The sequence below is a fragment of the Lampetra fluviatilis genome, chromosome 31 (assembly GCF_964198595.1).
Source record: "Lampetra fluviatilis chromosome 31, kcLamFluv1.1, whole genome shotgun sequence".
Taxonomy (NCBI): Eukaryota; Metazoa; Chordata; class Hyperoartia; order Petromyzontiformes; family Petromyzontidae; genus Lampetra; species Lampetra fluviatilis.
This window is the reverse complement of record NC_136305.1, coordinates 8,739,228-8,871,693: the sequence shown is the minus strand read 5'-3', so window position 1 is coordinate 8,871,693 and position 132,466 is coordinate 8,739,228. Positions and strand designations below refer to the sequence as shown.

Sequence of the window (132,466 nt, the reverse complement as noted above, 5' to 3'; positions counted from 1 at the left end):
GGACCGTCACAGCTAGATTTACCTACGTGACTTTACCGAAAAAACCTAAGAGTATGAGTATCTTAACACCTCCTGCTTTATTGCCAGAAAGGGGTAACACCTCATCTTATTTTACCAGCCAGGGGCCCATTTTTGGCCAGGTCAGAAGCGACCTGGCCAAAAATGATGGCTTAACGCCATGGCTTATCGTGTGGACATTTATAGCAGCCAAATACTCTAAACGCGTGATGTTGATTCTAAAAGGTGATTCATTGATTTCCCATTTGTGGAATATGCGTCCGAGCCAGGTTCAGTGTGGTCCACAGCCTCCAGGTCCTCAACGTTGTTTTTTTTTATTTTGCCACGTCCGTAGCTGCCTCAACCTTCAGACCATCAAGTGCCGGGTGTCTTCATTTTCAGTTGCCAGAGTGGAGACACGTTTCGAGAAAGGTCAACTTGATTTAAGCCTATGGCGTGCAGGTCTCTTTGTGGCAGGGCGAAGTTTTCCACGATCTTGTACTACCGGATGGTCGTGGCATTACGTCGCATGTTGGTTGCAGCGATGTTCTCCGGCGCAGGAAGCCATGGCAGTGGACTTCAGGGTGCCGCCGATGATACGAAGTGAGCTGTTGATTTTGACATCGACAAGGTTTGGCTGAGGGCTGGCCACTCCACGTTGGGGCCCAGTACTCCGCTGTGGAGTGGACAAGGGCCTGTGTCAATATCTTAAACGTACGGGAGTCGCTTCCCCACGTTCCCGCAAGTCTCTGGATAATGTTCACGGAGGCTTTTGTCTTAATTTTGTCTTGTTTAAGGTGGTGCCAGCAGTTGAGCGCCCGGTCTAGGGTAACTTCCGAGATACCGAGGGTGGTGGTCGTGTGTTAGTGGTGTTGACATCTGTTTTCGTGGCTTGCCTGTTGTTCAGGTGGAAGACAGATGCGACGCTCTTGTAAGTGTTTGGCTCGAGGCATCAATTTGTAAAGTATGCTTCTAATAGTAATAGGTTTTTACCCTTTCAACTGGTACACAAACTGACACCTTTATACAAGGGATCATGTTTGCAATAACCACAACACAAGCAGTCAAAATGCAAACAAAAATAAACAACTCTGATAATGGACAGTGCATATCATTATCAGAGTTGTTTCTTTTTGTTTGCATTTTGTCTGCTTGTGTTGTGGTTATTGCAAACATGATGCTTGTATAAAGGTGTCAGTTTTTGTACCAGTTGAAAGGGTAAAAACCTATTACTATATTTTGCCACTGGTAAAGGAGGTCTCATAGTATGCTTCTAAGGTCTTGAGATCTTTTTCGAGAACTTTTCCAGTGTCCACTATTGTCCGGGCTTGGGTTGCCACGTGCAATGTCGTCCACATATGTGAACTTACGGGAGGATGTCGCTGGTGAAGAGAGTGAACAGGGCTTTTATTGAGGGACTGCGTGTCGCCTTGGTGTGGTCTGGGACTACTGGGACTATTTTTGCTGTTGCTTTGCTGCCTTACCCAACTTTGAGAATTGGTGTACTTATGCGATTTGAACTTGGATACTTTATCTATTTTATGAATACATTTTTAGCGATTTGCTTACCTTTCTAATGTTTATACTATCGTTTGTATTGTCTGTTGTAACTTTCTCACCCGCCCCGATGGGACATCTGTGAAACAGATGAATAAAAACATTTCTCTCTCTGTTAACTCTGCTATAGCGCTGTTTCCACTTTCCACGGTGTCCGTGTGGGACAGTGTCACTGTTGCCATAGCCTCGCCTGTGGCACCGAAGTTCTACGCAACGTGACCAATACGGTGGCACGATACCGCCAACCCGCGGTTTCACTTCCCTGCGGCGGCATCGCGTAGTGAGACGGAGATGCGGCCACGGGTTTTGTTGTTGGCTCTGGTCGCGCTGTGACCACAGACGCTCGTACCTGTCAACCCATACGGTTTACCCCGTATTCTTGTGCAGGGAAATTGATATTTGTCAGGGCCATGCGGCGTACTCCTCCACCCACGTGGCCCCCTCCCTCTCTCCGCACGTGGCGTGCGAGTGCGCGAGACGCCACGAGCGGAGAGACGTCACGCGCAGGGGTGCACGTGATGACGCCACGCACATGGGGTGCGTGATGACGTCACGCACAGGGGGTTAAGTGGTGACGTCACGCGCAGGGGGTTGTGGTGACGTCACGCGCAGGGGGTTTACGTGTGACGCCACGCGTATGGGTTGCGTGATGACGCCACGCGCATGGGGTTAAGTGATGACGTCACGCGCTAGGGGTTACGTGGTGACGTCACGCACAGGAGTTAAGCGGTGACGTCGCGCGGAAGAGGTTACGTGATGACGTCACGCGCGCAAGGGCTTACGTGATGACGCCGCGCGCAGGGGGTTACGTGATGACGCCGCGCGCAGGGGGTTACGTGATGACGTCGCGCGCAGGGGGTGCGTGATGACGTCACGCGCAAGCCTTACGCGGTGACGTCACACGCAGAGAGCCGCGAGGAGGAAGCAGCAGTCGCTGCTGCTGCGAGTGGCGAACTCGTGGAGTCCCGGGCAGCAGCAGCAGCCGCATCCCGCACATCAGAGAGGCCCATTCAACAGCAGCAGCGGCGGCGGCGGCGAGTACAGCCTACCGCGAGCGCGACAATGAAGCTACAGCCGCCGTGGGCCCTGCTGCTGCTGGCTCTGCACCTGTGCGCCCAGGCGCTGGCAGAGTGAGTTTGGCGTGGTGGTGGTGGGGGGGTGTTCTCTTTGCGAGTAAGCGAGATGCTGCCGCTGCTTGTGCCCTTCGTCAGTGAGTGTCGTCCCTTCCCCCTCGGCAGACGCGACTTCTACAATATCCTGGGGGTGTCTCGCTCAGCCTCCACGCGGGAGATCAAGAAGGCCTACAGGAAACTCGCCATGCAGCTGCACCCCGACAAGAACCCCGACGACCCCCAGGCAGCCGACAAGTTCCAGGACCTGGGCGCTGCCTACGAGGTGCGTGGTCGTTGCCAAGTTCCGTGTCGATGACTGATCGGCTTGCGGGGGAGACCCAGCGCGGAGTTTCGTGGTCAATTGCGCGGGGGTTGTCGGGGGGGGGGAGGGTCGTGGTCGGCAGGGGAAGAAGGCCTGGTCCACACACTCGTGGTGGTTCAAGGTGGATGGACGTCTTTGTCCGGACACGTGGGGGGAGAGCAGCGGTCCGAGCGAGCGGCTCGCAATCTGAAGAGGGCGAGTTCAGATCATTGGTTGCGGGGTTGACTCAACCCCATCGGCCCTTTCTCCGGAGTTGATCAAACGAGGGCAGTACCTGTTCGTGGGGAAGTTCAATCGTAGTGATGCGGACTGACTTGCTCCTGCAATAGGAATGTGTAATTTCCACCATTTAGCTGAGGGCTGGAATCAGGTGTTGAGCACTGCCTAAATGTCGATTTCAGCAGGGCACGTAAATGACAAGCCTGAGTTGTTAGCATAGCCTCTACTTACACCAGCTCGTGTTATTACACACACAGCCTTGTGGTGTAGTTAAAGGCTGTTGTCATGTGTACAAGCTGTTATTAACAAAGGCTTGTAGTGTAGGTACAGGCTGTGTGTTATTAACACAGGCATATGGTGTGGGTACAGGCTGTGTGGTGTAGGTACAGACTGTTGTTGTGATGTGTGTACAGGCTGTGTGTTATTAACACAGGCATGTGGTGTAGGTACAGGCTGTGTGGTTTAGATACAGACTGTTGTGATGTTTGTGTGTACAGGCTGTGTTATTAACACAGACATATGGTGTGTGGTTTAGATACAGACTGTTGTTGTGATGTGTGTGTGTACAGGCTGTGTTATTAAAGCAGACATATGGTGTAGGCACAGGCTGTTGTGATGTGTGTGTGTACAGGCTGTTATTAACGCAGGCTATGTGGTGTAGGCACAGGGTGTGTGGTGATGAGGCTACAGGCTTGGGTGACGTTAACACAGCCCCCGTGGTGTGGGAAAGACCGCGGCTGACACTACCCCCAAGTGCATGTTGTCGTACAGTGCGTTTTGCCGGTGTGCTGGCTACCCTGGATTGGCTGCCCGTGTCCCGGCGTCACGCGATTTCCGCACTCACACGTGGCGCTGGCCGCACCGGATTGGCTGGAGCGACGTCACGAGAACTGTCGGTGTCATTGGCCGCTGTTGTGAAGCACACAAAGCCACGCCCCTCACACGCTACTGACTGACTGCACAACCCAGATACACACAACCCAGATACACACAACCCAGATACACACAACCCAGATACACACAACCCAGATACACACAACCCAGATACACACAACCAAAATACACACAAGGGACCTACACACAATTCAGATACACACAACCCAAATACACACAACCCAAATACACACAACGGACCTCCACACAATTCAGATACACACAACCCAGATACACACAACCCAAATACACACAACGGACCTCCACACAATTCAGATACACACAACCCAGATACACACAACCCAAATACACACAAGGGACCTCCACACAATTCAGATACACACAACCCAGCTCATACCACTGTGTAACTCTCTCTCTACACAGACCAAATACACACAAGCCGAGCGCTCATACCACTGTAACTCTCTCTACACAACCCAGCTCATACCACTAACTTTCTCGACACAAGCCACATATACACACAACCCAGCTCATACCACTGTGTAACTGTCATTGCACAAGCCAGCTCATACCACTGTGTAACTCTCGCTACATAAGCCAGCTCAACTCTCTCTACACAAGCCAGCTCATACCACTGTGTACTCTCCACACAAGCCAGCTTATCCCACTGTGTAAATATTTCTAGAAGAAAGAGAAAAACCTATTGTAATATGTCTATACAACCCAGCTTATCTCATTGTATGTATGAATGTTGAACATCCTTCCCCATGGTGCGAAGCCAACCGTGCGAGACAGATGTGCGGGAAATTGTGTCATCACACAAACCCAGCCGAACAGGAGCCGGCTTATACTATTGTGTGCTCTCTATACACAACCCATCTACAGACAACCCAGCCTAAACTATCGTGTGCCCTCGCAACACAACCCAGATACACACAACCCAGCTCATACCACTGTTCTCACTACACAACCCAGTTAAACACAACTCCGTGTCACATAACCCAACTCCTACAACTGTGTATTCTCTCTACACAACCCAGCTGCACGCAACCCAGCTCTTGCCGCTGCGCTTCATTGTTATACTGCTTCAAGGACAGTGCACATTATCAGAGTTATGTCTTTTGTTTGTATTATGACTGCAGGTATTGCGGTCTATGCAAACATGACTCCTTGTAAAAAGGTGTCAGTTTTGTTGCCAGATAGAAGGGTAAAAAAACTATTATCATGCTTTTATCGTCTTATTTAGTCTTTTTGTTGACTCGGATCACTGGTGCGAATGAGACTCCTGCTTGCTTGAATCCTCACCTGGTGGTTAATTAGAAACGAACTTGAGACTAAACGTGCGCACTTGGCACGCATGTTGCTGCTGCAGGTGCTGTCGAATGAAGAAAGGCGGAAAACGTACGATCGTCACGGAGAGGCAGGGCTCAAGGAAGGTGGCCATGGCTCCCATGCCGATGCCTTCTCACAGTACGTTTACCTGGAGCGTTTCGGGGCAATTGCAGAAGTGTGGAGATTATAACCTATTGAAATAATCCGAGTAAAGCAATTGAAATATAACTTTCAGTTTAAGGCAGTGGAGTTTGTGCATTCGTTATGTATGTTCCCGGTTTGTAAGAGCTGAGAAAACTGTCGACAAAGGACAGTGCGATAAATTGTGTTGGCTGAATGTCAGAGAACTTGAGGTATTTAGATTAATGTACACATGTTTGTTGAACTTCTTCCGCACAGTACATAGCCACCTCAATATGTCGCCTATGATTGCAGTCATTTGCAATTACAGGCCACTGCATACACACTGCCTTTTTGCATCCTTTTGATCTCGTGAAAACTATTAACGATTTTAATATGTATGTGTTGTTGTGACAATTTGTATTGTTGTAAAGTTCTTACCCACCCCAACTGGACATCTGTGAAAAAGAGCGTGAAAGCTCATCGGATTCCTTCAGTATAAATAAATATTCAGTCTGATTTAGCACTGGGCAGCTGTCTTGAGACTCATGGTAAAACTGCCCCTATTCGCAGAGAGGATACTGCCTTGCCTATCTGTGCCAGACAGACCAATTGAGCATCTTGAGTAATTCTGGCTGTTTTAATTTGGGCTATTAAAAAACACACACATTTGCAACATGAGCTTCTGTGGTGTATTGATCAGCCCACTGGACCTGCAATCCATTCCATCTTCCCGTGAAGTGGTTGAAGCGATGGTGCAAATTCGCTAAATCTTCCCCCACCTCTGTTGACCCAACAAAATAAATGGGTAAACCACAGTTAGATGATCAGTAGGTTGTGTGTGTGTTGGGGTTATGTGTGGGTACACCCATCTCTTCCAATACATATGTTCAGTGTAGAAGAGTGGACCAAATACTACCCTCTAGAGTGTATAGTTAGAGCATGCAAATATCGGTGGGAATGTGACAGGTGGGGGTTTACCCGGCCATTGGTCCCTCTGTGGTCAATACAATAAGCAGCACTTATTACCAATGGTAGCGGTTACCCTATAGGCTCACTGCCAACATGTTATTGTATAAGTTTCACCTTTCTTGAGAGCTCTAAACATGAAATTGTTGCATTAATACATTGCATGCTACTTGTAGAATTTTCGGGATTTTTTTTGGATTTCATAATATCCTTATATTTTACAGTTTGACCATTACTGTGTTTTAGCTCCTTTTGTTGTTGTATTTCTTGTCTGTAGCTTTTTTGGCGATTTTGGATTTGAATTCTTTGGGGGAGGAAGCAGACAGCAAGACCGTAACATCCCCCGAGGAAGTGATGTTGTCATGGAGCTTGAGGTCACCCTTGAAGAAGTTTATTCAGGAAACTTTGTTGAGGTGAGATCGACAAAGGCCAGGTGCAATGGCAAGGTTGCGTGCAATTTGAACTCGACGTCCGTTTAAACTCCTGCAGCATTGTAATGCTTAGTAATACTCGTTGTAATCGAGTCCGACTCCAGAGAGGACTATTCATCTTACAGACTTGACATTGCTGTGGGGTTCCTGAAATCTTTATGGTCACCTCACCAAGTAGCGCAACTCTGCTCAAAATGTAATGTCTGCTAAGATTACGTCTTCTCTGTTGGTTGTATGAGGTCAATAAAGATTGTTGCAGTAATCGTTTTCTATTGTACCCAAATTAAGTTTATAGATCTTAGGGACTGTTTTTTTTCCATTGCAATTTTTTTTGTTATGATTATATTTCCTCCTAAAAGGTTGTAAGGAACAAGCCGGTGGCAAAACAGACTTCGGGGAAACGGCGGTGTAACTGCCGTCAGGAGATGCGGACGACGCAGCTGGGACCTGGGCGCTTCCAGATGACGCAGGAGACTGTCTGTGATGAGTGCCCGAATGTCAAGTAAGCGATGGAATTTTCACTTGAGAAAACTGTTACGTTGTTTATATAGCATTGTTTTAGTACGTTTTAGAGGGGCTTGGTTTGGCCCGATTTTTTTTATTTAGTATAGAATTTATACTTAAATTTTTTTATCTGTATTGTATTATGATTGTTATTGGGATCAAACATCGAAATGGAATTTTTTGCACTTTCTGTATGCAGCATGGACGGGTTGTGCTTTTTCTGTAGGATTTTATTGTTTACGTAATGTGATGTTCAGATTTCTGTACAATGAATTTTAGGTGTATCTTGTAATTTTATTTTTTGTTGCGGTTGAACCCAAATCAAGAGCCGAATGGCTCACAGGGTAAATCCTAATACATTAAACTGAAACTGAGTGGTAAAATAAAATCCGTTACATTTTCTGTGTAAATGGCAGAATTATGTGGTCATCATTAATTGTGGTAAATGCAATCCGAATGGCGTTTTTTATACATGTTGCACAATCAGGTAGCAGTCGGTAGTCACGAAACTTAGGGTCACCTTTCAGTGCAAAACTTTAATTGTTAATTTAGAGTAGGTGCTGACTGGGAAACGGCACCGTGTTTTTGAAATGATGATACCACGATTGCATAAAGTTATAAGCTATACACCCCATAACTTTATTACGATATGTTAATAGGATTAGTAATTTGCACCCACCACAACCCGACACAATACAACTGGGATACATTCGCAGCTGCCACAGTATTAATGTATTTTATGCATGACAACTCTCATGAGTTGTGTATCTCAACGTGGGAAAAACTGCTGCTTGGACCAACTGTGCTGTCGACGTTCTGCAGGCTGGTCAATGAAGAGAGAACTCTGGAGGTGGAGATAGAGCCTGGTGTTCGGGATGGCATGGAATACCCATTTCTGGGAGAAGGTGAGAGGCTGCACTGCAATTTTTTTTTATCACAAAGTCTGCCTGTTTAGATTTCATTGCATAAAAAAATGTGCATGACTGTCTCTTTGGAAATTATAAAAAAAAAATTCATATATAGTTTAATAGTTTGTGTTGAAATGTTTTTCACAAAGAGACATAATTGTTAAAGTTCTTTTTAAAAAATCCCTTTACCCTAGGCGAACCTCACATTGACGGAGAGCCCGGAGACCTCCGCTTCAGAATAAAAGTTCTCAAGTAGGTTATCAACGCGCACGCCTCGATCGCTGTTGTTGCAATTAAAGTGAAAACGAAGGAACTGCATTGGCAGTGGCATTAATTAAGCCAAATAACCTTTTTACCTTCAATTTGTAAGAGTTTTTCTTAATACACCTATATACTGCCATCACATCTGGGATGCAGCATCCAGATCTTACCTCACTGCACTTGGTAGCATTAAATGTAAAAAACATTAGTTGATCTAGCACTCACTGCTCGCCGGCTATTAACACGGTTATTGTTACTCATTGAGTCAATGTTGAGGACTCGTTCTAACAGACTGTTCCATCTCATCAGCACCTTGTTCAATCGCCACACTGCAGGTCACAGCACTTCTCTCTCTGCTTCTAGCTGCTACACTTTGAAATTTGCGCCTTTTGTCTCTCTTCCAAAGCTCTTATAACCTTGCTCAAGTCAAGGAACTTGCAACTTTTTGTCGTTACAACTTTAACTGTCGTGTTTAATGATGGCTGCTTAGCATTGGCCCTTTGTCGTCCTTCCCCTGCACCTCCGTTTAGCAATTGTGGGCTGTGTACAGTGTAAAAGAAGTTCAACACACACATAGATATATACATTTGGGCCTGTGCCCAGACACTTTGTAAACAAATACATAGGAAGCTTGTGTTTTAGTTAATTGGCCCTTCCCTATCGCTGGCGTGTTTCTTGCCTTCTGTGTCAGGCACCCAGTCTTTGAGAGGCGAGGAGATGACCTCTACACAAACATCACCATCTCATTAGTGGATGCACTTGTTGGGTTTGAGATGGATATCATTCATCTGGATGGACATAAGGTAATTACTTCGTGGTCACATTTCAAAACTGTCATATGTACAATCGTTTGTTTAAAATAAACAAACGTTTATGTTGCATTGCACGTTATGAAGTCTGCCTGCTGTTCAGTTTGGTGGAGTTATTTTTTCTGGAAAGCAATTTTCTGTCTTACTGCATTGCTGATAGTGAATGTACTGTTTGGTTTTATTAAAAGTGTGCACAAGAGCAATACAATTACTATGCCTCGGTTAATGGGAAAAATGCACATGACGGCAATGTTATAAATAATTAGTAATGGAAAACATGACACCAATGTTGAATGCTAATTAGAAAGTGTGCTGTAAGGGAATCTCTTTTGTGTTGCAGGTAAAGATCGTCCGAGACAAAGTGACGTGGCCTGGTGCCCGGATAAGGAAGAAGGAAGAAGGGCTGCCTAACTTTGACAACAACCACAATCGTGGTTCACTAATCATAACTTTCGATGTCGACTTCCCAAAGGGGGAGCTCACCCTCCAGCAGAAAGATGGTAAGCCACTAAATGGTCTTCACTTTTCGTTTTGTGTGTAAACAAGAGGGTATTTGAGACAGGAGTGATATCTATTACTGTATGGATCAGAGAACTGGACTTGTAAGTCAGCAGATCGAAAATAAGTTGTTGGCATTTGAGTACAGGTGTGTGAGATGGATGCTAGGAACGTCATGGCAATACAGGTTGAAGCAATGCAAAAGTCCGGAAGATAACGTGGCAGGTGAGTGTTGTGTAGATACATCGAGACAAAATATAGCTGCGCTGGGTGAGACGTTGTGCAGGACCGGGTAGGGCCAATTGGCAAGAGACGCATTGGAGGGGGAAGACCTCAGGGTAGAGAGTGGTAGACTGATAGGGCACATTGTGGAGGGAAGATCGTGTTACTACTGTGCAGCATCTGTGAGATCCGGCAGAGAGTAGAAAGCATTGGTGAAGTGTGTCTAGCATTGGTGACTTGATCACATTTTGATATTTGAGGTTTTTGTTGAGCCTGGCCTTGCTCCAAAATTTGTATTTTAATTTTTTATTGTGTTCTTAATGAGATTATTTGTGTCGTGCAGGTTTGAAAGAGCTTCTGAAACAAGAATCAGCTCAAAATGTATACAACGGACTTCAGGGATATTAATCCTTAAAAATGAGTTTGCCACTTTTTGAAATGTCTCACGCTGTATTTATAATTTATGTATAGGTTGAGAATTTTTCCTCAAATAAAAGGATTGCATTTCACCTTGTCAATTAAATCCATAAAGGATTGCTACAAAGGGGTGTTAAAACATGTCAACATTCTGACAAAAATATACAATCCTAAAATCTTGCTACTCTTATTAATGCCTTATGCACATGTGCTGTGTCACAAGTACCATTGTGCGCATAATTCTCTGGCAGCTGATTAACATTTAGTAAAACAATAGAAACCAAAGTTTGGTCAACCCTCTTAAAATATTAACAGTAAATGCCATTGTGCTAGTTTTCACATGTCACCCGTTTAAGGCCTAAGTGGCAAAATGTAAAATTATATATTGCTGTAACTAACGCATCAACGTCAACAAATTGAGCAACTTGGTATAAAATACAGTACTTAAATTTATGGATTCCGTGTGCCTAATTTTTCTAAACTTTTTTTCTACCCAAATGCACCTGTGCTGAATGAGTTTGAGTAGATTTTCTGCAAGTTGTGTGGAAGTGCTTAGGTTCCATTACTAAAGCTACAGATCTGCTGGCATTGGGAAATGACTTAGAAAAATATTTGAGTCACTTGTAGTTGATGCTAGTGCTATGGAAGGCACACATTAATATAAAGGAAGATAAGAAGCCCTTGAACTTTATACTAAAAGTAGTTGAATGGACTGAATTGCTTGTTTTTTGTTTTCCTTTGGTCTTCCCATTATATTCAAATGTAGTAATGACTATCATGCCATTTCCACGTGGAATATGAAAAAAATAGAGAACTTATATTTCTCAAAGCTCTTTAATTGTCTCTTATCAGCAAATGCTTCTACATGTGACTTTTACACAGAGCTCCAAATGTAGCTAGCTACATTCTTGTGTCCCCTGCAAGAGTACCCAGTCATGTAGAACATGTCTGTGGAAACTAAAGTTGCAGCTAGCTGGCCGAATCGTCATGATCTCGGCCAACACGGGACTACAACGCAAGGTGGTGCAAGTCTCGTATGCCCTGCTATAGAGGCATTTGTTACATGGCAAACCATATTTTAAGTCTTCAAAGCTGGAGAAAATCTTAATTAAGTAAACACTCTACTTAACAGAGGATTATTTGTGCAGCCATTGGTTATCAGGCTGTGCCCATCAACCACTAAGATTGAGAAAGGTGTATTACCACGGGTGGCTCCCTGAATTCCAAGGCAAAATCTACGGTGCCCTGATATGGTACTATATATGGATTGACATTTGAAAAAGACTACATTTTCACCCAGATAACCCAAGTTTAGAGACGTTTAAATTCTGCATAAAAATATCTCAACTGCAATAATGTATCTTGTTGTGTGATGGGTGGGTTCTTTAATAACATTTGTGAAATATCATTGGTAGGGGTAACTAGTGAAAAACAAATGTTATTTCCCTTTTTAAAACCGTGGGTACCCTTAACAGTCCTGCATCACTTTGTGATTTATATATTCGAAATTATGCTTTTGTTGGGTTATCTTAAAATTTACAGGGTTATTTGTGGGAATTGTTTTAATGTACTGTATGAATTTTGCCCCAGCTGTGGATAAACTCTTGTTGCCAGATGCTCAAGGCAGGCCCCGTCAATGATGGTTTGACAGTATTGTGCCCACGGGGGAAAGTCCCGTCCCTTGTCTCGTGGAGGTATTGTTTACCCCTCTTGTAATAAAGTGTTTTTCACACCTTGGTGCTGTACTTGTTAAGTTTGGCTGCAAAGTTATTGTAATGCTTTTTTGGCATTTCTCTTGCTGTAGGATGTACTAACACATTTTAATGCCCGTCTTTAATTAGGATAGTCCCTAGATAAATTTATGAAGCATCTGATTACAGATGCACCAAATATTTATCTACTACCTGTCCCGATTTAAAGCTTTCGTGACTACAGGGATTCATCTTCTTGGTTCTTTCGGTAAAGTCACGTAAAAGGAAAATAATAAAAATAAACCAATAAAATAATTCTCACGACGTTTCGGCCACAACGCAAGCAGCCGTCTCCCTTTGATACTGCTAATCCTGCATAATGCATGGGCATAATGACTTTAAACCCCTCGCCAAACCTACGCATTTCACAAGTAGTACTAATCGCAAATCTGCATTTCCCATAAATATGCTAAATTTCTCTTGATATGCAAATTATTTTGTCAAGACGCTCTTCGCCCCTCCATCCCAGCATAAATAGTCGCTCCAAGCCTGGGGCATGCCATTCAGACTCTGACCTTCTCGACAGACTTGTTCTCCACCTGAAGACGGCTGCTGGCGTTGTGGCCGAAACGTCGTGAGAATTATTTTATTATGTTTTATTTTTATTATTTTATTATTTTGTTTCTACGTGACTTTACCGAAAGAACCAAGAAGATACTACCTGTCGGTTAAAATACATAAAAACAACTGCTCGTCAATGCGACACGATAAAAATAATGCCACGTATTTATCCAAGTAAGCCTCGTTAAGTCTCACGGCTTTTCAGAAGGGTTCTGTATTGGGATGTTTTGAAAAGTCCAGGAATGGATGGCTTCATGTTGTTGAAAATCTGAGAACTCTGACGAAACCCATGAAGAAAAGGGGAAACGCTCAAAGACTACCGCCTCAGCCACTTGGCAGCCCTACGACTATAGCACGTGGCAAACCTTGGCCGTCACCCATTAAAGTATTACGTTTCAAAGCACATCGTTTAGAGAGTGAAGGCCTGTCTCGTGTTTTACTGTGTAAACACTGGGTAACCCCCCGGTGGTGGCAACACCCCCCCCATCACAGCCAGGGGGAGGTGAGGATGGCCCAGCCATGGCGACCGCGGCAGACGGTGGTGGCTTTTCGACCCTTAGTGGGTCCGCAATACCAGGAGCAGGTAACCTTTAACACACGTGCCGGAATTTGCCCATCATGACCTAGAAACTCCTGGAAAGCATTTTTTAAAGAATCAGCCGCCCTCTTGTCAAGTCCGTGATCATTGAAGAACAAGCGTGATTCTGGCCTCAATGCAGCATCTCCGATCAAGTTTTGGCCCTTGGGATGAACATTGAGGGCGGATTCCATAAGAAATCCAAAACTGGTGGAGCCTTTGTGGGCTTGTCATTGGCCTCCAACAGTCTTCATTAAGGGCTTGATGTTGAAGCTCACAAGAACCATTCCTTTCCTAAAAACAATACGCCTGATATCGACGATGCTAAGCAGTAGGTGACTGCCTACGTGGGTGACAAAGCCAGCTCACCCATTGGATTGCCGCAAGGTTCAGTACTCGCGCAAATGCTCTTCAATGTCTAGACAAGCGAAATACCTGCCAACCGGGTAATGCAAATTTATATATATTTGGATGATCTTTCCGTAGCATCACAGCCAGTCACAATCGGATCCAATCTGAACCAAGACCTAAACACCATAGGGGAATATTTCTGGAAATGGAGGTTCAACCCAAATTCCCCACAAAACATCAGTCACTACATTTAATCTTGACAATTCAATACATCAAAATCCATAATAAACAGCACATTTCATCACTGAAGCAGACGTCTAGAAAAATGTAGACCAGTGTGATAGGAGCACCAAGCACATTGAAAGTGACCTGCAGCAACACTGTGACATGACCCCACTCCAACTTATCTCGAAGTGAAGCTGGACTATGCTAACCTTCCATGAAAACCTGAATAAGGTAGCCCCAAGACCAAAACAAGAGCCAACCTGGTCCAGAAACTGACCAGCACAAGCTGGGAAACAGCACTAGTGCAACAGGCAACAACAGGCATAAACTATGGTCCTTGTGTACTCTGTAGCCGAATATTCTGGACCAGTGGACCAGAAGTAGTCCTACTCGACTTGTTGATGAACACTGAAATGCGATGTATCACTAGAACCCTCAAGTCGACCCCAATACCAAGGCCCTGTGCTGTCACATCTTTCCACCCATCTACCACAATGCTACAACCCTCTAGGACAGGGGTCGGCAACCTGCGGCTCCGGAGCCGCATGCGGCTCTTTTGAACCTTGACCGCGGCTCCGGGGCGGATGCTAGCGAGGGGAGGAGGCGCACTGTGACACCTGCTCTGGCGTTGCCGCTGCTGACAGGTCGCCGCTTCGCTCCACACTGCCCGCCCGGTGACAGGCAATAACGTTGCCGTTGCTTTGTCACATGTTTGGAAGAAGTAAAAACCTTCCTGGGCAGCAAAGAGCTCACCTTTGCTGAGCTGGAACAGCCAGAGTGGCTGGAAAAATTACATTTTATGGTAGACATGACAGCACATCTAAACACGTTAAATACAACCCTTCAGGGGAAAGGAGGCACAGCCCTGCACATGCTGGAGGAGGTTTTGGCATTCGAGCACAAGTTGACAGTGTTTGTCAAAGATTTACAGAGAGGTACACTGTCTCACTTTCCCTCTTTGAGAGAGTTCAAACAAAGTCATGATACGATAAATTTGGAATATTTCAAGTCTGCAATCACCACAATGCAAAGTTCGTTTGGGAAACGATTCTGTGAGTTCAGAGAGGAAAAAACGACATTATCCTTTCCTGTCACTCCCCTGGCGATCGATCCATCCCTATTGAATATGACTGCATTTGCAGGTGTAAGTCAACCTGATCTTGAGATGGAACTGGCCGATATAGCCGACAAAGATATATGGGTGTCCAAGTTCAAATGCTTGACCGCTACTCTTGAGGATGTTGCCCGTCAGAAGGCCATTCTGGCTCAGAATCATAAATGGAGTGATATTGAAAACCTTCCCAAACAGGACAAACTTGTATTCGAAACATGGAATGCCATCCCCAACACTTATATAAACATGAAAAAGTATGCATTTGGAGTCCTGTCGATCTTCGGCTCCACATATGTATGTGAGCAGGTCTTCTCCAACATGAACTATATTAAAAACAAACATCGATCACGCCTCACAGATGACAGCTTGCAAGCCTGTGTGAAAATGAAGGTGACGTCTTACAGCCCTGATGTGCAGACACTGTGCACTGAGGTTCAGGAGCAAAAATCCCATTAACCAGGTAATTTAGCTATTAATTTGCAAAAATATATTTTACATTGTTAAGTGAAAAAGTCCTTTTTTTATTCAGATTGACAGCTGACTGCACGATCCTGTATATAGCAATAAGGTAAGAAACAATATATGCAGTGTTATATTTGTTTTAAATGTTGCAATGGTTTTGCGGCTCCCAGTTTATTTTTTCCTTCGGAAACGGGTCCAAGTGGCTCTTTATGTCTTAAAGGTTGCAGACCCCTGCTCTAGGAAGTCCTGCGAATTGAGGAAAACGGTTGCCTTGGGACCTCAATAACGCCCCTCATCGCTTGAAGTCACGCAAGCCCTTTTGGACCCATGCACTTAACCTTCAACGATGTCAGTTCCAGCCCGATGATGCTTGGAGAGCTAAATGGAGTTCGAAAGAGCTCACAAACACCTTGTGAAAGACCCAACGCTGAAGATCTCTGGGTTTAATCTTTCACGAAGCTCGTGGTCCACACTGAACTGCATCCGCACAAACGATGGCAGATGCGGATGCGCAAATGTAAAATTAAAAACTCTCCAGTGTGCGACTGAGGTCATCCATGACAGACGTATAACGACGCAATGCCCTATCCACATATTCTAAGGAGACATTACAGCAATACACTCTGCTGCTCCTGATGCGGCTATCTGGCTTGACCACCTGAATGTGAAATCGTAGTTGAACGCTCTGCATCTACATCAGCAATTCGGAAGAAGAAGCCTGGGTGCTACAGTTCAGTCTTGATACATCTCACTCCTTTGTAAACTCAGTCTCCAATAATTACAGACCAACAATACGTGCATTGATCCATATTGGTTTCTGGTTTCAGCCAAGTTGTAGTTTAATGGAAACATTGTGCCATTGCAATTCGACTCTAAATGGGCTTCCCACTGGGAACTGTATAACTACGAAGCAGCTTTAAAACACAGACGACGCAAGTTTTCATATTTTCGTGATTCCCAGGCTTATGGCAATACTACACGAACTGTCTCCTTAAGCCCTCTCTCGTTGTTAGCAAACCTCGACATTGGCTCCTGAACATTCCCATACCCAGGAATTTAATAGGGTGGCTTGACATCATAACAACATTACGATCTCATCAAAAGAGAGGTAATTGTCTCTTTAAGTGAAAACACACCACTAAAACATGATGAGTGTCTCTGTTTTACGTTCTCCACAACAAGTTGGGTTGTGTATTAATCGTACATAATCTGAATAAACGTTCTAGATTTGAAGCTTTCGTGACTGAAAGGTAAACGTGTTCGTACAAGACGTTGGAGCCTGGAGATTTGATGAAGGGAGGCAGTTGAATAAGAATCCTGAGTTTATTTCACGAGTAAAACCCATTGAGCTTAGAAGCTATTTTAAAAGAGCGACTTGGCCTACAGGCGACACCACAGCATTCCACAGTCACATATTTTGCTACAGTGACTGCAAAAGGCGGTGGTTGTTGCACCCGAAGCTTAACAAAGTCTTAAGTTAAATTTATCAAAGGCTCGTTGTGGATGTGCCTGCGTGAATGAGGAGGTAGGAGGCGAACTTCAACGCTGGGTCGATGTTTGTCTCGGGCTGCGCTCGACATTGTCTGCACCCCCCACCCTCCACCCCTTCCACCCACCCCCTCCACCCTCCACCCCCTCCACCCCCCACCTCCACCCCCTCCACTCTCCACCCCTTTCACCCCCTCCCCCACCCACTCCCTCCACCCCCTCCACCCCTCACCCACCCCCTCCACCCCCTACCTCCACCCCCTCCAACCTCCACCCTCCACCCCTTCCACCCCCTCCACCCCTTCCACCCCCTCCACCACCTCCACCACCTCCACCCCCTCCAACCTCCACCCCCTCCACCACCCCCTCCACCCCACACCCACCCCCTCCACCCCCCACCTCCACCCCCTCCACCCACCCCCTCCACCCCCCACCTCCCCTCCACCCCCTCCACCCTCCGACCCCCACCTCCACCCCCCCAACGTGGGGATGAAACCTAAGGATCCGAGTCTGCCACAGAGACCCCGGGCCCCCATGGCGTGCGCCGAGTCCCCCATGCGGACGGGCGTCCTCTCCGTGAGTCATCCTCCTCCTCGTACACCTCCTCCTCATCATCCTCCTCGCAACCCCGGCAGCACCGATCACTTGCTAGCAGCGGTGGTGTGGGGTTGGTGGTGGGGCGCTTCGATGTTCGAGGGAGGGGGGACCGAGGGGGCTGGCGGGCGGGAGGCCGCCCACGATGACGAGGGGAGGCGGGCGGAGGGCGCTAGGAGAGAGGCGGGATGAGGGAGAGGCCTGGCTGGCGGAGACTGATGTCGAGAGACACGGAGACAGTGGTAGAGAGACACGGAGACAGAGTGGTAGAGAGACACGGGGACAGATGCAGAGTGGTAGAGAGACACGGGGACAGATGCAGAGTGGGAGAGAGACACGGGGACAGAGTGGTAGAGAGACACGGAGACAGAGTGGTAGAGAGACACGGGGACAGATGCAGAGTGGTAGAGAGACACGGGGACAGATGCAGAGTGGTAGAGAGACACGGAGACAGAGTGGTAGAGAGACACGGGGACAGAGTGGTAGAGAGACACGGAGACAGAGGGGTAGAGAGACACGGAGACAGAGTGGTAGAGAGACACGGGGACAGAGTGGTAGAGAGACACGGGGACAGAGTGGTAGAGAGACACGGAGACAGAGTGGTAGAGACACGGAGACAGAGTGGTAGAGAGACACGGGGACAGAGTGGTAGAGAGACACGGAACAGAGTGGTAGAGAGACACGGACAGAGTGGTAGAGAGACACGGGGACAGAGTAGTAGAGAAACACGGGGACAGATGCAGAGTGGTAGAGAGACACGGGGACAGAGTGGTAGAGAGACACGGGGACAGAGTGGTAGAGAGACACGGGGACAGAGTGGTAGAGAGACAGGCGTACAGAGTGGTAGAGAGACACGGAGACAGAGTGGTAGAGAGACACGGGGACAGATGCAGAGTGGTAGAGAGACACGGGGACAGAGTGGGAGAGAGACACGGAGACAGATGCAGAGTGGTAGAGAGACACGGGGACAGAGTGGTAGAGAGACACGGAGACAGATGTAGAGTGGTAGAGAGACACGGGGACAGAGTGGTAGAGAGACACGGGGACAGAGTGGTAGAGAGACACGGGGACAGAGTGGTAGAGAGACACGGGGACAGAGTGGTAGAGAGACATGTAGACAGATGTAGAGTGGTAGAGAGACACGGGGACAGAGTGGTAGAGAGACACGGAGACAGAGTGGTAGAGAGACACGGAGACAGAGTGGTAGAGAGACACGGGGACAGATGCAGAGTGGTAGAGAGACATGTAGACAGAGTGGTAGAGAGACATGTAGACAGATGTAGAGTGGTAGAGAGACACGGGGACAGAGTGGTAGAGAGACACGGAGACAGATGCAGAGTGGTAGAGAGACACAGGGACAGAGTGGTAGAGAGACACGGAGACAGAGTGGTAGAGAGACACGGGGACAGATGCAGAGTGGTAGAGAGACACGGAGACAGAGTGGGAGAGAGACACGGAGACAGAGTGGTGGAGAGACACGGGGACAGATGCAGAGTGGTAGAGAGACACGGAGACAGGTGTAGAGAGACACGGAGACAGATGCAGAGTGGTAGAGAGACACGGAGACAGTGGTAGAGAGACACGGAGACAGATGCAGAGTGGTAGAGAGACACGGAGACCGAGTGGTAGAGAGACACGGGGACAGAGTGGTAGAGAGACACGGGGACAGATGTGTGGGGACTGAGACGGAGAAAAGGGACCACAGGCGCACGGTGTAGTGGCAGACGAAATGAGACATGAAGACAAATAAATCGGCACAGAGACCCGGGGACAGAGACACCGAGACACCCTACAGAGAGCACATGGGAGGGGGGGGGGGATAGAGACGTCGATTCAGTGGGTGAAGGAGCAATACTCTCGATTTGACAAGGAGTCTAGCGCTTTGGGTTGTGCATCGTATAGGTTTTACTGGTAGGAACCTCCTGGTTCCACCAGCCCATAGGGGATTATTGTGTCCGTCTGTCCATCGTGAATCCAAAAATGGGAGGGGTGGGGCTGGGTGGGAGGGGTGGGGAGGGGCTGGTCACCCCGTGGTGCCCTTATAAAACTCAACGTTTAACCTACTCATGCCGGATTGTGCCCGCCCTCACAGTCGGCCATATTTGCGGAATACACCACGCCGCCGTTGACCCTGGCCATTGACCGAGCAACCCAACGTTCCTACCAGCTCCCTCCGCAGGAATGTGTTCGTCGAAATTGGAGGGACCCCATGGTTTAATTTGAGAGGGTGCTTAGCTGATACACATCTGGCAGATCGTCAGCATTGTTGGCTCAGCAGGCCTGACTGCTGATGAGACACGAAATTTGTGTTAGGGGTTATTATTTGTTTCTTTCGGTTAAGTCACGTCTAAATATAAAATAATAAATGAAATTAAATAATAGAATACGACGTTTCGATTGCAACACAAGCAATCATCATCAGGTATAATGAAATAGCGACATAAAATCTAACCAGAAAACTATAGACAGACATATTAGCAGACAGATATCACCAAGATACATAGCGAGAGCAACACAGGTAACAGAGAGGGGTGATCGTCTCTGTGTGGTGGCCTTAAATAGACAGAGGGGGGGCGGAGGCAGAGAGAGGGAGGAGGGTTAGAGAAAAAATTAGCATATCAATGAGTGGTCAACAGACGTGGTGCTGCGAATGCGATGGCACGGCAAGCAAGCCTGAAAATCAGGAGAAGGACACACTAAAATGAAATAACCTAGTAAAATATCGAAATGTAATGTAATACAACACAGAGGGTCGGTCAACACACAATTAACGCATAGCCTGGTTGATTACGTATTTCAAAGATTGCTAAGTTAGAATTTAAGTGTGAACAATCTAAAGAGAGGACACAGGCAGAGAAAACAAGTCGCCAGAGAGAGAGAAAAAAGATAAGCTTAAAACTTCCCCGTAGAAGTGGTTCAATCTTAATTTTAGAACTTTCGTGACTGCAGGAATTATTATTTGTTTCTTTCGGTTAAGTCACGTCTAAATATAAAATAATAAATGAAATTAAATAATAGAATACGACGTTTCGATTGCAACACAAGCAATCATCATCAGGTATAATGAAATAGCGACATAAAATCTAACCAGAAAACTATAGACAGACATATTAGCAGACAGATATCACCAAGATACATAGCGAGAGCAACACAGGTAACAGAGAGGGGTGATCGTCTCTGTGTGGTGGCCTTAAATAGACAGAGGGGGGGCGGAGGCAGAGAGAGGGAGGAGGGTTAGAGAAAAAATTAGCATATCAATGAGTGGTCAACAGACGTGGTGCTGCGAATGCGATGGCACGGCAAGCAAGCCTGAAAATCAGGAGAAGGACACACTAAAATTAAATAACCTAGTAAAATATCGAAATGTAATGTAATACAACACAGAGGGTCGGTCAACACACAATTAACGCATAGCCTGGTTGATTACGTATTTCAAAGATTGCTAAGTTAGAATTTAAGTGTGAACAATCTAAAGAGAGGACACAGGCAGAGAAAACAAGTCGCCAGAGAGAGAGAAAAAAGATAAGCTTAAAACTTCCCCGTAGAAGTGGTTCAATCTTAATTTTAGAACTTTCGTGACTGCAGGAATTATTATTTGTTTCTTTCGGTTAAGTCACGTCTAAATATAAAATAATAAATGAAATTAAATAATAGAATACGACGTTTCGATTGCAACACAAGCAATCATCATCAGGTATAATGAAATAGCGACATAAAATCTAACCAGAAAACTATAGACAGACATATTAGCAGACAGATATCACCAAGATACATAGCGAGAGCTATGTATCTTGGTGATATGTTGACCGACCCTCTGTGTTGTATTACATTACATTTCGATATTTTACTAGGTTATTTAATTTTAGTGTGTCCTTCTCCTGATTTTCAGGCTTGCTTGCCGTGCCATCGCATTCGCAGCACCACGTCTGTTGACCACTCATTGATATGCTAATTTTTTCTCTAACCCTCCTCCCTCTCTCTGCCTCCGCCCCCCCCCTCTGTCTATTTAAGGCCACCACACAGAGACGATCACCCCTCTCTGTTACCTGTGTTGCTCTCGCTATGTATCTTGGTGATATCTGTCTGCTAATATGTCTGTCTATAGTTTTCTGGTTAGATTTTATGTCGCTATTTCATTATACCTGATGATGATTGCTTGTGTTGCAATCGAAACGTCGTATTCTATTATTTAATTTCATTTATTATTTTATATTTAGACGTGACTTAACCGAAAGAAACAAATAATAATTCCTGCAGTCACGAAAGTTCTAAAATTAAGATTGAACCACTTCTACGGGGAAGTTTTAAGCTTATCTTTTTTCTCTCTCTCTGGCGACTTGTTTTCTCTGCCTGTGTCCTCTCTTTAGATTGTTCACACTTAAATTCTAACTTAGCAATCTTTGAAATACGTAATCAACCAGGCTATGCGTTAATTGTGTGTTGACCGACCCTCTGTGTTGTATTACATTACATTTCGATATTTTACTAGGTTATTTAATTTTAGTGTGTCCTTCTCCTGATTTTCAGGCTTGCTTGCCGTGCCATCGCATTCGCAGCACCACGTCTGTTGACCACTCATTGATATGCTAATTTTTTCTCTAACCCTCCTCCCTCTCTCTGCCTCCGCCCCCCCTCTGTCTATTTAAGGCCACCACACAGAGACGATCACCCCTCTCTGTTACCTGTGTTGCTCTCGCTATGTATCTTGGTGATATCTGTCTGCTAATATGTCTGTCTATAGTTTTCTGGTTAGATTTTATGTCGCTATTTCATTATACCTGATGATGATTGCTTGTGTTGCAATCGAAACGTCGTATTCTATTATTTAATTTCATTTATTATTTTATATTTAGACGTGACTTAACCGAAAGAAACAAATAATAATTGTGTTAGGGGGCCGTCCATAAATGACGTCACGCACCCAGGTGGGGGTGGGGTCAGACATTTGTGACGAGGGGGGGGGGGGTTTGAGAAATGTGACGTCACATCAAAATGCGCAACTTTAAATAAATATAAACAACACGTTCTACTTGATTAAATAGACATTTTAATAAATGTTTTTTCCAACATCAGAGTGCAGCGCCACATTAAATACGCACTACAATGGCAATAGTTTAAAGTGATTTGAAGCATGTTTTATATTTTTTAGGGGGGGGCAGAGCTTTGTGACGTCATATTTGAGGGGGGGGGTCTGACATTTTGTGAGGCCGTGTGACGGGGGGGGTAAAAAATCGTCCAAAATCGCGTGACGTCATTTATGGACGGCCCCTTATAAGTCCACAGTTTGCTTGTGTTAGACAAATGGGATGGGTAGTGTACACTCGCAGAAGGGGCTCTGTGATTTGATGGGATGTGTCAACAAAAATGCTTTTAATTTTTATGTCGAGGAACAGAGATCGGAAGCAGGTGTATTGTCAGGTTCTTTTGCTTACATTTTACAGTAAAACCTTGGATTGCGAGTAACTTGGTCTGCGAGTGTTTTGCAAGAGGAGCAATTTTTTAAAATAAATATAAATTTGATAAACGAGCGAGGTCTTGCAATACGAGTAGTACGCTTTGTCTGCTGAGCGTCACGTGATCACAACTGATATACAAGTGCTTTGGATTACAAACACGAATTATACTCGCAATCCAAGGTTTTACTGTAGTTTAAAATGCAGACCGTATCCATGAAATTCACAAGTGTCCAGTCCGTTTCGATGAGTACTTCCCGAACGGTACCGTTGGAGGGAGGGATTAATCAAAAAACAAAAACATAATTCTCTTGCCGAGGACATTACCCCCAAAATTTTGACGCTTTCTAAACTTCCAGCATTTTTTTCCCCACAGAAAATTCGACAAAAACCCTTGGGAAGCCCGACTTATGTAAATGAGGATGGCTTTGGAATGTGCCTCGAAGCTTCACTGCTCAGGACCAAATGCGACGATTGTTGTTGGGTGCTGGAGGGTAGCCGGCCAGAGAGTTTAATTGGGAAACGAATGGCACCTGCCATTTCAGTGTTTTGTACAACGCGTTAGGGATCAATGCGCCGTTGTGCAATGGATTGGCCATTGCAATAACGGACAACGTGTCAAACGGGATGCATTTACATTTCGCGATTGAGATTTTGTGACGTGTAACGTTCGTTGTGAACGATGTCGCTGTAAAAATCTGCAAGGAGACAAAAGTCCATTGTTCACGTAGTTCGGTAGGTCCCCTCCCTTACCATCATCTTCAGCTAAGTCGCGTGAACACAACACGGCGTTGTGGCGAGTGCGAATTTTGTCGGTGAAAACGTTCGCAACAGCAACGCAAAATAGCAACGCTGAAAATTTCTAATTTTGTAGTCTAATTTGAACCGAAGTTTGCAGGAGAGTTCAAGTGTCACTCTTCGACACTCTCAGTTGCATCACCTTTACAATAATTTCTCCAAGGTGACAATTTATCAAAATTGCAGGGTGTTCATTCGAATTCCATATCGCTTGCATTTATCCCGCTCAAATGCACAGGCAGTGTTAATTATACATCAACGTCTATTAGAGCAACTTGTTTTTGTAATTGTGTCCATATCTGCATGCGTTTATCATTGTTGTGACATGTGTTTTTAAATTCGACATTTGTCTCGATGCAGCGACGTGTGTGAGCCAGCCATGCCATCCAGGCCATGCTTGATATGCAGGGTGGCTAATGGTGTGAGATGAGAATGTTACCTTGTTTTGTATAATTTCAGGAGGTGACGGCTTCGAGCAGACATTATGTCGACCGCCTGTTCGACCATGATCCTGGAAACGTTCTGCAGGGTGTCATGTGAGACCTTTTCTCAAAATACATCAGAATATGACTTATAACCTATGGCACTTGTCATTATCGTCAACCCTGATCAATCCACTTCCGGACGAAGGCCGGCCTCCCCAAGCCGACACCACATCCCACAATTCTGCAATGCAACGTTCCGCCTGGCACGTGGACCTAAACTGACTGTGTCACTCCTCTCCTCGACAGACGCCCTCCCTACTCTTTGGTTCTTTCGGTAAAGTCACGTAGGTATAAAAATAAAATAAATTAAATTAAATCACGACGTTTCGGGCGCAACACAAGACGCCCTCCCAGCCAGATTCCATTCCTTGGCTGTCATGACCAACATCCCCATTCTTGACCATCATCCCTGACGATGTGCCGTACCCAACACCACTTCTCTACGCGATTCAGATGACGTCAATACCTACATGTTTGCTCCAATCCATGAGTTTTGTCTCCCAATGTAATTCCAAGCACGCTTCTCTGCTCGCTTCTTTTGCACACTTTCAGTTTTTGTTCTACATTTTCATCACTGACCATGATTCTGAACATTATTTCGCGGTAGGTAGGACACGTTCATTAAAAAAACACTTCTCGTTTGTGGGAAAAAATGTGAGCTTTTTAAAAAGTGCATTTATACAAAATCGGCCATGAAAATTTGTGATTAAATTAAGAAATTATGCTGCTGCACAGATACACGACCTCCAAGATCTGCCCTCACAGTATCCCACCATCTCCTATTGGGTCTTCCTCTCAAGACTAGACGGTGGGATGATGGTGGATTGAGAAAAAATTTATACTGAAGAAGAATAAGCCTAACTTTATATTTGATTGTGGAGTGTGTAATTGGATATAGAAATTGAAAGGACACAACTGAGAACCAGCAGACTATTGTACCGAGGACAGTTATTCAATTGAGATGATAATTAAAGTTATGAAATAAAGAGATTAGAGTTAGTTGGAGTGCTTGTGAAAAATTGGTTTTGATCATGATGCAGAAATACGTAATGAGTGCATTTACTGTCATTGCACATTATTTAGAAACAAAACATTCGACCAAAAACACTTAGAAGCAGGAGGGAGATGTGTTCGCTTCGAATCACACTGAGAAGCATCGAGTAAACACATCTGTAATGGGTTCCGGAGACACTTGTAGAGGTAACTTCTTTATTACAATACAACACTCCAACAGTCCTGATACTCTGTTACAGCCTAGGTACACAGCCTAGATACACTACTCTGGCTACGCTCTGGGGTCCTCCGGCTACAATTACCCTAGGGGAGGCTATCTGACCCGACCCAGCCAAGGTGCGGGTCTGGACTCTGGCTTCCTCGGAACTCGCCCTTACAAGGACGTAGAGCCGGGAGTCCCAGAGTCCCACCACTGGCCCTCACAGCGTCCCGGCCCTTACAAGGACAAGCGGGACGAGGGGGTCCAGGGTCCTAAGCTGGCTGGCTGGCGGGTCTTGGGTCTTGAGCTGCGACTGGCCCCGATCGGCCAGGGAGCTGCCCTTTTATGCCTCGTCCCCAACGAGGGGTGGGGTTGTGTGCGCCCCCAGATATCCCACAGAGCACCCACAGCCCCCCGTTGGTGGCGCCAAGGGGCTTAAGCGTCTGGGTTGCCTGGGATCCTAGCGCCTGGCGCCGAGGCTTATCTGTCTATGATCCCAGAGCCCCCAGCAGCCCCTCCCCTCGTGGGCTGGCACAGTGGCCCCTCTTATGGCACTACACATCCATGGATAAGAGAACGTAGGCAAGTTAAGAGACAAAAAGTGGGCCTGGGCAGGATGCGTCACGGCCAGAAGGGATAATGATGGCCGATGGTGAAGAGTAATAACGGAGTGGCAGCCAAGTGACGACACACGTCAGAGAGGGCGGCCACCGAGGAGGAGCTCGGTTGACGATTATACGGCAGGATTGTGAGGGGTGGCGGTGGCAGCGACTTGTGGAGGCCTTCATCCAGCAGTGGGTTGACCATGGCTCATAATGAGGGTGATGATGATGATGATGATGGGCTTTTGCGTGAGAAAGCGATGGAATGTTGGCATGTAAAAATGCACTTGTTGCATTTTAAAATATATTTCCAAAATTCTGACTGTGCCAAGAATAAAAGTAAGACTTATGTCAAAACTATTCATGCATTTTCGTTGTGTAATTGACAATTATATCCTGTAGTCATACGCATTTGAAATGTTTATGCAGACTTTGGCACAATCCAACTCTGTAAGGGATACGTGTTTTTTGTAAATTGTAAGCGTTAAGTGTGCAGTGCTGATTTGTCGTGATGCAGTGACATGAAGAACGCAGTTATTGGCAATAACAAGCAGAAGGCCAACTTGATCGTGCTGGGAGCGGTACCCAGGCAAGTCTCCCTTTCATTCAAAAACATTGTCTCGCTTTTCTGCTTATGCACACACGGGTTTCCTCAACCGCCAACACAAAACTATAATCACGTTCCTTCGGAGTGGGCAGGTAGGAACAGACAAATAATCCCTGGTGGGCAGTGTGGAACCTGTTGTTCCTACCTGTATAAGTGTAGTGTATCGTGTCGTGTATAGTGTAGTGTGTAGGTTAAACGTTGAGTTTTATAAGGGCACCACGGGGTGACCAGCCCCTCCCCACCCAGCCCCTCCCCACCCAGCCCCACCCCTCCCACCCCCCACCCAGCCCCACCCTCCCCACCCAGCCCCTCCCCACCCAGCCCCTCCCCTCCCTACCCAGCCCCTCCCCACCCTCCCCTCTCCACCCAGCCCCACCCCTCCCACCCTCACCCTCCCCATATGCACGACAGACAAATAATCCCTGGTGGGCAGTGTGGAATCCGTCATTCCTACCTGTATCAGTTATGTACGTTTCAAAGTGTTGTGGTGGGCGGTATATTCGTTTATTCTGCAAACGCTTGGACAGCACCGTTCATTCTGACCAAATTCTAAATGCACTCAATGCCATCAGATGTTGTAAGCTAAGCAGGATTGAGTTTGATCAGTGCTTGCTTGGGAGCTGACTGTAAATGCCATCGATTGGACTGTGAGGTTGGCCCAGAGATGGCAGCAGCACAGCAATGGATTCTTGACTTAGGGCCTTTGAATGTCATGCTGTTGTATATGTCGGATTTATCAAAGTACGATACTCTCGTCCGACCATTCGTTGATGGAATTGGTCAAGCATCTCCAAGTCGGATCTTCCTGGTATCTTGAGATTGAGTGGGGTGTCCCTGTTTTAATAATTATATAGCACTGCAGTGTCATATGATTACAGTACTACTGTTGTTTTTATCATATATGGATTTTATTTAAACGTTTTTTACGCGTTGCTGTATGTTTTTTAAAACGTTGAATCTCTTTTTGCGCTTGGATATGCAGATTGATTATTCGTGTTTTGGCGGAAACCACCTTCTGCTGCACTTTGAGGGCAGGAAAATTGTACTTTTTGCAGGTTAAATTTCGATTTAAAGCTTTTGTGACTGCAGGGATTCCTCTTCTTGGTTCTTTCGGTAAAGTCACGTAGAAGAGAAATAATAAAATAAGAATAAAAAATAAAACATAATAAAATACAATTCTCACGACTTTTCGGCCACAACGCAAGCAGCCGTCCTCAGGTGAAGAACAGGGCTGTCAGAAAGACAGCGTCCCCTTCATTGGGACACTGTCTGTGGTTGAGTCGGTGACTGCGTGGGTGATTGTGCCGTTATTATTTCTCTTCTCCGTGACTTTACCGAAAGAACCAAGAAGATTTTTGCATGTTGTTTTATCACGGAATTTTAGGTCAAACTTGTTGCCGCAAGAATGTTATTGGACCCTTGCGTCAGGATTTCATGGTGAGCAGCAGGGGGGGTGGGGCCCACAGCTCCATTCGGGCACCCAGACAGTGGCACGAGGGGGAAACAAACAGACTGGCAGCATAGGCGTCACGTTGTTTAATCTAATGTCACATTGAAGGTTTACTGTCACTGATGTCACCTGTAGGCTCCTCTACCTACTGCAACAAGAAAACTCCAGCCTACAATTGAAGACGGAGTGTGCGATTGTGCTTGGGAGTTTAGCTATGGGCACGGAGACCAATATCAAGTCCCTCTTGGATTGCCAGACCGTGCCGGTCTTGTTACAAGGTCAGCTCACACCCTTCACAGCCAATTATAACTGTTAAACAGTGGCAGATATCGTGTGTTAGTTGCACATATTAACAGTACGCTACAGTGTTGTTTTTGATTACCATTCTGCAATACCAGCACATAGCTTTGCACCACTGCATACGGGTTTTTGAAAGTTATTTTTTTTATAACACATGTGTTTCATTAATTCCTTATTTACTTTACACATTTTTTACATTTTTCCAATTGTATTGATAACATTTGACCGATGTGATTTGGATATCGATTTAAAGCTTTCGTGACTGCAGGGATTCATCTTCTTGGTCTTTTCGGTAAAGTCACGTAGAAGGGAAATAATAAAGTAATAAAAATAAAACATAATAAAATAAAATTATCACGACGTTTCGGCCACAACACAAGCAGCCGGTCCTCAGGTGAAGACAGAGCTGTCTGAAAGACAGCGCTCCAATGAACACTGCTAAGCTTGGCAGCGTATTTTAAACATCCTGCTAATTCTCTGACATTAACACAGCTTTTTCAATGCTAAATTCTTCTGTTGATATGTAAACTCCTTTGCCAAGGCGCTCTTATCCTCCCACTCAGCTTAAAATACGCTGCCAAGCTTAGCAGTGTTCATTGGAGCGGTGTCTTTCAGACAGCTCTGTCTTCACCTGAGGACGGTGATTTGGATAGTATGTAAAATAGGTTTCAAAGAACTCACAGGCATAGTTTTCCAAGTTTCAAGTTGATGTTGTTTAACTGGGAGAGCCCAGCATTGGTTTCATTTGCAACAGTGGCCGACGTCATTGAAATGACAAAACCAAAAACAAAAAAACAATTACATCAATGAAGACGATATAAATTAGCGCAAACTCAACCGCTGTGCTGCTTTACATGTTGTTTATGTCGTTTATTGTGAATTTCGGTCACAGTTCCTATGATCACTGTTATATTGCTTATGGCTTTATTTTGGTGATTTCGAAAACGTTTTTTGATTTGGCCATGTTTGTTTGTTGTAGTACGGAGTTAGAATGATGGCTTTAATCTAAGTTGTCTTGTGGTTGTTGTTGTTTGACTTGCATCCCACTGGGATTTTTGCACACAGCGTTGGTGTACGGTGCTTTTTTTCTGGAAGACTTTGCAGTTTTTTCCTTCATTTTTCTGTTTGCGCATAGCCACTTTAAGATGTTTTCTTGTTCATGTTTTTGTTTGTTGCGGTTGCACCCGATTCAAGAGCTGAATGGCTCACAGGGCTATACCAAATAAATTAAACTGAAACTTCTATCTCTGTTCATTCTGCCGTGTGTCAATGTGCAGGTCTTGTGCATCCAGATTTGAACTTCATCAAGGCGTGTTTACGCTGCCTTCGGACGATCTTCACCAGCCCCGTGACTCCCGTGGAGTTATTCTACACGGTACGAACTCAGGATGCTTGCATTTAATTTACAACCCTCGTGATGTGACATTGAATCGAAATGATCATTTGCACATTTAACTACAAGTCGTTCTCAGGTGCTGTCTAGTGATAAAAATGAAACACATTCCTGTGGAGGGAGCTGGTAGGAACGTCGGGTTGCTCGGTCAATGGCCAGGGTCAACGGCGGCGTGGTGTATTTCGCAAATATGGCCGACTTGTGAGGGCGGGCACAAGCCGGCGTGAGTAGGTTAAACGTTGAGTTTTATAAGGGCACCACAGAGTGACCAGCCCCACCCTCCCCACCCAGCCCCTCCCCACCCTCCCCACCCAGCCCCTCCCCACCTTCCCCTCCCCATTCAGCCCCACCCTCCCGACCCAGCCCCTCCCCACCCTCCCCTCCCAACCCAGCCCCTCCTTCCCCACCCAGCCCCTCCCTGCACGACGGACACAATAATCCCCTGTGGGCTGGTGTAACCAGGAGGTTCCTACCAGTAAAAAAGTGAAAATACTATATTATTTTGATACTATACTCTTTGGCTCTTTCGGTAAAGTCACGTAGGTAGAAAACTATAATTTATAAAAATAATACTATATTATTTTATTATGGATTATTTTAAGATTTTAAAAGTAGGGGGAATGTGCACCTAGTATCTGTTTTCGTGGGAACATTAAACGTGGCAAAATAAAACGTTATTTATATCAGCTGAAGTAACTACAAAAGGGATGGAAACACGATTTAGAAGTGTTTGAAAGCCTCTGGTCCGATTAAAGTAATGCGTGAGACCCAGACACGAGCCCCTCAGTAGACATTGGGTCTCCCTTCAGGAAGATGCCAGGATGCAACATGCATAGCCAGCATGCAATGCGCCAGGAAATGTAACTTTTTTACTTTTAATATAAATTAGTTTATGCGTAAATTTTGAAGCGTTCGTCTGTTACGCAATATCTACTGATGGCCAACTTAAAATTTAATTTTGAAATATTCTGAAAAGTAATTTTCTATCAGGGCCCCATGGAGTATACGGTGTCAAAGTGCAGTCTCCAACTATCATTCACTCCATCTGTGGCCCCTCTGTGTGCTCTGAAGAAAGGCCGTTGCCTGAAACGTTGCATCATATTTTTACTGAAAAATGTGTTGTGTTTCTTGTTGTTTAGAAGCATAACGCGTCATTCATTTGTAATTAGAAATCAGCTAAATATGTAGCGATACTTTGTTCTTACCGTAGAGATGCGGTCGCACGTGGTGTCAGTCCAAATAATTTATCTTTGCTGTGTGTGTGTGTATAGGATCACACCGTGGTTCCTCATCTCATGGGCCTCCTCAACAAGACCCGCTTCACTCAGGAGTTCATCTGCCAGATCTTCGCTCACTGCTGCAAGGTTTGTGTCTCATACACAGCCTAATGGCAACCCCGCAAGGGAGATGGCAACAATCATCGAGTCAAAATAATTAAAGGGTCAACTGGGGATGATGAAAATACTTGGTAAAGCAGAATATTAGGTGACCGTTGGATTTCACGCCACCCATTTGTGTGTGCCGTACCGGCAACGTTAGGTGATCGCCAGCAGAAATTGCCCCAATGGTCTGTGTAGGCTATGAGGGTGATCTTTGTCTCATTGCATGTCTATAGCACAATTGAACATAATTTGGAGGAGAAAAAAAATATTTCTCTGACAGGACTTCAATCTGCCCTATAAAAACCACAGCAGTGAACTTTATATCAACTTCAGACTGCGTCCATGTGAAATGGGTTGGCGGTACAAACCGGTCATGTAGTACGTGTACAGCCCGTTTGTCAATCCACTGCTGGATGGTGGTTTCCCCTCACCACAGAAGGCTGTGGTTATTCAAGCATAATTCGCCACGCTGGTCAGTGTCGGCTGGTGAAAGCGAACAACAATATGTTTTTTGTTCACTGCCCCCCTGCTAACCACAACGCCTGTAACACCTGCTCTTCACTTGGTGGTCGCCCATCCGAGCGCCGTGCAGGCTCAGATTCGCTTAGCCTCTCGGCTCTCGTGAGATCCGGTGCATTCCGGTTGGTGTGGTCGTAGGCTTCCCATTAATGTGAAGTGTGAATGTCTGATTTTTTTTTTTTAGAGTGCTGAGCATCAGACGTTTTTGTTCAACAGCGGAGCAGTGCCCACCATCGCCCCCTTGCTTGCCTCCTCCATCTACCGGGTATGTCCTCTCACTGTTGCTTCTCAGTGCGTATTGATGCTGTCCTGATCGTTACTGCACTGAATATTCATCGAGTCGTTTCCAGTTGTGATAAAGCGCTTTTGTGAGGGTGAGAAAACAAACAGGCCGGGCAGTGGTGGCATGACGTCCACCTGTAGTCCAGCACTGGATGTGAGCGTTGGTGGATCACACAGATATTTTGACACCCCCTTCCCATGGCTGTCATAACCCTGGTTCGCCAGAAGACAGTACAGCAAGTGGAAAAAATCTGTTTACATTTATAAAGGGATAGAATGTTACCCCCTCGATAAGTGGGTTCTCTCCAGATGCTTTGGTTTCCTCCCACATATTAACTTTCCCACAAATTTGGTACCGTTTTATGGACCCTGAGGTGGATGGGTGGGATGAGTCAACGCCCCCAATTAGGATTATTAACTGCAACATTCTGACTGTGATCCACCCGCTCTGCCACCAAACCACGCGGCCGGTTTGAGTGTGAGCAGCGATGAATGTTCGTCGCCAGTGCTGCAGCGAGATGCACATGTGCTGTGGAAACAGCTTTGCGCACTGAAATGAACAAAGATTTATCAGGGTAAAAATGTTGATCACTTTTATTGAACAGTATTGTAAGATCTCTAGCTGAATATAATTGGGTAAAATTGTTGCTGTAAATAAATAAAGTACATTTTATATATTAATTCCCCCAGAAAACGTTTACTAAGAATGTTTTGAAGAAAGTAATTAAAACAAATGAATTGTGGTCTTTGTAGAAGGCAAACCGTGTGATCCAAATTATTACATTAAACACAACATATTTAGGATAATGATTGGCTCTAGTCTTGCGTGTATATTTTTAAACCACTGCCTATGAGGCGTTTTAATTAATACACAAGATTACTGTTCAGTAAATGTCTCTTGAGGCAGAGTGTTTTGATATGTTTATTTTTATTTTATCTGTTAAAATGTTTCATCTGCAAAATCCCTTGAGCTGGAACCTCTCATTTGCAAGGGTGTCCAGAGTGTCGATTGACACACATACACATATAACTACAGACACATATACACTTGTACACATCTACATGTACACACACAAATATACAGAAATAAAAACCATCAAAAATCCCCACAGTCTTAACAGACTGTTATGGCAAGTGCTGTTAGTGAGCACCTATGGAGGCAGACACGGCACACGAGGGGATGGGTGGCCAGCACCAAGCCCGGCTGCATTTGTCTCCCTAGTGGCAATATTTACACACTACACCAGGTATTCATTTGAGGCTGAGTCCACCTAGGGGAGGTTCAGGACCGTTTCAGATCATTGTCACTGGTGTTGGCTGTGAGCGGGAATCGAACTCGGGTCGCTGGGTTCGTAGCGCAGTGCGCTAACCGCTACACTACTGCTCCCCACACGCATACACAGGAAACGTAATGACATAAATACAAACACGTGTGTGCATCATGGCCACCGGTCCGCTCTGTGCAGGTGAAGATGCAGGCCATCAAGTGCTTCGCCGTGCTCACCTACGAGAACCCGCAGGTGGCGCTGGCCTTGGTTGACGGTAATGTTGGCTATGCGGCCACGTGTCCTTCGTGCTGCCACCACTGCCCAAGTTTGTTGACTGTCGATGCTCCATTCGTCTATAAAAGCCAACACAAACTTTATTCCAAGTGACGTGTGTGTATTCAGTGTGAAGTCTTGAGGTTTGCTTTTGTGCTGCTGTTATAATTTGTTATTCTTCAAAATGGTAAAACTAAATATGGAAGTTTTTCTTGATTTATTTTCACTTTCGCCAAATTAATGTCCTTGTGTTGAGGGTCTGATTCGATACAAACAACAATCCAGTTTAGTTTTAATTATATTAACTTGTTTATTATTGCGTATAGTTTCTGTATCATTTGTACAATTATCTTCACTCAACATAAATGTGTGCTTACATTATACTTTATTCTTCCTCGCCTGCATAATTTGACGCACGTAATCGATGCATCATTACTTGCATCACAATTTAGGGTATTTATTTAAGTTGCCGATATAGCAGTCTCCTGCCAATCAGCTAAAAATGACTGTTGTGATTTTGCAGTGATTGTCGATGGAGAGACGCTGCCGCAGGTGTTTGTGAAGATGATGCGCAGGGATCAGCCAATCGAAATGCAACTCACCGCCGCCAAATGGTAGGCAACTGTGCGATTCGTAGCCCAGTGTAGGAGCGTTTATCTGTGGCCATGAATGCAGGCCCTTTGATGGACAACACATGGGCCTGTAGGACTTCACCTGGCCAGCGGAGTTCAGAACACCATCAGGATCCTCAGGTGTCTCGATAGGAGTCACGTTTGCCAGCCACCCTGAAACAAAAAGATTATCCAGATTCTTAGAGAAATACCATAACACATGCTGTGCCTCTCCCCTGCTTGCTCCGTTCCATGCACACGATCGTCACTCCCTTACTCTCCTGTCACCACTACCATGGCTACTGTCCCCCCGCCCCCTAATATTCACTCTCTGTGATTCTCCCACCCATGTTGAGGACTCGATCTACCAGACCAACTGTTCCATCTCATCCACACTTTGTGCAACCACCACACAGCAGGTCACAACAACACACTCGCACGAACTCACACACATTAACCTACTCGCTCACTCACTCCCTAACCACCTGTGCTCCGCAACTATAAAACAAGATGAAAGTTCCACTCATGCTGTGCCATGCAAGCACGTGGGATGCACCCAATGCGGCAATTTAAATTCACAAACTGAACACGTTGTGTAACAACAAAGCTTCTGAATGAAAATTGTATGCTGTTAATGTATTTAAACATTACAATTATATAATAAATGTTTTTAACTATGCTCTATCTTCTTGGTTCTTTCGGTAAAGTCACGTAGAAGGGAGATAATAAAATAATAAAAAATAATGCAGAATAAAATAATACAATTCTCAATTCTGAGAATTAATAATACAATTCTCAATTCTGAGAATTGTATTATTTTATTATGTTTTATTTTTATTATTGTATTATTTCCCTTCCACGTGACTTTACCGAAAGAACCAAGAAGATGAATCCCTGCAGTCACGAAAGCTTTAAATCGAAACTATGCTCTATATTACGTACATATAATTTGTTCTTTTGCACGCATTTGTTATCTTGTTGTTTGACCTGGACTCGTGTAAAATGTGTTGCTGTCACAGTTATGCATTGCTCTGAGTAAGCGCCAATGAACGTCTGTCCCCCCCCCACTCCGACAGCTTGACGTACATGTGCAGGGCCGGGGCACTGCGCACAGATGACGCCATCATCGCTCTCAAGGTACACGCCCGACCTTTTCACAGATACCATCTTCAACAGATATGATGATCATCAGTTACATATCCTACGGAGCTGACATTTTCCATTAATGACGGCTGTTAGTTTTCACTTTGCAAATGTAAGTGCTTCTGTTACCGCCTGTTCCATTTTATTTGTTTTTATGATCGAGTGTTTTTTGTACTGTTATACCTTGCTAGGCTTACATTCATGACTCGGTTCTCCACCTGAAGAAGATTGTTCGTCTCAGTGGACCCTTACCTAGTGACAAAGATTGTACTTGCCGCTTGCATAGTAAATCATATTCATTCTGAAGATGTTAAAATGTATGTTGGGTTGCCCAGGAGTGCATGGGTCAGGTCTCCCAGCCTCTACTTTAATCATACAGGGATTTGGGCCATCATTTTCAAAACAAGCACCGAAGTTGCGGTGTGTAACATAGGATGTGTTACAGTATGTGGAGTATGCAATACGGTCACATGCAGTAAATTGAACCGTTAAGACTGTAAACTGGCCACGTGGCACGCACCTGGCCTACCTTCGTGGTGGCGCATTCTTTCTGAGTCATGAGCAGTGGTGAATGTCCTTGCTTGACCTACACAGTTCATCAGCAGCTTCCTACCGGCCGTGACAAACATCTGGCCTGTTGGCACACCGATGCACCTCGCACACAAACTATTGTGTCTGCTTTGCGTTGCAGACCCTGCCGTGCCTGGTGCGGATGTGCAACAAGGAGCGCCTGCTGGAGGAGCGAGTGGAAGGGGCCGAGACGCTGGCGTACCTCATAGAGATGGACATCGAGCTGCAGAGGCTCGCCAGCATCACCGACCAGCTCATCACCATGCTGGCCGACTACTTTAAATACCCGACACCCGTCAGCCCCATCACTGACATCAAACGGGTACGACCAATGATAGCTCTGCAAGTTGAGTCGTTTAAACTTGATGCATTGAGAGGGCTTATTTTTTTAAATATGTATTTCTGCGTTTCGACTGATGTAAGGTCGTTTCCAGTTTCACTCGTGTGTATTTGCACCTGCTTTGTAATCCAAGCGTGCTTTTTGGTGGTTATGCTGCTTGTTCAGCACTTTATCCTGTCAAGGCTTTTTAGCACACACTGCTTACCGACGGCGTTTTTAGGAGTTGAATTAGATGCCCACAGCAGTGCGTGGCAGGGGCTTTATTGCATCACTTTGGCATGCTAAAATCCACGCTGTGTTCCCCTGCTTTGCCTCTTCCTGTCAGCTGGATCACGATCTGAAGCATTCTCACGAGCTCCGGCAAGCAGCCTTCAAGCTCTATGCGGCGCTGGGGGCTAACGACGAGGAAATCCGGAAAAAGGTGAATGAGGCTAAAGCGGCCTGCTTGTGCCAGAAATAACACGAGCCTAACAACAACCCTCTTAAAGGAGCTGTACGAAGCAGCGGCAGCAGCAGCGGCAACAGTAGCGGCAGCAGCAGCAGCGTTACCCCCTCGGTAGCAGCTTGCCAACATCTGTTACTTGACAGCTTGGGCCGCCACTCGTTTATCTGCTACAGTTGACCCTGCTTAAGTAGAAAAAAACGATTTCTACCAAGTTACAGGGATTACAGTTATTCATTTTTCCGAAGATGCTCGTGATGATGTCGTTATTGGCAACCGCAGTGTTAGTCTCGGGAGTTCCTCCTTGGGAGCACAGTAGGTGTCGTGTTCTTGCTCGACAGGGAAGTGCTTCTTTACGGCAGCGCTGAGTAAACTTGCAACAACCCCTTTTGTTTATGGACGGAATGGATTTCTGTTGCTAATCATTACTGAATTTGGACTAACTACCTGGTCCTCAGAATTTTACTTTTAAACCCACCAAATATATATTGCTTAAAGCATTTTTAGTCCTCATTTTAATAAATCGGCGCTGAGCAGATAAAAGTGTTAACTGTTCCAAGACTAGTGGCATGCTCCTTGGTGAATATGCTGCACTGAGCCGGGTGGATTAGGCGTTCAACTCTGCGCACAGATTTAGTTGCCGAATGCCAGCAAATGTCTTAACTCGGTGATGCCTCGTTTTGGGAGAAAAAGCTAATAATCACAAACATGATACACTGCACTTATTTTCTTCAATAAAATGTCACGTGGAGCTGCTTCTGCATTTCAAAAGGAAGGTAATTTGCATTTTAAAAATAGTTATTGTCAGGTATTTGATGTGTAACGTTAGAAACCCTGTCGCGTTGTCCAACACACTCAAGTGAATGCTTCTTGCACGGTTTGAACCGCGTGTCCTGTGTGGTAATGGTGTCAGCTGCTACGACACAAACACTGCGTTCTCGTTGAGGAATCTCTTGTGCTGTGCCATGTCGATCGTCCCGAATGAATGGCATCTGTCTCTATTTTCACTTTGTATTTTGAACTGCGAGGAAGCCACACGATTCGATCGTTGCTGGGTGACGTGGCATGCCATGGGGTGGTGGTCACCATGTGGTCTATGCGCCAACGCAGTGCATGAAATTTGAGCCTTTTTGTCCGAAAAATACAGGTCTCCCTTCTCTAAGCAAAGCGTTAATTTAGAGGATTTTTCCGAAGCAGTTTGAGTACACCCTCATGTTTTTCTCGATGTATCCGAGCGCTGGGCTTCTGTTTTCCCGTGGACGTAAACAACATGAATTGAGTGTGCGTGGTGTCGACCTTGAAGCGAGTGTGTCCCTGTGACTGCCATGGGAACATTTCCAGCACTTAATTGCTGTTCTGTTTCTCACTGTGAAGGTGTCATCAATAAAGTGTGAAAAACAACCAGGTAGCTTGTTCTGTTGTTTGTTAATTAGAGACTGTAATTATGCATTATTGCCTGAGTCGTGGCAGGTCTGAGTGGGTTGAAGGTTTTGCAGACTTGCACCGCTTTGAGAACACTCACCAAAACGTTTCGCATAGGGTGGCAGCACATGCCTTCCAAGAGTCATCGTCCTGGTACTATCTTGGTATTTAACCACACACATCAGCGATTGTGTTCCATTGTAAAGTACATGCATCTTGTCATAAAAAGCACACGAGGTTTAAAGCTAAGAAATCGTTGAGTGAAGGTTAGGCGAGGTGTACAGAATGTGTGTGGTGAGAGGACGCTGGCTGAATGGACACGGCTCTGCGTCTCTACCATGCTCCCGTGCTCCGTGGCACTAGACAACACTGGCACAACAAAATACCACCAAAACGTGAGCACAGATGCGCAATATAAACTCCCAGTGCTCTATTAAGGGTACGGCAACAACAAGACTATGTATCAGCGCTGTTAACATTCAAAAGTTAAATGTGCTGCACACGAGTTGTTAGTCAATGTAAAAACTGGAATTCATATTTCAAATCACAATGCTGTAATAATGTATTGGTCACAATCAGTAAACACGTCGGCTGCTATAGAAGTCCAAGTGAGATTAGTTGACGATCCATCCTGTGTGTGTGTGTTTACAGTGCTGTACACTTACATTGTTCTCAGCTGCACAAGACAGGCCCTCTCGGTCCATGTCGGCACATATGCTGGGATGCTTCACGTTGAGGTTGCATTAGGATAGTTTGCGTTAACGTTGTGTGTGGATATGGGTCCTACGAGGCAGTGTTGCCGTGGGTCTCGTCGATCTCATGCTACGGCGGCTCATTGTTGGATATGTACAGAGCAGAGCACCTCATGATGATGCTGCAATACACAGATCACTCTGCACTTAATGCATTAATGCGACTACACTGTTCTGATGGATGAGTGTCCTTGTATGATCAGGAAATAGTAGTTGCAGTATGTGTTGTACAAGACTTAAAAATCATCAGAAGGCTGGATATTATTATGCCGAGGTTTTGATTGGCATTGATGTCTCTGGCCGGTGGAAATGTTTAAGATTCTGGATATTTTGTGCGTGTTTCTTCCAGCAGCGGTAATTAACACGCAGTGTTTTTATTTCCTTTTCGTTAGACCTTCCAGGTTGCTCTTGGCATCAGCATTTCCCTCCGTCGTTTGACTTGGGGCTGTCGCGACGACATGACACCCCGGTGTGCGGTGGCGCGGCCGGAGTTTCTTCGCCCTCCCTCCCATGGCCTTTGACGTTCCGCGTGCGTTGTTGCGTGCACGTGACGGAGCGCTGTCTCTTGAGGCCTGCGACGTGAACGATGACACGGAATGAAATAGCAGGCTCCGACGTGTTTCTGTTTTGCTCGTGGCAGGCAGTGAACGCGTATTCCTCAGGCTGTTGTCAGTTTAGGGCGGTCTACCACTCGCACGCATGGCATGACCTCCTGGCTTGATGTTGCACTTTCGAAAACAAAGCTAGAATGATTAGTTGTTTTGCATTTATAACCGTAGCATTTTGCCGATTGGTATATGAATCACGTGTTTATCCTTGTTAGCGGTAGAATATGGAGCCAGTTACATGTTTGTTACGATTTCTCACCTCTCAGTGACTGGATTTCCAAATTGTTTTGTTGCAGGTAATTGAGACAGAGAGTATGATGGACCAGATTGTAACTGGTTTAGCAGATCCAGTCGTCAAGGTGCAGTTGGCTTCTGTCAGGTACGAGATGCTGTGTGCAGCTTTGCTTCCTAGTCTAGGCTTACCCATGGACGCCACACGACATTTCTCTCTAACACGACTAATTTACAGTACATCGAACGAGGCGTAATGTCTGCCTATTTATCTCGTTCATTAAATTCTCCACAACGACGCTAATTATTATTTTGAGTTGTGCATCACGTAGCTTTGTCTCGAACTAGGACCCCGTGTCTTAACTGAGACGGTCCTTGCCTTTAAATATCTGGCAGTTCGGCAGCATTGGTTCGAGTGAACTTGACTTTGCTGATGAAACGCCAAACGTCAAAACCACACCTGTCAACCCATACGGTTTACCCGTATTTTTGTGCAGGGAAATTGAGTTTTCAGGTCCATACGGCGTACAGCCGTTTCAATATGGGCAAAAAGATGTTCTATATGTTTGTGTTTTTACCTTGCGATGGGACTTTGTAGGATGAACGTTGAGATTTATAAGGGCACGGGGTGACCAATAAGGTCGGAATTGGTCTGTAATAAGGTAGCGCACTGATAAGGGGTTGACAGGTTTTGCGAAACTGATCCAGAGTTTGTTTACGTTTAACCAATGCTGCTGGAATTGTGCAACCCCATGAGGCCATGTGGCTGATGTGATGTGCACATTTGGTTTTATGAGGAGGGACAGATCCGTGAAGGAGGCGTGTTGCCTGCTTATTCATTGTGTTACTTATGTTCTCCACAACGACGCTAGTGATTCTATTGTGCTGTGTACTAATTACATCGGTGCCTTGGGCGAGCTACTCCATGATGTTCTTGTGCAATGATATTGCGAGCACCTTTTAGTTGTAAACATTGTAATCCTCGTTGATTGCCTTCATTCAACTGCTTTAAAATAAAGCTCGTATCCATAATAGATTTTTTTGGGTTGGATCGCGTAAATATACAGTAAATGTGTATTAACACGATCTAACCCAGAAACGTCCATTATGGATTATTTCGGTCGCGAAAGCCTACATGTTAAAACTGATTAACACTCATGTTGTATTGTTAAGTGGAGATATGTGTGGCATTTGCTTGTTCCACCGTGGCACGCCTGGTAATTGCAATTAGTATAATTTTCACGTGAAATGTACGTTTCACGTTGAGTGCTTGCTTTGTTTGCCATACGTGTAGTAGCTGTGCGACATACACTCAGATATGCACACGTGCCCAAGTCACTTTGGTTAAACGGTTTTGAAACCAAGAGTAGGGTCCGACAGTGGAGTCGTTTACTGGTTGATGTGGTTTAAATAGGGTTAGAGATATTTCTCCAAGACATCCATAAAGCACCGGGTATCAAGGCACCCGTGACACCGGGAGGAACGGTCATAAGGGGTCAAATGATGAAGATGGACTTGACAAACACCATCAATCCCTGCAGCAGTGGGAAATAAACACACGTGCAGTGCAATTGGTAGCGATGAAGAGCACTGCCCATTACATTCATGGTAAATAAAGAGCGATCCAGGTGGGTTTAGAGAGTCGATTTGCCTGAAGGGGAGAAACCAACGACCCTGCTCACGATGACAAATCGTGCTCGTCCAGTGAAGAAACATTCACTGGGGGACGGTCCCTGCTCTGCCCGGCTACTGACCGCGCGTGCGGGGCAAGGACGGTCGTGGCGTCCACCTTGCCTCTGGCTGCCCCTCATGCCCACGCTGCCATGTCGGACGTGTAGGTGTCTGCACAGCCTCTCCCGTTCTGTCCAACAACTGCGAACGAGCTTTCAGGACCACGCTGTCTGGAAGCCACTGATGAAGGTGAGCATTCCGGAGTCGGCACACTGCCATGCGTGTGCGGGGTGGGGGGGGGGTCACTCCCGTGCGGTCACTCCCCGTCAACGTGGTCACCCTCGTGCGTTCACTCGCCCGTGGATTCTCTCTGCTCGTGTGCGGTCACTCGCCCCGTTGTGGTCAGTCACCGTTCTCTGCCGATTCTTCTTCTGGATACGAGTGTTATTTTAAAGCAATTTTCAGACTCTTATTATTTGTGATGATGTAAATAAGCCGAATTGTTATTTTTCACAATGCGCAATGTTGCAGGGAAACCCCGGCAAGTCGGATTTCACATCTAGCTGTTCTGGGGCCGGCCAAATAAATGAACATCTCTCATAGATTTAAAATCTATGAACAAATAAAAATACTCTATACTTAAGAATATATATTGCAATATACAATGCATAATAAAGTACATAAGATCATGTTAATTTATGCAAAATATATAATTGAAGTGTATTGAAAGTGATGAAGGTGGCTTAGCATGTGGGTTGCTGTTGTGTTTGATGCCGATTTTTAAAAAAATTGCGGATGGCCGGACTTCTTCAGTGAGCAGGACCAGGTCTGCCCCCTAGCATCAGAATCTTTATTTAGACTGGAGGAGGAGGAATCCGATGAGCTATGAAGCTCTTTTTCACAGATGTCCAGCAGGGGCGGGTCAGCAAGTTATAACAACAAACAATACAAAAAAACGATAGGAGTGAAAAGTAGAAAAAAAGTCGCTAAAACTATATAAATATATGTGAATCTTATTTAAGTACAAATTGCATAAGTACATATATTCCTGCCGATTGTTCAACACTAAGTGCAAGCTCGGGCAAGGCAACAGCAAAAAACAGTCCCAGAACACACCAAGACAATAAAATTGCACGTAAAAAATGTAACTTGATGCACGGTTAACTATGGATACGTGGGTAGTCCGGCTATCCGGGGTTGTGCTGTGGTGCACATGCCGTGGTGTTTTGCTACATGAGACTTGGGCTGTCTCGGCAGTGTGAGGCTCAGAGGGTCGAACAGGAGGCGAACTCGGAACGGGTTAATCTGAAATGTTTTTTGTTCGTGAACAGGGCCCAATGTTAAAATGGGCTTCTCTGTTTCCAGCTGTTGCAGAATGCTCCAGATGACGTGCTGATGGTGGCCTCTTCAACACTCTGTAACCTCCTGCTCGAGTTTTCGCCCAGCAAAGAGGTGTGGGGGCTCGACAGACACAAAGTGGCTCGTGCCACCGCTCCGTTCCCCCTAAGCCGTCCTGGTCCTTGTCGTCCTGGTCAATGTCGGAAGAATGAGGCAGTGGCGCTATTTTTCTCGAGGAGTGGGAGAAACGGATGTGAAGGAACCATGATGTACTCTTGTCGTTTTGTGATGAAACTCAACCCATATCTAACGGAGAAGGTCCTTGCTTATCAATATTTGTTGTCCACCAAGCCTCGCTGCTGCTGAAACACTGAATATGTATCACTGTTCTAGATTTGAAGTTTTCGTGACTGCAAGGATCCATACTATTTGGTTCTTTCGGTAAAGTCACGTAGGTGAAAATAAAAATAATAAAAATAAAATGAAATTAAAATAACTAAATTAAATCACGACGTTTCGGGAGCAACACAAACCTCCGTCATCAGGTAGGACAGCCACAGCTCCGGCTTTGTTCTCACCGGCCGTTGGTGATTGGTTGGTGGCACTCAACCCCGCCCCTCCCCCTCCACACCCTCCGCCCCCCTGGCTCCTCCCCGCCCCCCCCCTCTTGCCTTATATAATATCTTGTTACGAACAGCTCTTGTCCAAAGAGAATATATCACTGGTCCAGAATTTGCTTGTATTGAACTAATGTTGCCGAACAAATGCACTTCCAGAAGGACCGCGTGACCAATGGGAATGGGTGAAAATATTTTAATAATAATGTGGAGGTAACACATTTGGTAGGGAGGCAAATGATCTTAATGTTGCCAATTGTCAATTGAGTTCTGTGTTTTTCAGCCGATCCTGGAGTCCGGAGCAGTGGAGCTGCTGTGCAGCCTCACGCGCAGTGAGAACTCCGCACTCCGTGTCAATGGCATCTGGGCCCTCATGGTAAAGTCCGTTTGAATTTCGTCATCACTCAATGAAGCCTTAAATTTCGATTTAAAGCTTTCGTGACTGCATGGATTCATCCTCTTGGTTCTTTCGGTAAAGTCACGTAGAATGGGAACAATAAAAATAATAAAATAAAACGTAATAAAATAATTCTCACGACGTTTCGGCCACAACGCAAGCAGCCGTCATCAGGTGAAGACCCCGACAGACCTGGTCTTCACCTGATGACAGCTGCTTGCGTTGTGGCCGAAACGTCGTGAGAATTATTTTATTATGTTTTATTTTATTATTTTTATTGTTTCCATTCTACGTGACTTTACCGAAAGAACCAAGAAGATCAATGAAGCCTTGTTGAAATGGAATAATGCTGGTGTTCAAAATAATCCATGCCTCGATTTTCCTGGCTGGCTGCTGTGCTGGGCTCCTCTGCCCTGAAAGTCTCCCACAATTTGGGTTTAGGTCTTCTCTTCCCCTTGGTTGCCGGACTCACGGAGACCACCCCAGTCGCCCGTCTTGCCAGTTGGCCCTTAGTACCATAGTCGTATTTTTGATGCCAGTAAGTTGCTCCACCTGGGCAGACCTCTAGGTGAGTTGATGTTTACAAACAGGGTGACGATGAGGGTTATTGTGTGTACATAAACATACTTGTGAAATTTGTTTCTGTTTTTATTGCCATGACTGTGACATTGATTAGTTCTGCATTGGTTTGTAATTTTATTCAAGAATCAATTCTTTTTTGGTTATAGCGAGGTGTTTTGTAGAACATGTATTTGATACAACGGTGACGAGATATTACATGCAACAGATACACTTCAAGAATAATCAATATTCACACGCCATATTTGATGCGTGTACCACAACTAAGAATCATTTACCAGAGAATTGATGCAGGTCATCTCGATATACTGCGCTGTATTGAACGTCCCCTGTGGCAGACAGCTGTGTGTAATCGGTTCTTTCCTACATCTCTGAATAATTTTTTGTGACAATATTGGATTAGTCTGATTTTAGACGGTAAACAACACTCTATTCTAACTTATTTTACGTATTTTTTTTATGTGTATACTATTTATCTAAAACGCCTTCTAGTTTGTTATTGATGGGCTGAGCGTGGACTTTCTCCTGCTTAGATCCCTACTGGGTTTGAGTTTCAGCCCCTTGCGCCATGTGTCCAGGAACAATATGTATGTACGTACGTAGCCAAGCTGGGAGGGGGACATTCAGGTGTGAGCCTTTCCAAGACTCTACTTGTTAATGATTGAAGATGTGGATTTTGATTGATCGCATTATCTTAGGAGCATGTGCCTGTATTGCAAAGCGGAATAGAATCTAGTTTTTTGACAATTAATATTGCACAATATTTTTAAAAGAGTGTAAAAGTTTCGCAAGAAAATTCGCACCATTCATTTAAGTTCAGAATTGTTTGCTGCATGTCAGGGGTGATGATATTCTTGAAACAAATTGACAGTCGATGCCTCTGTTGTGCAGAATATGGCTTTTCAGGCAGAGCAGAAGATTAAAGTGGACATACTCCAGGGTCTGGGCACCACGCAGCTCTTTCGACTGCTTTCAGACTCCGATACAAATGTGCTCATGAAGACTCTGGGACTGCTGCGCAACCTTCTGTCCACCAAGCCGGTGGGTGCCACATTTCCCCCCTACCACGTGCAGCTCCACGCTGTCTGACGGACACATGGTGCGTACCGGTCCACTCCATTGACAATAGTCGCTATTTCCGTTCGGCAGCTCATAGCGTCTGATCACTCGGACAGCGAGATTTGAACCTCGCAGCTCTGTGGTTAGCGGTCCATCGGTTTGGAACTCGCCTACCTACTCACCTACTCATCCACCCATTCACCTACTCAGCGGTCCGACGGCCTGGATCGAAATGCCACTACACGTTCGAGACTCTTCAGAGACAAATGCAAGACAAAATAGTTTAATCGACCTTAGAATGTATGAATATTGCACATTTGTGATAACCTACGTGATAAGAGTTGCGCGTTTGTAAATGTACTTAAATTCACACGGAAACTATTGCAGGTTGCGAGTTCAAATCCCATGTGGGGGGTTGACTCATACCATCATCCCCCCAGGGTCAATAAAGTTAGCACCACTTTGTGGGGACGTCGGCAGCGGTTGTCCTGTGTATAGACTTGCCCCAGCCACAGAAAGGAGTTATGCGTTTCCTCATTTGAGCAAGAACCCACTTTTAATTCTTTTTTTGCAAGATACACTTAATCTCAGACTGTTTAAAAAAATAGTTTTCCTTTTTGTACAAGACATCGAAGAGGTGACCCAGTGGCAAAAGGGTCAGGAGTTTAGAATGGATACTTTGTTTGTGGCTTGAGGCCGATGATACAATTACAATAACATTTAAGAAGATGAAACGGACGTGACCTGTGAATGTTTATTTCAGTAAGGGAAGGTCGACTGAAGAAATTCCCATTTTAGTGCAAAAACACATTCCTGCGGAGGGAGCTGGTAGGAACGTTGTGTTGCTCGGTCAATGGCCAGGGTCAACGGCGGCGTGGTGTATTCCGCAAATATGGCCGACTGTGAGGGCGGGCACAAGCCGGCGTGAGTAGGTTAAACGTTGAGTTTTATAAGGGCACCACGGGGTGACCAGCCCCTCCCACCCTCCCCACCCAGCCCCACCCTCCCCACCCAGCCACACCCTCCCCACCTAGCCCCTCCCCACCCTCCCCACCCAGCCCCTCCCTGCACGACGGACGGACACAATAATCCCCTGTGGGCTGGTGTAACCAGGAGGTTCCTACCAGTATGACTGTCACCTGCTGGCTCTTTCCACAGCACATTGATCAGATCATGAACAGCTACGGCACGCACATCATGCAAGCGGTGACTCTCATTCTGGATGGGGAACACAACAGCGACATCACGGAACAGGTGTGGACAGGTGTACCTCTGCTTTCATTCGTGTTTTTGCTTCTGCTCATGTTTACACGGCTATAAGGACAAATCCTTGTTCTCATCAAGAGGGGTATTATCTGGCCCGCGAGAATAAGGGTGCTAAAGTCTAGCAAATGCATTGTCGAACTCGCACTGAATGCGTGCGTGGTATTGTTAATGCATTAATTTTAGATTTCAAGCTTTCGTGACTGCAAGGATTCATACTCTTTGGTTTTTTCGGTAAAGTCACGTAGGTAAAACAATAAAATAAAATAAATGTAAACAACAAAATTAAATCACGACGTTTCGGAGGCAACACAAGCTTCCTTCATCAGGTGTTAATGCATTGTTTATCTGTAACACAATATGGCATGGCCCGCGAGAATAAGTGTGCTAAAGTCTTGCAATGGCATTGTCGAACTCACACTGATTGCGTGCATGGTAGTGTTAAAGCATTGTTTATCTGTAACACAATATGGCAAGGCCCGCGAGAATAAGTGTGCTAAAGTTTTGCAATGGCATTGTCAAACTCGCACTGAATACGTGCGTGGTATTGTTAAAGCATTGTTTATCTGTAACACAATATGGCATCGTCGTGTGTCGCGATCTCCCAATTGTGAACGTGCAGAGTATCTGATATCAGTGGTTGCCAGCCTGTGCTCCACAGACCACTTGTGGAAGTGGGTCACGGCTCTCGAAAGGTTGGGATTTACTGCAAATCAGGGACCAAGCACCATGTGGAAAATGTTTCCCTACAAGGTGTTAAAGTATGCCTCTTGGAATAAAAAAATTACTGCTCAATATATCAATCTTTGCTGTTGTAATAATTTTTCTATAATGGCACAAAGAGGTGAACAGTTACCCAACGCAGTTCCAGAGGTTAAAGTCTCATCTTCTGTTCAACTTACGCAATGCTATTTAGTAATTGCATTCCTATGGAGATGATTTCACGTCATCTCCACTGTTAATGTTTACTCTGCAGACTTTGTGCATCCTCGCCAACATCGCAGATGGCACCGTGGCGAAGGAATGTATTATGTCGCACTCGGACATACTGCAGAAAATAAAGCACTACATGGTGAGCATTGCCAGAGAGAAGCACGTGGATAACATTCTGCCCTGAACCTAGTATTCGGGATACACAACAGTTGGTGTATGTGTGTGTAAATATGCGTTCCAAGTTGCAAATATACGCTGCAAGATCATCAGAATTATTGGGTTGTAACAATGGGTGTGATTAAAGGAAATGTGCAATTTAAAGTACGTAGATATTAATCCACAAAAAATATTCTAATGCAAATTGATTAACTTGACAATTACTATACATCGATGATAAAATGTTAATTGTATTGAACTGTAGTCTCTTGTAATGCTGCTGTGTATATACAATAATGACCTGTAGCTTATATATTTTTTTTTTACGGATTGCAGTCTCATGCAAACGTGAAGCTGCAGATTGCTGCAACATTTTGCGTCTCCAACTTGGCGTGGTCGGAGGAGGAAGGTAATGTGCACTGTGTTTCCGTCTTACCCCACTACACAGTGACTTCTCGTCCTCACTACTATTCAACTTCTCGTCTTCACTACTATTCAACTTCTCGTCTTCACCACTATCGCTCCTGGTTTTCAACAATGGCATCAATCAACACGTATTGCTGTAATTCGTCAAACATCCCAATGTAGGACCCACGGAGCTTGGGAAATTATTGGCCCCGGTTCTTGCCGCCTTTCCGCTTGTCTGTTGTTTTCTTGCGCCGACGTGTGAACACTGTGCGTGTTTCAACATACAGTGCGCATGACTGACGCTGCATACTAATAAAACACTTATTTTATACCTCATGGAAATGACAAAGTTTTGGTTCAACCCTAAGATACCCTCTGCTGCTGGAGTTCAATATCTAGAATTAATATTATCTGAAATGTGCCTGCTGCGTACGGGATTGTCGCCAACGTGAGCGATCGCGGGATGATGACTGCAGTGTGTGAACCCTGTGCGGTTGCGGGGGGCAGGGTTTTTCGAGAGGCAGGAGCGGCTCCGCTCTCTCGGCTTCCTGGAGGTCCTGCAGAGGTTGGCGCAGGCGCCGGACGTGGCGCTTGCAGATAAGTGAGTCCCATGTGGCACGGTGGCGGCAGCTCAGGGTGTTGCGATCCACGTTTATTAATTAAAAACTGCTTTTTGTGTTTAGTTTGTTGTCCTTCCCCCGCACCTCCAATTAGCGCAGTTGGCTATGTGTGGTGTGTAAGAAGTTCAACGTTCAACCTCTCTGTGTTTGGCCTTCCAATCCTGCTGCGTAAACTGTACCGCGTGCGATGCCACCCCTGCGGTGCAACGCTTACCACACTGGACCTGCGGTCCAAATATTGCCGGGTTCACTCTCCTGGTGTGACATTTGAAAGTTTTTAAAATCGCTTTGCCTCTGTCCACCCAGCGGTGTCAATGGGTTCATCGCAGTCCAGTTGATCAGCAGGTCACACACGATGAGCAAAGTGTGGGTACTCTTACCTCTTCCAAGGTGTTTGGCCAGTGGGGAAGAGTAGGCCAAACTCTCCTCTATTGGACACCGTTCTGCCAGCAGTGGCATGATAAAGGAATCACAGGGCCCCACCGTTATCCTTCGTTTTATGGAGTTGTCGCTTGTCTGTGAGAAAATGGGAAACGTGGCGGTGCTCATCTCCATTGGCATCCCCGAGTCAGTGATGGGGAAGTGCCACATTTTCATGGCCAAGGCCACTATTAACTTGATGACCACGATGGGGTACTGTACTAATTTTATCACCTCCAGAGGGATGATTGGCTAAGGGCAGAATTTTGACTGTGTTAAGTGCAGCTGATTCTCGGAAGTTGGTAGATTTCTTAACTAGTCCATGTTTTCATATCCCTGGTTGTTGAAAATGACCACAGAACTCTGACTGAACAGCGTAATCGAACTACGGGTGTTATCAGTATAGGGCCCCTTGGCTCATTCAAGGTAAACGTTTGTACATATATAATGTGTCACTTTTCAGGAACTATACTTTTGATCCATTTAACATATGATTATGCCATACTTATCGAGTTTTACTTGAAACCTTAAATGTGACATGTCTTAATTAAAATACTGTGTTTGTCTTCATTGGCAGGGTGAAGATGACTCTACAGCATTTCTCTTAATGTTGGAGGCTAAAGGTTTTCATATATATGTACTTTCATATACTTTGTACATACGACTTAATGACCGTATTGTCAATTAAATACTGTAAAGTTTATGGTTCATTTATTCTACATATTCGACGTTTCACTTGTCAGAAGTTGTTGATTTAATGTCAAGGTAATGTGCACAGAATCCGTATAAAGGTATTTTCAGCTTGTTTGAAATACCTATTTGGCATTCATGGGATATATGGTATTTATCCATTTGCCTTCATATTATTTGCCACTGATACTCTCAAGTGTAAACGAATTGTAATATTGATGTAATAAAAATGATCTACTTTAATGTTTGTTATAAACATATTTTGGAATTGCATGTATTTACCTTGAAAGATAAAAAAAAAAATGAACGTGAATGATGAATTCAGTAAATTCCCGATGTCAGAGGCCGTGAGTTCTCTGCTACCCTTAAGTTTTTTGTGGAAGAAGCATCTGTCTCTGTCTCTATGTGTTTCTCCGTGTCTTTGTGTGAGTGTATAGGGGAGCAGTAGTGCAGCGGTTAATGTGCTGCGCTACAAATCCAGCAACCCGAGTTCGATTCCCGCTCAAGGCCATCGTTGACGATTATCTGAACCGTTCCTGGGCCTCCCCTAGGTTGACTCCGCTTCAAATGAGTACCTGATACGATGTGTAAACATCCCTTCTGGGGAGACAAAGGCAGCCTGGCGTGGTGCTGGCCACTTAGCCCCCTCGTTTGCCGTGCCGGCCTTCACAGGTGCTCGCTAACAGCACTTGCCCCAAAAGTCTAAGGCTATACGGGGGATCTTTGTTATGTGTGTCAGTGTCTCCGCGTCTGTGTTTATCCACGTATCCATGTGTGTCTCCGAACCTCTGTGCGTGACCGTTTGCCCAACTGCACGTGCACGACCAAGGGAATTGAGATGGCCGGGGATGACGGCTGATGGTCACTGAACACCTGGGACTCTGCCGCGGCAGTGTTTCACCAGTTGCGAAGCACCGACCTGCACGGTCAACAAATATTACTTTCTACAGAGTCGTGACAGAAGGAGTTCGGCACACGTGTGGGTAGTGTCTTTAGGTGGGTGTTTCAGAATAGGAATATTTATTTAGACTGGAGGAATCCGATGAGCTGTGCTCTTTTTTTCAACGGTTTTGTTCAACGGTTTTATTTTTTTAACTTCACGTGTGTTTGTCGTGGTCAATCTTGTCATCAAAAGTTAGTCTACTTCCTGTTGTCCAATCAATTCCAAATTTTGCACACGTACTCAGATCCGGTGACAGTGCATGCCTGTTTTCGGCATCAAATCATCAATGAATTGCCTCATTTCAAGCAATTACTATTTTTGTATGGACGGCTTATTAATTATATATTTTGTGTACATCAAAAACGCCGCGGTCCCTAAACTGTGGAATCGGCTCGCACAAAAAGCAGGCGCCACGTGTCTCAGGCGTCATTGACGTACTTCTCGACCGTAAGTTAAACGAAGTTGTTAATAAAACCGTTGTAAAATTTTTTTTTTAAGGAGTTTCTTTTCACAGGTGTCTAGTAGGGGTGGGTCAGCAACTTGCAACCACAAGCAAAAACGATAGGAGTGCAAAATAGAGAAGAGGTAAGCAAGTCACGAAAATATATGTAACTCCAAATTGCATAATTACAAAGATTACTGCGGATTTTTCAACACTGAATGCAAGCTTGGGCAAGGCATCAAAACAACAAGAAGAACAGTCCCAGACCACACCATGACAACACAATCCCTCAATAAAATTGCACATTCAAATTGAACTCGCGATACACGGGTAAGATCCAGAGTTACAATTCACATTTGCAAATGTGGTATTCAGCACCAATCTGCTTCAATATCTTTTTTGAAGGAAGATATATGATTTTAAGGGAGGAAACAAAGTTACAAAACGGTGCTGCTGCAACGGCAAAGGCTTTGTCACCAATTCCAATTATTGTCACCTATTCCAATTTAACAAGGACCAGCTGTAGGAACGGTAGCCAACAGACCCCAGGTAACAGATTCGTGTCCCTTGTATCTGCCCGGTCTCCCACTCTTCCACCATCCGGCGTGGGCATAGCTGATGAAAAAATAGATGTATAGGGTGAAAATTGCCATTGCTTTCTATTTATATACATAAAAAAACTTGTATTTTAAATATCACTGGAGACGGGACGAGTCATTTTCAGGGTGCCCAGTGAGAAAATGTGTCATGGCACTCCGATTAGCACCTCCGATTAGCACCGTTGGCTACGTACGATGCGAAAAAAGTTCAACATACATACCTACACACACATATCCTGTACACATATACGTACCTCCTATATACCATACAGACTTGAGGCAAATGCTGTTCGCGATCACCTATGAGTGCCGATGCGATGCACGAGGGGGTGGTGTGGCAAGTACACCCTACCGTCTTTGTCTCCCCAATGGTTATTTTGTACCCAGGACCGGTTAAAATATTCCTCCCCATTATTGACTGAGAGGGGATATAACTCGGGTAAAACACAATTACTTATTCCTAACCATGCTAAAATATATCGTACCATGGTTAGGAGTACCTTCGATTAGCACTGTTGGCTATGTACCGTGTGAAATAAGTGAAACATATACAGTACATAATAGGGTTTTCCATTTTTTCTGGCAACAAAACTGAAACCTTTTTACAAGGAATCATGTCTGCATTAACCACAATACTTGTGGTCAGAATGCAAAAAAACCACACTAATAATATATGCATTGTCCTTAAAACTGATTGGTCCACACCAGAGACAGCTTTCTTTTGAGCCTCGTCTCAAACGGTGCTAAACCAGAGGACACCAAAAGGCGTACAGCTCAAAGACAATGCGCTATCAGAATAATGAGGGCTCGGGGTAAGCATCTACATCATTTGACCTCCTTTGCCAGTACCAAAATATAAGAATAGGTTTTTCCCCTTTTTTCTGGCAACAAAACTTAAACCTTTTTACAAGAAAGCATGTCTGCTGGATTGTGTGAGGAGCTCACAAATCCTTGCAAGACCTGGATTCAGTCCCATCGGTGAGCTACTCCGGCAGGCAAGGCTGCGTTGGCTGGGTCATGGAGCCCGCATGCCCAGCCACGGCATGCCCAAGCAACTTTTGTTCAGCCGGATAGAGGGGGCTAAACGGACGTGGGACAGGATAGAGAAGAGATGGAGTGATGTGGCACGATAGGTTGTGCAGCTGAGTGGACTTGCCGATGACCGGTACCAGCGCTGTCAAGATCGGCCTCTGTGGAGGAGGCTCGTGAAGGATGCTACTGGGCAGTCGCCCTCCAGCAACAATGGAGGGCGGAGGAGCGACGCTCACAACAACGAGCGGAGCGCTGGGTGGATAAAGCACAGCAAGTTGACAGTCAGGGGCAAAGGTGGTGCATCGGCCACTCATCTCAGTCGACCCGTGGCACCTGGGTCTGCCCTATGATCTGCCAGCGGGCGTTCGACACTTCACGTGGCCTCAACGTGCACATCAGGGACGTGCGGTCAGGGGAGGGAGGGGAGGCAGAGCCTCACCTGTCATACTCCAATGAAAATAGCTGTTACGAAAAGTAAAAAAAAGAACAATCAAATAAAATAAATATTAAAACTTTTCCACTGATCTGTTTCAATGTCATTTTTGTACGATTCCAATCATTTTTATGGTCAAAATCGCCAAATTTCTCGGAGCTCCGCTGCACATACAGGAAGAGACGAGAGGTGAGGCAGCGCCAAGCTCAGCCTCCCTCTGATTGCGCAACCCCTCAGTAACTGGATGGAGCACGGGCAATAAGCGCGTGCTCGTTGCTATCTCAGTACGTCACCAATGTAATGTCTGTAGTTCCCTTCATTTCATGTCCTTGCCTTCCATACTCCAGGTAACTTATTTCACGTATTTGTATAAAGATATTTAGGCTCGCTGGTCTCGTCATGAAACTGCAATGAAAAATCACCAGGGGAGGCAGCTATCACATCTGCCTCACTGAGGGGGGGACGTGTCTAACACGCCCCCCCCCTCAGTGAGGACACGCCCCCCTCAGTGAGGACACGCCCCCTCTGTGTGAACCTGGCTCTGACACGAGCCAGTGCCTCCCCAGCCATTGACCTCACCGCACGTCGCTGGTGCACATAGCCTGGCACAAGCACCGTGGTAACGTCACTGCCACTTAGTGGCGAATGGCGGTTGTTGTGGGTTGTGATCTGCAGTGTGGTGAGTGAGTGGATGAGTGTGTTGTGATCTGCAGTGGGGTGAGTGAGTGGATGAGTGTGTTGTGATCTGCAGTGGGGTGAGTGAGTGTGTGAGTGTGTTGTGATCTGCAGTGTGGTGAGTGAGTGGATGAGTGTGTTGTGATCTGCAGTGTGGTGAGTGAGTGGATGAGTGTGTTGTGATCTGCAGTGGGGTGAGTGAGTGTGTGAGTGTGTTGTGATCTGCAGAGTGGATGAGTGTGTTGTAATCTGCAGTATGGTGAGTGTGTGAGTGTGTTGTGATCTGCAGTGTGGTGAGTGAGTGGATGAGTGTGTTGTGATCTGCAGAGTGGATGAGTGTGTTGTAATCTGCAGTGTGGTGAGTGTGTGAGTGTGTTGTGATCTGCAGTGTGGTGAGTGTGTGAGTGTGTTGTGATCTGCAGTGTGGTGAGTGAGTGGATGAGTGTGTTGTGATCTGCAGAGTGGATGAGTGTGTTGTAATCTGCAGTGTGGTGAGTGTGTGAGTGTGTTGTGATCTGCAGTGTGGTGAGTGAGTGGATGAGTGTGTTGTGATCTGCAGAGTGGATGAGTGTGTTGTAATCTGCAGTGTGGTGAGTGTGTGAGTGTGTTGTGATCTGCAGTGGGGTGAGTGAGTGGATGAGTGTGTTGTGATCTGCAGTGGGGTGAGTGAGTGTGAGAGTGTGTTGTGATCTGCAGAGTGGATGAGTGTGTTGTAATCTGCAGTGTGGTGAGTGTGTGAGTGTGTTGTGATCTGCAGTGTGGTGAGTGAGTGGATGAGTGTGTTGTGATCTGCAGTGGGGTGAGTGAGTGTGTGAGTGTGTTGTGATCTGCAGAGTGGATGAGTGTGTTGTAATCTGCAGTGTGGTGAGTAGGTGAGTGTGTTATCTGCAGTGTGGTGAGTGGGTGAGTGTGTTGTGATCTGCAGTATGGTGAGTAGGTGAGTGTGTTGTGAACTGCAGTGTGGTGAGTGGGTGAGTGTGTTGTGAACTGCAGTGTGGTGAGTGAGTGAGTATGTGAGTGTGTTGTGATCTGCAGTGTGGTGAGTAGGTGAGTGTGTTGTGATCTGACAGTGTGGTGAGTATGTGAGTGTGTTGTGATCTGCAGTGTGGTGAGTGAGTGAGTAGGTGAGTGTGTTGTGATCTGCAGTGTGGTGAGTGAGTGAGTAGGTGAGTGTGTTGTGATCTGCAGTGTGGTGAGTAGGTGAGTGTGTTGTGAACTGCAGTGTGGTGAGTGAGTGAGTAGGTGAGTGTGTTGTGAACTGCAGTGTGGTGAGTGAGTGAGTATGTGAGTGTGTTGTGATCTGCAGTGTGGTGAGTGAGTGAGTAGGTGAGTGTGTTGTGATCTGCAGTGTGGTGAGTGAGTGAGTAGGTGAGTGTGTTGTGATCTGACAGTGTGGTGAGTGAGTGAGTGAGTAGGTGAGTGTGTTGTGATCTGCAGTGTGGTGAGTGAGTGAGTAGGTGAGTGTGTTGTGATCTGCAGTGTGGTGAGTAGGTGGGTGTGTTGTGATCTGCAGTGTGGTGAGTGGGTGAGTGATTGGGTGAGTAGGTGAGTGTGTTGTGATCTGCAGTGTGGTGAGTGGGTGAGTGAGTGAGTAGGTGAGTGTGTTGTGATCTGCAGTGTGGTGAGTGAGTGAGTGTGTTGTGATCTGCAGTGTGGTGAGTGAGTAGGTGAGTGTGTTGTGATCTGCAGTGTGGTGAGTATGTGAGTGTGTTGTGATCTGCAGTGTGGTGAGTGAGTGAGTAGGTGAGTGTGTTGTGATCTGACAGTGTGGTGAGTAGGTGAGTGTGTTGTGATCTGCAGTGTGGTGAGTGGGTGAGTGAGTGGGTGAGTAGGTGAGTGTGTTGTGATCTGCAGTGTGGTGAGTATGTGAGTGTGTTGTGATCTGCAGTGTGGTGAGTGAGTAGGTGAGTGTGTTGTGATCTGCAGTGTGGTGAGTGAGTGAGTAGGTGAGTGTGTTGTGAACTGCAGTGTGGTGAGTGTGTGAGTGTGTTGTGATCTGCAGTGTGGTGAGTGAGTGGATGAGTGTGTTGTGATCTGCAGAGTGGATGAGTGTGTTGTAATCTGCAGTGTGGTGAGTGTGTGAGTGTGTTGTGATCTGCAGTGTGGTGAGTGAGTGGATGAGTGTGTTGTGATCTGCAGTGGGGTGAGTGAGTGTGTGAGTGTGTTGTGATCTGCAGAGTGGATGAGTGTGTTGTAATCTGCAGTGTGGTGAGTAGGTGAGTGTGTTATCTGCAGTGTGGTGAGTGGGTGAGTGTGTTGTGATTTGCAGTATGGTGAGTAGGTGAGTGTGTTGTGAACTGCAGTGTGGTGAGTGGGTGAGTGTGTTGTGAACTGCAGTGTGGTGAGTGAGTGAGTATGTGAGTGTGTTGTGATCTGCAGTGTGGTGAGTAGGTGAGTGTGTTGTGATCTGACAGTGTGGTGAGTATGTGAGTATGTTGTGATCTGCAGTGTGGTGAGTGAGCGAGTAGGTGAGTGTGTTGTGATCTGCAGTGTGGTGAGTGAGTAGGTGAGTGTGTTGTGATCTGCAGTGTGGTGAGTAGGTGAGTGTGTTGTGAACTGCAGTGTGGTGAGTGAGTGAGTGAGTAGGTGAGTGTGTTCTGAACTGCAGTGTGGTGAGTGAGTGAGTATGTGAGTGTATTGTGATCTGCAGTGTGGTGAGTGAGTGAGTGAGTAGGTGAGTGTGTTGTGATCTGCAGTGTGGTGAGTGAGTGAGTAGGTGAGTGTGTTGTGATCTGACAGTGTGGTGAGTGAGTGAGTAGGTGAGTGTGTTGTGATCTGCAGTGTGGTGAGTGAGTGAGTAGGTGAGTGTGTTGTGATCTGCAGTGTGGTGAGTAGGTGGGTGTGTTGTGATCTGCAGTGTGGTGAGTGGGTGAGTGAGTGGGTGAGTAGGTGAGTGTGTTGTGATCTGCAGTGTGGTGAGTGGGTGAGTGAGTGAGTAGGTGAGTGTGTTGTGATCTGCAGTGTGGTGAGTGAGTGAGTGTGTTGTGATCTGCAGTGTGGTGAGTGAGTAGGTGAGTGTGTTGTGATCTGCAGTGTGGTGAGTATGTGAGTGTGTTGTGATCTGCAGTGTGGTGAGTGAGTGAGTAGGTGAGTGTGTTGTGATCTCACAGTGTGGTGAGTAGGCGAGTGTGTTGTGATCTGCAGTGTGGTGAGTGGGTGAGTGAGTGGGTGAGTAGGTGAGTGTGTTGTGATCTGCAGTGTGGTGAGTATGTGAGTGTGTTGTGATCTGCAGTGTGGTGAGTGAGTAGGTGAGTGTGTTGTGATCTGCAGTGTGGTGAGTGAGTAGGTGAGTGTGTTGTGAACTGCAGTGTGGTGAGTGAGTAGGTGAGTGTGTTGTGATCTGCAGTGTGGTGAGTGAGTGAGTGAGTATGTGAGTGTGTTGTGATCTGCAGTGTGGTGAGTGAGTAGGTGAGTGTGTTGTGATCTGCAGTGTGGTGAGTGAGTGAGTAGGTGAGTGTGTTGTGAACTGCAGTGTGGTGAGTGAGTGAGTATGTGAGTGTGTTGTGATCTGCAGTGTGGTGAGTGAGTGAGTAGGTGAGTGTGTTGTGATCTGCAGTGTGGTGAGTGAGTGAGTAGGTGAGTGTGTTGTGATCTGCAGTGTGGTGAGTGAGTGAGTAGGTGAGTGTGTTGTGATCTGCAGTGTGGTGAGTGAGTGAGTAGGTGAGTGTGTTGTGATCTGCAGTGTGGTGAGTGAGTGAGTAGGTGAGTGTGTTGTGATCTGCAGTGTGGTGAGTGGGTGAGTGAGTGGGTGAGTAGGTGAGTGTGTTGTGATCTGCAGTGTGGTGAGTAGGTGAGTGTGTTGTGATCTGCAGTGTGGTGAGTGGGTGAGTGAGTGAGTAGGTGAGTGTGTTGTGAACTGCAGTGTGGTGAGTGAGTAGGTGAGTGTGTTGTGATCTGCAGTGTGGTGAGTGAGTGAGTATGTGAGTGTGTTGTGATCTGCAGTGTGGTGAGTGAGTAGGTGAGTGTGTTGTGATCTGCAGTGTGGTGAGTGAGTGAGTAGGTGAGTGTGTTGTGAACTGCAGTGTGGTGAGTGAGTGAGTGAGTATGTGAGTGTGTTGTGATCTGCAGTGTGGTGAGTGAGTGAGTAGGTGAGTGTGTTGTGATCTGCAGTGTGGTGAGTGAGTGAGTATGTGAGTGTGTTGTGATCTGCAGTGTGGTGAGTGAGTGAGTAGGTGAGTGTGTTGTGATCTGCAGTGTGGTGAGTGAGTGAGTAGGTGAGTGTGTTGTGAACTGCAGTGTGGTGAGTAGGTGAGTGTGTTGTGATCTGCAGTGTGGTGAGTGAGTGAGTGGGTGAGTAGGTGAGTGTGTTGTGAACTGCAGTGTGGTGAGTGAGTATGTGAGTGTGTTGTGATCTGCAGTGTGGTGAGTGAGTGAGTAGGTGAGTGTGTTGTGAACTGCAGTGTGGTGAGTAGGTGAGTGTGTTGTGATCTGCAGTGTGGTGAGTGAGTGGGTGAGTATGTGAGTGTGTTGTGATCTGCAGTGTGGTGAGTGAGTGAGTAGGTGAGTGTGTTGTGAACTGCAGTGTGGTGAGTAGGTGAGTGTGTTGTGATCTGCAGTGTGGTGAGTGGGTGAGTGAGTGGGTGAGTAGGTGAGTGTGTTGTGATCTGCAGTGTGGTGAGTGGGTGAGTGAGTGGGTGAGTAGGTGAGTGTGTTGTGATCTGCAGTGTGGTGAGTGAGTAGGTGAGTGTGTTGTGATCTGCAGTGTGGTGAGTAGGTGAGTGTGTTGTGATCTGCAGTGTGGTGAGTGGGTGAGTGAGTGGGTGAGTAGGTGTGTGTGTTGTGATCTGCAGTGTGGTGAGTGAGTAGGTGAGTGTGTTGTGATCTGCAGTGTGGTGAGTAGGTGAGTGTGTTGTGATCTGCAGTGTGGTGAGTGGGTGAGTGAGTGGGTGAGTATGTGAGTGTGTTGTGATCTGCAGTGTGGTGAGTATGTGAGTGTGTTGTGATCTGCAGTGTGGTGAGTGAGTAGGTGAGTGTGTTGTGATCTGCAGTGTGGTGAGTATGTGAGTGTGTTGTGATCTGCAGTGTGGTGAGTGAGTGAGTAGGTGAGTGTGTTGTGATCTGCAGTGTGGTGAGTGAGTGAGTAGGTGAGTGTGTTGTGATCTGCAGTGTGGTGAGTGAGTGAGTAGGTGAGTGTGTTGTGATCTGCAGTGTGGTGAGTGAGTGAGTAGGTGAGTGTGTTGTGATCTGCAGTGTGGTGAGTGGGTGAGTGAGTGGGTGAGTAGGTGAGTGTGTTGTGATCTGCAGTGTGGTGAGTGAGTGAGTAGGTGAGTGTGTTGTGATCTGCAGTGTGGTGAGTGGGTGAGTGAGTGGGTGAGTAGGTGAGTGTGTTGTGATCTGCAGTGTGGTGAGTGGGTGAGTGAGTGAGTGAGTAGGTGAGTGTGTTGTGATCTGCAGTGTGGTGAGTGAGTGAGTAGGTGAGTGTGTTGTGATCTGCAGTGTGGTGAGTAGGTGAGTGTGTTGTGATCTGCAGTGTGGTGAGTGAGTGAGTAGGTGAGTGTGTTGTGATCTGCAGTGTGGTGAGTGGGTGAGTGAGTGGGTGAGTAGGTGAGTGTGTTGTGATCTGCAGTGTGGTGAGTGGGTGAGTGAGTGGGTGAGTAGGTGAGTGTGTTGTGATCTGCAGTGTGGTGAGTGAGTGAGTGTGTTGTGATCTGCAGTGTGGTGAGTGAGTAGGTTAGTGTGTTGTGATCTGCAGTGTGGTGAGTATGTGAGTGTGTTGTGATCTGCAGTGTGGTGAGTGAGTGAGTGAGTAGGTGAGTGTGTTGTGATCTGACAGTGTGGTGAGTAGGTGAGTGTGTTGTGATCTGCAGTGTGGTGAGTGGGTGAGTGAGTGGGTGAGTAGGTGAGTGTGTTGTGATCTGCAGTGTGGTGAGTATGTGAGTGTGTTGTGATCTGCAGTGTGGTGAGTATGTGAGTGTGTTGTGATCTGCAGTGTGGTGAGTGAGTAGGTGAGTGTGTTGTGATCTGCAGTGTGGTGAGTATGTGAGTGTGTTGTGATCTGCAGTGTGGTGAGTGAGTGAGTGTGTTGTGATCTGCAGTGTGGTGAGTGAGTGAGTAGGTGAGTGTGTTGTGATCTGCAGTGTGGTGAGTGAGTAGGTGAGTGTGTTGTGATCTGCAGTGTGGTGAGTATGTGAGTGTGTTGTGATCTGCAGTGTGGTGAGTGAGTAGGTGAGTGTGTTGTGAACTGCAGTGTGGTGAGTAGGTGAGTGTGTTGTGATCTGCAGTGTGGTGAGTGAGTGAGTAGGTGAGTGTGTTGTGATCTGCAGTGTGGTGAGTGAGTGAGTAGGTGAGTGTGTTGTGATCTGCAGTGTGGTGAGTATGTGAGTGTGTTGTGATCTGCAGTGTGGTGAGTGGGTGAGTGAGTGGGTGAGTAGGTGAGTGTGTTGTGATCTGCAGTGTGGTGAGTGAGTGAGTAGGTGAGTGTGTTGTGATCTGCAGTGTGGTGAGTGAGTGAGTGTGTTGTGATCTGCAGTGTGGTGAGTGGGTGAGTGAGTGGGTGAGTATGTGAGTGTGTTGTGATCTGCAGTGTGGTGAGTAGGTGAGTGTGTTGTGATCTGCAGTGTGGTGAGTGGGTGAGTGAGTGGGTGAGTATGTGAGTGTGTTGTGATCTGCAGTGTGGTGAGTGAGTAGGTGAGTGTGTTGTGATCTGCAGTGTGGTGAGTAGGTGAGTGTGTTGTGATCTGCAGTGTGGTGAGTATGTGAGTGTGTTGTGATCTGCAGTGTGGTGGTTGAATTTCCTCGCAGCGTCTCTTTCCCCAAGCTTTGAAAAGTGATCTCTGTTGCTGTCCACGCTTTGTGCCTTTGGTGCCTCCGTACTCAGCACATTAGTTTAAAATAAACGTGACCCTGTGTGGCATGACAAATACGCGTCTCGTGTTGACATAGCATTGCACTGGGACACTTCAGCCATGTAAAGGAATATTAGCATATCATAATAATTCCATATTATATAACGCTTTTCATTAAGAATCTCAAGGCGCTGTACAGGACACGGCAGCTGCAGATACTCGGCATACAAATAATGCTATTATAAATACATTTCAATAATCCAAATAGTACATATATTATGTGTGTTTACGACCAATGACGACATGCTGACGATCATCTATTAATACATTCTGCAAAATGAAGTAAATTCACCAAACTTGTGTATCTAATTGTTGCCCATTTGCTGGAAGGACCATGGTGCATTATTTAGATAAAGGGGCCGTCCATAAATGACGTCACGCGATTTTGGACGATTTTTGACCCCCCCCCCTCTTCACACGGCGTCACAAAAAGTCAGACCCCCCCCTCAAATATGACGTCACAAAGCTCTGCCTCCCCCCCCCTCCAAAAATATAAAACATGCTTCAAATCGCTTTAAACTATTGTCATCGTAGTGCGTATTTAATGTGGCGCTGCACTCTGATATTGTAGGAGAAAACATTTATTAAAAAGAATATTGAATAAAGTAGAACGTGTTGTCTATATTCATTTAAAGTTGCGCATTTTGATGTGACGTCACATTTCTCAAACCCCCCCCCCCTCGTCACATCGTCACAAATGTCTGACCCCCCCCCCCCCTAGGTGCGTGACGTCATTTATGGACGGCCCCATATTTGCGTATGGGGTTTGCTTCATTTACACTAACTTTATCGGAAAGTAATCTCTCTTGAACAGAACGTTTTATAATCATAAGTATGTTTCTAAAATTACATTCACACTTAGAACTTTAGTTATCTTAATTGTCAGTTTAAATGAGGACAGAGATCGGAGATGCCCATTGGCAAAACTTCGGTGGTTCACGAACCTTTGAGGCAGCTCCATATATATAAATGCTTTTGATCCAAATTGAGTACGAAATCTGAGCACTATGAATCGACAAATCAGACTCGTTTAAGGTGAATCAATTTGTAAATAGGTGAATCACTTTGTGTTCAGATGACATTTGGTGCTATTGTTATAGAGAACCATTGTCATGACATTTGGTGCTATTGTTATAGTTCTATTGTCATGACAATTGGTGCTATTGTTATAGTACTATTATCTTGACATTTTGTGCTATTGTTATAGTTCTATTGTCATGGTATTTGGTGCTATTGTTATAGAACTATTGTCTTGACATTTGGTGCTATTGTTATAATACTGTTGCCATGACATTTGGTGCTATTGTTATAGTACTGTTGCCATGACATTTGGTGCTATTGTTATATCACTATTATCATGACATTTGGTGCTATTGTTACATCACTATTGTCATGACATTTGGTGCTATTGTTATAGTACTATTGTTTTGACATGTGGTACTTTGATGAAAAATAATAATAGCTTTTACCCTTTCTGGCAATAAAACAGGTGTCAAGATGTTCAAACACCAAATAGATACCCTTTATATCGTCATAATTTATAATTATTCGAGTTATGACCGTGGCTTTTGGCCAAAACCCCCTTATTGCCCTGCACAGTTCCTATGATCACTGTTTCATTGCTTTCATGGCTTTATTTTGGTGATTTCGAAAAGTATATTGGTTTAGCCATGTTTGTTTGTTGTAGTACAGAGTTAGACTGATGGCCTTAATCTAAGTTGTCTTGTGGTTTGTTGTTGGTTGTTTGACTTGCATCCCACTGGGATTTTTGCACACAGCGTTGGTGTACGGTGATTTTTTTCTGCAATGTTTTGCTGTCTTTTCTTGGATTTCTGTTTGCACTTAGTCACATATTCACTTTAAGATGTTTTTTTGTTCATGTTTTTGTATTTTGTTTGTTGCGGTTGCACCCGATCCAAGAGCCGAATGGCTCACAGGGCTATATACCTAATACATGAACTTGAACTTGAATTCTGACTCAGGCCAGACCAGAGGCGAGGCCTCGATGCGTTGCTACCGGCAACCGAGGGAAGGACGCGGGGGGAGGGGTGGCCACGCGGGACCGGAGCGACGCCGCTGATTGGGCGCTCGTTGGCCCTGGCAACGCGAGGCGTTGTTGAGGCTCAGGGGGGTGGACCCCCACCCACCACCACCACGACCCTCAGACGCTGCGGGGCCATCGCGGCCATGCAGGTCGGTGGTGCCACTTTAATGACTCTGTTACCACCTCGCTCTCTCTGCTCTCTCTCTCTCACTCCTCTCTCGCTGACACTCAGTGGAGCTCCGCTTGTTTGCTGGCTTGCCTGCTGCGGTTTGCGTCGTCGCGTTTTTACCAAATCACGCCGGGCACCACGAAATAAAAGATAATTTGGGTTTGTTGTGGTGTAGCCGTGGCAACCATTCGCCGGTTTTAAGGCGATTTAGCGAGTCACGGCGATGAGTGAAGTGGTTTGCGATGGGCGATTAGCTGCGTCTCGATGAGTGGTGGTGTGTGTCACGGCGATTCGAGTTGTGTGTCTCGGTGAGGGGTGATTGTCTCGCTGTGTCTCAGTGATTCAAAGTCAAAGTGATTTCCTGCTCAAATTAGTAAAGGGACGTGCGCTCATTTCCTGGTTGTGGCTCTGAGCCAGTGGTTGAAAATTCCACATTCCTATGACGGGTAAGTCTATTCATAGTGCAACCAACTGTTGACTTCCACACAAAGTTGTATTTATTGTATCCACCTCGGAGGCATGATGGGCTGAGACAATCCCCGGCCAGGATTTGAATTCGCAACTTTCCGATCGTGATCCGCTCGCGTTTACCACCGACCCAACCTTTGGGAGATGTGGCTCGTGATGTGTCCGTGGGTTTATCTCAGCCACAAGAGTGAACCATGCATCAAGTCCCGTCACGGTGGGCAGCTTCTCTCAGAAAGGGTTTTTTTTCAGACTCAGAAAGTGTTTTATTCGCCATGAAAGTTCGCACAGACAAGGCATTTACTTTGGCAGGAAGGTGCATACATTCAACATATAGGAATTTTAAATAAGTGGTGTACAAGTCTAACTATACTAAAGGTCTAACTAATACTAAGGAGCTAAAGTATGTAAAAATTGAATAAAATCTAATATACAATAGCTATAATATGCAAGATAAAATTACAAAAATGCAAATAGGGCAACACAGTGCAAATATGGCAGGGTGTCATTGTGCAGATATAGTGTTAAAGCCAGTTTGAGTGTTAAAGTCAGTCTGCCCGTGCCTCTGGGTGCACGGCATTGGTGTGCCCCTGTCACACGGGGATATGTAAACACCACCACGCCAGCCTGCGGCATATCCCACAGGGGCCTTGCTCCGCTAATCGTTCTACGCGATTGTGCTGCGTTGTTGATCCCGCAGACTCTTGAGGACCGAGTGGACAACACGGCCGTCAAACTCCTTCCCCAGCTGCCACAGGTAGCCCAATTACCTCTCGTTGAACAGGTCAAGTGTTACTTACCAGTCGCTTATGTGTGGTGGCCATGGGATGGTGTATGGTACCCATACGTATAGTACACATTGCACCTGTTTTATTGCACGTGTGTGTGATATCTATGTGGTATCTGTGGATGTGTAGCGGTTAGCGCGCTGCGCTACGAACCCGGCAACCCGAGTTCGATCCCCGCTCACAGCCAACACCAGTGGCAATTATTATCTGAACCGGTCCTGGGTTTCCCCTAGGCCGACTCAGCCTCAAATTAGTAACTAGTACAGGGTGTAAACATCGCCACTTGGGAGGCTAAGGCGGTGAAGTGCCGGTTACCCACCCCTTCGTGTGCCATTCCAGCCTTCATAGTTACTCGCTAACAGCACTTGCCCGAACAGTCTATTAAAGGCTGTACGGGGGAGCTTTATCTTTGTTTTGGATTGTATCTGTGCACGTGGTATTGCACCTGTGTGTGTGTGTATATTGCACCTGTGTGTGTGTGTATATTACACATCTTCTTGGTTCTTTCGGTAAAGTCACGTAGAAGGGAAGTAATAAAATAATAAAAATAAAAATATTATGTTTTATTTATAAAATAATAAAAATAAAACATATTATGTTTTATTTTTATTATTTTATTACTTCCCTTCTACGTGACTTTACCGAAAGAACCAAGAAGATGAATCCCTGCAGTCACGAAAGCTTTAAATCGAAATATATTACACCTGTGTGTGTGTGCTTGGTCAGGTACGCACGAAGCCTGTGTGGCAAGATTCGGCTCCGTCCTTCCAGCTGCCCGACGATGCTGCAGCTGCTGCTGTGTGCGGTAAGAATGGACGTCTGCGTAAGGGCCAGCTGCTGCTGGCTGTGATTCCGTTTTTACTCTCGACTGCTCCTTTATTAGCAATTGCCACTAAAATCACGAATGTTCAACTCCTCTGGGATTCATTTGGAAGGACATTTACTTCACATTATAAAAATACATATGCTTGTTTGATGGTTTATTTTCTATCCATTCGATATATTTTCAAGGTAATTTTTTAAGTTGTAAAATGTGCACTGATGCGTTTGTTTCAAACAGCGATAGAGCGGCAGGAGCTGTGAGCTTGGTGTGTGATTGGGGAGAATAATTATGATTCTGGTCAGAGTGAGGCTGGAGGTGGTGGTGGTGTGAATTGTGATGGTGATCATGATCAATTACGATGTTGGTGATAAGAATGATGTACACTTTTACCAGATGTTGAAGTAAAAATGTTCAGGCTGTGCATACAAAGGTTTTCCATGAACATTTCTCAATTGATATATGGTTTAACACGGTAGTATTTACGTAAACGGCAGATCTTCACTTAAAGCTTTTGTGACTGCAGGAATTCATATTCTTTGGGTCTTTTCTGTAAAGTCACGTAGATAGAACAATAAAATAATGAAAAGAAAGTGAATATAAAATAATAAATATATCACGACATTTCGATCGCAATACAAGCAATCGTCATCAGGAAAAAAAGAGGGGGAAAGCTGCTGAAGCAGGTTGTTTTTTAAGGTTTCCTGATGACGATTGCTTGTGTTGCAATCGAAACGTCATGATATTTGTATTCTTTTTTATTCACTTTATTTTCATTTTTATTATTTTATTGTTCTATCTACGTGACTTTACCGAAAGACCCAAAGAATATAAACAGCAGATATTAAAGTAATATATGTAAATGTGGGGAGTGGTGGTACAGTGGTTATGGCACTGCTCTGTGAACCCGGTGACCTGAGATAAATTCCCAGCCATGGTGTCGTTGCTAATAATTAAAGAAAAAACAGTACCCTATGTTTTTCTTTCTAGTTTAATGTAAACCTTGTTCACAGAGAGAGTGTTTGCTATAAAGCAGCTGGAAGTTCACAAGCTTTGTTTTAAGCAAGCCTCGTTTTGCTGACGAGAGACTGAATGTCAAGAGTGTTCTTGAAAATATTTACTCCCAGAAGACGGTCGTGGTGTCTGATATTTGTACTTTGTTGGGTTGTATAACCTGAGAGCCACATCATCTAAGGGCAATATGTCTTCGCACTAAGCAAGAGGTAATTTAAAGTTTGTGAAACACTGCAGAGCACGCAGACTCGGGGAGGCTTGGGACTTCTCGCGAGAGTCAGGACTGGGCCCTCTCGTCGGCATCTGGCAGCAGCAGGAGACGCATACGCCAAGGCAAACAGGAAAAGCTGCGCTTCATCTCTTCCCAGTCACGTGACAAACGAGAACGCTTCCGCACCACCCTCGTCAAAATCCTCACGTAATTATAACGACGGTGACCCCTTATTTGTGCACAACACACGCGAGTTGCATCTCAAAACACTGTAGAATTTGTAACGTGAACGGTTTTCGCACCAACACGCCGGAAACCACAAACAAGCGGAAAGGCAGCCATAATCGGTGCCAACCATTGCCAAAGCTCTGCCGTCCTACGTTTGGCTAGCTCCTTTAATGAGTGTTTACACATGTGGGAGGAAACAGACGTACCTGGAGAAAACCCACAAGTGCAGATGAAAGAAAATTAATCGACTTGCTATACTGCCTTACCCTTTCAAGCCAAGGAGATGGTGACCTTGATGTCCATAGGTAGGGGAAGTTTTGCAAATATGAGTGATCCACCAGCCCTCAGTGCCACAGTGCGGGACTACAGGTCCATCACCAGAGGCTGCCACCGCATTGCCTGCTACTGCCTCTCTTGCCTCAACTACTGTGGTTTAGTTGCCAGCGCTATGTTACGTTGTGAGCCAAAGTTGCCTTCTTGGCTCAGCGGAATGGTGAGCAGCTGTTAATAAGAAAGTTAAGAGTTTAAATCTTGAGTGGGGTTGACTCAGCCCATCATCCCTATGGGCTCAATAAAATATGTACCAGTTTGTGGTGAAGTCAGCTGTCAGAATATGGCAGATCCACTCCTGGCTCAGGGCTGTAAACAAGAGATGAGCACCGCCTCAATGCTCATCTGAAAAGCAAATCACTAGAACTTGTGGAACGTATCCAGCATGGTCAATGTTCCTTGTGGTTGTCAATATGTCGTGTGATTGGGATTCCAGAAATCAAGACGACGTTCTACCCGGGCAGCTGGGCCAGGACACTTCTCCGTCTCCCTCACCTCGTTCTGCAGAGAGAGATGCGATGGTGAAAGATGTTGACTGTTCTTTTCAAACAGAACATTGCTTTTGATGATTGTTTGAATAACTCCCCGCTGTATCGCTTGGATCTGACTACGGGGCAGCTGCTCAGCAGAAGTCCTGTTGCGTTGGCTACTTCTGAAGAGAGGTTTCAATGTCACCATTTGTATAGACAGCCTCCTTCAAATGAATCTCACTTTTCATCTTTTCCCTAATGCAGTATCATAATAATAATTTGTACGAAACAAAAACTATTACGTTTCTGATCAAACGTGCAAACAAACACTGATCTGTCAGCGCTGAAATCCGAGCAGCTCTGTTAGTTTTTAAACAGAGCGGTAATTGTTCAACTTAATGTTTTCATATTAAAACATGAAATTGTATTTTAATATATTTTTTATTTAAGGCATTAATTATTATTCTGAGTAACCATACCGCAGTCACAAGAAAGTTCTATCTAAGTGTTTTGATACAGAAATCTAATTTATTTGTCATCAATCTGTGGAAACGACACTGATTACACGTGCTGTCAGACGGGTGGTGAAGGAAACACGCCAAATGACGCTCGCTGTGTGCACACGTGCCCTCCTGCGCTGTCTGCTGGCGTAGCGCTATCACTACTACATCCAGCACGGCATCCACACGGAGAATGTCGCGTCCATGGAGGAGGAGTGGCTGCAGCACGTCCTGGCATTGGTGCCTGAGACCCTGCGCTCCCATCCATCCCACTTCGCCACAATCCATGGCCTCTCTCAAGAGATGAGGGACGACTACCTCGTCAGCGTCAAGAAGGCCATAGGTACGCCGGCACCCCGCTGGCAGTGCGCGTGTGAGTGCATGCTTGAGTGCGAGTGCATGGGAGTGTGAGACATGCGCTCACACTCGCGCGTAGAGTGTGATTGCAAGTGTGTGTGTGAATGCGCGCGAATGTGAGTGCACGCAAGTGTGAGTGCTTGCGAGTGAGAGTGTGAGCGAGTGTGAGCGAAGCGGTGGCACCACGGGGTGGGTGTGGTTGGCTGTAAAGTTGTCCACCCACTGCACTTCGAACTCAGCGACCTTTCTGCAAGATCCTCCACAAACCTGCACCTATCCACCTCTCCGCTCTGATTTCACTTTACTCTCCTTCATTTGATCTTCACACCAGGACCCAAGGCCCTCTGCCAAATTTTCAATTGATCTTAGCTGAGTGGGAGATCGCTCTTTCTCTTCCGATGCTCTGCAGTCTGCAAGCCCCTTCTCCGAACCATCTGTGCAGTCAAATTCCCTGCCTCTGTTCCAATCTAAGTTCTTCCTCTTTTCCTCTATTTATGACTATCTTTCCTATTTAAAACACACACAAACAACGTGTATATTTAGTCTATATAAATCTCCCTTCCCTGTGATACACGTGCAACAGTTTTGTACAGTGTTTTCAGATGCAGTTGCGCTTGGATCCTTTATAAAAACCAATATGTTTTGAGACCAGCCATGGCTAATGTCAGTGGTACATTTCACCAGAACTTCTCCTCGACCTTCTCTCGGTTAACCCAACGTTAGACGAGACAAAGTTGGCTGGGCATAGCACTAATCCACGCAACCTGCGCATGTGCCTTGCCGACCTGGGTGCCCCAACCACCTGTGGGAATCTCCAAATACTAGTTTTCATCAGAAAATGTATACAATTCACATATTAGACCCAAGACTGCATATATATAACCTTAACAGACTTTTCGGGAAATTGTTGTTATAGAGCACCTATGAAGGCTGGCACAGCACGTGAGGGGGTGGGTGGCCAGCACCATGCCTGGTCGCCTTTGTCTCCCTAGTGGCAATATTTATGCACCAGACCAGGTACTCATTTAATGCTGAGTCAACCTAGGGGTAGCCCAGGACCGGTTCAAATATTCGCCACTGGTATTGGTTGTGAGTGGGAATCGAACTCGGGTCGACGGGCTTGTAGAGCAACGTGCTAACCACTGCGCCACTGCCTCCCCCAATATACACATACACATACTTTACGTGTTTTCACATGTCAAAGTATAGCAATCCTGTTCATTGTTTTAATATACTTTTCCAGTTGACTTTGTGTTGCAAGATCCCAAGAACAAGGATTTGAAGAAGAGGGAAGACCTTCCTCCACACAGAGAAGAGTGAGTTCATGGGAATCTCCAAATACTCCGAGGTTACAACCATCAAGCAGAATTATAATTGGATTAATATGAATGGTAAAACTGTGGCATGAAGTTCGCGAGATAAACCTTACGAATGTGATCCGGTGGAGGCATTGGAACTGAAGCTCATTTACAAGGGGATGTGGGGCCGGGGGCAACTCACACACTGTGTGGGCCTCCCCCCCCCCCGACACCTTCAAACTAAACCAGAACTTTAACATCTGACACCGTGATGTTGAAGCGCAGGGCCCCCCCCCCCAAAGCGCGGGGCCCGGGGCGGTTACCCCGATTCGCCGTACCCTAGGGATGTGTTTGTGGGGCTGTAGCAGGGCAGGGTGGGTGCGGGAACGGGTGGCCAAGATTGGTCGGCCGCACTCCCAGAACGGTAGAGAGCCACTGATGTAGGCTGTTAGGCCACAGTGCTCTGTGCTGGGATGGCTGTCCTTTAGCTGGGTTCGTGTCAACAGTAGGGTTGCTACCTTTCCCACAATCCAAACCCGAAGAAATTTCCAAGTGAGCCCAGATCTGTCAAAACTCTGCAGTATTTGATAATGAAGTTCAACGTGAAATCCGTGCCAGCACATATGCCAAATTTTGGACTGTCCGGGTCAAACCCACACCCAGACAGGTGTCCACCCAAGTGGTGTGTGTCCCGCTGTGTCTGCAGGCTGGCTGTGCTGCCAAAGCCATGGAGAGAGAGATTCTTTGCAACTCGGCGTCGGCTGCAGGAGGAGCTGCACTCCATCAACCCTGCAATGCTGGCTGTGTTGCAGCTCTGGCACAACACATATTGGTAGGGACCTTGACCCCTGTCTACTTACATAAAGAACAGCAGCTCGAAGATCGCGATATTGGGCTATTTGCTGCATGAGCCTAATTGTGTGTATTTATTGATTGTGACTGGATGCTATATAGTAATGATTGTTTGATTTGAAGCTTTCGTGACTGCAGGAATTACTCTTTGGTTCTTTCGGTAAAGTCATGTAGAAAGAAAATAAATTTAATAATAGAATACGACGTTTCGATTGCAACACATGCAGTCGTCAACTAAATTTGAGAGAGAGACAAAACACAGACACGGAGACACACAGACAGACACACAACATAGACACACAGAGACCCAATGCCTCTGTGTCGTGGCCTTAAATAGAGAGAGAGGGAGGGCAGAGAGAGAGGTGGGTCTGCTGGAGCAGAGATATTAGCATGTCAATGAGAGAGCTGTGTGGAAATCCACCCCACGGCAGTAGGGGGAGAGAAAGACCCAGCAAGTCTGGTAAATTTGGTAAGTTTGTTTTCTCAAACTGCCTATGCCTATTTCTCTCTCTAAAATTTACTAGGCTCTCATTGGTCCATTCGCTCTTTCTCTCCCCCGGGCTGCTTCGGTGTGGATTTCCACACAGCTCTCTCATTGACATGCTAATTTCTCTGCTCCAGCAGACTCATCACCTCTCTCTCTGCCACCCCCCTCTCTCTCTAGTCAAGGCAACGACACAGAGGCATTGGGTCTCTGTGTGTCTATGTTGCATGTCTCTCTCTCTCTGTGTGTCTCTGTGTTGTCTCTCTCTGCTTGTGTGTCTGCCTTTGTGTGTCTATGTTTTGTTTCTCTCTCAAATTTAGTTCTACGTGATGACGACTGCTATGATTTCATTAATTTTCTTTCTACGTGACTTTACCGAAAAAACCAAAGAGTGGTAATGATTATTGTAGCAGGTTGACCAAAGGGCTTAAAGAGATGTGTAAATGCATTTGTTTTCCAGTGACCTACGTCTTGTGAATGTAGAGGAGATACGTGGTGGCACAGCTGCTCTGGAGCTGTCATCCTTCCAGAAAGTGGTCATGAGGCACGTGGACCTGGCCAAGGAGACCCTTCTTAGCAAGTATGTGGCACCCACAATGCACACGATGGTGGAATGTATGTATGTATGTTGAACTTCGTTCACACTGTACGTAGCCGACCATGCTAATCTGAGGTGCGGGGGACGTTGCACAGCAACTTCCAAGGCATTTTCAAACAAGCAGAACACATGTGAAAAAGAGAAGAGGCCTTACCCTCAATAAAAACCACAAAACAGCTGTAGCGCAAGTTGCTTTCCCATCATAATTTACAAGTTTTAATATTTTTTGCCAACCAGGTCCTTCTCTGTTTCCCACTCCTCCCAGTGTTTGACATGTACCCTTATATTGTTACATATTAGGGCAATAATAACCGCAATATATTTTGTTTCTGTAACTTAATAAAAATTTGACGACGAAAGGTTTTTAAAAGTAATTTGGCAGTGCCAAATCTTAGTTTCAGGAAAATGTATTTAATTTTATGTGGATTTGTGTTTGTGCACCGTTTTGATATCCTCTGAAATTATATTGTTTTCTAGCTCATTTATATTTGGTTGTTTTTGCTCAGATTTCTACTTTGCTTAATTTTGTACTTTATTTACATTATTGCCCTTTTGATTTTGTTGACCCACATCACTTGCAAATGAGGCCCTCGTGGTCTCTTGAATTCTCACCTGGTGGTTCAACAAAATATGCCAATTCTAGATTTGAAGTTTTCGTGACTGCAAGGATCCATACTCTTTGGTTCTTTCGGTAAAGTCACGTAGGTGAAAATAAAATTAAAATAACTAAATCACGACGTTTCGGAGGCAACACAAGCTTCCGTCATCAGGTGGGATAACCACAGCAAAAATATGTGAACATATGCTATATGCAAGCTTCTTTTATCTACTGTTAGACATATGTGTTTTCTTCATACTACACGTACTCTTTTGTCTTTAGAAGCACCGTATTTAAAATAGCCAACATATGCTCTCTGTGTTCATCAAATAAAAAGCCTAATACATGGTGTGGAAACATTTTTTGATGTTGCTGTATGAAGCATGGCAGTGCTCATCTGTTTACAGTCATGGATATTCCACATTGCTTTGGCAGTTAATATGTCCACAGGACAACCAGTGATGTCTTCCGACAATGTGGTGTTTATATTATTGACTCAGTCAAGCATGACTAGCATTTAAACTGCCGGGCTTCTGCTTGTGAACGAATTGATAATATCAAGATGCACTATCTTGGATAATTCTGAGTAAAATGACAGTGGTCTGCTTGTCACACACACAAAAAAATCATTGTCACCAGTATTTACTTATTTAATATTTCATTGCCCACACTCCAGCAAACACAGTATATAACAAGTTCGTACAATTCTGCTGTATGCGCTGAACAGCCTCAGTTTTCATGGGTGATAGTTGCCAAGCATCTCGGTGGCTTTTCTTCAACAGGCCACATCCTGCTGATGAGACTCAGAAAGTTGAAACAAGCCCAACATTTGCTTGCTTAATAAAATGTCGCTGAGAAACATCATTCCAGGTGACCCATGGTCTGGATGGGAAATGTTCCTGTTTGGTGACCGCTGATTGACTTTTCCCCGTGTGCTCTGAGCGATGTACCACCCTGCTGGACACTGTACACGTCGAGTCGACTCGTTCTTCCAACAGTGTACCCTTTGATTTATTTTGACAGGTGGCTTTCAGAAATACAGACCATCTACTACCAGAGCAACAAGAAGAAACTTGTTCCTAAATTGACAAACGTCACCAGACTGGCATCGTATTTTAACTGTGCTGCTGCGCTGATGACATCTCTATTACAGAAGCTAGCTCTCAATTCTATCTATGACTATACTGATCTCATCTGCTCTACCCAGGTAAGCATGTGATCAAGAATCATACTTTTACTCCCACGTTTCATACTCGCACCTCAATTATCCTTCACGTGTGTTTGTGCTGTTCCTTGTACTCAATTAAACACTTGCGTGAACAGTAACTTATAACTCGTGCTCTTTAGGATGTAATACAAAGCTGGGATTACATACTGGTTTCATGGACGCATCCCATCACTCTTTCTGGTGCAGGAAGTCATATCTGCATGCATTTTACATTCACAAGCTCTCGTGTGATGCTCTTACCTCCCGCAGACAGGCACCGTCAAGCACCCAGGGTTTGTACTTAGGCTGATATTGTTCAAGGATACCATCAAGTTTGAACCAGACTTCAAGGACTTCCAAGTCGTTCTGCTGAATGTGTTCGATGTCATGATGAAGACCCTCACTACAGTTCCCAGGGTGGAAACGAAACTCTACTCAGATTGGGTGAGAACCCAGTCGCAACACTGTTATTATTTGTATCGCATCCAAATGCAATCGCATCTTCAACGACGCTTTCACCCAAAAGAATAGCAAGAGGCAACACAGGTTAAAAGTGGTGACCAAAGTACAAAAATCCAAACCTGAAATCAAACTCTTCAAAATGAATGCACCTCTTGCGGAGTGCTGTGCTCACAATCTGCCGCGCCTCGGGAGTCCATGTGGACGCACTTGTAATCCCCGGGAACTCTTTCTGGCGACCGCAATCCAGTGTAATACAAGTTTCGAGCACACACACACACGCACACACACACACACGCACGTAGATGTCTTCCTTTTATTGACTCACATATTGATGGTCGCAATCTTTATCAATTAACAGCAACTCACTGAACTACTGCATCCACATCCACTAGAACTCAAGCATAACCCTGCATGACTGCTCGACTCGAGCCATTAATGCTTTTATGTTTGCATTGCCTTTGTGCTGTTCGTCTTTTGGCGTTCTACCACTGTTGAGACAAGGCCATAGAGGAGGCTGTTTCTCGCATAGGCCAATTAGTTTCAAATCTAATCCATACATTATGATCGAAGCATGTTTGTTTGTTTGTATGTTTTAACACGAGCACGCATCGTTCATGCAGACTTGCTGCCTTGTGATAGGTGTCTATTTGGTGTTTGAACATCTTAACACCTCCTGTATTCTTGCCGGAAAGGGTAAAGCCGTTTCTTGTTTTCACCCTGTCAGCAGCTCGTGTGAACGTCCGTTCTACCAAGGCTCTCTCTCAGCCAACGAGCGCTCCCTCGCATGCTCCGTAGTTTCCCACGCTTCCCGGAGCGCCCCTTTCACGCTCTCTCTCACAGCCAGGGTCTGCCCTCCACCACTTTCTTGTGCTTCTCCTTGACTACCCTGGATTCTTCAGATCCTGGATGCCCACTATCTGAGCCCTCTCAATGCACGCTCATGTCGGCCATGCCCTTCACTGCTTCTCACGACAGTGACACATTTTTGGAGTTGGCTAAACATTACAATATAGGACCACACATGAAGGAACAGAAACTGCTAATTGCACATTCTTACTTATCATCAGAAGCAGACGTTTATTCCCGAGTAAAGCCCGTTGAGATAAGAAGCTCTTTATAATAGGTGACATGGCCGGAATACAACAGAAATTACAATTATATATTAATTGCGCTATGGGTTTCAGTTCGCTCCACGTACCGATGTGCTGAACGTGCCCGCACGTCTCTCCCACACGCACACTAGCCCATAGACAAGGCTCATACTCACCTGCAGCCCGTGGTGCTGCGGGAAGTCCTGGAAGAGCTGCAGAGTCACGTACGCGCCGAGATTGTACAGCAGAGCCTGCTGCCCAGGGAGCACCTGCGCCACTACGAGCCATTTGAGGGCCTGGTCGGCGGGCAGGCGGAGCGCGACGTGGAGCGATTCTTGAGCGAGGAGCACACTTTCTCCGAGCATGAGCAGCTCGTTTCTCACTACCGCGAGCTCTCCCACTCCATCCTCTACTCCTCGCAGCTGGTGAGTGTCCCAACCACAACCGTTTCGAGCATCAGTGGGAAACCTGCGGTCCGTGGAGCCCCTCGTGATGGCCCACAAAGACAGTTCATTGAGCCGATGCGTGGGGTCATGATGAGTGCACAAGCACGATGACAAGCTTGCGGCCCACTGAGGTGAAGAAGGACCGCTCATGTGGCCCACTGACTCGTCTGGGTTGCCTATCTATGGCTTAGAGTCCAATGCAGATGTTTGTAGAGATGCAGGCAGGGGAGTATTGGACACACTTAGTTTTAAAAGGATACCTGTGTTTTATATAACTGTGCTTAAAGTGATGTGAAAGTCAAATTGATTTCCTACTTAAATGACCGAATACATAACTACCTGCATTTTGTACTCACACTCTGTGGACATGGCCACAGTTTAATATTTCCAGCTTTGCTGACTGTACCGACAGCTTACTGGTGCGCTGTGTTAGTGAACATGCATTGGCGTATGAGCACTCTGAACGTGTACCCACTCTCATTGGCCGAACAGGGTTTTGGCCTGGCCAGCAATTGAATGGAAGACCAGCAGAGCATACGACGTATTATAGGCACGGGGCTGCGATGTGTCCAGGAAATGCAGCACAGCAATGGTGCAATCTACAAATATATTCAAATGGGTTGAGCATGTCTGTGGATTGAATCTTTCTGTGCAGAGCTTTGAACGTTTATCCCCTTCAAATGTGTGGAGATGTCTTCTCTGGGTATCTCTGGTTTCCTCCCACATGGCAAACACGAATGAACGGCAGTGGCCATTCAAGGACATTGTGTAAAACACTTGCTCTGTACCCCGATTGCCGTGACAGGTGGTGCGCCTGGGAATGTTTGAGCTGCACTGTGACGAGCTCGTCGCCGCTTTAGCCAAGCGAGCGGAAAACCTTGGCAGTCGTTTGCTGGGACGAATGAGTCAGGAGCATCAGAAATTCATCCAGAGGCAGGCACCACAACCATACATAGTGCAATTGATAAAGCTTAAGGAAGTTAATCACTCATGTGTCTGCATAAACACCACGCGTGCATTTATTGCTGAACGTTTAAATTGAATTGTTATGTACGCTAGCCCTGGGCCTCCCCCATTCACCAACCTGAACTGACTAGTATGGTGAAGTATGGTCAAACAAGCCCTCTGACCAACATGGCATGGGGAGGTTTTCATCTCGCAGTAGATTTACAAGGAGCTGTATATTATAATTTTTGTAACAAAATGCAAAGCAATGACCCCCATGCCATCTAATCTCTGTAACGCTGATCAAATACTTGAGAAACAATGATACAGATATTATTGTATTTCTAATTTGAATAGGAAATAAAATATATCTCTTTCACATATTTGTCACTCCACATACAAAATGTTTTATACATCCCATCAGCCACACGGCCTTCTGTGTGCATAATTTCAGCAGCGTTGACTCAATACAAGCAAACTGTGAACCGGTTTTGACATTCAGTTTCTCATCAGCACATGGGATGTGTAAATTCAACAGATGGTAAGTGGCCTTCTGGCTGCTGGGATGGTAAAACACACACTTGTGTTGTATGTGGAGGGACAGGTACATGGAGGTGGCAAATTGTCCATTGATTCATATTGTGACGAATATTCTCCACAAAAGCAGTAATGCTCATGATGTCTCATCCACATGTGGGTTTTTCACTCGTTGTTTACAGATTGTGTGAGGAATTTGAATCGATTGCTGAAAAGGCCTTGTCCACCCCCATAAACACAAAGGCACTCATGGAGCTTAAAGTGAGTGGGTTTCGAGACAGACTGGTGGGCTCTGCCATGTAATATCCGGCTATGACAAGATACTAAGTTTAAACATGTGGTATTACTTTCAAGTGATGCATAATAAAGAGATTTAAAAAACATTTTAATAAAACTGTTAAATGGTCACGGTTACGCTTTCCTTTAAGGGGACGTGCGCTTTGTTTGCGGTGACCAGGAGTACATCCAGAAAGTGGAGGTCCAGGAGATGTCCCAGCTGCAGGTGAAACTGAATGAGGCCAAGGATCATCTGCTGTTCCTCTTGGACCACGCCAGCCTCTCCCCATCAGAAATGCGGCACAACAACACCGCATTTCAGTGGTGCGGCCGCATGCCGGGCATATTTACAGAGCACCGGCGCATATTGACCGAAAAGACTGAACAGTACCAGGAAAGTCTGAAGGTGAGTGCAATGAGCTACCGTACATATATGTGGCTGTTCTAAACCACAATTCTGCTGTCATATCTGTGGTGGTGCACGCAGTCCCTACCTCGGTGTAATTAGAATTGAACGTAAAGCAGTCGGGGTGAATGACGGTGGACCACTCATTGATTTGCTCCTGTCACTCAGTTACCGGCGGTCGGTCACCTGATCACTCTTCTATTGCTACTAATACCATGGTTACTGTTCTCGTGAACTTCACACATTGATTCATCTGACCACATTGAGGAATGGGTCTACATGACTCTCGTGTCGCATCCACACTGTTCAGCCGCCACACTGCGGGTCACAACATCACAAGAAGAAAAAGAAGAAAGAAGGAGACATACTCACCAACTCACTCACCCACTCACTCACCCAATAACTCAAGTGCTCACTCCCCACACTGCAGGTCACAACATCACGAGAAGAAGAAAGACGTACACACCCACTCACCCACTCGCTCACTCACCACACTGCGGGTCACAATACTTATCTTTTTGCTTCTGTCCTTGCACTGCTACACGTTGGAATTATTCCCATGGTTTGTTTTTTAAGCTCACATAACCCTGCTCGATTCAAGAGACATGTTAACTCTTACAACTTTGACAGTTATGTTTTTTGCTGGCCACTTGATGTTTTGGGCCTGTGGACCTGTGTTCAAAAACTGCGGAGACGGAGTGGTGAGATCGGCTACATCCACAAGCTCTATGGATTATTCTGTTGTGAGACAATGAGAGGTGGCAATGGCTTGGAGAGGCTTGCATTCAGCAGTGGATTGATCATTGCTGATGTTAATTATGACATCGTGATGTGCCATGTTCATAATTCTGACCTTGCTCCTCACATAGTTTCGACGTAGAAGATTTGAGGAAGATTTGGAAGCATACGCCAAACAGGCTGAAGAATTTAGTACTCTGGGTGATCTCGGGGATGTCAATAAATATTTGAAGAAGGCGCAGGTGCTGCACACAAAACTGGAGGCTGCTACAGAAATGGTAATGATGGAAATGTAAACTGACCTTTGTAAACATTAACCTGGCCAGATAGCTCAGCGGTAGAATGAACGGTCTCTCCTTTGGAAGGAGGCAAAGTTCAAATGCTGGCTGAGAGATGACTCAGTCCATCATTACTCCAGGGTAAATAAAATGAATACCATTCAGTCAGGAAGTCACCAGTGGTTGCCCTATGGATAGACCTGCCCTCACTACAGAAATGAGGAATTTTCACCGCTGCCTCGGGGTTGCGAATAGCATCTGAGCACCATCTCAGTGCTCACTTGAGCAGGACATTTCTTTGACTTGACTTTGCCTGTGTAAATCTTAAACAGTAAGCAAAGTTACCCTGTGTATTTTAAATATACACAAACACACTGTGGGCTGTGGTGTAATGACACTCCTATTCATTTCTGCTAGATTGAAAATTTCAATGCAGAGGAGGAGGCGTTTGCATGGCCAACATCTCAGTACCCGCAAAAGAAGAAAATCCAAGATGTGCTGATGCCGTACCTGAGGCTGTATGAGATGGCCGTGGAGTTCACGTCCAAGCACAAGGCCTGGATGGAGGGCCCGCTGACCGATGTTAACCCCGACGTGGTGGAGCAGGACGTGGGCAACTACTGGCGTGGCCTCTACAAACTGGAGAAGAGTCTGCAGGCTTCGCCTCAGGCTCTGCTCATTCAACAGCAGCTCAAGGTCAACGTCGAAGCGTTCCGCGAACACCTGCCCATGGCGCAGGTTCTGTGTAATCCGGGCCTACGTGGCCGCCACTGGGATGCACTGTCGGAGGTCGTGGGCTTTCCGCTGCTCACGCAGGAGCGGGTTTGCCTGGAGAAATTCCTGGAGATGAACCTGGAGTCATTCCTCTCCAAGTTCAATGACATCAGCGACACGGCTAGCAAGGAGTACTCGCTGGAGAAGGCGCTGGAGAAGATGGTGCGAGAGTGGGACGAGATGCAGTTCACACTCATCGTCTACCGCGACTCTGGAACGAGCATCCTCTCCGCTGTGGACGACATCCAGATGCTCTTAGATGACCACATCGTCAAGACGCAAACCATGAGGGGTTCTCCATTCATCAAACCATTTGAAAGTGACATGAAGTAAGTCCTCCACTTTCAGCAGCCGGAAGAACAATGACAGCCTGCGTTGATTCCTTGTTGCTTGATTCTGGCGCTGATGTTTCCATAATGATATGCTAATTCGAAACAAAGACATTTTACGTATGGCATGAACATAAATAGATAAATCAATGAATAGGTGACAACACACCTCATCATCCATAATACAGGTTTTTTGGTTTGATTGCGTAAATATATAAATGTGTCGTTAAACCCACCACCACGCGACACAGCCAATTAGCAAGGTTTGTCACGTAAACAGAACATGGCAATTCGTCACTAGTACAGCACACCGGTGTGTTGGAAAGCCAAGCCACAACATTTACAATCTGAGTACGACGTTTCACCAGTAATAACAACTAGCTTCATCCGGCATCTGATGAAGCTAGTTGTAATTACTGGCGAAACATCGTACATGTTCTGTTTACGTGACAAACCTTACTAATTGGCTGTGTCGGGTGGTGGCGGGTTTAACGACACATTTATATATTTACGCAATCTAAGCCAAAAAAACCTGTGTTATTGATGATATTGGTCGTGACAGCCTACGTGTTAAACTGACACCTCATCATAGCTGTCCTGTATTAAAACTAAAAGATTTTTTAATACATCTTAATGGTCAGACGGCTTTTTGGGAGCATGTATCCTCAGCAGTTGTAGGTCAACATTAGGAAATCTGGACTGGTTTCGACATCCAAATGCCTCACCAGCAGCGTCAGGTTGCCGAGGTCATGTACTCCCAGCAAGCTGTATCGCCGCTGGATTGAGTAAGAAGGGACCTGTGTTGTAGCCTGGTGGCTGAGGCTGATAGGAGGTGTGTGCAGGGAGTGGGAGAGGAAGCTGCTGCTACTGCAGGAGATCCTGGATGAGTGGCTGAAGGTACAGGCCACTTGGCTGTACCTGGAGCCCATCTTCAGCTCGCCCGACATCATGGCCCAGATGCCTGAGGAGGGCCGCAGGTTCACCACCGTGGACAAAACCTGGAGGGACCTCATCAAGCAGACGTTGACGGTTTGTGAAACGCACGTTCTAGATTCATGCCGGGATAGGAGGAAAAGGATGTGAAAGAAAGTATTGCTGATTTTTTTTAGCAGTACTCAATATAAAATATTTTGTTGAGTAATGTTTTAATTCGATTAGTAGTTTGCACTTAGAATCGGTACCTTTCCCAGGAATCTCAGCGGCAGAGCGAGCGGCTCCCAATCGGAAAGTCTTGTGAGTTCAATCCTGCTCAGGCGTTGACTCAGCCCATCATCCCTCCGAGGTTTATTAAATGCCTATCGCTTTGTGGGGAAGTTAACAGTTTGTTGTCCTTTGGAAAGACCAGCCCCCGCCATAGGAATCTGAAATATTCACAACCAGCTCAAGGCTATAAACAGATGATCACTGTCTCAATGCTCATGTGATTAGGAAATCCCTTACTTTGCTTTGAAAGATAATGCGAGAATATATGAAACATCCAGTATTTATATTACAACACATCCCATCCATAGGGCCAATGCATGTCCAGGAATTTGTCTAGGCATGCATTGGCGTTGTGCTGCATGGCACCCTGCGTTGAGACGGTCCCTGTGTGAAGGTGTCACCTGGAGCTGTCTACCCTCAGGACACGCACGTGCTGGCAGTGGTGTCCATTGACAAGATGCTGGAGCGGCTCAAGAAGTCCACCGAGCTTCTTGAGCTCATTCTCAAGGGACTCAACGACTACCTGGAGAAAAAGCGCCTCTTTTTCCCCAGGTTCTTCTTTCTCTCGAATGACGAGCTTCTGGAAATTCTTTCTGAGACTAAAGATCCAACCCGGTGAGATGGTTTCACTTTTATTTATTTAGAGAAACGTATGCATTATGTCACATTGGATGGTTTTTAAACCTCCAATCAGACCAGTGCAGTGCTGTATCCTGCAATGATCTGTTCTCGGTCCCTCACTATGCAATGCCTACATGACACCTTTGGGCACTCCGCTACAATATTTGGGGCTTTCTAAGTATCACTGTCATGCCGATGAGATGTGCATTTACATCCAGTTAGGCCCAGATTCTGCAATGGCACCTTCTGCACTGTCCACGTCATTAATGTTACTAAAATCTTGGTTACAGCAAAATGTTGTTTTACTACATCCCCACAAAACTGAGGCCATATTCACTGGCTCCCCTCTGCAGTTATATGAAATCGGTTCGCCACGTTTATTGATAGATGGTCATGATGTCTGCCCAACATGGGAGGTCAGAAATCCTGGTGTTCAGTTCGGACGGTCTCTGTCCTTTGTGGAACTTGTATGTAGGGTGGCTAGAACTTCGTTTTCTTCCAGCTTAGTCACCTATTGACTTAAGAGAGTCCTGCTCTACGTTTTGGGTTCTCCCGATTACTGCAACGCATTACATCAATACTGCTCTCTTGTGTCTGCACTGGCTACGAGTCAAGTTTCGAGTGGACAATAGAATCCTGCTGCTAACCTACTAGGCTCTTAATGGATCAGCTTCACAGTATCTGTAGGAACTGTTCCACGTTGACTTTCCAACGATGTCCCTGACATCTTGGGATCAGCTTTTAAGGACTCCGAGATTGAGCCAGCGCAGCTCCCAGACTGTGGAAGTAACGCTTTGCCTTTGGAAGTCATGAAATCAGAGTCACTGGAGTTGTTATTTAAATCTGTCTTGAAAACTCACCTCTTTGAATTTGCCTTTACGGTTTAGTTCTGGCTGTTTGCCCTGGTTCTATGTTATGTCCTGCTTTCCATACACGGTGGTGCATATGGATCTATGGAATAAATGCACCTCACATATTTAAACTATGATTGTTGTTGTCAGTTGCTGTCTCAAGTAGTCAGTGCAAAACACACGAATTGACGCGGCATTGATTGTTATCTTCATTGCTGTACTTTATTTCAGTTGTTTTGCTTTTTTCATTTCGTGGCCAAGGTCACTCTTTGCCAATGAGACTCTCTCCTGGTCTCTTGAGTTCTCACCTGGTAGTTAAACAAAATGATCTTGAATGTTTCTATAATTCCACACAAGCAGGTTTTCATACATAAACAATGATTTCCCTCAGCAGGCTGGAGATAAAGCATAGTATGAAGAGAAGTGTAATATCTCCTGCTCATGTGAAATGCGAGTGATAAGTGTAAATGTGTGAATATCCATGTGTTGACAGTGTGTGCGGACTTGTGTTGTGGATCGTGTACGTTTGGCTTAAATGTCCCGAGTGGATCTTAAACATCTGTAATATACACCTTGACAGGAAACATGCAATAGTGCGTGCTAGGTGTGCACTTCAAATACACATGGCAGAATCCGTCTCTGTGAGGAAGACACTTATTCGCAACCTCGTCCCGTGTGATGCAGAGTCCAGCCACATCTGAAGAAGTGCTTTGAAGGCATCTCCCGAGTGGTGTTCACTGAGGCCCTGGACATTACTCACTTGAAGAGCAGTGAGGGAGAGGTGGTGCAGCTCATTGAAACCATCTCCACCTCCAAAGCACGGGGACAGGTGGAGAAGTGGCTTCTGGAGCTCGAGGCCGTCATGATCCGCTCTGTGCACAACGTGAGAAATGCCCTTATATCAAGTGACCTTTGCTCAAGACTTGTCACGTATTATGCTAAACAGGGGGGATTAATTACTTGGCAACCAACATCTCCAGGTGATTTTTTGCTCAAATGAGCGTTGAGGCGGTGCTCATCTTTTGTCTACAGCCTTGAGCCAGTGGTGGAAATTCCTTATTCCTATGGCAGGGTGTTAATTTTAGTGACCCAAAGGTGATGATGCGCTTAGTCAACCCTCAAACAGGATTTGAATTCACAAGCTGCTATCCATGCCGCTGAGCCGACTTCATTCCTCCTGTGTCCCTGTTAGCCAACGCTGTTTTAACAACCGTTTATTTTTGTGAATGAGAGCGGAGGACCTAATTAAAACTTCTCGTAGTAGTCCCTAGCTCTGAAGAAGATCAATTAGCTGGACAGTTGCCTCTACACGAGGTAAACAAAGAAAGGAGTATCTGCTATCGCTAACAAATGGGTTATTGTCCTTGATTCCTTTCCGTATAACCGTCCAACTGTAACCCCGTGAGCGAATGCAGCGATTGAGCTGAGTCGATGTTGTGCAGGTGATTGGCGAAGCGATGAAGGCGTACCCCAGTACCCCACGTGCCGAGTGGGTGCGTGCGTGGCCTGGGCAGACGGTGCTTTGCGTCTCCCAGGCGTTCTGGACTTCCGAGGTGCACGAAGCCATCAGGGGCGGGCGGCAGGTGCGACGGAAACTTGTAACGTGCGGCACAATCACTATTATTTCAGTGTAAACTGTGAGTTGCATCTCTATCATCGCCATCCGTCAGTTGTTGTGGTTCTTTTGCACAGTTTCTGAGCACACAGGGCCCAAAGGCAAAGCCACCAAGCGGCCGGAAAATGACAGCACCATTATAGTTGCGTTAGAGAGCACGATTAAAGTTGTAATAGATTAATACACTTCCTGAATTTGTTATCTATTTCCTACTTGGGACCTTACCAACTTGTGTCGTCAAAGGCGATAATACTCAGGATGGTCTGCAACGGTGAAGCTCATAAATCAACTCCGGAGCACTCACAACAACAATAGCAGCAACGCGCACCCTTCTTTGCTGTCCACACCGCGACTTTCTCGACACTCTTCTGAAAATGTGGGAAACGTTGCTCGACCCCGATTAACATGACGGGCACACGTGGAGTTTTATACAATTTGACCACGGTTATAAAATCTTTGGAAAAGAGACAATGGGAGGGAATTCCAAAGTGGAGCAGTGTGAGGGAAGAAGCAGAGAAGAGCAGAACGCTTTGTGGCCTGGGGCGCGGTGGTTGAACACAGCGGGGTGGGTGAGACAGAACAGTCCATGGTTGGTAGACCGAGTCCTCAATATGTGTGGAGGAATCATTCATGAATTAATTAGTCACTCCATTCAGACGCCCCCCCCGAACCCCCTTCTTTCGCATTTTTTATTCTCTTCCCCATAATTTCTAGAACTTTCCATGACTCTCCACCGATCCCATACATTTCTTCTATAATGGTCTCTCAAACGACCTCTCATTTCCATTTAGTTTTTTTCCTGACAACCAGACCGATTTGAATGTTCTCCACCTTCAAATCAGATTTGTGCCTCCTATGTCAGCTCCCCCTGTGGTATTTCCTCACCAATGACAATTGAGCACGCTCTTGGAACTCACAAGGAGCCGTTAGATTCGGTGTGTGTATGTTAATTTATTTTCGACTAAGGTTTGTCGCTCGGCAACCCTTACACATTTTGAGATTTTGCGTTGTTTTGAAGCCTTCGGTTTTTTGCCACGGTTTCCTCTCTCTCTCGCGATACGACGCCATGCACCGCATGGACGAGGCAGGTGCTGGAGCAGTACCTGGCCCAGTGCAACGGGCAGATCGACGAGGTGGTGGGCCTGGTGCGCGGGCAGCTCTCCCAGCAGAGCCGCGTGACGTTGGGCGCCCTCGTTGTGCTGGACGTCCACGCACGCGACGTACTCGTCGCGCTGCTCAAGGGCGGCATCACTCACGACAGCGACTTCCAGTGGCTGAGCCAGCTGCGCTACTACTGGGAGGTACGGGCCCCACTGCGGCGAGCTCCAGAAACCTGCCCTGTTGTTTAAACCACCGCGCAGGGAGAGGGAATAGAACCTGCGACCTCTGGGTCGCGTGTTAATTGTCCATCACCCCGCGGACAGCTCGCTCGTACAAACATGCCATATCGTACGGCGTTATGGGATTAGTGAATACCGTCCCGCATCTGATATATACAATATCTACACCTGTGATTGGGAGCAGCGGTACTGGAAATGTGTCATCTAATGCTGATTATCAGCCATGTGGCTGCGCTTAGCCTGGAATATAAAAACTTGTGTCGAGAGAGGTGGAAGGACCAGTTATAGAGTGAGTTATTGACATAACTCTTGGCCACTCAGTGGCGAATGGGGTGGTAGTGTAACTGGATGGGAAGTATACAAGTATAACCCGTAAAAACAAAGTTTTTCACTATAAATCCTTTATATGCGTGGCGGCTAGAGTCCTCTCGTCCTCTGGCTTGAGATGGCTGCCACCTATGGGTCAGATGATTGCATTGCACCATTAAGCAATTGGTAATTAAATATAATATTTTTGCCCTAAAAAGTGTAAAATTTTGGAAAAAAAATTTCACGAACATTAATTGTCACGCACAACGAGTTTGTGTGGAAAATGTCAGCTCGATTGGATCACGGGAAGTGGGTTAAAAAACGACCGAAAGATTTGCACGGTCGTAAGCAAGCAAGCAAGCAAGTGAACTTAATATAAAGGATTTAAAAAGGACCAACTCAGGTCAGTTGAGGGGGAACAATGGACGAGAGAGGTGGCAGCATCTGGACCTCGGCAGCGCAGCGTACCAGCAGCACAGCAGTGCAGAGTACCAGCAGCGTTCCAGAAGGACATCAGGAAGCCAGGAGACGCAATGACCAGGAGTGAGGCGTTGGCGCTCTGGCAATGACCTGTCCCTAAGAATGGAGCTTGGTGAGGGAGCCTGTTGAGGAGCAGAGGTGAACAGGGTGAAGGCGAGAGTGTGTGAGAGCAGAAGGGTGCGACCCAGAGACTTCGCAGTGCACTGTGACACACAGTACGCAGTGCGTCACAGTACGCAGTACAGAGTACATTGCATTGTTGGTCGTGCGTGTGCTGTATGAAGTGTCATTGGGAGAATGCGAAGTACTGAGCATCAGCGAGCACGTGAGTCGTAAGAGCTCTGACTTGTGGCGAAGGATGAACACATCAATTGGCGTGAGTGAAGGGGTGTGTGTGTGTGAGATTCCATTGGGTTGCGTTAATTCTGGCGATGTGGTACATGTTGTGCCGACACGATGCCCCGACAGGTAAAGTGGGATATCCTTTTGGGTTGAGTGATATTAAAGACAACTCAGACCCTGATCTTGGCTCACCCAAGACTTCTTGACGTGGCATACACTCGCACGCTGCCCCCGCGCCCACATCCCCCTGATTAATCCTCTCCAGTAGAACACTCACGGAGGGCCAGTTCTCGTGGCCTAGTGCGCCAGGACAAATGGGATCCATGGAATTGTGTCGAAATGTTCTCTGTTGCGTAACGCACCGCATTCGCAATGAGCGAATTTGTGATGGGAGGAATGTTGTTCGCGACCTGCAATTGGCGATGGTGTTGTGTCGGCATGTCGGCAGGAGGGACACTTGCAGACGCGCATGATCAATTCTGGCTTGCCGTACGGCTACGAGTACCTGGGGAACACGCCTCGCCTGGTCATCACGCCCCTCACTGACCGCTGCTACAGGTGATCGTGAACTTAGAAGCCCCCTTCACTCTCACACAGGGCGTCGTCTGATGTTAGCCAAACATTTATAACATGTAGTATTGTTCAAGAGCAAGATGTCATCCTGGCCAAAGCCGTGGATACCACCACCACACCTCATTGCCCAATGCCTTCTACCCTCTGCTGGATCCTGCAGCTACTGCCCAGTAGATACGCAGTAACCTGCAAGATCTGTCCTGACAGTCTCCCACAATTTGGTCTTAGGTCGTCCCTTCTCCTTGGTCGTCAGAATCATGGAGACCGTTCCAATGCCAAATTCGGCAATCGGCCCTTGCCCAGTCCTTCACACGTGTCTCATCCAGCGCAACCGTTTTCGCCATATGACATCTGCAACACTAACCTACCTTGTTCTCTTACAGACTTCCGCATTACGTCTCTTCTGTCTCGCCGTTAAATTCCCAGCATCCGTTTCAGGCACCTGTGCTCAATTAGCAACAACTTCTTTTCAAGTTGCTTAGTTAAGGTCCGGCTAATAATAGCATACTAACATGACCTGTTAAAAGCACATTAATGACCGTTAATCTCTTTTAACATAACACGCTTGCTTTAAGTCGAATACTTAACCAAGGGGGGGAGGGTGGCACAGCAGTTAGCACACTGCACTGTACTATGAACCTGGTTACATGATGTCCAGCTCAGGTCAACATCACATTAGTGATGTGTGATACCAGAACCGGTCCAAGGTGAAGTATGGTCAAACAATCCCCATGACTGACATGGCATGGGAAGACCTTTATCCAGCAGTAGATTAACAATGCAATGCAAATTATTATCTGTTTTATTATTACTCAGTACACTCCTTCCACGGGGCTCATGTTGTGAGGGTTGCCACCTGTCCAAGAATTGGCATCTGCATTTAGACGTCAGGAATTGATTTGTATCAAGATCGGATGGTATTGTGTTCAGCTATATTACTGTCTACTGCACATCTTTGAGGGACTTGGGCTGACTTAGAAATGTGCTCAGGTTGTGTCTGCAGTGGAAAAGGTGTTTTGCCCTGTGATGATGATGATGGTGATAGTGATGATGGTGTTTGACCAGGTTCTGATTTGGGCCTCACGTTGTTGTTGTTGTTGTTGATGTTGATGTTGATGACGATGTAGAACTCTGTTTGGAGCTCTCAACCTCCACCTCGGAGGTGCCCCAGAGGGCCCAGCTGGGACGGGAAAAACGGAGACAACCAAGGACCTCGCCAAGGCTGTGGCCAAGCAGTGCGTAGTCTTCAACTGCTCCGACGGACTTGATTACATCGCCCTGGGAAAGTTCTTCAAGGTCTGTGGGGGCTGCCGCAAGGGGCTCTTTTATCAGAATGAGAATATTCATAACAGAGGAATCCGATGAGCTTTAATGCTCTTTTCCACAGATGTATAGTATAGTATACCTCAAATACAATTATAACTGTATACTTTTACTTAAATACTTCACCTGTAGAATCCCTTGTGATGGAACATCTCATTAGTGATGATGGTCAGGGTCTCGACTGATGTACATCTCGCAAATTCACAAGTGACATGTATACAAGCATTTCAAATCTATGACTCATACAGTTTATGCATATATATAATGATTATCTGCACGAAAGCCCATAAAGGGATTGATTGTGAAGAATGCTATACGCTCCCTGCTAAATGTCTCTCACACCTTTACAGCCATCGAGCTGTGCATGAAGCATGGGAAGTATAGGAGCATTAGACACCGTTACGCATTTCACGTTGTGATATACAGTTGATCATCGATTATCCGGCACGCGATTATCCAGCTTCCAACGTTATCTGGCAGTCCTGGGCCGATCCAGCGAAACCGGCAAAAACTGCTCCAAAGGTTGTAACCAGTCCTGGCGATCATCAAATAACATGGTTGTTGAAACAAGAGCGTAGTACGTACATCACCCCATGCAGAATCTTCGAGATTAGATTGGTAAGTACGGTACAGTAAATACAATTACTTTTTACAGTCGGATATTTATTTTTGTCTATTTGTATGATTATTTATGCCAAGTTCATATAATAAACATTCAAAACACACAAAAAACACATGCACAACACCGAAAACATAATGTTATGCAAGAATGTGCCAAAATAAGCTATATTAAGTAATGATTAGTGATAATTATCCGGCGTTTTTGAAAATCCGGCGGCCCCTTCCCCCTGAAGCTGCTGGATAATCGATGATCTCCTGTAAAAGATATTTTTTCTAGCAAGAGCATTAACTCTTTAACACACAATTTTTTTGTTGCAACGAGGTCACATCTCCTGGCTTTCCAGGGTATAGCATTACAGCAAGTGGGTTAGTTTACATCTGTGTTCCATCTGGACGTGGATTGAATACAACCCCCCCCTCACATATGTGGATGTCATCGAATTGCTCCAGTTTCCCGCCACGATTGTAAACGTGAATGAGGTTGGCCAAACAATATAGGATCACAGAGCTTGGGAAAATGTAAGCACCAGTTCTGGCTGCCTTTCTGCTTGTCTGTGGTTCCCCCACCCTTCTGTGGGAACGCTGCGCACATTACAAATTCCACATCATTTGCAAGTACTGTATGCATTTGGAACTTCTTTCGCACCGTATGTAGCCAACCATGCTAATCGTAGGTGCAGTTTGCACGTATGATGCTGTGTATGAATGTACGAAAGTTAACTTGATGAAAGCATTGTTATTGTTATCACAACTTTTGATTGACTTAGAATGTAATCTGCCTGGTGGGGGGGTGGGGTTTGTAGGGATTGTTGTCGTGCGGCGCGTGGGCCTGCTTCGACGAGTTCAACCGCATCGACCTCGAGGTGCTGTCCGTGGTGGCTCAGCAGATCCTGACCATCCAGAGAGGTGCTGACACACCAGTGCCTGACTAGAGAGACTCACACAGCAGATCCTGACTGTCCAGAGAGGTGTTGACACATCAGAGCCTCACTAGAGACTCACAAAGTAGATCCTGACCATCCAGAGAGGTGTTGACACATCAGAGCCTCAATAAAGACTCACAAAGTAGATCCTGACTGTCCAGAGAGGTGTTGACACAGCAGAGCCTCACTAGAGACTCACACAGCAGATCCTGACTGTCCAGAGAGGTGTTGACACATCAGAGCCTCACTAGAGACTCACAAAGTAGATCCTGACCATCCAGAGAGGTGTTGACACATCAGAGCCTCACTAAAGACTCACAAAGTAGATCCTGACTGCTCAGAGAGGTGTTGACACAGCAGAGCCTCACTAGAGACTCACACAGCAGATCCTGACTATCCAGAGAGGTGTTGACACATCAGAGCCTCACTAGAGACTCACAAAGTAGATCCTGACCATCCAGAGAGGTGTTGACACATCAGAGCCTCACTGAAGACTCACAAAGTAGATCCTGACTGTCCAGAGAGGTGTTGACACAGCAGAGCCTCACTAGACACTCACACAGCAGATCCTGACTGTCCAGAGAGGTGTTGACACATCAGAGCTTCACTAGAGACTCACAAAGTAGATCCTGACCATCCAGAGAGGTGTTAACACAGCAGAGCCTCACTAGAGAGACTCACACAGCCAGTGCTTGACTTGAGAGACTGACACAGCAGAGCCTGACTGTCATGAATGTTGCTGTGTTGTCCATCATGTCACTTGAAACACTTGGACAATGAAACAAATCTGAGACCTGTACAGCATCAACGATTTTTTACTGAAGGATTGACTCTGTGGTAATGGTGCAGGTTCAAGATCAGCTTTTTTGAGGTTATGGAACATGCCAATGTCAGATTACCTCAAATTTTTGCTGTGGGTTTCCCACCTGATGATGATTGCTTGTGTTGCAATCGAAATGTCGTGATTTATTTTGTTTTATACCTACGTGTCTTTACCGAAAGAACCAAAGAGTATGGATTCCTGCAGTCACGAAAGCTTTAAGTCTAGATTCAGTGTCTGATCACCAGAATCAGGATCGTGTGAACCAATGCCGGTAAAACTGCCAGATGTTTATAGGCAAGGAACCCTCTCTATGAGAGGCATGGGTTCTATATATGAATGCATGACTTTATCGGACCGAGAGGTAACAAGGGCTGCATGCGATGACGGCAGGCATCAACACGGGGTCGGACACGCTGGTGTTTGAGGGGACAGAGTTGAAGCTGAACCCCACCTGCGCCGTCTTCATCACCATGAACCCGGGCTACGCTGGCCGCTCTGAGCTGCCTGACAATCTGAAGGTGATACATCGATCTGTCAGGACACTGCGTATTCGGTCGCGTCGTTGTGGAGGATCTATGCAATGAAATGGATAAGCAGACAACAACGCTTCCTTCGTGTTTTTGTCTCTATGTAAAAGAGAAACCTATAGTTTTTTGCAATGAAATGGATAAGCAGACAACAACGCTTCCTTCGTGTTTTTGTTTCTATGTAAAAGAGAAACCTATAGTGTTTTTTAACATCTCATCAGTCACACGGCCTTCTGGGTTTGGTTTCAACATTGGTTCAAGAAAAGCCTAACTGCTGATGAGACACTGGATGAATTTGTTTGTTTCGTAAATTTAAACATCTAACCTTGTCACTTTCTTTTCCAGAATTTATCCAATCCTAAAAATAAATTAAGTGCAATTTACATTCTTAACGTTAATCAAATTTTCATGAAAATAATTGATAAAGTTAGTCGAGGTTTGTTACGTTTAAATGTTTTTAAAATATCGTGTACAATATTCTTCAGTTGTCTTGCTGTCACTCAGGCCGGCTTTGCAAGAGGTGTTTGTTTCATGCGTCGTCGCAATGGGTTCGTTCATTACACCCCCTGATGAATTCTTCTAGGTTTAATAAAGATTCTGATTCTGGTGGCAGTGGAAAACCGACTGACTATGCGCTGACAACTGCTGTGTAAAGTGGTGGTTACGCAGCAGTGATGTGAGCGCAAGCAATCAACTGCTGAGTTTGTACCTCCACACGACCCTGTGGACAACGGCGTTTCTGTGGAGGTGCTCCAACTTGACCTCGCAGGCTTCGTGAAGCGACGGCCGTCCAACTAAACTCGACGTCGCCGTTTTGCAGGCGCTGTTCCGCACCGTGGCCATGATGGTGCCAGACTACGCCATGATCGCGGAGATCATGCTCTACTCCTTCGGCTTCGTGAGCGCGCGGCCGCTGTCGGTGAAGATCGTCGCCACCTACCGCCTCTGCTCAGAGCAGCTGTCGTCGCAGCACCACTACGACTACGGCATGCGCGCCGTCAAGTCGGTGCTCACTGCCGCTGGGAACCTCAAGGTAATGCGCACCCCGGCCTCCGCTGAGCGTGCGTCACGTGGGCAGGTCGTGCAAGCGGAGCACGCTCTGTGCTGTGGTGTGATTCGGCCTGAGTGGGCGGCGACAGAGTGGGCGGCTCTCAATTGGAAGGTCGCGAGTTCAAACTCCTGGTTGGGGGTTGATTTGGCCCATTATCCCCTGCTTCTGGAGTGAATCAAGTGAAACCACTTTGTGTGGAAAATCAATCGCAGTTGTTCTATGGAGAGACAACTTACATGCAATGAGTCAAATGCTCTGCTGCAGGTTAAATTATATTTAACAAACGAAAGTAATGTATTGTTGTGGGCACTGTTAATCTCCTATTCACAGCACTGAGCTAGTGAACACGTCTGTATGTATATACTGTACACACACAAACCGTATTTCCGCTTCTGTTGACTACCCCAGAGGGATGACGGTCTGAGCTAACTCCTTGCTGGGATTTGACCTCTGAACCTTCAAATTGTGAGCCATGTGTTTTGATCATTGTTCCATGCACCTGGTTTAAACATCATCATCAGCCTTGATTAATCCACTGCTGGATGAACGCCTCCCTAAGCCACTGTGACTTCTCATGATCTTGCGTTCCAACAATCAATCCAGCACATATACAAGAGCTGATTTAATCGCTCCGTCTCCTCGGAGCACATCCTTTCTGATGCATTCCATTCCTTGGTTTTCTTGACCTTTGTCCATGGTCCCCTCTAGCCACGCCATGTCCTGCCCAAGCCCTCTTTTCTTGAGTGTGGGTGATGTCAATAACCTGTGCACGTTCTCTCCTCGACGAGTTCCTCTCAATGTATCTCAGTGTAATTCCTTCTTTACTTCTCTAGTATTTTGCGTGAATGACCGTGTTTGTGAGCCATGTCATAGCACGTAGTACGCGCTGAATTCAACCGTCTTGTTTAGGCACATTGGTGTAGACATATATCGGGAATATATCCGTGTAGTAGAAGTCATGTATATTCTTGGTTCTTTCGGTAAAGTCACGTAGAAGGGAAACAATAAAATAATAAATATCAAAAATTTAAAATTCTCACGACATTTCGACTGCAACACGAGCAATCATCATCAGGTGTGAAATTCACAGCAAGAACATTTTCTTGCTGTGAAATCCACAGCAAGAAATGTTATTGTTTCCCTTCTACGTGACTTTACCAAAAGAACCAAGAATATGAATCCCTGCAATCACGAAAGCTTTAAATCAAAATAGAAGTCATGTGTCGAGTGAACTCTGAGTCTTGTTGTTCTGCAGCTGAAGTATCCGAGTGAAAACGAGGACATCTTGATGCTGCGTTCTATCGTTGACGTCAACCTACCCAAGTTTCTGGCCCACGACCTCCCTCTATTTGAGGTTTGTGAATCCACAATTAAGGACAATGTTGAATACACACTCCAGTTGTGAATACATACTTTGATTGCTGGTGTGAATTTATGGTTACTATGCAAATACATATATTGTTTAATACAGTTGCTGAGCACAAGCCCGAAGCCCAGAACATCAAGTGGCCAGCACTATCAGAGTTGTAGATAAGGAGGTGACGTGAGCGAGTAACTGGAGTGTATTAGTTTAGTTTGTTAATTTTTTTTAGCCAGCTGGCCAGGATTGGGCAAAGCATAGCCCACTTTTCACCTGGGCAACTGGAGAGCACAGACAACCCTGCTTCTCTGATTAGCATGGTTGGCTACGTATAGTGCGAAAGAAGTTCAACATACATATGTAGTGTCTTCAAAAATAACTCGGACTGACACGTCATAACAAGTCACCTGCTTACACTTTATTCACCTATTTTTGCACCAGTTGTAGGCACTCCTATCACTATCTATACGGCCACTTCTTGTTAACCTGTTCCCCACTCTTATCTACGTTACACCTCACTTAACCTGCACACAGCAGCTCCGCTCACACAGCAGCTTCTCCACACAGACCCACACAGACGCTTCGCACACAGCGCCTCAGCACCCAGCAGCTTCTCACACTCCACCGCTGCCCTTGCCGACGCTCCCTCAGACCCACTCACTCGTCTGTCCCGGGCGGGGGGATCAACCATCACCCGCCCGGCGACTCGTGAGGGTTGATGTCCGTTGACGTCTTGAGCGGCAACATGTCTTCTCTCTTGTCCCCAGTAACAACTGATCCCGCTCCGCTCACACACACACGTCCTTATATCCTCCTGCCAATTATCCGAGAGCTCTCGTGTGTCTCTTTAAGGCGAGCCAGGCTGGTGTCTGTCAGCCTATTCATCAACAATACCTTGTATTTTATTATGTTTTATTTTTATCATTTTATTATTTCCCTTCTACGTGACTTTACTGAAAGAACCAAGAAGATGAATACCTCCGGTGTCAGCGTGCGTGGCCGACCGGCCGCGTTTGCACCCGCTTAGCCCCTTAATTAGGTGGCGGTTTGTTGGTGCAAGCAGAACGTTGCACACGCGCGCCTGTTTGCCCTCGGTTGATCTCGGTTAACAGTGCGCACCGCGTATTTCACTACACTACACATACACACAACATTGAGTAACAAGTATTTAAGAATGTCAGTTAAGAGATTTTAAAAAACAGTACACGCACGATTAAAAAGAACGAGTGAGTTAAAGGGGCCATCGATCGTGCAGACCTCATTTGTGAGGTGGTGATTATGAGATGCCTGTTTAACTGTTAATATCTTTGTGACCCTTTTTGCTGGTATCAAAATGATGAAACAAAGAATAGGCTTATAGCCTTTTTGGCAAGAATACAGGTGTTAAATTGTTCCAAACCAAAGACACCTACTGCATGGCATCAAGTCTGTATTAACGATGCATGCTTGTGGTAAAACATACATGCATACAAACATGCTTTGATAATAATGTATGAATTGTCCTTCAAACTGATGTACCTACACCAGAGACAGCCTCCTCTATGGCCTTGTCTCACCAGTGTTAGACCAGAGAACACCAAAAGGCGAACATCACAAAGATAATGCAAATATCAAAGTATTAATAGCTCGGGTTGAGTTATGTATGTTAATATCTATTTTTTATACGTATTTCCAACAGGGCATTACATCTGATCTATTTCCTGGTGTCAAGCTACCGAAGCCAGACTATGTGGTCTTGCTGGAAGCCATCAAGGAAAACTGTGAGAAGATGAACTTGCAGATGACGGAGTTTTTTGCCGAGAAAATCTTGCAAATTTACGAGATGATGATCGTCCGTCACGGCTTCATGATTGTCGGCGAGCCATTTGGAGGAAAAACATGCGCTTACCGTGTTCTGGCTGCGGCCTTAGGAGATATCTGTGAAAAGGTGAGATTCTATGGGAGATATCTGTGAACACGTTCCTGCGGAGGGAGCTGGTAGGAACGTTGGGTTGCTCGGTCAATGGCCAGGATCAACGGCGGCGTGGTGTATTCCGCAAATATGCCCGACTGTGAGGGCGGGCACAAGCCGGCGTGAGTAGGTTAAACGTTGAGTTTTATAAGGGCACCACGGGGTGACCAGCCCCTCCCCACCCAGCCCCTCCCCTCCCACCCCCCACCCAGCCCCACCCAGCCCCTCCCCACCCTCCCCACCAGCCCCTCCCCACCCTCCCCTCCCTACCCAGCCCCACCCTCCCCACTCAGCCCCTCCCCACCCAGCCCCTCCCTGCACGACGGACACAATAATCCCCTGTGGGCTGGTGTAACCAGGAGGTTCCTACCAGTAAAAGGTGAGATCTTTGGGAGATATTTTTGAAAAGGTGAGTTCTTTGATCTTGTCTGCCGGTCAAATCGCCCTTGAGAAAAAGAGCTTATTAACTCAAAGGGCCTTTCTCGGGAAATACATTTCTGCAACGTCTTCTGATCTTGACGAATTCACTTCTTCTGTTTTATGGCACAGCAAAACGTTGCCACATTGTAAACCGCTGTTTATTACTTCAATCCTCATTACATTTCACTCTCACAACAGCCACAGTACATTCTACATGAACTGGCGCTGTTCGTAAATCAATATTTGCCTGTATGTATATCTGTATTTGACTGAGCGTGATATTGTATAAAGGCACAAATTGCATAAACTAGACATGTTTAATGTTTTTATGTACACATCATTAAGCACTTGCGAAGTGTGTGTGTGTCAATTGGAAACCTTGAAAGCGAAACTTTGATCTCAAGGGATTATCCAGGTGGAATATATACATAAGGAATATATTTTGTGAAGTGACTGCATATGCAGCACAAATGTTACAGCATGATAATAAATGCAAGAGTGGAGAGATACATGAGAATAGGTTTTCCCCTTTTTTCTGGCAACAAAGCAGGAGTTAAGATGTTAAAACACCAAACTGAAACCTTTTACAAGGAATCATGTCTGCATTAAACACAATACTTGTAGTCAGAATGCAAAAAAGTACTCTGATAATATATGCATTGCCTTTGAAACTGATTAGTCCACACCAGAGACAGATTTCTTTTGAGCCTAGTCTCAAACGGTGTTAGACCAGAGGACGTGCCTTTTAGGTTCAAAAGAAAGCTGTCTCTGGTGTGGACCAATCCGTTTCAAAGGCAATGCATATATTATCAGAGTACTTTTTTTGTTGTTGCATTCTGACCACAAGTATTGTGGTTAATGCAGACATGATTCCTTGTAAAAGGTTTAAGTTTGGTGTTTTAACATCTTAACACCTGTTTTGTTTCCAGAAAAAAGGGGTAAACCTATTCTCATATTTTGGTACTGGCAAAGGAGGTCCCATGATGGAGAGATACATTTTAACTGTGTTGGTGGAATGTGTTTCCTAAATGCGGTGTCGTTTACAGGCATTGATGGCAGAGAACAAAGTGCAGATCACAGTTCTCAACCCCAAGGCGATCACCATGGGGCAGCTGTACGGACAGTTTGACCCCATCTCCCACGAGTGGTCCGATGGTGTCTTGGCCGTCAGCTACCGAGCCTTCGCCACATCTACCGTATGGCTTGGAATCAACGCACTCACGCAAATACAGACTTTCGGCAATCGTGCAGGCGCACTCCGCAGTATACCAACATCAATGTGGTGACATGGTGACATGGCCCAGTGTACCAGGGTCAACATGGTGACACGGCCCAGTGTACCAGGGTCAACATGGTGACACGGCCCAGTGTACCAGGGTCAACATGGTGACATGGCCCAGTGGTAGCGCGTTCGCTGCTCGTGGCAGAGGTTCACGGTTTGAATCAGGCAGGCTGCCCTGGTCAATACTGCGGGTGTATTAAACGTAAACTACTCGGCACCGTCTGCTTCCCAGTGGACGTTAAAGATTCCCTGATCTCGTCTGAAGAAGAGTAGGCCATTGTGTGCCAGCGTCACTGCCACATTTTTACCAAATACTCACAAATTGCTTAATTAGGAAACACATAGCAACATTAAATTCAGTCGTGAAAAGGCTTAAGCCACTTGTGAGGAACTTTATTGGTCACAGTTTGATCAATACATTAGAACATGTAAATAATATCTGTAAACGTGACCACCTGGTCGGGTGGTGGACGGTTAATGACGTGAATGTTGGCATCAAGCTACCACCACGACGTGGCCTAATCGCAAAACAAATATTGATCACATGAACCGCATGGAAACATATCTCGCCTACGGTGAAAAACATCAGCAGGATCATCCTGGGTAAACAATAACAACAACGGTAAAGACAAAGTGCCTTACAGAGCTTGAGGAACAATTCGCTGAGCCAGGATTGCATGGGCCGTCAACCATGGTTGGGCACCTTGACGAGCGAAATAACAATATTGTCGGACACACGTACACCGTCCTTCTGATATATTTTCACAAACAAAATTTATTCAACAAATATTAACCTTATTGCCGTACATGTGCAGAATATTATCATCGACGTGCATAATCATAACTCTGTTTTTTTAAATAAATTATTTTTACTGATCCAACAACGGTGGGGGGGGGGGGTGTAAAACTTCCGCAACAGGTGAGTGGTGCATAGCGGGATAGGCGGCTCGGACAGACAACCAACGCGGACGTGTAGGACCGCAGCATTATGTGGTACGTGCGTCAGATCCCTTTTCTTCGGGGAAGGAAGGGGGAAAGAGAGGGGGGGGAGTCATTCTCATTTCAAGCTCAATCAAGTAAATGACAACTCTGTTTTGATGTCGGCCATGTGCTTAGAGCCCAGACAGGAAGTGGCTGGTGTTCGATGGACCCGTCGACGCCGTGTGGATTGAGAACATGAACACGGTGCTGGATGACAACAAGAAGCTGTGTCTCATGAGCGGAGAGATCATCCAGCTGGCATCAACCACCAACCTCATATTTGAACCGATGGACCTCGAAGTAGCGTCACCCGCGACCGTGAGTACACGGTTGGGCCCGGCGCTCAGTGTTCATGCGTTGGAGAGTCACTGCGAATGCCTCGGCTTATCTGCTGATTCTCTGGCAGTGGCGGTTTTTAACGACACGTGCATTTAAGCGATCTAACCCAAAAGAAAACCTCTAATGCACTAAAAGTAATAACAAAGAGAAGACATGGAATGTGCCTGCGAGTGCCTACGCTGTCATGCCACACGTCAGGCTGCTTCTATACAACGCTGTTGAGCAGCTGCAATTATCCCTTTGTATGCCAGCTCAATATAAGCAATAAAGGAACTGTCCCGCACGTGTGCAAAGCAGACACAATAATAATATTCTTTGGTTCTTTCGGTAAAGTCACGTAGGTATAAAATAAAACAAATCACGACGTGTCGGGCACAACACAAGCGTCCGTCATCAGGTTTGAAAGCGTGGCCTGCTGCTGATGCAGACTGTTTTGAAAGGTTTGAAATGGGTGTAGCCCAAGGGTCATAAAAAAGTGGCCGGGGCTAGTGATGTTAATGTGAGAAATTATCATGTAAGATAGGAGGAGAGCGGCCTCCTGAACCTTTTAAAACAGTCTGCCTCAGCAGCAGACCATGCTTTCCCACCTGATGACGGGCGCTTTAGTTGCGCCCAAAACGTCGTGATTTATTTTATTTTATACCTACGTGACTTTACCGAAAGAACCAAAGAGTATGGATTCCTGCAGTCACGAAAGCTTCAAATCAATAATAATGTTATTTATTACTTCTTTAACCAGGAAATGCACACTGAACCCAAAGACGAATTTACAGAAGCATCCTGCTACATGGGGATGTTTGGCCAACATCAAGGACATTGTACTGTATGTTTATAGTTATGGAGAGAGACTGTAGAACCCTAAGGAAACGCACGCAGAACACGGGGATAATATACAAACTCCACACAGAAAGGCACCCGAGTCGGGAATTGAAATCAAGGTCTTCTCGCTCTGAGGAACGAGTCATCTTCTTGGTTCTTTCGGTAAAGTCACGTAGAATTGAAATAATAAAATAATAAAAATAAAACATAATAAAATTATTCTCACGACGTTTCGGCCACAACGCTTGGAGCGTTGTGGCCGAAACGTCGTGAGAATTATTTATTATATACGCGTATACGCGTATATAAGTAGCCGTCCTCAGGTGGAGAACAGGTCTGTCGAGGAGACAGAGTCTGAAGTCTGAAGTCTCCTCGACAGACCTGTTCTCCACCTGAAGACGGCTACTTGGGTTGTGGCCGAAACGTCGTGAGAATTATTTTATTATGTTTTATTTTTATTACTTTATTATTTCAATTCTACGTGACTTTACCGAAAGAACCAAGAAGATGAATCCCTGCAGTCACGAAAGCTTTGAATCGAAATATACTGAGGAACGAGTGTTTGCCCCGCCGCGCCACCCCGCCGCTCGAGGCTGACGCCGTGTCTGTTGGGTGGCAGGTGTCCCGCTGTGGCATGATTTACATGGAGCCCCACATCCTGGGCTGGAGGCCTCTGCTCACCTCCTGGCTGAATGCCAGGCCGCCACCGCTGAGCGCCGCACACAAGGCCCTCATCTGCGCCCTCTTCGAGCGCCTGGTCCCCTGCTGCTTACAGTTTGTGCGGAAATCCACAAAGGTTCGTGCGTTCCCATCAACCGCACTTGTACTTATGGTAACACGATGATTACGTTGCTATGTTTGATATACAATTGGTAAGGTATATCTTTGAAACTTCGTTTTTAGAACATGATTGAAGAGGTTAAAGGTAGCACATAGTTCGTGATTACACAACTGATCTGGCCAGGAGGCTCAGGGGTAGAGCTAGTGGCTCACAATTGTAAGGTTGCGATTTCAAATACCAGTGGGGGGTAGACTCAGTCCATCATCCCTCCCTTCGGAGTTTCTAAAATCAGTAACTCTCTGTGGGGAAGTCAAGTCAACAGTAGTTGTTCTACGGATAAACTCACCCCTGCCGTAGGAATGTGGGATTTTGACCACTAGATCAAGGCTGTAAACAAGAGATGAGCACTGCCTCGATCCTCCTTTGAGCAAGAAATCGACTTTACTTTACTTTATATTTCAGTAAATGTACTTTAAACTGCTTAAATCATGAACTAGTCCTGTGGATTCTGTAAATGAGCAGGTAAGTTTAATGGGATTGTACAATTGTCGCTCCTGTTTGTTCTGAACTCTGTTTTCTGCAGGAGCTCTCCCCAACGTCAGATACAAACCTGGTTTGTTCGCTTATGAATCTCATGGACTGTCAGATGGATGACTTTCATGACGAGACCAAGATAAAGGCCATGGGTGACCGAGATGTCTCTGCTTGGATTGAGGTATACCGTGAGAACGTGGACCCTGCACATCATGGCGTAATTTTATCTGCCACAAACGGCCCGCTGACGCAGCAAGTCTGAGTGCCTCTCTTTCTCTCATCTGTCATCATCTCTCATCTGGTATCTTGTGTATGCGGCTGTGTGATCTCCTGCGCCCTTGGCATCCTGTGCGTTTGTGAAGCCGTGCATAGATCTGCTCTTATTTGTCTGACCTGCTGTTACCATTGCCGGCCGACATCGAAAAAGAGCTTTTTAGCTCAATGGGCTTTACACAAAGAATTAAACTTCTAAACTTCTGAACGTCGCCTATAATCCCCCGTGTGTGTATTCCCCTCATCTCCACACTGCAGGGCATCTTCCTGTTCTCCCTCGTGTGGTCCGTGGGGGCGAGCTGCTCCACGCACGGACAGGTGCTGTTTGACCAGCTTCTGCGCGAGCTTATGTCGGGACCGCTGAGCGCTGACACCAGCAAGCGCTTCCACCTCTTAGAGAAAGTGGGGCCACCGGCAGAGCCCTTCAGCGTCCCGTTCCCCGCACCTGGCTCTGTCTACGAGTACCGCTTCATCAAGGAGGTGCCGTTCTCTACCATTGTAAAATGCATGTGGCTTGCTTTTTAAAGATTGTAAAGTTATTTTTTTTAGCTTTGGAATGCTTGTAACTTAACGATTTTAAACCTCTTATTAAAAATGCGGCATTACATATTCTCATACACCGAGGCCGTGAGATGTGAACCTTCGCCAGGATGGTAGACGTTGATGTGCAATTTTCTAGTAGATGGCTTACAAACATCGGTATTGTTCCTTTGTCATTTCATCTAGCAGTGAGTGTTCATGCCCAATATCTGTGTACACACAAGTTTATGGCACTTGCTTCATTACATTTATTTTGTCGTACCAGGTGAGAACGCAAGTGAACAGGATAGTCTCATTTACAACAGTGACCTGGCTCACAAAATGATGAAAGCATAAAACATAAAATAAAGTACAACCATCAATAAAAATGTAAATCATGCCAAGCAAAAAAACATGAATTGTTTAACCTGATTCGACTCCATTGTCTGGGTTTCGTGAGAGATTCACACTGTGGCAGCGTATGAGAGGATGACGACGCTGCTGTGTTGTCGATGGTGCATCTCCAGGGCAAGGGACGGTGGGAATTGTGGACTGAAGCCATGAGCTTAGCTTCACCGATCCCACGAGACATGAACTTCAACGACATCATCGTGCCCACCCTCGACACCATCCGCTTCACTGCGCTCATGGAGATGCTGGTGACACACCAGAAGCCGGTCCTCTTTGTCGGTCCGACCGGTACCGGAAAAAGTGTCTACATAACCGTACGTGCAGCGCACGTCAAATGCCACCAGTTACTGTCAGTCAAAGTTACTGGTTGTAATTATTCAAAGCTTAAACCCACGCATGTGCATTCTATCCATTTAGAATTTCCTGCTCAAGCATTTGGACAAGGACACGTACAAGCCCTTGACTATTAACTTCTCAGCTCAGACAACCGCCGCCCAGACGCAGAACATAATCATGGGAAAACTGGACCGGCGCCGAAAAGGAGTTTACGGCCCGGCACAGGGCAAGCGAATGGTGAGGGTGCCCATGGCATCTTCACTCTGTGAGCCAGAAACAGGATCGCCCTCTTTCAGATGACTCATGCCTCACACACTGACGGCAGTCTCCTTGTAACGCATGTCCTTTCCATGTCATATACTGCTACATCTTGCTGTCTGCAGAATCCGTTTGAGTGCGTAATATTGTGTATGACGCAGATTACAGAGTTTGAATTCGACCAGAGGTCCTTCAGCTTTGACGCTCCGCAAGGCCGTGGGAAGTGGTCTGCAGAACTTGCAGATGTTAGGGTCTCATTCCCAAAACACCACAAATGTTTATTGCCCATTCTATAACTCGTAGCATCAGCCATCTCATTAATTTGAGTCTATAAAAAGTTAGTGGTTTTTATGGCTGTCCACAAATGTGTCGCGAGGTGTCAAAGTGGCCCACGGATCCAGAAACCATGGGAACCGCTGGCTTCGGTGATTTCTCTCCTTAGAGTCTCTCTTTTGAGGCACCGAAGTGATGTAGCAATGCTGTTTCTGCTGTCTGCCCACTGTGGCATCTCCTTCTGTACTCAAGACCAAACCAAGTTCCATTCTGTGGTCACCATCAGCAGTTAAAATTGTGGCATTTTGTGAAAATTAACCACTGGTATAACCACTGATCTGCAGAACGTGAGGCCTTGATTGTGAGCGCAGTGATGTCACCTGTGTGCAGGTGTTGTTTGTGGATGATGTGAACATGCCAGCAAGAGAGGAATATGGAGCACAGCCACCTGTTGAACTCCTGCGCCAGTGGTTGGACCACTCCAACTGGTACGACCTCAAGGACTGCTCCATGATCAAACTGGAAAACGTCCAAATCCTCGGGGCAATGGGACCACCAGGTTCGTCTTCGTGGTGTTTCCAGCGACCCGTAGAGGTTAAGCTGGGGCCCTGCGCCATCGCTCGCTCACGCCACTGCTGGCGGCAGGGTCTCCACCAGAGCGAACGCTCGAGGGCATTTTGTCTACTCCACGTTGACCAGACGTGTTGGTACCGACACTTTACCCCACCACAAGCGACATTTACTTTGCTACTGCGTATCGCGACTCATGCAACTTGGACGCGAATCCTTCGCTCCGTGATGCCGGGGTGCTTTGTTTTGCAGGAGGAGGACGCAACGCAGTGACGGCGCGCTTCCTCCGACACTTCAACACCGTGACCATCAACGAGTTCGATGATAAATCCATGTTTACTATCTTCTCCCGCATAATGGGTTGGCATTTTACAGCCAGGTGTGTGTTTTACAGAATTTCTCTTTTACCCAGAAGTAAAAGATTCAGAATTTCACATTGTCACGATCATTGTCGAGTTTTTAGGCTTTATTTATCAATGTCTTTCTCTTTTTTTGTGCAGAAGAGTCTCTGCAGATACAGTATATCAGCAATTAACATGTGGTGTCCACTGCTGGGTAAACACTTCCAACTGCAGCTTCCACTGGCATTGCCAATGTGAAGCTATGGCTCACCTTGCTTGAGCATGTGTTCCGTGTATTATCGGCTCATTTACAATATATGGCATTTACAGCATATGTTCTTTTGTGGCTGATTTTCTGGCAAATTGCATAGCATTTGTTGTCTTGTAAAATATGGATATACGATTGATTGTGTTCAACCTTCCCGCTGGTGTCACTTAGCATTGTTGACATGAGACACACACACACACACAACCAAACACAAGCATGCACAATCGCATAAAATTACTCCTCCCACAGACACGCGCTGTCACAAATAGACAACGATTCCCCATATAACCTTTTTAACAGACTGTTAGCAAAGCACCTATTAAGGCCGGCACAGTACACAATAAATACACACAAAAAACTTACTGTCTCACCCACACAAGTATATAAAGACATTCTCATGCTCGGAACAGTTACAAACATATACTCTCACACACGCACACAAATATATGCATGGAAAATCACGCACATAACTTTAAGAAATATTAATCACATTAATATGCAGCTGACCTCGGCTACGTCCTGGCTGAACGAATAGAGCATTGCCGTTGTCGTGGCTATCTTGCTTCAGGGTTGTCTTCCTGGCAGCCGATTGGCTGGTGCAGTGGGAGTGTTGACGTAATCCCTAGCAACCACTGATGTGCATCCATCTTTGTGATCTCACTAGGACGCCCACCGATAGTCTGTGTTTTGAACTACTCACTTTTGGAGTCTACGCGAATCGCTGCCTAACAGACATTACATGTATATTCTGTACTCAGGGCCCTGGTCCAGATTTCCCATGTATTTAAACAATGCTGCTGAAAAAAAAAATCCCAGAAGGCCATGTGGTTGATGGCAAGCATTCAATTAAACGCTTAATATTTTTAATGTGGAGAGACGTATATGGGAAGGAGGCATATTGACTGCCGATTTATTTTGCTACTTAAATTCTCCATAGCGACACGAGTGATTATTGTGTGTGTTATCTCACATCATCTGTGTCGACCGTTTCAGGTTTGCATTTCCCCCGGACTTTTCAGTTCTAACGGAGCAGCTCGTTCAGAGCACCATGGAGGTGTACAAGGCCGCGACGCAAAATCTGCTGCCCACTCCAGCCAAGTCACACTACCTGTTCAACCTGCGGGACTTCTCGCGCGTCATTCAGGGCGTGTGCCTCTCGCTGCCCGAGACCTGTCTGGTGGCAGCGTCCATCAAGCGCCTCTGGGTGCATGAGGTGCCCACAGCAACGAGAACTTCTTCTCTCGGGCACTGAAGTTTAATTTGGTCTAATTTTCTTGTTAATTATTTCACCTGGCAAATACCTGGAACATCTCATTTGTGAGGTTTCCCAGGATGCGTGTCTGGCCAGGTAGCTCAGCGGTAGAGTGAGTCGCTGGAAGGATTCGAGTTCATATTCTGGGGCCCGAGTACCGAAGGCTCAAGCTATTCTATAAATTGCGTAGGCCATGATTTGGCCCAATTCTAATTCCCTATGGGAGAGCCACTTGTGGCGAAGTCAACAGTGGTTGTCCTTTGGGTAGACTCACCCCCCGCCATAGGAATGTTGTATTTACACCACTGGTCCAGGGCTGTAAACAGGAGATGACTTTGAAAGACGTCAAGACAACCATTTTAAATCATGTTAAATCAGAGACGTATATAGTATGCGTTTATACAATGAATATCACACCCAGTTAAACACATACAGAAATATACAATTAATTACATGGCTCACACCACCGCTTCATATGGAATGTTCTCTAGCTCTAACAGTTGACAATGTTGTGCAAGTGTGCTTCGATTTAAGAGTTAAGTTCAGACTGGTGGCACTTAAGAGCTGATATAGTACACAACACAAAATGATACATTTGCGTCACTGTGGAGAAAAATAACAGATGGTCAGAAGATGCCTCCTCCTCACCTTCTCGTATGTGTCTCCACTCGTGTTTGGCGGAGTAGGTGCTGCGTGTGTTTTACGACCGCCTGGTGGACGATGCAGACAGGGCGTGGCTGGTGGCCTTCATTCGGAAAACCATCCACACGTACATGAAGGAGGACTTCACCCAGCTGTTCCAGCACCTGGACTCAAACGGCGATGGGCAGGTCGAAGACGACGACCTGCGCAGCCTAATGTTCTGCGACTTCAGCGACAGCAAAGACGACGCCAAGAGGTACGTCGAAGTGTCCGACGTGGAGCGGCTTCGCCTGGTGGTGGAAGGGCACCTGGAGGAGTTTAACAACCTCAGCAAGAAGCCGATGAACCTGGTGCTCTTCCGCTTCGCCATCGAGCACGTGTGCCGGATATCGCGCATATTGAAGCAGCCCCGGAGCCACGCCCTCCTGGTGGGCGTCGGGGGCAGCGGGCGGCAGTCGCTGACGCGCCTTGCGGCGCACATGGCGGACTGCGAGCTCTTCCAGGTGGAGATCAGCAAGGGCTACGCCACCAACGAGTGGCGCGAGGACCTCAAGCGCATTCTGCGCCGATCCACAGACGGAGAGCAGAACGGCGTCTTCCTGTTCACGGACACGCAGATCAAGCAGGAGTCGTTCCTGGAGGATATTAACAACCTGCTGAATTCCGGAGAGATTCCAAACCTGTTTGCGCTGGATGAAAAGCAGGAGATCTGCGAGAAGATGCGCCAGATCGACCGGCAGCGGGATAAAGACAAGCAGACGGACGGGAGCCCCCTGGCTCTGCTCAACATGTTTGTGGACCGCTGCCGAGACCAGCTGCACGTGGTGCTGGCCATGAGTCCAATCGGCGACGCCTTCCGCAACCGCCTGAGGAAGTTTCCTTCGCTCGTCAACTGCTGCACCATCGACTGGTTCCAGGTGAACTTCAGCCACATGTTCACATCCTTGAGAGCAATGCCGCAATGACACAATGAGTGATCCCCGTATTGTCCACAGACCTATTTCTAATTTTACCGTTGAACAAAAACCCACTGCGTGTCTTGATGTTCTCTTGCACACATTCCATTGCTTGGGTGCCACTCCGTTGGCATGGTAGCTGAGGAATGCATAGCGTCCAAGAGGACCTCCACCAGGGAGATGGAGCGATGAACTCGGTTCGCGCACAGGCGCTACGTGAGAAGTGGCGGCAGTATTGGGGAGGCCTTCATCCAGCAGTGGATATGATCATGCTTGATGATGATGTCTGATGGGCACTTTGCATCATCTGTAAATTTATGTTTTGGTGGTTAGGCAACAACAATTGTCTTTCCAAAGTTCGAACAATTTATCAAACGGAAGGTTGTGAGTTTGAATCCTAGTTGGGGGTTGACTCAGCCCATCATCCCTCCCTCCAGGGTCAATATAATGAGCACCACTTTGTGGGGAAGTCAACAGAGTTGTCTGGTGAATAGAGATACTCATGTCAAAGGAATAATATAACATTTACACCACTGGCTTAGGGCCCTAAACAGGAGATGCGAACTACCTAAACTCTAGCCATAACAGTCGCAAGTTATTGTGCGAGCGTGTTTTCATTAATTATTTATACAAGTTGAGGCTGGTGTGTCTGGAGATCATTCCATGTGTCACTCGTGATTGATTGACGTGCGTAGAGCTGGCCAGAAGACGCGCTGCAGGCAGTGGCGACACGCTACCTGGAGGATGTGGAGGTGAGCGCGGAGACGCTGGCCAGCTGCATCGACATGTGCAAACTTTTTCACACGTCAACCATCGCCCTGTCGCAGAAGTTCCAGGCCGAGCAGCAGCGCTACAATTACGTTACCCCGACGTCGTACCTGGAGCTCATCTCCACCTTCAAAGACCTCCTGGAGAAAAAGCGATTGTGAGTTACTGTATTTCCCACCACTGCCTCAGGGCTGGAAGCAGCAAATGAGCAGTGCCTCAATGTTCATTTCAGCAGGAAATAAATTTGACTTGACTTTTGGAATGAATAAAGAGCACGCCTGTCTCTCGCTTTCGGGATGGACGGTAGTTTGATTCGTTATGATTCTGGGATAAGAGAGTGTCACCCTTGTGTTGCCCGAGTGGCCGTCGGGACGCTTCTCTTAAGCTCCGCGTGCCGGGCCCCGCCGCCGAACGTTCACCGCCCGCTCGCCTCGCGTCCGCAGGGAGGTGATGCGCATGAAGCGCCGCTACGAGGTGGGGCTGGAGAAGCTGGAATCGGCCACGTCGCAGGTCGCCGGGATGCAGGCCGAGCTCGCCGCGCTGCAGCCGCAGCTGCTCGAAGCGGGCATCCAGGTGGTGAACACGATGGCGGTGATCGAGCGCGAGTCCGAGGAGGTGTCGCGCACCGAGCGCATCGTCAAGGCCGACGAGGCCGTCGCCAACGAACAGGCCATGGCGTCCAAGGTCATCAAGGATGAGTGCGACGCCGACCTGGCCGAGGCCTTGCCCATCCTGCGGTCAGCCCTCGCGGCCCTGGATACGCTCACGCAGCAGGTACGCTCGTAGATGCGCCGAGTGGCCATTCTCTCTGTGCCCAATCCCGTGTTCTGCCCTTTTCCACTGGAAAAACTTCCCCAGTACATTTAGCAACACTGCCCATAGACTCAACATTGCCCATAGACTCAACACTGCCCATAGACTCAACACTGCCCATAGACTCAACACTGCCCATAGACTCAACACTGCCCCTTCCTAGAGCTCACCTATTATCTCTTGCCCATTCCCTTCGTCTTCTCTCCCCTCGCCCCTCCAGTCCCTCCCCTTCCCTTTCGTGATCCCTAAGTACCACTCTATCACTGTCATTCATTCCTCAATCCTTGTACGCCGCTGTCAACTATTGCATGCTGTCATCATTTTGTAAGCTATATCATCAAGTGCCATGATTTAAGGTGCTCTATCAATCTAAATTAGATTAGAGGAGTAAACAAAAACAAAAAACTTAGAAAAAACGTTTAATCTATGTTACGGTTGAATCAAAATCCTGTCTGGGTGGCTCAGCAGTAGAGCGAGCTGGGTTCATTCATTCAGCCCATCATCCCTCCGAGGTCGATAAATTAGGTACCACAACTGACTTGGGGCAGTAGATGAACGCCTCCTCAATGCTAATTTTATCACGAAATCACTTTGGCTTTTTTGATGCATTACATTCAAACTCAATTAAATGAATGATGACATTAAAACGTTATCAAATAAATTGCTCCTCTCCACGGTTTATCTGCTTGAGTATGTCCCACCCTCACGGCTCCTTTGTGTGCTTGGTCATTAAAGTAAGTGGCTTCCGTCCATAATCATTAAAGCGAGTTTACTTATAACCGTGCTACAGAGCAAACGCCGCATTTATCTGGGCAGCAACACCGTGCTTACACATTGAGATCTAAGGATGAATTGTGCCTGACAAACGTACATTTATTATTTTGATTATGTCCCAGTACGGAACACGTGCGTGCGTGTCGCCGTTCACACCTTGCTGCTCCGTGGCTCATTGAGCCCTGCCGTCTCGCCTGCTCAGGACATCACGGTGGTGAAGACCATGAAGAGCCCCCCGGCCGGCGTGAAGCTGGTCATGGAGGCCATCAGCATCCTGAAGGGCGTCAAGCCGGACCGCGTGCCTGACCCCTCCGGCTCCGGCAGGATGGTGGAGGACTTATGGGGGCCGGCCAAGAAGCTGCTGGGGGACATGAAGTTTCTGCAGTCCCTGCACGATTTCGACAAGGACAACATCCCTGTCGCCATCATGAAGACCATCCGCGCCAAGTACATCACCAACCTGGAGTTTGACCCGGACAAGATCCGCAATGCATCCACTGCTGCCGAGGGGCTCTGCAAATGGGTCATCGCCATGGAATCCTACGACAAGTGCGTGTCTCCTGGTACCACGGTTCTTATATGCACGCCTGGTTAGATATATCGAACAGAGAGGGCTCTGGTCTGACAGTTCACCAGCATTGGTTCAACCACGGCCGATTTCTGGTGAGACACTGAATGTCGAAACTGATCCAGAGTGTGCTTGTGCTGAACCAACGATGCTCAAATTATGGATTTCCAGAAGGCTATCTGGCTCATGGGATGTGTAAAAAACACTTTTATTTATCATGTGGAAGGACAGGATATATGAATGATGCATATTGTCTGTTTATTTATTGTCACAATGAAGCTAACGATTGATCTCATGAGATAGGCAATTATTTGTTGTGCCATTTCTGTGAGAACATAATCCCAAAGTACGTGCAATGTGCAGATCTAGTACACAGCGTGAGAGTTCTGCTCGTGTTTAGATTTGTGTTGATTGTGATTCTAAAGGTACGTTCGTTACAGTGAGCGCTCTCATTGCAGTTGGTGTACCTTGGAGTGCACTCATTGCAATGCGAACGGTTGAGCCTACGTCGTCAGCAGCAATGAAACTGGACATTCTGTCTGTGTGGCTGGACAATTAAACTCCATTAACGGTCATTATTGTTATATGGGAAGTGGCTGGGTGCTCTTGGGGATATTGAAATGTTAGAGCACAGAGCCAGCGCTGCTGAGATCCTGTGTTCAAATCTGCGTTTCAGTCGCTCATTATTAAACTGGGTTCTTAAGGGTAGTGAGCTGAGTTATCTCAGCCCAGCCAGCGAAATGATTAAAGACTGAAAAACCCCCCATCGCATTGCATATGTGGTGCTTCTCCACTCAATTCAGATTCCAGAATTCCGGCTCTGAGAATAAAAATATGTTTAGATGATCGGAAGGCGAGGAACATGTTTGTCTGCCTGACGTATAAAACGTGGGACCGTACTTCGACACAGGCTGATGCACTGCTTGCTGCGAGCATTCTGAATAGGAATATCGTTGTTTCGTGACGTTACGATGATAGCACGTTCGCAATATAATGAGGGGGAAACATTTGAATATTTTTTGTTCTTTTCTTCAACGTGCACATGAACAGGGTAGCGAAAGTAGTAGCGCCAAAGAAAGTGAAGTTGAACCACGCGGAGGCAGAGCTGGCGGTGGCCATGGGCAGCCTGCGCAAGAAGCAGGAGGCCCTGCGCGAGGTGCAGGACAAGCTGGCTGGACTGCAGCAGACACTCGAGGCCAACAAACAGAAGAAGGCCGACTTGGAGAATCAGGTGCCTTGGGCCACAACAGGCGCAGCGCTGAATTTACAAAGCAACCTCACCCACCGTAGCCGTGTGTGTTCTATTTCGATTTAAAGCTTTCGTGACTGCAGGGATTCATCTTCTTGGTTCTTTCGGTAAAGTCACGTAGAAGGGAAGTAATAAAATAATAAAAATAAAACATAATAAAACAATTCTCACGACGTTTCGGCCACAACGCAAGCAGCCATCCTCAGGCGAAGAATGAAACACCCCAAGCTTGGAGCGTAACCCAGCTTAAATATACGCTCCAAGCTTGGGGTGTTTCATTCTTCGCCTGAGGATGGCTGCTTGCGTTGTGGCCGAAACGTCGTGAGAATTGTTTTATTATGTTTTATTTTTATTATTTTATTACTTCCCTTCTACGTGACTTTACCGAAAGAACCAAGAAGGTGTGTGTTCTAGTCGGAGTAATAACAAGTAGACGACCGAGTGGCTCAGTGGACGAGCGAGCAGCTCACAGTCTCAAGGTTGCGAATTAGGGGGTCGATGACACGAGTACCGCTTTGTGGGAAAGTCAACACTAGTTGTTCTACAGACTTGCTCACCCCCACCACGAGAATGGGATTTCCCCCACTGACTCGGGTCTGTGATGGATCATAGGAAATGCATCTCAGTGGTTTTAAAACAACTGGACGTGTGCTATTTATAGACTCGCCCCTGCCACATAGCATATAAATATAACCACATCTCAACACTCTATAAAGAACAGTAGGCTTGCATATTTTATACACAACGGTCAACACATTCTGGGTGCCTTTCTGGGTTATCCGCGTGCAGGTTGACATGTGCACCAAGAAGCTGGATCGAGCGGAGCAGCTGATTGGCGGCCTTGGCGGGGAGAGGTCTCGCTGGATGGAGGCTGCTCGACTTCTGGGAATCCGGTACAACGACCTCACCGGGGACACGCTCGTCTCATCTGGGATTGTGGCCTACCTTGGAGCCTTCATCTCCAGCTTCCGACAGGTCTGTGATAACAGTAGCTTAGGAAATGATTTCTAGCCAATAATCATCATGCGTTGTATCCAGAGCGTCGTTTATGCATTTTTTTAAATTTGTAACGCCGTGCACAATTTTTGCATGGAACCACAGATGAATGGGATTGCAGCCAGAATTGGCACTACCAACAATTGCCCAAGCTCTGTGTCCTATTTTGGCATTTTTGGCCAACTCATAAGTGAGTGTTTATATGAGTGATAGGAAACCACAGTGCCTGGAGATCACTCAGGTTCCTACCAGTTGGGGTTTGTCTTTTCTGGTTGCTCGTGCTGTGTCTCTCCAAAATCTGATTCAAGTTTCAAATTCCTTTGTCAACCATAATCGATCCTCCATGGACCCACCCTGCCTACCTCTCCCATATTTGCTCACTCTACCCTCCTTCACGCAATCTCTGCTCCAGCAACCAAGGCTTCCAGTTGAAGCTCCCAGTCAACCTTTATGCTCATTATTCTCTGCTGTCCCTATGTCTGGAACTGCCTTCCCCCCAGCCATCCATGCTGTTGACTACCTGCCTGCCCCTGTTCAAGAACTACATTTTTTTCTCTATCTGCATCTTGTGGTCTATAAAATACGCATGCCTACTCTTTATATATAGTGTTGAGGTGTGGTTATACTTATATGCTATGTGGCTTGGGCGTGTCTATAAATAGGATAACCGCTGCTGACTTCCCCACAAATTGATACTCAGTTTTATTGAGACCCCGGAGGTACGATGGGCTGAGTCAATTCCAAACCGTGATTTGAAGTCGTAACTTTCCAATTGCGAGTGCGTAAGCTCAACCGCCGAGGAGCCACCTGGGCGGTTTGCAGGATCGGTGGCTCGAGGCGCGGAGTGCTGAGCGAGGTGGCGTCGTGACGCGCGTAGAACCAGGTGGCGGAGTGGGTGGACCTGTGCCGGCTGAAAAAGATCCCGTACTCGGTTGACTTCACGCTGTCGAAGACGCTGGGGGACCCGGTGAAGACCCGAGCGTGGACCATCGCCGGCCTTCCCTCCGACAGCTTCTCCCTCGACAATGGCATCATCATCAGGTGAGGGACATTTGAAACTCCCGAGTGTGACGTTCCGGATTGGGCCGCACGTTGAGCGTTTGTTCTCTCGAGCTTTCACGGCGCACGGTTTGGTTCGAAGCCGATCGCGACGTGCGCGCTGATGGGGGGTCGTGCGTGTGCGTTTGATGTGCGCAGCAACGCACGTCGATGGCCTCTAATGATCGACCCTCAGGGTCAGGCCAACAAGTGGGTGAAGAACATGGAGAAGGCGAATAGCTTGCACGTGATCAAGCTGAGTGACGCGGACTTCGTACGCACGCTGGAAAACTGCATTCAGTTTGGAACTCCCGGTAAGACCCGCGCGTTCACTGCTGGTAGGATTTGGCAGGTAATGCAGAGTTCACGCTCACAGCCCCTCCACAGCAAGAAGCACCAGGATTCGATTCCTGACTCGCAGGGGTTTTCCTGTGCAGAGTTTGTATTATCTCCCCCTGTTCTGCATGGGTGTCCTCCGAGTTCCCTAATTTCCTCCTCCCGTAGCTAGAAGCACACAAAGTTATTAGCGTTGGCCAAACATCGCAATGTATGCAGGACCCTTCTGAATGTGTGTCTTTGGACTCAATGTGGCTTTTCTGGGTAAATACATAAATCTATTATTTTTACCTGACACACTTTTGGGACAATTTTCCATTGTTTATGTTGGTCTGGCATATTGAAGGCATCATTTCATGAATAAACACTCATGAATGGAGTTGGCCAAACATCCCAATATGGGCCTCACAGATCTGGGGCAATTGTTGGCACCAGTTTTGTCTGCCTTCCAACTTGTCTGTGTTTCCCCGTGCCTCCGTGCGAAATCTGGGGGCGCTACGAATTATACAGCGTATAGACATGCGATGAGCATGAAGAATACTATAAACAAATAAAACATTATTGTTATTTCAGCTGCCTAGCAGCAGCCCGGTGTGTGTGGCTTTAAGGTGTAAGCATTCTCTGGCACAGTTAACGCCTTCCCTTTACCGTGTAACAGATCCCCATAAACTCAGAGCAGAGTTGGCTCTCTGCGGTGTCAGCACCAACCTCTGTGGAGGAGACTCGTGAATAAGGCCACTGGGAAACTGGCAAGAGCCGCACTCTCAATGGAAACAGTGGGCATGGAAGTCATGCTGCTACTAATACACTTGAGACAGCTTGTGCGCCAAGTATGTGTGTGTGAATGTGGTAGTGTAGTGGTTAGCGAACCTGGCGACCCGGGTTCGATTCCCGCTCACGGCCAATACCAGTGACGATTATCTGAACCGGTCCTGGGCCTCCCCTAGGTCGACTCAGCCTCAAATGAGTGCCTGGTGTGGTGTGTAAACATCGCCACTGGAGAGACAAAGGCGGTTGGGCGTGGTGTTGACCACCCACCTCCTCGTGTGCGGTGCCGGCCTTTATAGGTGCTCGCTAACAGCACTTGCCCTGATAGTCTGTTAAGGCTATACGGGGGATCTGTCTTTTTTGTGAAGGCGTGAATGCGTGTGTGAGTGTGTGCAGTACGGCCAACATAAGTAGCGATTATCTGAACTGGTCCTGAGCCTCCCCTAGGTCGATTCAGCCTCAAATGAGTACCCAGTGCAATGTGTAAATGTCATCACTAGGGAGACAAAGGTGGCCGGAGGTGGTGCTGGCCACCCACCCCCGTGTGCCGTGCCGGCTTTCACAGGTGCTACTCGCGAACAGCACTAGCCCAAACAATTTCTTGAGGCTGTACGGGGGATCTTCGTCTTTGTGCAGTGCTGTTGGAGGGCGTGGGTGAGGAGCTGGATCCGATACTGGAGCCGTTGCTCTTGAGGCAAACCTTCCGGCAGGGCGGAACGCTGTGCATGCGTCTTGGAGACTCCACCATCGAGTACTCACAAGACTTCCGCTTCTACATCACGACGAAGCTACGCAACCCCCACTACACGCCCGAGACCTCTGTCAAGGTGCTGCGTCGGCTACTCACGTGACTCAACATGTACCGGAAAAGCAGAAAAATGGAGTGCAAATCTGCTTTTCGTTTTCGTGCCATATAACACGTCATTGAAAATAAATGCCTAAAAACTATGAACTAGCAAATATTTATTGTATAATTGAACAGGAGTTTGCTTAATAGGCTTTCTCCTCAGAGACCAATTATTTACACCGCTGATACCAGCCTTTGACAAATACATTAACCTGTGGGTCCTTTTGTATCACACCAGTCTGGCCAAATATAAGCAGCTTGGGCAGGAGGGTTTTATGACATAACCAAAGCAACCTCACTTGCGGGAGGAGCTCACTAATGGCACTACGTCCAGATCTTTCAATGGTCTGTAGTTGTTCATACAGTCTAGTCTGGTTGTACCCTGAATGGATTGTAGGCAGGTTGTCGTGAATATTTCAAGCTGGCACAAGTGATTCTGTAATTGGGTCCACGTTTCAAACAATGTGCTCAGACCAGGTTGGTTGGTTGATAATCAGCGAAGCCCTTAGAGGCCATTATGTGTCAGATGGCCTAACTGGGTTTTCTGTTGTCACGTGCCAATCACGGACTCTGATGTTCCCTCCAACAGGTGACTCTGCTGAACTTCATGATCACCCCCGAGGGCATGCAAGACCAACTCCTGGGCATCGTCGTTGCGAAGGAACGCCCGGATTTGGAAGAGGAAAAGCAATCTCTTATTCTTCAAAGTGCAGAAAATAAGAGGTCTGTGATAATGTGTAAGATATCACTTGAAAACTAAAATCTATAATTGAAAATAACTTTAAAATGTCTTCACTTCCTTTTGAATTTTCACTACTTATTCAAGAATTTCATGTGAAATGGTCGACCGAGTGGCGTTCATCAAGTTAAGTGAAAATGTCCTCTAATTTACATTTATTTATATTTCAATCTAAGGAGAAGTTTCCCTCAAAGCTATTTTTGGATAACCCAGCCCAGGTCCTAAATATTCTCACCAATGAAAAAAAAAATCTATTGTCACTCTTCATGAGACCATCTTCTCTTCTTTCAGTGACATGGTTTAGTGAGGAGTTATATCTATGTAACTGTGAAATCACTGACGTTTCAAGTGGAAAAGAGTTGATGGCCTCTGGCTGCTCCCCAACAAGTGCACGAAGTAAAGTTAATTATTTAGAAGTTAGTTGTCACTTCAGTGAATTTACAGCATTGAGAAACTAAAGGAATGTGTTTCATCGCCATGTGAAGGATATCTCTAGCAGGGCCTGTTAAGAAACACCATTGACTCTCAGGCCACACTGCAACAGGAATATTGAATGTACTCAGCCCGTGTTGTAGAGTATGATGTAAAGTGTAAAGCACTGCCCTGACAAATGCCATTCGTTGTTAGGCAACTGAAGGAAATAGAAGACAAGATTCTGGAGGTTCTGTCGACATCAGAGGGGAACATCTTGGAGGATGAAACAGCCATCAAGGTGCTGTCTTCCTCCAAGGTTTTAGCCAACGAGACTTCCGAGAAGCAGTCCAAAGCTGAGGAGACGGAGCGAAAGATCGATGCCGCACGACTTGGCTACCGCCCCGTCGCGCTGCACTCCTCCATCCTCTTCTTCTCCATCGCCGACCTGGCCAGCATCGAGCCTATGTACCAGTACTCGCTCGGGTGGTTCATCACCCTCTTCACCATGTCCATCCACAACTCGGAGAAGTCTGACAATCTTGACACACGGTCAGTAATGCTGCTGCTGCTGCATTGTGGGACGGTCTCCCTGCATGGGCGGTGACGCGACCAAGCGGTAGTGCGCCAGCCGGTCGGTGCTGAGGTTCACAGTTCGGATCCAGCAGCCACATTGGTAGCGGGTGTGATAACTGTAATAGTACGAGGCGCTGTCTGCTGCACAGTGGACGTTAAAGATCCCATGACGTAATTCGCAAGAGTAGGCCATTGTGTGCCGACGTTACGATCCTAATCTGCCAAATTCGAAAATTTTCCTGCAAATTACCCCGAACAGATTGTACGTGGCAATCATTGCCGCCTACATGCAGACTAATGCCCCGGGTCACTCTGCCCTGGTCTATTGAGTCCTCTGCTAGTTAAACAGAAGAAACTTGAACTCTGAGATGCACTCAAATCTGCTTCCAGTCTCAACTTATACACACACACATATGTGTGTATGTATAGGTTTACGCATACACGTATGTGCTACCAATGTGGCCTAATTTGAATGAGTTAGTACATACTGCAATATTCATGTACGTGCAATATTTCTCCTGTACAGGCTCCAGACACTGAAGGACCACTTCACCTACTCCTTGTACACGAACGTTTGCCGCTCTTTGTTTGAAAAGGATAAGTTGCTGTTTTCTCTGAGCCTCACCATCAACCTGCTGAGACACGAACATCTGGTGAGTGCTGCCGCGAGGTGATTGTAAAGAGGATGACGCTGTTACCACCGTCGTGTTGTCCATGATCTGCAGCTCCTTGCTCCTAATTCACGTCTAGCTGGTGCATTGTGTCAGTGAATTGTATATTTGCTGATGACGTTTACCCTTACAACTGAATTAAATACATTATTTACTGAGACTGAGTTCGCTGATAATACTGCCATCGCAGCGAAGACTTAAACGATTATTCACATGCCGTATAATTATTTATTTTTATGTTTATATTGCGATGAAACGCGAGCCCGGTACAATTCGCCGATGAACTTTGGAGAGGGCGGGGGGGCGGAACAGAAATTCCCCTGAATTCCAATTCAGCACGACGGCACCGTACGCATTCAATGTGCCGGGAACTTTAACTATTTAACTTTTTATTTCAAATAAGTTTATGCGTGATACGTCTTAAAATGTTGAAGGGTTCATCTCTTAATTAATCACTACTCATGGGTAACTGTTCATATAGCAATTCAAGACTGTTCATCTGGAAACATTCTGAAAAGTTACTTTCTATCAGGGCCCCTCAGAGTATACGGCGTAACAGTGCAGTCTCTAACTATCATTCACTCCATCTGTGGCCCCTCTGTGTGCTCTGAAGAAGGGCCATCGCCTGGAACGTCACCTCCTATGTATTTAATTCCTTAATACCTGGATGACGAGGAGCCCACGTATGCTGATTGTGGGTGCGCTCTACAGATTGATGAAGAGGAGTGGAGGTTCCTTCTCACTGGAGGAATTGGCCTGGACAACCCATTCTCCAGTCCGTGCGCCTGGCTGCCTACCAAGGCGTGGGACGAGATCTGCCGACTCGACGCTCTGCCCTCCTTCCAGGGCATCCGCAAGGAATTCATGCGCCTCAAGGACGGCTGGAAGGACGTGTACGACAAACCTGTGGGTGAACACACAGACCCCCCCCTGTCTCTACACACTGGAGATGTGGGGTGTACATGCAAACGTATGATTAAGGCTGTAAGTCATTGTCGAAGTATAAGTAACCTTTAAAATTGATCTAGTCGTGAGTAATTCACCATTTGTTTTGTCATGGATAGTCTTCATTGAGGTATTTCACCGAGATCATCCCTTGAGATGGAACATCTGGTTTTCAAGGATGTCCATTGTTAAAATAAAGTATTTAAAACTATTTTTTTATTTTAGCAGGTAAGGCCCACTGAACTATATAGCTCTTTTTCAGAAGCGACCTGTCCACAAATGATAGCTCAACGAAGTGGCTTATTGCGTGGAAATTGATAGCAGCAGCCAAATACTCTACACGCATGTTTCTAAATGTGGAGGGAAAAACCGGAGGACCCGGAGAAAAATCCACACGATCACGGGGAGAACACGCAAACTCCAAATATACAGGCATTTTCAAGATCGGGATCGAACCCACAACCTCCTCCATACCATGCTAGGGAGGTAACATCTCGCCATAGAAATCACGTAATGACGATGGTGCACACACAGAGTTTCCTTCGTGAGCTCACTGTCACACAAAACGGTGTCTACGAACGTGCACCGTCACTGGTGCATGCTGCTCATCGCACATTTGATGGGGTTTCTTTTCCCAAAGATCTTTATATATTTACTATCTAGGTAGCATAGATCGCAATAATGCAATTTATATTGGACTCAAGAAAAATAATACTTTGTTTGCATCTATCATGTAATAACTTAAGTAGTTTGAACTAATATTGATGCATATTATTGACGCAAACTCTTGTAAATATCTTGATTGGACTGTTTTAATATTTCTGGATGCCTCAAGGTAACATGCTATAAAATTTGTTTAATTTTCACAACTAATAAGAGAGACTCGGTTAAACCTCGTTTTAGCTTTTATGGCTGAACAGCAATAACGATGGTGGATCGCTCACTAATTCACCTCCTTATCACTCTTCTATTGCTACTGCCATAGTTACCATTGTGTGTGGGTATGTTGACCTTCTTTCACATCGTATTTAGCCAATTGTATTAATTGGGAGGTGTGAAAGGTGTGAACTTCACTTGTTGAGTCTTCCCCCCCATGTTGAGGACTGGGCCATACCAGATTGACTGTTTCGTCTCTGGTTCACGCTGTGTTCACTCTAATTTAATCAAATCTAAATTATATTTATAGAGCGGTTTCACTCAAGGTGCTTGATTACATAGCTTACAAACGATGACAGAAAGGAATGATGTAGTTGACAGGGGTGTACGACGATTGGTGAATGAATGACACCGATAGAGGGTACATGGGATCACGAAAGGGTAGGGGAGGGACAGCAAGGAGTGGAGGGGCGAGGGGAGGGAGGAGGCAGAGAATGGGCAATAGGGAAGAGGTGGAGCTTTAAGAGAGGGACAGAAGGAGGTTAAGGAGGAAGCATTGGTTAATGCACAGGGGAAGTTGATTCCAGTGGAGGGATGCAAGGAGGGAGAAGGACCGAAAACGGGATTGGACACAGGGAGAAGGAGGGACAGGGCGAGACAGAGAGGGAGAGAGAAGATTGGGAGCGAAGTGGACGAGAGGAGGGGACGTGGAATGAGATAAGAGAGGCGAGGTGATGAGGTGGGGCAAGACCATGCAGAGATTCAAAGATGAGCGTCAACTATATGAAGAGCCAGCGGTGTAGTGAACGGAAAGCCAGTGAAGTTGCAGGAGGAAGGATGAAGTGTGAGATTTAAAGGGGAGATTGCAGGTCACAGTGCTCCTCATTCCACTTCACCCACACTGCTACGTTTTGGCATTCCCTTCTCTTCTCTATCCCCGCCTCCCTCCAAGCTCTCACAACAACTTTGCTAATTTCACGTAACGTGTAAACTCTTACCTAATGCAGCCTTGATCGTGCTGTTTGTTGCTCGCCGCTTGACCCTTTTGGCCTTTGGACATGCGCTTAGCAACTGTTTAAGGATGATATGAAGAGCATCTCAGGCAAAGTGGGCACACCGCTCAAGACCATCGCTCCCAGTGCGGATGCAAATCCCCAATGAACCTACTGTCATTGAAGGATGCACGTACTGTACTGTACAATTTAAATGACTTCTCGCATCTTTTGTTTGTTTAACTGAAATGCTGTGTGCTTGCAAATGTTGTTGCTGATTGTTATGTTGCTGCATTTGCAGGCCTTCCTCTTAGATTTTTCCATTTAGTTTAATTTAATTATTTGCCAGTTGTATTCTCAATAATATGTGTGACCTATCAGCCCTCAAGCACCACCATAGCGGTTGTTATGGGCAGGTCACCCTTCAAAAATATCTGTTTAGCTTGGTGGGCCTTACCTTAATATCATATTTCATGATTTATTACAGCAAAATGTATCTACTTTAATCCAACTATGTTTGTATCCAGGAAAACCATAGTGAGTCACATGACTCTATTTCACGACAGTCCTGCATTGGGACTCTCCAATCAATGAGGAAACCAGAGCACTCGGAGAAAACCCACGCATGCGAGAGGACAAAAAACTATCCCCGTACAGATAGAAACAGATGGCGATTAGTCCACTTGCAATACTGCCTTCTCCTGGCGAGCTAGGGTCTGGCACCTCCTCGACGCCCACAGGAAGGGATTTTCACAATATCTGTGCAGTGATCCACCAACTCTCGCTGCTGCCTCCACACAGCGCTGGATCGCAGGCAGCCACGTGCAACGGAGCCAACGCCGCCCGGGCTCATTAAGTCTCACACAGAGTCTGTGTACGTGTATGGGGGATGAAAATATCTTGTGGCGAGTGTGCAGGAGCCTCACCACGCCATGTTCCCTGGGGACTGGCAGGGCAAGCTGGGCCACTTTCAGCGCATGCTGGTCATCCGATGTCTGCGACCGGACAAGGTGACCGTCGGGGCGCGTGGGTTCCCGTGACGTGTTGTAGCAGTTGTGTCCGTCGTGGGCGTCATCTCGTTTTCACAGAGAGCAGCACTTGTGGCTCTTACCACAGTGAATCGGGCTTGTTCAGTGACAGTGGGCAAGCCGGTAATCGTTTGCAGAGTCGGCTACCGATTCCAAAACTTGGGAGCGGGTGATCGATCCCAGTGGCGTCAACCCTTGAAACCGCACGGCACGTGCGGACATTTGGTCAGTGGCAGCCCGTCTTTACGCACCAGCGCCAGGCCCAAGTCACCACTTGGGTCATTGCCCTCGATTCTCAGTTACAAAGTAAAGGTACAGCTCTGCAATTGTTCGCACGTGCCACTGCTGGTGGAAGGACCTCCATGAGAGGGAGCTGTCGAGAATATTTTGGTCTACTCTGTCACGCTGACTGGGACGTGTTGGAAGAGGTGGGCGTACCCACAGTTTACCCCACCACACGTGACCTGCTTGATCAGCTGTGATGTAGCCATCTACACTCCTGCATGGACAGAGGCAAGGGGGGCATGGGGGAGGGGGGATTTTAAGCAAACCCCCCCTCCTTGTTTCAGCTGCCACGCCGGGAGATTTCAGTCGAAGCGGCGACCTCCAGGTTGCAGATCCAGTGCGCGAATCCTTACGCCACAGTGGCGAACATTTTAAGTTCGTCGGTACACATTTCTAAATGAACGAGTGACCACTCTTTTTTTTCACGCTATTACCGATAACGCAAACCTTCCCCCCCCACCCCTGTTTCTTTTTTAACAACCCTGCAATTAATACACCGATCGTCCATAATCGTACCCCTTGCTCCCCTGCCTCCACAAGGTGATCCCCATGGTCCAGGAGTTCGTGACGTCGAACCTGGGCCGCGAGTTCATTGAGCCTCCTCCATTCGACCTGGCCAAGGCGTTCGCCGACAGCCACTGCTGCGCACCGCTCCTCTTTGTGCTGTCGCCCGGCGCCGATCCCATGGCGGCTCTGCTCAAGTTCGCCGACGACCAGGTGCCCAGCATGGGAACGAATCGTGCCGTCGGGAAATAAAATTCGATCACGGGCGCAAATGGCATCGGCGCCATTTCCATGTACGGCAAGGCTGTCGCGAAGGATGGCGTCATTTGTTTCGCAGACTTGTAGTCTGCAGTAGTTTCGCAGGAGGGGGAGAAGTTGCTTTGTGGTTTTTCCCAGTTGAGTAATTTATGGATACACTTTTTGGGTTTGGCAAATATGGGCCATAACTCTGGCACAGTGGCCTACGCTTTCGAATGATGTCGCGGGATCTTTAACGTCCACTGTGAGCAGATGGCGTGTATATTGGTGGTTAGTCCAACCTGCAGTATTGACCAGGGTGGTCTGCTGGAATCGAACCATTACAGCCACTTTACACGAGAAATCGAAAGCAGTGCATAAACACAAATCGATATTAAATCATATCATATCATGGTAAGTCCTCGCTTAACACGTGTTCACACTATGACGTGGTTCTTCCGCTACGGAACACTTTGCGCACAACGCTGAACACGCCCATTATAACGCGGGGCACTCGCCATTATAATGCGGAAGTTGCCCATTATAACGCGATTTCTGAGCTGTCGACAATGAACTACCTTCTTGAGCTGCAAGGCTGAGCAGTGTGATGTAGTACGCGGAACGATATAGTCAAGCGGCGGAATACCATCAGTTATTTGTCCTGCCATCTTTCTGCGCGTGCATACGTCTTATCTCGGCAAACTTTATTATTTCATTATTTATGGATATTTTTCTTTTTTCGCTGAAAGCAGCAGTTTTCAGGAACTCATCTACCGCGTTAAACGAAGACTTACTATATATTTGAAAAATGTTGCTGGCTTCCTGCCTGGATTCCTGTGTGCCTGGCTGGCACGCAAGTGCACATATGCGCGATGGCATCACCTACATCCCACAGCGTCGATACGTGGATTTCGCTGACGTCACACCTCTTACCCACCCAATCTCCACTCTGGGCGTAGATCCTGCACCGTCATCCTCACAAATTGTATATTTATTCCACAAAGGTTTTGCGGGTGGGCGGATAGTAATATCCGAAGGACCTGTAGGCTGCTCGTTAAATTATGCACGACTACTGTAATGTTATATGCTGTTGCTGTCAAAATCAGTTACTCTTATCCACTGGCATGCAGACACTAGTTATAACCCATAACAAATACAAATACGTCTTGGCACAAAGCCCTGAGGGAGCACGAAAATCGGATCTATGTGGAACATGCGAGTGACGGTGGTGACGTGTAGCTGCTACTCTGTGCCCACAGGGGTTTGGTGGTTCCAAGATGAGCTCCCTGTCCCTGGGTCAAGGCCAGGGCCCGATTGCCAAACGCATGCTGGAGCAAGCGGTAAGGGACGGCTCCTGGGTGGTGCTGCAGAACTGTCATCTGGCCACCTCCTGGATGACCACACTGGACAGCATCTGCGAGGTATCGACAATCAACACTGCTCACTCACGCTGCGTAGCTAAGCGCCCGCCCACCTGCTCCTATGTCACCTGCTGCTGGATTGTGGCTGACACCGTTGTACAATAATGCGCTGTCGAGTAGCGGTGGACATCATGTCACGGTGATGTAGTGGTTTCTTGAGAGTAGCTTTTGTGTTACTGTTCAGGAAATCCTCACCTTAAACCTCACCCTCACTGCAAAAAATGCCAATGGGTTTAACACATAGGCTTTCTACATCATGAGGCCTCCTTTGCCAGTACCAAAATATAATAATAGTTTTTTCCCCTTTTTTCTGGCAACAAAACTGAAACCTTTTTACAAGGAATCATGTTTACATTAACCACAATACCTGCGGTCAGAATGCAAGCAAAAAACACACTCTGATAATATATGCATTATCCTGGAAACTGATTCGTCCACACCAGAGACAGCTTTCCTTAGAGCCTGGTCTCATACGGTGTGTCGGCGTCATGGTCTAAAATTGCCGAATTTGAAATATGATACCACAAATTAGTTCATTGGAAACTACATAACAATGTCACCCCTGACTTAAAACTTTCGTGACTGCAGGAATTCATATTTTTGGCTCTTTCGGTAAAGTCACGTAGATGGAAAATAAAAATTAAATTAAATTAAAAGGAAAAATAAATAAAAAATGAAAGCAAAAAGCCCACGACGTTTCGATCGCAACACAAGCGGTCTTCTTTCTCTCTGCCTGATGAAGACCGCTTGTGTTGCGATCGAAACGTCGTGGCTTTTTTGCTTTTATTTTTAATTTATTTTTATTTTATATTTACTGAAAGAACCAAGACTATGAATGTCACCCCTGCTGTATATCTACTGCAGACAACAGTACGTGCAACACAGTACCTTCGTGATAGCCTTATGCTATTAGAATGGCACAAATACCAAATGTAGAAAACTATTATCATCTTATAGGAAAAACATTTCATAGTGAAGAGAACAGAGTGCTCTGCGATGTGAGCTGCGATTTTGTTTTTAGGAGCTGAATCCAGAAACGACGCATCCAGACTTCCGCTTGTGGCTGACAAGCTACCCATCAGCTACCTTCCCTGTGGCCGTGCTACAAAACGGAGTCAAGATGACAAATGAGGCACCAAAGGGACTCCGCTCGAACATCACCCGCTCCTACCTCATGGACCCCATCTCTGACCCAGACTTCTTCAACAGCTGCACCAAACCAGTAACGATGACCAGCACTGCTTGTTCCACACGCCCAGATCCTAGCCTTGCCACATTTAATATTTACAAAGATTGTTAAATAACCAAGCCTGAAAACATCACAAATATGTTTTCTGTGTTCATGCTGGTCTTTATATATATGTAATGAAAATTTTTTTAATAGCTCATTCACGCTAGCACGGCCTCTCAAACCATGCATGATGTTCAATCTTGATTTGAAGCTTTCGTGACTGCAGGAATTCATACTCTTTTGTTATTTCGGTAAAGTCACGTAGATAGAAAAAATAACTAGTTATTATAACTAGCTGTTTGGCTGCATCCTCCTCACCCAGGTATGGTCAGTGCCCAACGGCCATTTCACAATCGCTGGATTTCACCACAAAACCTGCCACAATGTCATGAATTCCCAAATCTTCGAACACTCAATACAATGCAATCATCAGAGTGCATTTTAGGACCAGTGAAAATAAATATCAAGTGTCATCCTAATGCTTAAATTACGAGTTTTGGATTTTAACATTTCAGTTTTCAGAGTTTTAAGGACAATTTCATATCTCTACTCTTTGGTTATTTCGGTAAAGTCACGTAGATAGAAAAAATAACTAGTTAATAACTATTTAGTAAAAGTCACGTAAATATAAAAAATAACTAGTTAGATAGAAAACTAGTTATTTGTTCTAGTTATTTTTTCTATCTACGTGACTTTACCGAAAGAACCAAAGAGCATGCATGATGTTGCTTGCTCTGCATAGCGTCTGGTGACGATGTCTGCAAAGTGATATCTGGTGTCTGTGTGCAGGGAGAATTCAAGAAACTGCTGTTTGGCCTCACATTCTTCCACGCATTGGCGCAAGAAAGGAGAAAATTTGGACCTCTGGGCTGGAACAATCCTTACGAATTTAACGAAACAGACTTGCGCATCAGCGTGCAGCAACTCCACATCTTCCTGTGCCAATACGAGGTGACACACAACTGCAACATGACTTGACATATATTACCATGTGAGTGCCTGGGGACTCTAGGCATACGAATTGGGATGAGAACCACTCTAAGCTCATTTAAGGAAGGATATGCTGACCTTGACCTCGACTCTATGATTGTAGCGCCGATTATCAGGGCCACCCAGAGGGGCGAGGAAAAGGGGCAATTGTCCCAGGTCTTACCCAAAAGAGGGCCCCACTTACGGGCCCGTTCATTGTCACGAATGAATAAGGAGGCCCTACGTGACATTCTGTCCTGGGCCTCCACGAACCTCTGGGCAGCCTCGCCGATTATGGCTCGTAAAGTAACGCCACAGGAAAACGGTAAACCTAGTTTACTTGTTGAGAGAGAACCATTGAGGAAATGCAGTCGAACTCTTGCTCATTGCATTTAGCATCTTGCTAGAGCCACGAAGAACAACAACGACAACAACGAAAATGTCTGCTGTCACGTGCAGGATACGCCGTTTGAAGCTCTGCGGTACATGACGGGCGAGTGCAACTACGGAGGCCGTGTGACGGATGAGTGGGACCGCCGCACACTGCGCACCATCCTCAGCAAGTTCTACTGCGAGGACATCGTTGCGAACGAGCAGTACAAGTTTGACAGCAGCGGCCACTACTACGCTCCCCCGGATGGCGACGTGAGAACCGCTACCCTTCTATCTCTACTCGCATGGCTGCTGTTCCCGTGAACTTCACTCCTTGATTCCTCCATGCGTGTTGAGGACTCGGTCCACCAGGCATCGACTGTCGCGTCTCATTCCTGCATGCTGTGTTCAACAAACATGCTGCAGCACATAACAACACACTCACTGACTCACTCATTCCGTCACTCACCCATTCACTCACACACCCACTCATCCACTCACTAAACCACCATGCTGCAGCACGCAACACTTTTCTTTACGCTTCTTCCCTCGCGCTGCTCGACTTTACAATTCCTACCATCGTCTCGTTTATCACTTCCGATTGGCACGATTTGCTACGTGCGGTGCGAAAGAAGTTCAACATGCACACATCCAACCATTGCTCAATTCTGTAAACGTGTTAATAACTCTTACCTATCACAACTATGACAGCGCTCTTTGTTGCTGGCCGCTTGCTGTGTTTGGCCTTTGGGCCTACTGTGCTCAGAAACTGTGTAAACAAAAGTATCTGCCAGGGCCCTCAAGGGTGCCACCAGCAGTATTTCCTCCAGGCCCATTGCTGTCTCAGGAGAGACCTCCGATTGGAGTTGGGTAACCGCTGTGGTCCACATGCACGAGCTGTCCGTGATTATCCCTGTTGCTCGAGTGTTGCGAGCACATGATGTCAACCCCGTCACCAATGACTGCACACAAACACCATCACATTAAACTTGGTTCTGCACTTAATTTGGCAAGAGTTCCAATGTTGTGTTTACAAAGAAATGAGTAAAAAGTATATAAATGCTGACTGTGTTCTCCAGTACGACAGCTACCTGGAGTACGCCAAATCCCTCCCGATCAACTCTGACCCAGAGGTGTTTAGCATGAACGCCAATGCCGATATAACCAAGGACCAGGCGGAGACACAGCAGCTGTTTGACTGCATCCTCCTCACCCAGGTATGGTCAGTGCCCAACGGCCATTTCACAATCGCTGGATTTCACCACAAAACCTGCCACAATGTCATGAATTCCCAAATCTTCGAACACTCAATACAATGCAATCATCAGAGTGAATTTTAGGACAAGTGAAAATAAATATCAAGTGTCATCCTAATGTTTAAATTACGAGTTTTGGATTGTAACATTTCGGTTTTCAGAGTTTTAAGGACAATTTCATATCTCTACTCTTTGGTTATTTCGGTAAAGTCACGTAGGTATTAAATAAAATAAATCACGACGTTTCGGGCGCAACACAAGGGTCCATCAGTCACGAAAGCTTCAAATCAAGATTGAATTTCACATCTCATTTTTTAATGTTGGATAATTTTCACGTAATAATTACATTTGTTGTATGTATATTTAACTTCTTTTGCACCGTACATAGCCAACCGTGCTAATCGGAGGTGGGGGGGGGAGGACAACAAACTAAGCAGATAAAGCAGTTATTCTGCGAACGAAAGTGATGATGTCATCCAATGTCATGTGACAAAATTTTGGGCGGCATAATCAGAGAAGTGAGGCGGAAACAATGTTGCGTCCTTTGACATCATAGTTACAGATCCCAAATATCCACAGAATTTGGATTATCCACAATTTTGTATCACAGCCCAATTTTTCAGATTAACTTGACAAACTGTGGTTTATGGACACACCGTCGAAGCAAACATTTCGGATAGAATCCAGATACAGTTAGGTGCCATTGTTTTTAGCATTTAAAGATGTACATTACTTGCAAATGCACTATATTTGTGAACTAAACTAAGCATCATGCAAGTGAACATGCGGGTCCAAAGCTAAACAGACCCATTCCCTGATTTCTCATGGCTCTTATTGATAACAATTCCACTTCTTTTTTTCACCATGATTCAGAAGCATATTTGCCCTCGCGTATAAAGTCACCGAAGACATTTGTGGGAAACCAATATACAAACAATGTTACGACTGTCAAAACATGAAATTGGTATGGTAGCATTTTTCATATAATCCAGCTTAGGGGCCGTCCATAAATGACGTCACGCACCTGGGGGGGGGGGGGGTCAGACATTTGTGACGATGTGTGACGAGGGGGGGGGAGGTTTGAGAAATGTGACGTCACATCAAAATGTGCAACTTTAAATAAATATAGACAACACGTTCTACTTAATTAAATAGACTTTTTAATACATGTTTTCTCCTACAACATCAGAGTGCAGCGCCACATTACATACGCACTACATTGACAATAGTTTAAAGCGATTTGAAGTATGTTTTATATTTTTTTTGGGGGGGGGGGCAGAGCTTTGTGACGTCATATTTGAGGGGGGGGTCTGACTTTTTGTGACGCCGTGTGACGAAGGGGGAGGGGGGTCAAAAATCGTCCAAAATCGTGTGACGTCATTTATGGACGGCCCCTTCGCAAATAGTGTGTTTTGTAATTAATATTCTGCATCTCAAACCGCTGTCGAGGCACGGGAAACTAGACGAGCAGGAAGACAGCCGGAACCGGCGCTAACAATTCCACAATCTTTGTGGTCCTGTTTTGGATTGTTTGGCCAACTTCATGAACTGAACGTGTACGTGACGCACCGAAAGGTGACGGTGATGATTTCATTTCTGGCCTTTCCCAGTCACGGACGTCCAGTGGGGTTGGCAAGTCTTCGGATACGGCGGTCTATGAAGTCACCGACGACATTCTCGGCAAATTGCCCAGCAGCTTTGACATCGAGGCATCGATGCGTAAATTCCCCACCACCTACAGCCAGAGCATGAACACTGTGCTGGTGCAGGAGATGGGCCGCTTCAACGCTCTGCTGGGCACCATTGCCACGTCCTGCGTCAATATCCAGAAGGCACTCAAGGTACTCCAACAGAAAACACCACCAGTCAGAGTAGTGTCGTGAATAATGCGGCATGGGTCCCATGTGTTACTCACGCAAGTGTCCCTGTGTATTGGACTAGGGCCTGGTGGTAATGTCTTCAGAGTTGGAGGAGGTTGTGAGCAGCATTCTCAAAGGGAAGATTCCTAGCCTGTGGATGAAGAAATCCTACCCGAGTCTTAAGCCACTTGGCAGTTACATCAATGACTTCCTGGCAAGATTGAAATTCCTTCAGGTACCTCAGTTTATTCTGTTACAATTTCAACACAATAAAATGTATTACAACTAAAGTATTTAAAATTAATTTGACCAGCCTATTATATTTGCTTTTGGACTGTGGCTTAAAAGTAAGTTGTGCTGCAGAGTGTTGACACAAGGGTTTGCCTCTCTGCTCCAGGACTGGTACGACAATGGCACACCCCACATCTTCTGGGTGTCCGGTTTTTTCTTCACACAAGCGTTCTTGACAGGAGCTCAGCAGAACTTTTCCCGCAAATACACCATCCCCATCGATCTTCTCGGCTTCGAATTTGAGGTTATGGATGACAAGACGTACAAACAAGCCCCTGACGACGGTGCGTCTCCAGCACACACCCCTTGCAGGCTGGCGCAGTGGTAATGCTTGTGCCTCACAGCAAATAGAGCCGGGGTTCAATTCCTAACTCGGGCACCTTTCTAAGTGGAGTTTGTATGTTCTCATTCCCCCTGTTCTGCATGGGTGTCCCCCTGAGTTATCCAGATGCCTTCCATTGTAAAAAAGAAAGATCATCCCTCTGGGGTCGATAAAACAATAACCACTTTGTGGGCAAATTAACAGTATGTTGTCCTATGGGGTAGACCTCCCCCCATCATAGGAATATGGAATTTCCACTATTGGCTCAGGGCTGTTAACAGGAGATGGGTATTTGCACATGAATACACTTTTACTTGAGTTACATCTTGATTTAATTGCCTTGTACTGTTATATACAAATACAATACATGCACTGCTTTAATTGCAGGTGTGTACATTCGAGGCCTCTTCCTAGATGGAGCCAGATGGGACCGTAGAACAAAGAAGCTTGCAGAATCATTCCCAAAGGTTCTCTATGATTCCATGCCAGTGGTAAGTCATTGCGACTGAATTATTCTCACAACAACCCAATACTCGCCCATGCTCAAACTGACGCCATAATGAAGACGGTATCTGTAAAACGTCTCTTCACTACGTACATTGATCACGTTACTACAAATGGTTCTCCAACTCGACACACCATATACACACTTAAAATCCATCTCCTATATGAGTGCTATGTAATAATTGTGTTTAGAATGTGTGCTAAAATATCTCTTCCTATTAACCGTTGCAGTATAGTAAATACAGTCACAAAGGATTAAATTGAACAGAATTTAGCATTTTAAGAGCAGTTGCAATACATCATATGCTCAGTTGCATATGGTACTGTCGTACAGCATTCAAAAAGAAACAGACACATTATTACAGCTGTCCGTTGAGTTTGGTGATCCATTCCATGGCGTAACTTTCTTGATGTATAACGTCCATATCTCCTGAATAGGCGTACATGGTACTTGAACAATTCAAGTATTTGAGCAATTTAACATGCATTATTTATTTGGCTTGCGTATTTTTCTTTTCCACAGATGTGGCTGAGACCTTGCAAAAAGGTGGACATTCCCGATAAGCCGTCCTACCTGGCTCCAGTTTATAAAACGAGCGAGCGGAGAGGCACCCTGTCCACCACAGGGCACTCCACAAACTTTGTCATTGCAATGGCCTTGTCCAGTGACCTGCCGGAGTCCCACTGGATCAGCCGCGGGGTAGCGCTCCTGTGCCAGCTCAGTAATTAGGGCCTCACCCCTACGCGTACATACACACTGCGCATGTGCCACACGCACACTGTGCATGTGACACACACTCACTGTGCATGTGATACACACACACTGTGCATGTGACACACACTGCATGTGATACACGCACACTGTGAATGTGACACACACTCACTGTGCATGTGACACACGCACACTGTGCATGTGACACACTCACTGTGCATGTGATACACACACTGTGCATGTAACACACTCGCACTGCATGTGACACACACACACTGTGCATGTAACACACGCACACTGTGCATGTGATATTCTTAATCGTATGCCAACACGTTTACATGCGTGCACGCAGAAACACCCACATCCCACTATGCAGCCAGACGAGGCGATTGTGATGATAACATCGCCGGTACTTGTGATGTTATGGCACACACGATGTACAGCTTTGCATGAAGGGATACAAACTAGAAACACTCCTACATTGTGCAGAGAGGATTTCATGGCATCACCCAAATGGCAAAACCCACAGGAGGCTTCGGGTACATAACTCCAACCAGAATTACACACGCATACGCATTCAACACGAACACTGCACACGTGTACACAACCTAAGCTCTTACACACACAATAACAAAATTTGTTCCAGCAGACTTTCATTGTTTGAAATTCGTTGAAATGTACCCGAGGCAGAGGAGAGATTGTGTGCACATGTCCGCAGCGTCCACGTCAAAGTGCCATGCCCTGGAGTCCAGATCTTACAGCTGTCAGCATTGTTCACCAAATACACATACACAATAGTACCCTTGTTGACATGTTCTTTAATTTCCCATTGTAATGCCGTATTTCAGATTTTTGTTAATCTGTGTGAACAAATATTAATAAAATATTTTGACCAAACCAGATCCGTGTTTCTTTCCACAGCAAAATACACCACAATGACAACTTAGATCTCTCATGCCATGTGGCATGGCAAGGGGGTACTTTGAATCCTCAGAAATGTAATTTAGGCAAATGAATGTAAAACCACATTTCCTGTGATCCTTTTTTTTGTGAAATTATTACCATCCCGGCTAGGACCATCAACTCACTGCACTGTAATCACAGGGAGCTCCAAAGTACGGACAATATTGTAATCAACTATAGTCTGTGCTCCTTAAACGAAGGAATAGAAAAACAACACGAACTTTCTCCTGAAGCCCTCTCGTCGTGGCTGGAGGGGACTGCTTGGATTCAACCCCAGGATTTCAGCGCTGCTGACTCAACATT

The 132,466-nt window shown here is 46.3% G+C and overlaps 3 protein-coding genes across 5 annotated transcripts; all 3 read left to right on the top strand.

The window, feature by feature from the left end:
• The first annotated feature begins 2,432 nt into the window (after positions 1–2,432).
• On the top strand, positions 2,433–12,304 carry DNAJB11 (DnaJ heat shock protein family (Hsp40) member B11). Its single transcript, XM_078871044.1, has 10 exons — positions 2,433–2,684; positions 2,793–2,949; positions 5,474–5,571; positions 6,800–6,935; positions 7,313–7,455; positions 8,280–8,362; positions 8,560–8,617; positions 9,318–9,429; positions 9,776–9,935; positions 10,499–12,304. Exons 1-10 carry the CDS (start codon positions 2,617–2,619, stop codon positions 10,561–10,563), a joined length of 1,080 nt encoding a protein of 359 aa, XP_078727170.1. The 5' UTR covers positions 2,433–2,616; the 3' UTR covers positions 10,564–12,304.
• Positions 12,305–17,589: 5,285 nt separating this feature from the next.
• On the top strand, positions 17,590–50,323 carry ARMC8 (armadillo repeat containing 8). The gene is made up of 22 exons (XM_078871042.1): positions 17,590–17,677; positions 24,406–24,482; positions 26,764–26,835; positions 28,439–28,581; positions 29,881–29,978; positions 31,268–31,360; positions 32,082–32,162; positions 33,646–33,721; positions 34,244–34,334; positions 35,408–35,468; positions 36,166–36,366; positions 36,710–36,805; positions 39,905–39,987; positions 41,678–41,759; positions 42,876–42,962; positions 43,749–43,841; positions 45,333–45,482; positions 46,659–46,754; positions 47,740–47,835; positions 48,189–48,261; positions 48,768–48,861; positions 49,878–50,323. Exons 1-22 carry the CDS (start codon positions 17,591–17,593, stop codon positions 49,906–49,908), a joined length of 2,061 nt encoding a protein of 686 aa, XP_078727168.1. The 5' UTR covers position 17,590; the 3' UTR covers positions 49,909–50,323.
• Positions 50,324–63,101: 12,778 nt separating this feature from the next.
• On the top strand, positions 63,102–131,218 carry DNAH7 (dynein axonemal heavy chain 7). 3 transcript variants are annotated; one of them, XM_078871040.1, is made up of 64 exons: positions 63,102–63,152; positions 64,338–64,394; positions 65,152–65,230; positions 66,497–66,677; positions 67,465–67,549; positions 68,152–68,341; positions 69,599–69,671; positions 70,360–70,485; positions 71,450–71,569; positions 73,209–73,392; positions 73,663–73,836; positions 75,098–75,370; positions 76,197–76,324; positions 77,056–77,134; positions 77,331–77,555; positions 78,425–78,571; positions 78,989–79,674; positions 80,517–80,703; positions 81,299–81,492; positions 83,034–83,232; positions 83,792–83,932; positions 85,053–85,265; positions 86,884–86,993; positions 88,136–88,304; positions 89,756–89,858; positions 91,089–91,216; positions 92,046–92,258; positions 93,532–93,630; positions 95,315–95,563; positions 97,054–97,203; positions 98,406–98,588; positions 100,048–100,224; positions 100,793–100,924; positions 101,275–101,496; positions 102,063–102,260; positions 102,364–102,519; positions 103,204–103,372; positions 103,636–103,762; positions 104,986–105,205; positions 105,931–106,803; positions 107,670–107,767; positions 108,054–108,384; positions 109,400–109,746; positions 110,816–110,996; positions 111,804–111,989; positions 112,888–113,051; positions 113,208–113,362; positions 114,789–114,979; positions 115,589–115,722; positions 116,366–116,701; positions 117,252–117,378; positions 118,108–118,302; positions 121,127–121,219; positions 122,063–122,239; positions 123,523–123,684; positions 124,706–124,906; positions 125,705–125,866; positions 126,344–126,529; positions 127,336–127,473; positions 129,123–129,353; positions 129,454–129,606; positions 129,769–129,946; positions 130,372–130,475; positions 131,012–131,218. In XM_078871040.1, the coding sequence occupies exons 1-64, from the start codon at positions 63,147–63,149 to the stop codon at positions 131,216–131,218; spliced, it is 11,862 nt and encodes a 3,953-aa protein (XP_078727166.1). In that variant the 5' UTR covers positions 63,102–63,146. The 3 variants fall into 3 exon arrangements, with proteins under 3 accessions (XP_078727166.1, XP_078727165.1, XP_078727167.1); XM_078871039.1 differs by having other exon boundaries at positions 107,538–107,767; XM_078871041.1 differs by lacking the exons at positions 127,336–127,473; positions 129,123–129,353; positions 129,454–129,606; ... (1 more) ...; positions 130,372–130,475; positions 131,012–131,218 and having other exon boundaries at positions 107,538–107,767; positions 126,360–126,469.
• The last annotated feature ends 1,248 nt before the right edge of the window (positions 131,219–132,466 follow it).

Bases quoted from the DNA above. Each gene is read 5' to 3' on its own strand.
- DNAH7 (XM_078871039.1), top strand. The intron at 110,997-111,803 runs GTGCCTTGGGCC...ATCCGCGTGCAG, and splicing joins AGGCCGACTTGGAGAATCAG to GTTGACATGTGCACCAAGAA. The intron at 116,702-117,251 runs GTCAGTAATGCT...TCTCCTGTACAG, and splicing joins TCTGACAATCTTGACACACG to GCTCCAGACACTGAAGGACC.
- ARMC8 (XM_078871042.1), top strand. From the start codon at position 17,591: ATGAAACCTAAGGATCCGAGTCTGCCACAGAGACCCCGGGCCCCCATG. The intron at 24,483-26,763 runs GTGAGACCTTTT...GTCGTGATGCAG, and splicing joins AACGTTCTGCAGGGTGTCAT to TGACATGAAGAACGCAGTTA. The intron at 48,862-49,877 runs GTGAGTCCCATG...CTTCATTGGCAG, and splicing joins GACGTGGCGCTTGCAGATAA to GGTGAAGATGACTCTACAGC.
- DNAJB11 (XM_078871044.1), top strand. From the start codon at position 2,617: ATGAAGCTACAGCCGCCGTGGGCCCTGCTGCTGCTGGCTCTGCACCTG. The intron at 8,363-8,559 runs GTGAGAGGCTGC...CCTTTACCCTAG, and splicing joins ATACCCATTTCTGGGAGAAG to GCGAACCTCACATTGACGGA. The intron at 9,936-10,498 runs GTAAGCCACTAA...TGTGTCGTGCAG, and splicing joins CACCCTCCAGCAGAAAGATG to GTTTGAAAGAGCTTCTGAAA.